Below are 144,179 nucleotides of genomic sequence, written 5' to 3' on the forward strand. Positions count from 1 at the left end.
CTGAGCAGAGTACTGAGAATAGTGACAAACTCAGAATAAAAACCACTAACCTTTTCAGTATCCATTGAGAGATAAGGAAACTGAATTTTGGCTCCTCAGTGTGATGATCCAGTGACAGCAGGACAATGCCACACGGGCTCTCAGGTTTGTACTCCCAGTGAGTGAGCAGAGTGTGCTAGTCAGGGGACAGAAACTGGGTCAAAGCCAGGGAAGCAGAGTCAGGTGACAGGATCCGAGGGAGAGGCTTGAATCGTCGGTCAGAGCACAGAAGCAAGGTCATGAACGGGAAGGCAGATTCAAGCAAACAGATCCAGGGGTAAGGCAGAGAGCGGTAGTCAGTTGGCAGAAGCAAGGTCGCCGTCCAGAAATCAGAAGCCAAGAGAATATTCGATGTGGGCAGAGCAGAAGAGAGAAATCCAGGGGGCATAAACGAGATCAGAATCAGGCAGGCAGGCAGGGAGGGAATGCTGGACAATTACTCCCATAAGCTTTTGATAATCTGGCACTGTTTGTCTGCCAGAGTGCTGCTTATAAAGGCAGGTGGAACAGGTGAGGCATGATTATGGAGCAGGTTGGGAAGGAGCAGGTGAAAGCAATCCTAATAGCTGCAGCACAAAGAAGATCAACAGGCAGAAAGAGATGAAGCAAACAGTGCAGAATCAACACAAATATACTGTAATGATGAAACTATTCATTTCTTTATAATGTCTACTTTGTAATGCAAAGTAGAGCATTATTATTAAGAGGGAAAAAAATGATATATCATTTTCAAAATTCTGACAAACTGAAAAGTGTAGTGTGCATTTGTATTTAGCCATCTTTATTCTGATACCCCTAAATGAAGACCACCACAATATAAGTTAATTTTAGTGAAAATATTGTTGTGGAGAGGTGAGAAGCAAGGTTTAGGGTACAAAGAAATATCCTAACGTTTGGGCATCTCATCGAGTGCCCAATCTATATATATAATCCTAAAAAATGGAAAGTGTTTGGCACAATTGCAAACTTGCCGAGACATGGCCTCACACTTTTACTTTTCTTTGAGCTAAAAGATTGAATAATTATTTTATTCATACTTTATAATGAAAAATCCATTTCCACCCAAAGTCGAATCTGTGAGAAATGTTATGTAAGCTCTGTAAAAAAAAACAACTTGATAAGTCATTTAATTTAGCTGGAAGTCTAAAAGTATGATTTATAAGTAAATAACCATGCATCTACTAAGCTGGCACCTTTTAATGTAATCTCAGTTTCCATCTTTAAAAAAACTATTTAAAAATCATAGCTACAAGCTACTATTATTTTTTTAGCAGAAAGCTGATAAGGTGAATGTTTTATATGCCTGTCATTTTGCAGGTGGAAGTGGTATTTCTTTGCCTGAAAAATTATTTTACTTCCTTCATTTCTCCAAACCTTATCACTATATCTTCTTTGACAGTCTTTACTGTAGGCTGATATATATCAAATACATTTTGCCCAGGAAAAAAATGCTTCACTTTATTTTTACTTCGCTCAAAACACAGCAGAAAGGTAGAAGTTGTAAAAAACGATCTGATACGGATCCTTTTGTTCCCACCATCAAATGAACAGATTCTACATGCTCCCAAATGTATCCTGTTCAGACGATTCTTGCCCAGGTTCAAATATTGTAAGGTGATTGATTACAACTACGAATTTTATGAAAGTTCCATATAAGATGAGATAATGATAAAGACAAATGCTTTATTCCTGACCCAAAGTTTTCTTTCGCATAAATATTTAGTGATAAGTGAGTCATTAGATGGGCTTAATGTTCAAATGTCCTATTCTATTAATCATTTCCCATGTGATTCATGCTTCCATTAGTACCATGCATAGAAGAATTATAGTCTGCTCCAAAATATTTGGATAATTTTTATCTCAAACCCCTAACGAAAGCACTAAATGAGTACTAATCTTTTTGTGTTTTTCTCCTGTCACCTGGTGTGAGTGACAAAGAGAGACATTGCAATAGACAAACAAGGCAGCATGTGGAGTAGAGCTCTGTTTTCTAGCACCTACCGCTGTGATTTTCCTAAATATGTGTTGGATGTTGGGGGAAAATATCAAGTGAGGGGATATAACCTCTTGCTGAGTTGATTAAATATTCGGATAAGTTATACAGTTAAAAACAAAAGTTTACATAAATGAGGCACTTTGCAATGCATAGAGGTACAACGCCCGACCCATATATGGAGGCCTCAGTCCTGGACCCTTTCACCCGGGGACCTATGCTGGGCATGTCATTACCCTCTCTCCGTCCTATACTATTATTTGGAAAAATACTAGAAAAAGAAAGCTTTACACAAAGCTGTGCTGGAATTTTGGCCTATTCCTCCTGACAGAACCGGTATAACTGAGCCAGGGCTGTAGCCTGCCCTGCTCACAGGTTTAAAGGATTGCCCGCAAATGTTTCTTTGGGATTGAGATCAAACATTGATTTTGCTGTCCTTTGGTCCCTATGTAACCAATTTGGTAGTATGCTTAGGGTCACTGCCCATTTGGAAGACCCATTTTCACCGAAACTTTAGTTTCTCTTCTTCAGATGCTGCTTCAACATTATTCACATAATGTTTCTTTCTATTGATGCCATCTGTTTTGTAAGGTGTGCAATTCACTTCTGCAGCCTAACACCAACACAGTATGATCATGCCACCCCTATACTTACAATAATGCATATTTCATTTTATCAAACCCCAGGACATGTCTCCAGAACTTAATTTTACTTTTCCATGATGTCACCTTCTCATTTTGTTTTGGATATTTTTGTTTATATTAAAGGATCAAGTAATCATCTGTGAATATCATTTAAATTATCTATGTGTGTCCCCAAGTGGTCAGGAAATTATTTGTGGAAATAATCAGCGAGTAAGTTTCCAACATCTCACATCTGCAAGCGCATAAAGGATCTGCAAAGCTCAATGTGAGATTAATTGATGTTCTATTGGGTTACGGCTGCGACATTTGCATTGTGTGTGCCATGATTCTGTAGCAGTGGTCCATATGAGTAGTGTACACCTATGCAGTACACCTGGTGCGTGAGAGTTGCGGCGCTCGTGTGTTGCAAGTGTTCAACATGTTCAAAAAACTCTGTGGTAGGCTGGTTTATGTGATGATGAAATTATGCTGTAGTGGTAAATGTGTAGAAAGTTGATGTTGGAGAATTATTTTCTGATGCCCTCATATTTTCCAATAATGAACCTGCAGTGTCTTCACTTTTATGGGATATAGTTCTAAAAAAAAGAATTGGCAAGTCTAACCTCAAACAAAGGAAGAACTAATTTTGTCCAATAAAAGCTCGATCTGTGACTCTCTTACCTTAATATGAATAAACTGTGCGATATGTAAGGCTAATCAGAATTATCTCATGGATAACGAAATCTTTGTACTGAATATCTGCTTTCCAGTTTCATATTTTGGCAACTTCCCACTTTTTAAAATAGCATAACCTAGGACGTCCTTTTCGCTTTACAAGAGGTGTGGAGACATTTTGCTTTTTTAATTTAATGGTCTGCCTCTTTGAAAATTCAGCTTGTGAAATAATTAACCTGTAAATGCAACTGATTGCAAATGCTAATTGAAACACAATTGGAGTTGTGCCATATTATGTATGTTCTTATTGCATGAGCAGTGACTCAGTGATATTTAGGCTGTCTTTATAGTAAATAAAAGTCACGTTTAAAAAACAAGATTATGCATGGCAGAGCACCATAAACAGTTAGGGCCTTTTGTTATGTAGAAATTTGTTTATTGAAAGATTTTAAGGGACATACCTTAAAAAGTGCAATCTTCAGGTACTTTGGCATTGTTATTAGTCAGTATACAACATAAATGTTGTCATACAGTCAGCTGGAAAGGAGAATGTGAAAATGCTTTTTAGGTGCAACACCACTGATCAAGTTTGATTCTCATAACTAATCCTAATGTGATGGTTCATCCTGCTCTGTTCTCTTCTCTTGTTACTGTAACAGTAGGGATATAAACAATTAATTGAGTAGTGATGCTATAAAGTCTAACAGTTTCTGGGTGAAAGAATCTACAATAATGTTGCTTTGTGGACCTTGGATGATAATAGTAATAATAATAATAATAATACATTTTATTTAAGGCGCCTTTCAGGGCACATACAAAGCAAAAACTAAAAAAAGCACACAAAAAAATTAGCAGTCTGTCAAGGAGCTCTGCGGTTCTGCAATGACTTCATGCATGGAGTGGGAGACATTGTCCAAAAGTGATGTTTTTTTTTTTGCCAGAGTTCTTTTGTTACCCACCACCTGCACTGGAATGAGGGGCAACCCAACATAGGACACAGCTGGCCTTTCTGATCACCTTTTCTAATCGCTTCCTCTCAACTGTAGATAAGCTGATGCTCCAACAAACTACGCCATAGAAGATGCTGATGCCACCACAGAGTCTAAAAAGACCTGGAGACTGACTCTGCTCTGATGCTTGCTTTAAAAAGCGCATCATTGTTGTGACTCCAGTCCAGTGTATTGTTCAGGTGAACACACAGACACTTAGTGTCACTTGGAGTGGTGGGTCTGTGCCTGCGGAAATCCACCACCATCTCCTTGGTTTTCCCTGCATTGATTAGGAGATGGTGAAAAAGAACATGATCCTCACAGTGCTACCAAGCTTCTCCAGGTGGGTCTGAGCATGGTGCAGGAGGTAGATGATGACATCATCCACTCAGATGCCAGGCTTGTAGGCGAACTGTAGACACCACCAGGGGTGAAGATTGAGGAAAAATCTCTCAAGGGTCTTGATCAGATGCAAAGTCAGTGCTACTGGTCTTTGGCTCTGGTACTTCACAGGAGTTCTTCCACAGCTGCCCCCGCTTTAAGCTCATGTTAAACACATATTCCATGATGCCACACTGTTGCTCTGTGCACCACCTTAAACTGATGCCATCTAGAACTGCACCCATTCGCACTTTGATCTTTTACAGCTCATTCCTCACCTGGTGTGGTTGCCTCATCTGACAAATCATGTTTGTCTTACATCACATGGATTATCGGATGTGAGCATCACTTACAGGGGTTGGACAATGAAACCGAAACACCTGGTTTTAGACCACAATAATTTATAAGTATGGTGTAGGGCCTCCTTTTGCGGCCAATACAGCGTCAATTCGTCTTGGGAATGACATATACAAGTCCTGCACAGTGGTCAGAGGGATTTTAAGCCATTCTTCTTGCAGGACAGTGGCCAGGTCACTACGTGATACTGGTGGAGGAAAACGTTCCTGACTCGCTCCTCCAAAACACATCCAAGGTGGCTCAATAATATTTAGATCTGGTGACTGTTCAGGCCATGGGAGATGTTCAACTTCACTTTCATGTTCATCAAATCAATCTTTCACCAGTCTTGCTTTGTGTATTGGTGCATTGTCATCCTGATACATGGCACCGCCTTCAGGATACAATGTTTGAACGATTGGATGCACATGGTCCTCAAGAATGGTTCAATAGTCCTTGGCCCATCTAGCACAAGTATTGGGCCAAGGGAATGCCGTGATATGGCAGCCCAAACCATCACTCATCCACCCCCATGCTTCACTCTGGGCATGCAACAGTCTGGGTGGTACGCTTCTTTGGGGCTTCTCCACACCGTAACTCTCCCGGATGTGGGGAAAACAGTAAAGGTGGACTCATCAGAGAACAATACATGTTTCACATTGTCCACAGCCTAAGATGTGTGCTCCTTGCACCATTGAAACCGACGTTTGGCATTGGCATGAGTGAAAAAAGGTTTGGCCATAGCAGCCCGGCCGTGTATATTGACCCTGTGGAGCTCCCGGTGGACAGTTCTGGTGGAAACATTAGAGTTGAGGTGCACATTTAATTCTGCCATGATTTGGGCAGCCGTGGTTTTATGTTTTTTGGATACAATCCGGGTTAGCACCGGAACATCCCTTTCAGACAGCTTCCTCTTGCGTCCACAGTTAATCCTGTTGGATGTGGTTCGTCCTTCTTGGTGGTATGCTGACATTACCCTGGATACCGTGACTCTTGATACATCACAAAGACTTGCTGTCTTGGTCACAGATGCGCCAGCAAGACGTGCACCAACAATTTGTCCTCTTTTGAACTCTGGTATGTCACCCATAATGTTGTGTGCATTTCAATATTTTGAGCAAAACTGTGCTCTTACCCGGCTAATTGAACCTTCACACTCTGCTCTTACTGGTGCAATGTGCAATCAATGAAGACTGGCTACCAGACTGGTCCAATTTAGCCATGAAACCTCCCACACTAAAATGACACGTGTTTCAGTTTCATTGTCTAACTCCTGTATCTGGAGAGCACATAGAATTAGGATAGCCGTGGGAAGAAAACAGACAGTGGGGGCAGTGGGATGCTTTGGACATTGTTAAGGAAGCCTCAGGTCTTGTGTTAATGTTTAGGGGCCAAAAAAAGGAAAAACAAAAAAAAAGACAGAAGAATGCACAAGTAGTTGTAGAAATCATTTTTTTTAATAACACAAAAAGACAATTAGTAATACTTAGGTATTTAGATAAACTGCATTTGACTTATCAACATTAATTTGGCGTTTAGTCAGAAAACACTGAAGTTAAAATGTGTTTTGAGAAGAGCTGAGAGCAGTCTGATGCAAGACTCAATTGACCTCAGTCAACCTGTTTAAAGCAGGCTTGTTTTCACTAGGCACAGCACTTGAGCATTAATAATTCTGTCTTGTTTGTGTGTATGAGATGTTATATATACCATCCCAGTGTATGTCTTTCTGTGTACAGTGATATACATGTCTGTGACCTTGTGTGTTTTTGTTCTTCTGTATTAAATCAGCTCACTATCATGTCAGTTTGTGGTTGTGGATGACAAATCTCCTCTCACTATCACCCCAGCCATGCAGCTCTCCACTGCATGGCTGGGGTGATGTTTCCCTGACACACAGGCAGGCCGCCTGCCTGCTAAACTACCCCAGCTCCCCAAATGGAGTTCTCATTTTTAAGAGGAACGGCTGCATTGCATAATGCACTTTGCCTTGGGAATTACTTTTTCTCAGCCTGTGTGGCTCTCTGGGATGGACATGGCTGGCTGGTGCTTGGGGAGACAGATGGAGGCTGCTGGCTAGCCTGACACATGTTGAGCGGCTGTTGATGAGTCAGTGAAGAGGGGCATGCGAGAAAGGGGGGGCCAATGTACTCTTTCCATGTGATATATTGATGTGAGCGAGAATCAGAGGTCCCACTTGGCTTGAAACATGCTTTTGCAGATACTCTCATGTATGTTTTATTGAACCTGCAAAGTGAATATTATTTGAATATATACACCAATAGGTCATAACAATATAATCAGTGGCAGATACACTGACAGCTAATCTTACTATAACACATTATTTTGTGGTAACAAATATCCTTGCATTGGCATTGATTTATTTTTTGCTGCCAAAACATTTTTGCAGACAAGTATCTTCTATAATATTACACTCCAATACAGTAAAGACCTGTGCTCAGCAAAAAGGTATTCTCTCTTGAAAGTAATTAAGAAGTTCCATAACAAATTGACAAATGTTCACTGAGACATACGGTAATATAAGTACTGGCCAAAACACTGTACTATCATGTGCCTGACAAAACAGTTGACCAAATGAAGATCAGGGTATATGGCTGAAAGGTCAAGACAGCAATATGTTTTTCTATTGACATCCATTTCCAAGGGAAGTTTAAATATTACCCTGTTGAGATGATGTTCCACCCAAAACCAAACCGAAAAGGAGCCTTGTCATCCCACATCAAAGAATGATGTCTGTATGTCTTACACTGCCTTGAAAAGGTTTATGTCAACAGAACTTCTACAAATTCTGACATTACAACCACAAACCTAAACACACTTTATTGGAATTTTAGGTGAGAGACAAACACAAAAATACTGTATGATTGTGAAGTAGAAAAAATGATTCATAGTTTTAAACACTTTTAACAACTTAAAAAAATTATTTAAGTGTGGGAAGCGTTTGTATTCACCATTTTTAATCTGATATCTCTTTAAAAAAAACAGTGCAACCAACTGCCTGTCAACCACTCATTAAGCCTGTGTTTAATTTAAATTTGGTATAAATCCAGCTGTTCTGGCATGATCTCTATGATTTGTTGGAGAACATTAGTGAACAAACAAACATCATTAAGACAAAGGGAAGCACCAGACAGGTCAGAGATAATATTATGGACAAGTCTAACCATTAATGAGATTATAAAACAAAGCTTTGACTGCGCAATCAATCATGTGAACCTAAAATTGGAGCATTAATCAGAGAAATGCCCAAGAGTGCCATCAAAACCCTGGAGAATCAACAGAGTTCCACATCTCAGGTGGGAGAATCCATCGACAACGCAACTAAGAGTTGTGCACTCCACAAATCTGAAATTTATGGAATAGCATCTGGAAGAAACCCTTTGTTAAACGAAAGCCATAAATCCTGTTTGCAGTTTGCCTTGAGCCATGGATGGGACACAGCAATTATGTGGAAGAATGTGCTTTGATCAAATATGGCCAACATTCACTTTTATGGCCCTATATTCAAAAGGGTATTAGTTGATAAAAATCTAACACTATAAATCACCCTAAACATACCATCCCCAAAGTAAAACCTGGTGGTGGCAGCATCATGTTGTGGGGACAGAGAAGCAGATTAGAGTTGGGATGAATATTAAGAAACCCACATGCAGGGTTATCCTATAAAAAACCCTTTTTGGTGACAAAAGTCTGAGCTAGTTCCTTTCAGCAGGACAAGGCCCCAGACACACAGCCAAGTTTACAATGGAATGATTAAGATCAAAACATACAGGTCCTTCTCAAAAAATTAGCATGTTGTGATAAAGTTCATTATTTTCCATAATGTCATGATGAAAATTTAACATTCATATATTTTAGATTCATTGCACACTAACTGAAATATTTCAGGTCTTTTATTGTCTTAATACGGATGATTTTGGCATACAGCTCATGAAAACCCAAAATTCCTATCTCACAAAATTAGCATATCATTAAAAGGGTCTCTAAACGAGCTATGAACCTAATCATCTGAATCAACGAGTTAACTCTAAACACCTGCAAAAGATTCCTGAGGCCTTTAAAACTCCCAGCCTGGTTCATCACTCAAAACCCCAATCATGGGTAAGACTGCCGACCTGACTGCTGTCCAGAAGGCCACTATTGACACCCTCAAGCAAGAGGGTAAGACACAGAAAGAAATTTCTGAACGAATAGGTTGTTCCCAGAGTGCTGTATCAAGGCACCTCAGTGGGAAGTCTGTGGGAAGGAAAAAGTGTGGCAGAAAACGCTGCACAACGAGAAGAGGTGACCGGACCCTGAGGAAGATTGTGGACAAGGGCTGATTCCAGACCTTGGGGGACCTGCGGAAGCAGTGGACTGAGTCTGGAGTAGAAACATCCAGAGCCACCGTGCACAGGCGTGTGCAGGAAATGGGCTACAGGTGTCGCATTCCCCAGACCTGGGCTACAGAGAAGCAGCACTGGACTGTTGTGGTCCAAAGTACTGTTTTCGGATGAAAGCAAATTCTGCATGTCATTCGGAAATCAAGGTGCCAGAGTCTGGAGGAAGACTGGGGAGAAGGAAATGCCAAAATGCCAGAAGTCCAGTGTCAAGTACCCACAGTCAGTGATGGTCTGGGGTGCCGTGTCAGCTGCTGGTGTTGGTCCACTGTGTTTTATCAAGGGCAGGGTCAATGCAGCTAGCTATCAGGAGATTTTGGAGCACTTCATGCTTCCATCTGCTGAAAAGCTTTATGGAGATGAAGATTTCATTTTTCAGCACGACCTGGCACCTGCTCACAGTGCCAAAACCACTGGTAAATGGTTTACTGACCATGGTATCACTGTGCTCAATTGGCCTGCCAACTCTCCTGACCTGAACCCCATAGAGAATCTGTGGGATATTGTGAAGAGAACGTTGAGAGACTCAAGACCCAACACTCTGGATGAGCTAAAGGCTGCTATCGAAGCATCCTGGGCCTCCATAAGACCTCAGCAGTGCCACAGGCTGATTGTCTCCATGCCACGCTGCATTGAAGCAGTCATTTCTGCAAAAGGATTCCCGACCAAGTATTGAGTGCATAACTGTACATGATTATTTGAAGGTTGACGTTTTTTGTATTAAAAACACTTTTCTTTTATTGGTCGGATGAAATATGCTAATTTTGTGAGATAGGAATTTTGGGTTTTCATGAGCTGTATGCCAAAATCATCCATATTAAGACAATAAAGGACCTGAAATATTTCAGTTAATGTGCAATGAATCTAAAATATATGAATATTAAATTTTCATCATTACATTATAGAAAATAATGAACTTTATCACAATATGCTAATTTTTTGAGAAGGACCTGTATCTATGTGGTTTAATGATCCAGCCAATGTCCAGACCAGAATCCACTTAAGAATTTGTGTCAAGACTGCAAAGCTGGTAGAGACATGCCCCAAAAGTCTTGCCTCATCCAAAGTTGGGTCTCTGTAGTCTGGACTGTATTACATATGCACACCAGACGTTTTAGTAGTACAAATATAAAAAAATAATAATAATAACGTATGACATTTTTTTGCACTTCACAATTATCTGCTACTTTGACTTAGCACCTGTCATACAAAATCACAACTAACTTAATGAATCCCTTTTGGATTTCTTTACATTGACAAAATATGAAGACGTCTAAGGGCCATCAATAGTCTTGCAAGGCTCTGTACAGGTTATGGCAGCTCATTAGGGCATGTACCTCTCCCACAAAATGTTTTTTTACTAGTGGTAGTTGTAACAATATCAAACATAAGGAGTTCATCAAAGTCACTGGGACCATGAATATATAAATGATAAAAAATATGTCATGTTCATGTTGACCTCAAGTTCCTGGGAATAAATTTGAGCAAAATGAACCGGTTGCTGTGTAAGAATATACAGACAAACTATTTATTGTGTACTTATTGTGCGTAAATAATTTTGCATCTCAGGAAGGCATATATTTCATTTTACTGTAAGTGACATAATGCCTGATTCCACAAATTATCTTAATAAGTAGTGGCGTCCTTGCATGATCTTAATTTTCAGTGTACTAATGCTAAGTTAACCAAATGCAACTTCTGCTGTCTTCTGATATATTCCAAACCATAGCAATGAGAAAGGAAGTTGGGCTGCCTTTGGCAGTGTAACAAGAGTGGCAGTAGACATGAGGGTCAAGCTGAATAATTCAATCACTGGATCACATTACATTTTCATATGAATATTTTCTCTGGCATAATTACTTGAGCAACACTCCCTCCTCTTCTTCGTGACAGCATCTTTCTTTTCAGACCCCATAAATATCTGAACAAGCTAATGACTCCTTGTGAGGAATTAAAAAGGCTTCATTAGACAGCACCTTAAGGTTTGGTCTGCTGAACTGTGAGGACTGTCGATGCTGATTAGAAAAACATTCTCAGGGTGGAGCTGTAGCATATTCTTACATGTAATGAGGATACTATGCACATATTTTATGTATAGTTTCTTTTTCAGTTCAGTCAACAAGGTATAAAGTGATTTATTTCTGGCTGAATAAAAGGGGTGGCTAATTCATTTCATTTAAAATATTTCTGCAATGATATGAGGAAGAAAAACAAAGAAAAACATGAAAATGATTTGAATAGTAAAAAGTATCTTAGTTTAGGACAACTTTACTTAGCACAACAAGTAAGGAAGTTTGGGATTTATTTTCTTTGTTGAGCCAATGCTTCTTGGCAATAAATGTTATTCTGTCGGAAAGCTGGTTTATTTTCCTTTAAATGACAGCCCATTTGTAAGGAAAACGCACTTCGGTTGAGCCTATGAAAAACCACCTTATGGCCTTTTAGGCTATTTACTCTTGTGTTGTGTTGTTTATTGGATTGGATGATTGAAATTTGAAGAAACAAGACATATCAGCAATTTAACAAACAGAGGGGTCAGTACTGCATGGGAAAACTGAACACAACCATAATAGCCTGACACCTCCTCCTCATGCTGGTTACCAGTTTGGTCACACACAGCTGTAGAATGGCAACCCTAGTACTCAACATTTGTGGCACGTCAGCCAATGTGGTTGTGTTGGTCACTCACAAATAGCACATCCAAGCTGATCATACAACCATCAGTAGGGTTAAGGTCAAGACTGCAGGTCATTCCCTCCCCTCAACTCCTAAATTCAGAAGTAGTCAATGATAAACCCACTTCTGTTGGTGTGAGCATCTTGCAGGATAGAATTATATCCCTAAAGCTGGAAAAATTGGATTTCCTCTGGTTGCAGAATCTCCCTGCATTATATCTCTTCATTTAGATTGCCTCCAACAATGGCAATACTTGGAGGCTTGGACACCAGTATGTGGACATCAGTAAGGAAAATGTCACCCCTCACTATCAAACTGTGTCCACCAAAAGCTGCTTGATACTGGAAGAGAGGATCAAGAACAATTTTCATGAGTAGGACCCACACTCAAATCTGTTGCTCACCTGACAAATGCATTTTTCTTACAAATGTGGCACAAATAGCTTTTCAATGGTAAAACTAGTTCTGCTAATTTGTTAGCTCATGCCTTTCATTTATATGTACAGAATTAGAATGTTTGTAATAATTTTTGTCAACTTTGTCTTTTCAATACCAATGCTAATTTGACAATAAGCAATTTTTATTTTACATTTCACGAATCTATAGGGAATGCACCACATTATGTCAGAAAATACTAAAAGTCCAACATATAAGAGATTTAACATAACTTTTTAAAGGATGCATTTACTATAGAAGTTAGATGATTGATCTTCGTTTTATTTGCAGAATATATTTGTTATTGCTAATCTAAGGCTGACATGTGTTGCTATTGTCACTTAACTAGTCAAAAATAGTGCAGTCACGGTAGTCCTTGGCAGTGATGCGCCCATCTAGCACAAGTATTGGGCCAAGGGAATGCCATGATATGGCAGCCCAAACCATCACTGCACCACCCCCATGCTTCACTCTGGGCATGCAACAGTCTGGGTGGTACGCTTCTTTGGGGCTTCTCCACACCGTAACTCTCCCAGATGTGGGGAAAACAGTAAAGGTGGACTCATCAGAGAACAATACATGTTTCACATTGTCCACAGCCCAAGATTTGCGCTCCTTGCACCATTGAAACCGACATTTGGCATTGGCATGAGTGCCAAAGGTTTGGCTATAGCATCCCGGCCGTGTATATTGACCCTGTGGAACTCCCGACGGACAGTTCTGGTGGAAACAGGAGTTGAGGTGCACATTTAATTCTGCCGTGATTTGGGCAGCCGTGGTTTTATGTTTTTTGGATACAATCCGGGTTAGCACCCGAACATCCCTTTCAGACAGCTTCCTCTTGCGTCCACAGTTAATCCTGTTGGATGTGGTTCGTCCTTCTTGGTGGTATGCTGACATTACCCTGGATACCGTGGATCTTGATACATCACAAAGACTTGCTGTCTTGGTCACAGATGCGCCAGCAAGACGTGCACCAACAATTTGTCCTCTTTTGAACTCTGGTATGTCACCCATAATGTTGTGTGCATTTCAATATTTTGAGCAAAACTGTGCTCTTACCCTGCTAATTGAACCTTCATACTCTGCTCTTACTGGTGCAATGTGCAATCAATGAAGACTGGCTACCAGGCTGGTCCAATTTAGCCTTGAAACCTCCCACACTAAAATGACAGGTGTTTCAGTTTCATTGTCCAACCCCTGTAGCTTATGTGGTCTGTGTTGTTCAATTCCAAAAATATGTTTTTTCTTCAGAATCTGGTATAAAACATTTTCACATAAAAAAAAAAAAATTAATCCTGGATTTATTTGGTCTTCATGAGGTGCAGCTTTATACTTACCTCTCTTTGTTTCAGTTGCATTTTTAAGCTGCAAACGTCTGGCTTTATTTGTACTGTCAACTGTGCACCAGGACCTAATCCAGTGACACAGTGCTGGACCTGCTATTGGCTCAACTACTTTACATATCTTTTGTGACCACTTGCTGCAAATTCTTTAGTTTGAGGATTGTTAAACTGTAATAAGATGCATTTGTTGTTGAAATGTAAATCTTAATTTGCTTTCTTGGTAAAATACTGTGAATGTTGTTTTATTTTGAGAGGACAATTACATGAAGTGTTTTTATTTTTTTAAACTGGAAGTACTAATTGTTTTTTGTTGCAATGGCTTAGCTTAAATGTGAAAATGCTGTTTGTTTACGTTTTATAATGACCTGAATTTAGCAATTATAGAAATCAGGTAGAGCAAGAGCCTTATTGAGAAGCTTAATCTACACAATACCTCTATCTATCCTGTCACAGCATCCCACTGGCACAAACACACCCATGAAGGAGAGCAAGTGAGTGCAATTTGAAGTATTTTTGTGTATAACAACTGTTTTCCTTAATTTGACCTTCCACTGTAAACACAACCGGCATAAAAGGACAAAGAGCAAGGAAAATAAATTATTTTCCTGTTTCATTCTTTAAAACTGCAATAATAGCCAAACGATTGTGCATTCTTTACTGTCCTTGTATCTATTTTGCTTGGGTTATTTTCTGGGCCGAGGTGCATTTGGTGTATGCTTTAAACCAGTAGGGAGTGTCAAGTCTTTCCCCTTAACGCCACAACTGAGTGGACAGACAAGTTTTAGTTGTCAATTTAAACCAAAAATCCTAATCTGATGACAAGAATAAAAAATAGTAATAGTAATTCAGTTTATCAAAGGTCCAGTGTATCAGTAATTATATAATGCCTGACATAGATGTAATTTATTTGTTAATGAAAATATTTATTGGTTCCAATATCTGTTTTTTTCAGTTTGGTAGTATTTACTACTATTAGAATTTACTATTCAGATTTTTCTTAAAAAGTAACTTTTTAAGTAATATCTGAATACGTACTGAGAACAACCCTTTTAAGACATGCCAACAGGATACAATGATTAACTAAATGTTAAGCTCCAGCCAAGAAGAATTACATTAATCCGTCTCTGATTTTTGTTTAAAAAGGCTTATATTATCTGGGACAACTCATACAAATTCTTAGGTCTGACCTCCTGAGTCTGATTTTGCACAATTATGTTTTTTTTTATAAGGACTATAACACATACAAGAGAAAAATGTGTTGCAGGATCTTTGATAGAGGTATTGAATCTGACAGAAAATAAAGGAATTACATGAGGATACCCATTTGTGCATCAAGGCATTTTCTCCCCAACACCACCCCAAAGAAACCCTCAAATATGTGCATCATAGTGCATGCTGTTGGCCGATGCATTTATAAACCCCAAACAATAGTGAGCAATCTTAGTTTTTATATATTATATATTATTTTATACATTTTATAAATTATTTTTTATTATATCATAACTCAAAATCTAAATGACAAAACAAAAAAACAGAACAACAATAAAAGCATACTGTAGACATAGCTTTTCCAGTCTGTTTCATTTAGCTTTTTCCTGTTTTAACAAATTAAATAGCATATCTATCACAAGACTTGTGCACTACTATTTTAGAAGTAATGTCTGAAACCCCAGAGGACTCAATTCAGTCTGTTACACAACAGATCAACAAATATTACACAAAAGAATTTGCAGCAATTTTATAAACCATCTAAATAATTCTCTATTTATCAAAACTATCATCTTTCAAAGGGTTCTAATTAAGGTCTTGACTGTAGATATAAAAGTAAGAAATTGCCCTGTCAGAGAATGATTTTTTGTTGACAGCATTATAAAGCAATACTCAAGGAAATTAACTTTTTCGAATAACAGGTGTGTTAAAAAAGGGGGAAAAAAAGGGAAAAGGAGAGAAAGCATGGTAAGATTTAGAGGCAGCAGAGATGACCCACATTGGTGCAACTTGTTATGAATTCACAATGAGGCTGCTGGGCTTGTTAGGGCTTGTGATGAGAGATGCACAGTCCACTATCTAACCTAACGCCTCTGCAATTCTACTGCTCTTCGTTATAGCTTTTGGCAAACAGCAAACAAAATATACTTTAGCTTCTGAAAGAAAGGCAGGGTTAAAAAGGGATGACTGCTTTGGATTTCACACGGAAACGGTGGGGGCATCCTCTGTAACATGAACATGCTGAAAACGTGAAGAATAAACAGATGAAAAGGAACAGCTAAAAGTGGGCTGACTCCTACAGCAGTGATGCATGGTTATAGGTGCAAACAGTGCGAAGATCACTATGGGATTAAAGGCTATTATAGATTATATTTTTGTAATCTTTCTGTAAATCTGAACCTTTGTGTTAATTCCTTGGCACAGGCAAGATGATCTGCAGGAAATCTCCAGATTCTGCATGAATACTGCAAGACAGTTTCATTTGCTCATGCAGATTTGAGTACTGTCACAGCTAAAGTACCTGCACAGTTGTTCAAATCTGTCAGCAGAGTGGGGATGATTGTTGCACCTGCAAATTAGCAACTCATGACACACACGCACATACTTGTTCTCCTACAATGTAAGGAACTGTGACAGAGGCAACAGCAACTTTCCCTTAATTTAACCCAAAGCCAAAGACCTTTAACATCATTGGACTTTGTGTTTTAAATAGAGGTTCACCAATCAGTATTTAGTGGCTGATTCAGATCTCTGGCTTTAACCCTGCTGACACTGCTTTTGGATGATTCTGATTTCTCTTTAAGAACTAAATTATAGGAAGAAATAAGAATGCTGTTTTTTTACAGAAAAGAGGACAGGTTAAAAAGCTCAACAACAAACACAATTGATCAAAATCTGCTCTAGAATGAAGTTACTTGACCAAGGGAACTCTCCAACATGGTTCTAACGTTCCACCTGACCTCATGGAAAGCATATTCATGGAGAAGAATGTTTTTTTTAGAAATTATACTATCTGGGCCCTAACACAGTCCTGATTTTTCCTTCCCTAATTGCTCAGTCCTGATTAGTCCATTTCAGTTACATTACCATGTGAAAAAGTATTACTTGTATATTAGTTATTAGCCCTGGTAGCACAGTAACTACTGATTAAACTGCAGTTTATATGTGCATTCCCTAAATAATACAGACAGACAACAATAACAGAATATTAACAGAATAATTTCAGACAACAGAAAACATCAAATTATGATATCCATGCTGACATTTTTATCTTCCAGGCCACTAACCGTATCATGATTTACCTAGATGTAAATCAAATTAAAAAAACGTTTTCTGTTACCTTCTAAAGTGCAAGATTTACACTTTCTACGTGTAGTATTTATACATTTTTAAGAGCTCATGCAGAACAAATTACACATGTCCAAAAAATGTTCACAGTAAACTACAGAGGAAATAAAATCCTTACTGTCAGCAGTTATTCTAACCCCTTTCCTCTAAGGGTTTAGGAACCAGGTCAATAAACTGCTTTTTTTCATTTGATCAAGAAAAAAAAAAGGAAATTAACTAACTTACAAGGAATACATATACCAGTGATAGTCACCAAAAGGACAATGTTGTGATCATACTGAGAGCATATGGTTTTCTATGGTTCCTGCAGTGAAAGTCTATATAACACGAGCCACAGTATGTCTCACCATGCTGGGCTCATTTCTATTTTCAGTGCATCCTCACAGCAGGAGATAACCACAGTGACCCTCAAAAAACAGTTGCAAACTGAGGAAGAACTGAGGAAGGAAATGACTATATATTTTAATTTAAATACAAATTCTAGGAGAATTTTCAATATTTAGTAGAGGTTTACTTCCTTTTGCTTTCAGCTTCTAATGTTCTGCAGTTTGAATTCAATTATGTGTTTTTCATGTTATTTTTGGTTTGAATAAAATATTTAGACTCAATATTAAAAGAAGAGCTAAAAAAAACTCTGAATTTTCTAAAAGGGACAAAAATATTACAAAAAAAATAAAAAATAAGTTCAAATGGGCAATCACTGAATTCCTTGTGGTTCCATGCTCATTTTTCATAATTGTCTTGTGAATTTAGCTGAGTTTATCATTTGTTTCTTACTTCTTTCCAATGAATATTTTTTTTGCAGGCCCCCCCTTAGTGCATGGGCTATGAAATGTATCGCAGAATTTTCTATTACTAGTACTATCGAAGAGACTGGGTTTTGTAGAAACTTCTATGTTGACTGAAAGACTGGGGATCATACTCTTAACTCTGCCTGATGTGGGATCAAAGACTGCATGATAGCACATGACGGCATAGACTCGCCTCACTACCTTAGAAAAGTAAAAAAATCACAAAGTTCTAAAGTAAAACTAATTAATTATTTTAACTCAGCAGCAAATCATCCAGCCCCCTTTATTTAAGTGAACCTTCCTTAAAATGCCAGGGCAACATTTATAATTATGCGGTCAACATCTATTTTTTTAGCTTTCTGGCCAGTAATTCATTCCAAGATTTTGTTTGGACAGAACAAATACAACTGAATGCTTAAAGACAGCATCCTTTTTGTGCTGTCCAACCCTAATTACTCACGTGGTTTAGTTAACTGCCACCAAAAAATAGGGCTTTAAAGTTGACCAAATTTTAACACTTCAACACTTGACCAAATGCAACAGATTTACCCAGCTGACTATGAAGGTAAGGTGAAGCAACACAGACAAACTTAAAAAAAAAAGAGATACACTCTGAAAGGAACAGATATGAGGCAAAAAGGATTATAAAAAAGGTGGCTGAATTTAGCAGTCACCAACTATCATTGTTGTGGAGAACATATGTTTTCATTTCCTTCTGTTGGTGCTGGAGTAATGGTATGTTCTCTCGAAATAACATAGCTGACACAGCTCTACCAGAGCTGTAAGATAAAAGTTCACCATCACTTGTGGACAATATCACTACTAAGCCTCACTCCACACTGGAAAGCTTTATCAAACAAATAAGGAGATGCTAAACCACAGAGAAATCAAAAGTAGTTCTGTTTAAGTCATTTTATGTAATAATGCATGAAACATGAAAACACAATGGATGATATACGGACTCCAATCATGCACTGCACATTCTTTAATTAGTTGTGCACGAGGGGCTTTACTCACAAAGCAGCATCACTGAAAGTGCCTAATTAGAGGAAGGAAGTTGGTCATTCAGACCACTTCATAAATCTGTAGAACTGATCAGTCATTAGTCATATACATGGCATTAATTTCATTAACGTTATTGTAGTTATGGTATGTAGTGCAAAATACTCCTAAATTGTTGCTGTCTGGGTGTGGCGGTGGTGCAGGAGTAATGAGTGTGACCCAGGCCTCGACGCAGTCATCAGGGGTTAGAGTCCTGGCTCATTGACCTTTGCTGCATGTCTTCCTCTCTCTCTCCACTCCATTTTCTGTTGGTTAACTTGTTGCCACTAGTGCCACAAAATAAAGAAAAACTGTTGGTATCACATTGGGACTATGTATATGTCACATTATTGTTTTGCTTGCTAATTATGTTAAGGTGCTTAAAAAATGCATTATATTTATTTTCAATTGTAAGGAAGTTATGCTCATGTTGTAAAACATCAAGTTCTGTCACATTGTATAAGTGTCCAGATGAAGGGTTGGGAATTAATTGTGTTCTGTTCTTCAGAAAGGTGAATGTTATTTGACCATGATGTCAGTGTCCTGTTTTACTATTTTTCCCATACCAAGTGATCTGGAGATGTGAATTTAATGAAGTGTCAAATATCTATGAACTATTCAGAAAACTAGTTTAGAGAATGTTTCTTCATCAGTCCAAACAGAGTGTGTGCATAGAGCAAAGCATGGGCTTAAGTAATATTATTGGGTCACTTCTGCTGCATGTGAGTAGCATTGAATTGCCTTAATTTACAGTGGAGCAAATGTGCAGTACACATGGAGCCATATCTTCAGAGATCCTAAATAAGGGGTGCTGAATTGTTTGCACGACAAATGGTGGGTGTGTTGTCCGCGATCTTTAAAGATTGCGCTTGCAATGGTTAACAGGTGCAAAAGAGGTTGCTCTCCAACATTCTGAATGATCCAGATGCTGATTTTCTTTCCTCCTGTTCTGTTCTGCATCTGCTTTTCTGGACTATTACAGTTTGCTAACCTTTCTCGTCGCAGCTGGTCAGTTTTGTGTCTGCGCGCACAGCTTGTTAGTTGTGTTGCTTGATGTAACTTGCAACAGTTGCGGCTTAGAAATTGGCCAATCAATATTAACAATAAAAAAGACAAACATGTCAGTCAAATAATTTATTAGAGGTTTGCCTCCATTGAAATTTTAATTCAGAGTTAATCATAAACAGCCAAAATATTTAAGTCTGACTGTAATATTTGCAACATAAAAATAGTTTGTTGTAAGAGTTGGCTATCTGCATATTATTGCTTTGTTAATTTTGAAACATAACATCACGCAACTATCTTGAAAATAATTTAAATTTAACATTTATATACATGAAAATAAATTATTTTGTAATGATTGTATTGAATATGTTTTGTTTGTTTTGCCAATAGTTTGATTGTTTAAATAGTTTTTTGGTGACACAAAATAATTTTCATACTATAAACCCTCCCCTGGCCTATTTTTGCGTGTGGTTTTGGACCCGCATACCTTCTGAAGATTAGGCCCATTTTTCTTATAGCTCTGAAGGCATTTCATTATGATTTTACATGATCAAACAAAACAAAGTAGTGCATATATGTTAGGTATAAGGAAATTTCTACATTTTAATCAATACAAATATGAAAACTGTAGAATGGATTTATATAGAGCTTCCTTTACTCTGATAGACCTAAATAATATCCAGTGTCACAAATTGCTCTCAGAAGTCACCTAACAAGTAGTTCATCAGTGTATAATTTAATCTCAGTTAAAATCTAAATATAAAAACATCGTTGTTCTGTGAAAGCTTTGGAGGTTATTCGAGAACATTAGCAAACAATTGTATTTTGTATTTTGTCATGTATTCATATTAGTTAGAGAAAGAACAATGTTAACTTGTAGATTAGGTTTTTCCTTTTCCAGAAAATATTTTATTAGCAACGCTCTAGAATAGCTGTCAGTGTCTCAGGCATGATTAACTGCTTCAGTTGTTTACCCCACAAAATCCAATGCCTGTCGATACAGAAACAAAATCACTTCACATAAGCATAAATTAGGTTTGATGGGTTCATAAACAATTGTTTGGTTTTCTTTTTTTTAATTAAAATTGTTAAAAGAAAACAACTCATGTGTAAAGTGTCATAACATCCTATAAACGTCCTTTTCTGAAAGCCTCATAGATCTAAATGTCAGGAGGTTATTAGGGTCTTAATATAAAATTATGTTTAAATTCTTAAAAGTTACTGCGTTAACGCTGCGTCAAATTGATAATCTGAAATACATGGAAAAGAGTCATGCTGAAAGATGACAGGATTTCCAATCCTTGTTTCTTTAGGAGTCTTTGTTGGCATGATTAGCATTGATTAAAGGAACATTTGCTACAATGGGATTTTGTTTCCTTCTGAATAAAATTAAGACAAAGTACCACAGTGTCTGGTCAAGTAAATCAGTAGATCAATCAATTGTTTTGACTCAGAATAAATTAATGTTGGCAAAATAGAACATTCATCAGCTTTAGAGCAGAAAACTGTCTTTGTTCTAAGCAAAACTAATGTTTGACAACACAAACAGTCACAAAGGAATGTGGATTACTTCAGATAAGAAAATATGTTTTTTATTCAGTCACATTTTTTGATGACATTTACTCTGTGGAAAATGTTGAGATCCATCCCTGTCTCTGATGCTCCAACCACTAAGAAAACTTGCAAGGTTCCCTAAAATGCAGCGTGTTTTATTACAAGTACAGCTGCATGCCTTGCTCAGATTTACACCGGCAGTGAGTAAAGGGAAAGGAGACATCAATCACTTAAGCTTCTTTTTACTGTGCAAGAGCACTGATCCATCACAAAGTGTTATAGTCTGATACAAGCTCAACTCCACTGCATGCTGCATCTTTTAAGAACACACGTATATAGAGACAAACACAAGTCACACAGGGGCAAAGAGGGAAATATCAAAAGGTCAGCAGACAGGCTGGTGTCACTGTAAAACAGGCCAGGGCTGGGCTCTCTGTCCCACAGTGTTTTTCTGTGTGAAATTAAGGAGAGCACTGCAAACCATAAACAAGCATCAGTGTTTATGTTTGATCATGCATATTTTATTTGCCAGATGTGTCTTGCAATTCCTTTGCTACACAAAATTATGATTTGCAGAGATTAAACAGAAGAATCCTTAAGCCTCTTAACGAGAGTGCATTTTATTACTCCAAATGATTAAAATACATGATTTTAAATAAATTATGCGAGAGAACAAACTGCAAATTTTTTTCTCAACCTATTCAAACTGTGTGCTGAATATAATTTAAAAGTCCAACTATCTTCCATCCTATAGATTCTGTTTCTGTTTTATATTTACATGAGTTTTCTTCACACAATACATGTGCCTTGTGACATTTATACCTATATATATTATAGAGTATCAAGGTTACACCAATAACACTGGACTTTTCTCTGCTTTATCCACCATTTTAGACTGAAATTGTGGAAAGAAAATGCAGCAAGGCACAACTACACAACAGTGCCACATGATGGCCAGGGAAGAAAAAGCATATCAGACACAGATTTATCAAAGGGGAAATAGTACTTCAGTTTTTATTCTTACAAAAAACTATTTGGTAGAAACTTGGAGTCAGGATAACCACAAGACCTATATCCACTTTTCAGCATGTGGGATTTTAAGTGAATTGAGTGAGTGCCTTATTTTACTCTTTTAAAAAGAAAGCATGACAGTAATATATTTAGCACAAAAGGCACATACAAGCTATTACTTTAAATATTGAGGTGTTTTTTATAGTTTTGCTTAAGTTTAATGTTTTTTGTGTAAAAAACGTAGTGTTATAATACCATAAGAATCTCATATGGGTTCATGTCTATAAAATGTCAAAATGTCTTCAGAATTACTAATTACTGGTAATGTGCTTAGCTTAGCAGCAGAACTCAAAACATTGTGGATTTTATTACAAGTTGAACACACAAATGAACCTTCAAAGTAACCTTGAAGGAATTTTTATTGTCCTGGTGGGTGGAGTTTTGTTATCTGTGAAGAGATTCAGGTTAAGATCCAGATTATAAGGTCGTGTTCACACCTGCCATGTTTGGTCCACCTTAAATGGTGCGAATCCTGGTCTGGACCAAACAACTGGACCGAGATCAACTTTTTGAAGTGGTCTCGGTCTGCTTTCAAATGGATTCCGGTGCAGTTCGCTTCTGGTGTGAATACAAACCAGCCTCGATCCGACCCCGTCATAGTGAATGTTGTGAATAGTGAATGCATTAAAGTTATACCTCATCCGTCGTCTTTAGCTTAGAAACGCTTCTGCCAGCATGCTGTTGGTCAGGGCATGCATTTGTTGACGCTGTTCCAAGATTAGAAATAGAATGTTAGAAAACCTATGTTGAATGAGCTTCTCTTGACACTCACAATGATTTTGTAGCTGTAATAACTTCATAAATATGCAAAACACAAATGCAGCAAGCATTACTTCTGTGATAGTTTTCCTCCATTTCTGAGTCTGTGCTCTGTGCCACCCCAGTCATTTTTGTCCCATGGGATCAACAATTGTCATGAATGTGTCTTGTTTACACTATAATTCACTTAATATTATAGCTCACAAAAATACATAGGGAAAGCGAACCGCACCAAACAAAAACACAAAAAAAAAAGTCAGCTTTTGGTCCGTACCAAACAAGTGGACCAAAGGACTTTCCAGGTGTGAATACACCCTAAACTACATTAACCCATCTGATGGACTGGCTTTTCTTACAGACAAGAAAGTCCTGAATGAATAATAAAGTTTATTTAATCTATGAAACTATTAATCAAACTATAAACTTCTAACCAGTCAATGAATCCAATGGGGAAGCCCACAGTGTTACATTTGACCAGCAAATTATTTCAGTATATTCAAGAATATCAATAAAAAAGTATTCCTACCAAAAATATATTAAAAGCCAAAGTGTTTTTTTGTTATGAAAGACAAATGCTATATTTACAGTTCAGATGTTACTGCTGAGACTTTCTGAAAGAAAAACAAATCACACTTAGAGTTCGTTGCAGATGTATTCATATCTATTGAACTTTTTATATTTTATCACACTTTAACTATAAACCTCTGTATTTTGGGGGAATTTTAAGTGACAGATCAATGTGAAGCACAATTTATCTGTGAAGGGAAAGAATAAAGATACAGCCGCCTTTACCCTGATACCTAGGAATAAAGTCAAGTGCATCCAACTGCCGCCAGAGATATAATTAGTAATAGGAAGAACAGTGAAACTTCCTTTAGCTTTATTCTTATGATACCAAACTACCAGTAAGGATAAGAACATACACTTTGGTCTTTATATGTTTGTGTTCAGTGTGTGTTTTTGGGCCCGTACCTGCATGAGCATATGTTTGTTACCATGTTTATGCCCCAGTCTGTGCCCAGCTAGGGAAAGAGGGAAAAATGACACCCTATAAAGTCTCTCTATAAACATGGCACGATAAATCCCTGGCAGAAATATTAAATGGAACCAATGTTTTGCTAGAGTCACTGCATATTTCTAGTAAATCTCACAAGTCATGATGACCTTAGCATTAAAACATGTATTTTATAAGAAGGAAATAATCCCACTCCCCTGCTATAAAGACATCACTGCCCTGGAGCTAATGGTGTCCAACAATACAGACTTTTCACAAAAAGGCTGGCCTCCCATGCATTTGAAGAAAATATGTATACAGTAACATGCAAAGCTTTTTATACATTTTGAACTTTTTCATCTTTTTATCGTGTTGCAACCTCAAATATCAAGGCATTATATCGTGATTTTATGTGATAGACCAGTGGGATGTAGTGCAAAAGTGTGGGATGACATTAAAAGGGTTGCATGGTTTTCAAAGATGTTTACAAATTCAAATCTGAAAAGTAACCTGCATTTGTATTCAGCACCCATGAATACCCATGAGTACTTTGTAAAACCAGTTCTTGCTGCAAATCTTTTGCGGTACACCTCAAGCAGCTTTGCATTCCTAGAGACAGATTTTCTTTTTTTTTTATCTTCTATGGTAGTCTTTGTCCTCTAACAGTTTTTGTCATTTATTTTTTTAAGATAGCCCTGTGTTTAGTTCCATCCAAGTCTGACCAGGTTTCCTGACTGCTAAAGAAAACCATCTCCCCAGCATGGTGCTGCCAGCTTCATATTTCATCATGGGAATGTGTACAGGGTAACTTGCATTCATTGTTCTCTACATAAAGTGTTTTGCATATTATACAATAAGTGCAGTTCTATTTCATCCCTACTGACCACCAGAGGCGGTGCTTCAAGCACTGAATGATCATTATTGTGTATGCGCAGGTCGAGAAATTACTAGCAACATGGTCACATGTGACCTACCGGTGGCTCACGTGAGTCTATATAGTCACATGACACCGGGAGCCCAGTCCCTTCATTCTTCTCGTGCACAGGTTGATGAATGCAGGTGTTGACTTGTGTTTGTTTGTTTGTTCCTCGTTCCTCTTGCTGCTGGGAGCCTCGTGATTGTTTGTGGTCGGAGCTGCGGATGGTTCTGCCCTCCAGAGGCTGCGCAAGCTGCCTTTTCTTCCTGGGTTCCTGGTAAGTTTGTTCAGCTCGCCGGTGGCGTTTTCCTGTCCTCGTGCTGAGTCCATTTATTTTTTGGCAGTAGTTTACTGCTCGCTTTTGTTTCTTCCTCTTTATCCTACTCGCCGGTGGCGTTTCTGCTCGTGCTGAGTCCTATGGCTTGTTGCTGTAAAAGGGTCTTGACAGCGTTTTTCTGCTCACTCGACCCCATCTGTCCCTGGGTCATGGACAATCTTTGTTGTGCGTCCTGTTCGGCTCCTCTACAGCCTGAGGACGGTCATGACATGTGCCCTCCTTGCCTTGGTGTTGACCATCTCAGAGAGGTGCTTTCAGATCACGCCTACTCTAATTGCGAGCGGTGCGGTTGGCCCGGCTGTCCTCGGTGGAGCAGCCTGTTGACTGGGCGGTGTCTGTCCAGCAGGATCCGTTGCCGCCTGGACAGGGTGCAGCCTCCATGAAACGGTCTGCTGAGGTTGTGCCCTTGGCGTCTGGGAGGAGAGCCAAGCGGTGCGGGCCCCTGGGACTGTCCACTAGAGTGGACCAGCTTTCTACAGAGCTGGCCCTGATGAAGGCCCTCCTGAACAGGGTGGGTCCTCGCATGGTGAGGATAATGTTATTTTGGTTGCGGCCTCAGGAATTGGGCTCCCGGACCTCAGGTTCAGGCTCCGGTGCCTCTCTGGGAGGTGCGGAGGAACCGGTGTCTGCAGCTATTAAAACGGCTCTCGGCCGTTTGCAGCCGGACGTTCGCCTGGCCCAGCATGCTCCATCTAGCGCCTTCTTTAGGCGCCGTGATGCCGAGGCCGCCTTTGTTGTTCCTCCCTCGGCGGAGTACGTCCAGGAGCTGCATGCTCGCTGGATGGACACAAGGGCCTTTTCCCGCCCGACAGCGGCTGGCAGGGCCCTGGCTGCCATGCACGAGGTGCCCAAGTTCGTGTTGGGCTGCATGCCCCCTGTCGAGTCTACCATTGCCTCCCTCATCGTTCCTCCCGATGAGGTGTTGAGGCCTAATGCCCGTTGTCTACGACCGCAATTCTGTGTCACAGACAATTTGCTGTGTAGGGCCTAGGACTCAGGTGCCTGGATGGGCCGCGTTGGGAACTCACTCTCCCATCTAATGTTGGGCCTCTCCTCTTCATTGGAGTCAGTTCCCTTGGACCAGTCGACTCAGGGCTTGTTGGACGCATCTCTGCAGGCCTTCGCCCTGATGACGTGTGAGCTTGGACGCACGCTCTCTACGCTGGTCCATGCTCGGCGCCAGGTGTGGCTGGCGCAATTGCCCCTAACCGAGCCTTGCAGGAGAACGCTGAGGGCTCTTCCTGTGGTTACGGGGGAACTCTTTGGTTCCGCCATGCTGGAGGCCTTGGAGCGTACAGCCTAGGCCTCAAGAACACGGCAGCAGCTGGCAGGTCTCCATAGACCTCCCTGCCAGCCAGTTGCTGCTGGGGAAGCTGGGGGCTCGTTCCGGAATCTTCTGGAGCTGATGGCTGTGTTCCTGGTGCTCCGTGCTTTCCTTCCAGGGCTGCTGGGACGTCATGTGTTGGTCCGGCCGGACAACACCACGGTTGTCTTCCATATAAATCACCTAGGGGGTCCAGGTCTCTGAGACTACTGTCCCTGACTCAGCGGCTCCTGGTCTGGGCGGCGCCATGCCTTGCCAGCCTCAGGGCAGCCTATATTCCGGGTCCGCAGAATGTCTCTGCGGACTTTCTGTCTTGGCAGGTGCTGCTTCCGGGAGAGTGGCGGCTTCACCCAGAGGTGGTGGATCGCATTTGTGCTACCTTCGGCAGGGCGGAGGTGGACCTGTTTGCCTCCAGAGATGCGGTTCACTGTCCCCTCTGGTTTTCCCTGATGGACAGTGCCAGTCCTCTGGGCTGCGACGCACTGCGGACCCTTCTATACGCCTTTCCCCCGTTTCCCCTGATTCCCTAGATGCTTCTGAGGGTTCTTCAGGACAGGCACGGGCTTCTGCTGGTAGCCCCCTTTTTGCCAGGGAGGCCCTGGTTTCCTCTGCTGCGCAGGCTCTGCTCCAGCTCGCCGATGCGCCTCCCCTCCAGGAGAGACCTCCTATCCCAGATGGGGGGGCCGGATTCTCTACAGGTGCAGGCTCTGCCTTCGCCCATTATGGGGGCAGGGTTGGACAGACCATGACTGGCGCATGGGCACCGTCTACGCGGGCTGCATATGGTGCTAAGTGGGCGGTCTTTGCTGGCTGGTGCCATGGTAAGGGACTGGGCCCTATTTGCTGTCCTGTTTCCCATTTCCCGTTGACATGTTGGGTTTGGTGGTTGCTCTGTTGGCCGGCATGGGGATGTCGCGCTGTTTCTGAAGGGTGCCAGGCGCTTGTGTCCACACAGGCGCCCTGTGACCCCTACGTGGGATTTGTCGCTGGTGCTTGCGGCCCTTCAGTCTCCTCCTTTTGAGCTCGTTGCAGGGGCGGACCTCAAGTGGCTCTCCCTGAAAACCGCCTTCCTGTTGGCCATGGTTTCTGCCAAACGGGTGGGGGAACTGCATGCGCATGCTCTGTCTGTGTCTGAACCATGTTGTCAGTGGAATCCGGATGGCTCCGGTCTTACGCTGTGGACTAACGATTCCTTTGTTTCAAAGGTGCCTGCAGTGGCTGACAGTGTGCTGCCACTCCGGCTTTCCCGATTTAATCCTGGTGTCCCCTCTGAGCCTCTTTGCCCTGTCCGTGCGCTTGAGGCATATGTCCGCTCCACGGCACCCATTCGTTGAACTGACTGTCTCTTCGTTTGTTATGCTGGCTCTCGGAAGGGTCAGGCCCTTTCTAGACAGCGGCTGGCACGTTGGATTGTGGAGATGATCTCTGTGGCTTACTCCTTGCAGCATCGGCCCCTGTCAGGCGGCGTGCGATGTCACTCCACTAGGAGCCTCTCCACCTCGTGGGATGCCTTTACCAGGGTGCCTCTGGAGGCCATTTGTGAAGCTGCCTCCTGGACGGTGCCAAGCACCTTTGCCAGATTTTACAGGGTGAACGTCGCCACGCCGCATCCCCTGCAAGGCATACTGGAGCACCCGCCTTCTGCGCCCTGCTGAGGTTCGTGGTGTTGCTGTGTTCCTTGGGGTCTCCATGGGATCCCTCGGGACCCTGTTGGTATGCGTCATCCGGTGGTTGAAGCACCGTCTCTGGCGGTCATACAGGATTCATAGAACTGTAGTTACAATCGTAACTTTCGTTTTGGTCTTATCTGACCAACGCACCTTCTTTTACAACTGCTGCGTCCCGTGTATGGCTTGGGACCACCTTTAAAGAGTACTTCTCAAGGTTCACTTCATAAGTTGCTTTGTTGGTGTCAATATTCTATAAAGACCGGATTTGTGGAGTGCACAAATGATAGCTGTCAACCAATTCTCCCAACCAAGTTGTTGATCACTGCATCTCCTCTAGAGTTGCAAGCAATACTTGCACAACTTAGCAGTTAAGGTAGATTGCCATGTCATATGTTTGCAGAGTCATATTCCTTACACTTCCAGGTCATGATTGTCAGAGCTCTGTGAGATGTTCAATGCTTGAAATATCTTTTTAGAACCGAAGCATGCTTTAAACTTCTCGCCAACCTTATCCCTGACCTGTCTGCTTTTTTGTTATACTTTATATAAAGATTTACACTGTGATTGAATTACACACATGTGGACATTATTTGTTAATTAGGTGAGTCACAGTTGGTGCCATTCAGTTTCATTTGGGGTATGAGAGTAAACTGGGGTGATAATATATGTACTTTTAAAATTTTTATTTGTAAAACATTTTGACAATCATGTATATTTTTTTTCTTCCACTTTGAAACTGTGCACTGCATTGAGTGGCTTTATTACACTAAATTGAATGAAATACATAAAACATTGCTGTTGTAAAATAACAAAATGTGTAAAACACCAAGGGATTTAAATTTTAAGAACACCACCACAACTAAGGGTACTGTGTCACAGCCAAACTTCCTCGTGTTGCTATGTTTGGAAGATTGAGCCAACCATATGAGAAGAAAGTGAGAATAAGGAGTGAAGTTTCAAAGAAAACATGCTGATGGACAAATGTTTCTTGACATGAGCAGTTTGTGAGAAGTATCTTGTGCAACAAAGCACAGACCACATATAAGTGCAAGCAGCGACACAGTCCCCTAACCCCACACAGGAGCCACAATGCACTTTAAAATATGACAAGATGCTTAAACTTTGACGAAGCCTTAAAATGACAGTGTTGCGACATACTTATGAAAGAACTACGCAGAATCTGAGCAGTTTTTTTGAGCAAAACTTGATAATTTATTTATCAAAGAAAACATGCAAAAGAGAATTTATTATAGCACAGAATATTCCTCCAATTAGCCTTTCAGCATCAGCATAATGTCTCTGATCCGAGTGGTAGAAGCCACCAGAGAACACCGAAACAAATATATCTGCATGAAAGACCCACCTAACTTAAGCCTGATTCTCATTTCTCAACAGAGTTATGCAAAGGAATGCATAAGGCCCTCTGGCTGTTTACAGCAGAAACATTTGAACAGAATCCTGAAACTGAACCCTTCACAATTTTGAATGTGGTTTTGAGCTTGCACAAGGTTGTTATTTCTTGACAACAACCTAATGAAGAAGATTAGGGAGAGAAAAAGTCATGCTGCTTCTCCCTCCCTACCTACTTCTGTCAGTTTGATGAGGTCATCAAACACCAACCTGCTTTGTATATTAATGATGTAACAGCCAGGGTTCTTTGGACACTCGGTCCCTAGACGCTGCTTGGCAGCCAGCAGAGAAAGACTTCAAGTTGATTTAAGAGAGATAACACCGTCAACACAACAGTGACAAAGACTGGAAAGGCAGAGCAAGAGGAGATAGCGAGGAAGTATCGACAGCGGCAAAGAGGAGAAGAGATGAGATGAAAGGAGCGAAGGCAGAGGAGGTGCTGGGCGATATGCTGCGCCTTTAAAACAGCAAGCCCCTCCTCCACAGAGCTGAGCCGAGGAGCAGAGTGGTGCTGGCAGGAGCCTGAGCTCCACGATAAACTCTGGCATCAGCTCCTCTTTATCCGGCAGTCAGCGAGGACACAGTGAGGGCGCAGGGGCAAAGAGAGACAGAGACGGAGGGAGCAGGAGAGAGAGAGAACCCAGACAGACACACAATAAGAAGCCAAAACACTGAGAGGGAGAGGGTGTCACAAGAATAACGCACTGTTTTTCCCTCAGTGTGCAGCCTCGAGATGCGGGTGAATGCTGACTAGGATGACGGGTGGCAGCGCTTTTATAGCAGCGCGATTGTCTGAGTGACGGCAGCGGCAACATCACAATCCGAAGTAGGAGTTCTCCTCATTTCGCCGACTCTTAGTCATCTTCTGCCTTCTTTCTCCTTTTCCAGAGTGCTATCAAGGCCATTCATCGTTCCCATCTCGTGCCCCCTGCCTCCTCCTCCTCCACAGCTCCATCCTCCTCTTGTACTCCTCCTCTGATGAGCCACAACCTAAGAGTGAAATAACCCTGCCGATAGAAGTCTCTCTCTGTCAAGACAGTAAGTAGTGGGAGGAAGGGGGCTAGGAACTCTGTGTGTGTGTGTGTGTGTGTGTGTGTGGTGTGTGAGAGAGAGAGAGAGAGAGAAAGAGAGAGTGTGAGTGTCAGAGAGAATGTGTGGGTTTTGTGTGAGAGACAGTGAGAGGAAGAGAGAACAGCAAGACGGTGAGAAGTGTGACTGTGTTCGACAGAAGGACCTTAGACAAACCGGCTGCTTTGTGCGCAGCTTTAGCAATCGGGCTGTGCCTGGACAGTAAGGTCTGGGCATAGCAACAACATAGTGATGTACAGAGAAGGTGAGTAGGTGTGCATCATGTTGTGTGTGCGTGTGTGTGTGTGTGTGAAGGTGATGCAAGAGATGTATTTTTTAAAGCTGCAAGAAATTCTTCACCCAGTTACATCTATCTTTGGGTCTCTTTTACAATTTTTTACCATTGCTCTCATGTTGCTTAAAATGTTGGGGAAAATAAACAAAAAGAGGTGAGATGTGTCAGAATAAGTGATGCCTTTCCTTTTTGTCTGTCCAGGTGCCATGTACAGTTGGCCAGCTCACCCCGTGGCAGTGGCATCGCCCTGGATTTGGAAAACATCTCTGTCCCCCGTTTGTTCGCTGGGGTTCCATCGGGAAGGTTTCATAAGATTTATCCCGTGCTGCCGGATGGCACAGAGATCCCTGCCTCTCTGAAGAGATTCAGTGGAGAAAACTAACTACATGGATAAGAAGTAAAATAATTATCCAATCACAGCACAAGCAGGCAGACTGGGTTCCCTTAGCAACAACTGAGGGAGACAAGAGAATCCTTTTTTTCTCTTTCTGCTCCCTTGGTTTTGGGGCACACCCCTGTGGAGCGCCGTGGGTCAGTGTTTTGGAAGAGTAGTTGGAGAGCAATGTTGCATAAGATCTGCCACCCGGATTCCAGGGGACATTGCTCATTTGCTTTCTGGCCCCCCTGTTCATATATTTCACTGGCACCATGATCGTTTGTAATCCCTCCACAAATTGTTATAACAAGTCACGTTCTGCTGACTTAGAAATCAATTCATCCTGATCCCACATCACCTGAAATTATCTCCGCATTTAGGAAGGGAGGTAGAGAGATTGGATGCTGCAACCCAGTCCTTTACCTCAGATCTTTCATCGACAAAAACATTTAAGGTTAGACCATCATCTCTGAAGAGAATGGATGTAAGGCAAAGTTCATTTTGATTTCTAAGATGAATTGTACTTTTTTCCGGGGGCAAGAGGAATAGTCCCCTTTGTCCAAATAGAATCCACCGTTTACCTCTTTATAGACAGCAGCCCTCACTGGGAGACTATATTTAGAAGGCAAATCTTGTCCACTCCAGCTAGCAAGAGAATAGAAAAAAGATCATTGTGAAAACTGAGCCACTTCCGGGATTTTCTACTTTTCTATTGAGGTTACTGTTTATGAAACTTATTGTTGAAAACGATCGAAGTGAATTTCTTCCCTGCTTTTACTTTTCTATGTCAGTCTGCATTGATGTCACCAGGTTTCGCAGGTGAAAAGGATTATACCGGAAAGGAAAAGTCTTCAACTTGTATAGATGAGTGTTTTTAAAATAGCAACTCCCTGGGAACAATTTAAAATATATACACTGACACATAAGATAAGTTGGTTCAATGCGGTTATGTAAGAGTTCCATACCAGCTTCAGCCCATGTGTTTTTCCCTCTCCTTGTTCAATGGATTTACTCCTTTCAACTTTTCCCATGCTGACTTTCTCTTCATTTGGGGAAGTGTCTGCCAGAAGGCATGGATGTCAGAGTGTGACCCTGTGCCAAGTGTGTGGGCGAGGCAAGGCATTTCAGCTGCCCAGGTGCTTTTAAGATGTTGAGGTCTCCCTGCCTGGCTGGGGCCCCTGTTCGGATCAGTAGCACTGAGGCTCCTTGTAGCCAAAGACATGGACCCCGACTCGGCTCCCCCATGCCCTCAGCCTGTTGGCCACTGGCCCCACGTCGCTTTGTAAAGGATGTCCCTCAGCAGAGCTCCGGCCCGGGACACCTCTGAGACCCCCAGCCCGAGAGAACGCATCCGCAGCCACATGAAGATGGTGATCGACCAGCTGGAAGGCATTCTCAAAGAGCTTAAAGATGTGGCCAAGGAACTCCGGGAGGTGAGACTCAAAATCAGCTTACAAGTATCAAGCTTTTTGGAAGGGATTTAAAGGGGAACTGGGGAAAGAAAAGACACTGGCAGGGAGAAAAACATGGTTCTAGGTGGGCTGCAATAAATTAGGTGTAACATTTTAATTAAGATTTGAAAGGAATGAGATCTCCCTTTTCTGGTTTACCTTCTGATGATGTTGATTACAAGAAAGTTGACATGGTTTCACAGTCAACAAACAGTTGCTTATCTGCTACTTACAAACGTCTCATATGTTCAGTGGCATCTTTTGTAGGGTGCAGCTGGAAGGCAATAAAGCCAAGGCTGGAAGAAATGAAGATGCAGGCTTAGATAAGCTACAGGACTTGGTGCTTAAATAGTTATATAACCATTTTGTTAAGGATCATCTGGATTCTTACTGTATTTCTGCCATGGTAACACTGGCATGTTTGTGTGTGTGTGTGTGTGTGTGTGTGTGCGCATGTGTGTGTGTGTGTGGGCACAAGCAAAAACTCTGAAAAGATTAGAAAAGACATGGATTTATGGGGGTCTTACATGTAGAACTACTGGACATGGACAGAAGAGATAATCAGTCTATCCATATATGGGAGGGTACAAATTCTCTTCAGGATCTTCCCCCTGCAGTGTCCAAGCTGTGAGTTCTTCTTGCAAAGCTCCTCCCCAGAAAGAGATGGAGGCAGATAGAGAGACAAAAAAAAAAATGAAGCCAGAGCAAACCGTTACACCTAGCCCACATGGTCCCTGTACATAACAAGATTAGCCTCCCATCTGCCTTATAATCAGGCATAAACAAAAGGGGAAATCTTGTTTGTGTGTGTGTGTGTGTGTGTGTAAATGTGTTGAAGAAGTCAAATGGAGGATGTTGGAGCACGTAATGACCTGAAGGAAAGGACGCAGGGGGTCTGAAAGCTGTCATAACTCACTCCATCACAACCAGCCCTCCCCACACTTTTTCCCCCACTCCCAGCTCTGTCCCACTCACCGTGCTCTGCTTGAGCAGTTGGAGGTGCAAGGGCACCGCTCGCAGTGTGTGCCTTCTCTCTGGCGAGCAAGAGAAGCCGGCCCACGTGCTGGAGTGATTGATGATTATGGGACAACTGCAAGTGGAATAATGCTGGCTGGAGCTATTTATAAACAAAAACACAGCCTATGCCTCTGCCAGCTCCAACGCATATCACCATTCTTATTCCAGACCCCATTAGAGAGGGCTGCTCAAAGTGGCTCAAATGTCATTTTTTTGGAAGAGCACAATCCCACATATTGAAATGGAAATCACTTTAGCTACAGGAGCAGTCATAATACCCATATCAATATCATACAATTAACTGACCTAAGAGAGTGCCATCAGTTTCAAAGGAAAAAGAAGAAACTGGATCAGTGTTGCACTGTCAGATAAGCTGAAGCCTAATGTTCCATAAAATGTTTCATTCTCGGGCACATGAAAGGAACACAATAATAGATAACAACGGTCACATAAATAAATGATGAACCAATACGTGAATGCTTTGAAAGAGATAACTTAGTGAAGGAACAGTAATGACTGATTATCACCCATAAGGTCTTTGGGGCCTCTGCAGTGCTCCAAAGAGTTATAACCAAGATTCCAAAACACAAGCTGTCCAGAAGCTAAGACAGGTGTTACTAAATTTGTTTCATACTGCAACATTTATACATTCACTATTGCTATTGTAAGCTAAATCTAAAAAATTATTAACGTACCACGTTTTACACTTTATACATAACACTGCAAAATAAACTGGCTACGTTCAAGATCTGGTCCCATCTATTTCCTTAAAGGGATAAAGCAAACTTAATTCTCTTTAGTCTACCCTTTCAAGTCAAGTAGATTAACGTGTCCTAAAAAAGTATTACCTTTCTGGTCAACACAAATTGTACTCATCAACTATTAAAGACAGGTTTCGAGCCATTTGAAAAAAGGAAATAACACCTTTAGGAAGAGTGAATTGGAAACATATTCACACGTTTGAGCTATTTTGAGCTACATTTTTTTACACTACAATTATAAGCTTTAGTGAATTTAGTGCGATGTTATGTGATGCAAGCAAAGTAGCAATAATGTTGTTTTTTTTAAAATATATAAATAGGCTAAACATTTTTCAAATAAAAATCTGAAAACTTCAGCATACAAAATGAATGCTGTTAGCCTTGTTGTGGATGGTCCTTTACCAGTGTTGCACAACTAGAAGCTAAAGGCCATGCATATTCTTCTTTGGAATATGGCCCAGGCTCAGTCAGACTAGCTGGAGTGTGTCTTTTCCTGGTGCCAACTGAGCCTCCATCACAGTCTTAGATCCTGTAAACTTTGACTGGCTTTTGTTCAGGATTGCCCTACATTTTAGTCCATCCATCTTACCATCAACTATATTCAACTTAAATGTTCCTTCTGAAAAACATTATATTCATAGCATGATGCTGCAACCACCATTTTTCAACGTGGTAATGGTGAGTTGAGGGTTAGGTACAGAATTAGTTTTAAGCCCTTATGAGATGTCCAAAGCTTGGGATATTGTTTTATAATGTAATTCTGTTTTAAACATTTTCACAACTTTATCCCTGACCTGTCATCTATGTCCCTTTGTCTTCATGATGCTGTCTGCTCCCTACCGTTCTCTAATAAACCTTCACAGGAAGGCTGAATTCAGCTGATGTTCAATTATGTGCTACTTGTGCTACTTTAAATTAAAAAAAGATGGTTATGAAATGACAATGTGTGATAAAGTTGAAAAGGTATCATCAATATTACAAGGCAATTTGAAAGGTCTAATGTAACAACGAGGCAAATCTAAACAGATGTTAGATTTGTTTTCCATTAATGATTAATTACCAAAAAAACTAAATAAATATCAATGCCAAACAAGGATCTCATATGAACTTACATAACAATAAGTACTGTACAAAACAATCTAGTGAGATTTCCAAAGCCAGGCTTGCTGTTTAACTTGCACGGGATCAATAATGATAAAATCAAAAATATATTGGCAGCAATATGTGCTGGGTGACATGTTTTGTTAGATGTGAGTTGGACCACAATGCAGAGAGGAATTTGGGATGAGCGTGGTGGAAGTTTGACAATTAGAACAGAAAACTCAAAGAACTTACAGAAGGACAGCCGGACATGGAGTAATGGGAGGAACCAGCTAAGAACAATGAAAAAAAAGAAGTTTATATACTGAGGTGGGAGCAGAGAATGACATTAAATGCAGGTGAGTTAATTAGAGCATTAGGAACAGCTGTGGAGGAGAGGAGGAAGACTGAGGGAAGGTGAATAATTAACAGAAATTAAGCTAAAATAGACAAAGAAACTAAAAACCAATGAGAAAAGGACGAACACAGATCTTTGAGAGAAAAAAAAATCTGAATACACAAACAGAACACAAGAATAGACAAAGAAACCGAACACAAAGGAATGAACTAATATGGCAACAACTTCACAACAATGATAAAGAACTCAGAAGTGATCAAAACCCAAATGAAAACCAAAATCCCAACATCCAAGGATCGTAACATGGGAAGGTTTGCACACTAAAGGAAATGCTAAATTTGGTTACATTATCTTGACAACCACTTGCAATATTAATTAATAAGCCTAAGTTATTCTGTTTAAAAAAAAAAAAATAATACCATGAGGGAAACCAAGACTGATAATGAAGTGAAGTCAAACCTTTTTTACAATATCAGCTAAAAGCTCTACATGAAAGCCACTAAGTTTGAAAAAGAGATCACTACTAAAGGGTTTACTTTCTTGTGTGCCACACTTCATCATCCTCATTGGATAACAGTCCCTTCCTTGGAACAAGATCCCAACTCACACCTTCAATTCTTTACAAAAACATGCATCATCATTTTTTAACAGAGTTTGAGTCTCTATGGCAACACCCAGTGAGGTCTAAGCGAACAACCCTGTGGTGAACTTACTATTTAACTTAAATCACTGTCACAGTATGTAAATGGAAGGCAATGGACTGTGAGGCTCATGCAAGACATTAACTGATCCTTTTCTTCAGCAAACTATTTTAAAAATAATGCCGTAAACACAGGGCAGTTTTGATGGTCCTTGAAAAAGGAATAGCACAATTGTACTTGGCAATGCAATCCTAGGATCCTCTCTTTTAAGTAAAATCGCCATAGTAGACAGTTTTTCTTCATACCTGGCCTCTGGCGCCATCATTTAAATAGCACCTTTCTTTGCAGAATAATAAATGAAGTTAAAAAAAAGGTAGATTTTAGATTTATCGAAAGCAACACAGATTGTTTTGTTTTTTGCTAAATGGGTTATGGTTGAATTTTTTTGCTTGGTTTGCACACGCTCACCTCTACATCTAAATACAGTTTTTGTTAGGGAATGACTGAGATTTTATAAAATCTAGAATTTGTTTTTTATTCTCTCGGTGTATACATGGGGACTGGATATCCAAAGAATATTATAAACAATAATGTAGAGGCCTGTTTTTAAATGCCCAATATCACTAAGGCAGAAACAACAAAAATGATTGAGTTGTTTTTATAGGTCATTCTACAACTGTCTTACTTTGTCCTGACTTTTTCCGTTAAACCTTGAATTTGAACTGGGGGTATTTATGAAAGGAAAGAGCAACAAGCAGGTATCAAGACATGAGTTGAGTTGCTGTCATTATGTGTCTTGATCTGACCAAGAGTGAGGTATCATTATAGGTTTCAAATATGAAGGTGAGTGATTTAAGCTCAACACCTTTCATCAATGTTTGAGACTTTTACCTTGAAGTATTAAAAGGAAGCAGTTTTGGGGTTGTTACCCTGTTAAATCAATAGAAAAAATTGTCTTTTTTTTTTTTTGTGGCCGACTTGACCCACATACAGAGACACTCAGAGAACAGATCACAGGTTGGTTTGTTTTATTCTTTTAGACACGGATAACTGGCGTGGCGAGACCCTCAGGCATGTACCGGAAACTGCAAAGGGAGGAGGACAGGACAGATGAGAATAAAGCGTTCAATGGTAGGGTTTACGTTGTGCAGAGAGCTTACAGTTCGGGGTGGATATGACCCGCCAGGGAGAGAGGTTGATGAGTGCGGGGACGTGAGAGGCTGCCCAGGGGACCGCTGGAGATGCTTGCGATCTTGACGAGGCGGGGCCGTTGGAGGGTGGACAGGGTTCGCTTTAGACAGACCTGGAGAGCCGATCCGGGCTGACTGCCAGCTGGATGCCTGATCCTGAGGTTCTCTTGGCTTGGTTATCGTCTGTGGATTTTCTCCTCAGGGAAGCGTGCCTTGGTCCAGATTCCGCAGTAGGCAAAACACTCAGGCAAAGAAGTGCTGGCAATCCACTGATGATGGGTACGAGCCACACCTGTCGCACCCTCGATTCTCTAGCTCCAGCGGCACCTGGTGGTGGAACAATGTTAGCAGCAGGCACAGCAAACACCCCAGACTCTGACAGAAATGGCCTATTAGGACATTGTGGGGGAGGCTAACACTACTGGTACATAAATGAAGCCACCACCACCATACTCTGTAGAAAGAAAGCAGTTTGAGAGTACTGTGACTGGCTAAAGAATAAATCTTAATGACAATTGAGGTCGTAGAGCTATTTCACAGTTTTAAATGAGTCGGGACCAGAATATTCTACACTAATCACAGATTCTTTAAAATTGTCTCTTTTTGTCACTTTTGAAACATTTATTCGAGAAAAAAAATTTGGATTTTTAGTTTTAGTTCCTAAAACTATTGCTTAAGTCTTGCTTTGTCTCCCGAACCTAATATCATGTATGAAGTCGTTTCACATACTGGATGTATTGCTTCAACCCCATGAAACATTGTCAAAGAAATCACAAGCTACAATTGTTTTGTGAGAATCTCTAACCTACAAGTGTTTTAAGCGTGCCCAGGATGTTGTTTTAAATGCTCATGCAGTTGATGCAGATGTTATTGTCACCTGCTGGTACAGAAAAGGCATAAGGTCTTTTTTGGATTGGAATCTGGCACACTATGTAGATGCACATTCTTTCTAAAACAAAGAAAAAGAACATCCAGAAAAGTGTAGTTTGAGTAAATTAGGCATGGAGTATACTGTGACTCCTAATTTTTTTAATATGTTTTAATCATCATTTAAATGTGGTCTCTTCCTCCGAGAACACAGAAATGCAATCATGCTTCTGTATACAATTTCTATACATGGAACCTGTTGATTGTGGATATAACTTAAACAGAGACATCAAGCTTATCAATGTTTTGTACCTTGCTGGATGGTATCAAAGAACAACACTCCTTTACATGTGAAAGAAAAATGTTACAGCGCACGCCTAGTTTCCTCCCTTCAAGAGCCCATTACTGTCAACTGAAGCCTGTCTTCCTTTTGAATCCCATTACAGGCTTCTTGACAGGTAAAATGAGATGGACTTAAAGGAAGGACACTGGAAGGTAATATACTGATAAACTACACCATTTGTAATAATGTACTGGCATGAATAACGTCTGCAGAGGAAATAATTCATTGAGTTATCATGTCAACCTTGGACTTTCAAGAAGTGTGAGGATAAACTAGAAGAAAAATGTCATCAAACCAAATACAAAGTACCCTGTAAAACCTGCAAAAACTGAATTTTAGCACAAAAAGGTAACTGTGGAAACACAGATGTCGGAGTTAACCCATGGTGTTAACTACAGACATTCAGCATGGTAAATTAAACAGATTAATGAAACGCTAAAAGATTGAGACAACATAAAAGCAGTAATGACGTGAACTAAAATTAAGGTTAGGAGGAAGCTGCAGATTTTGATATAGAACCAAACAGGAATGATGGAGTGTTATTATGCGGATGTAGTTATTATGCAGAATGATAGCATGAGCTGCCGATGCTTCACGTTGGTGCTCATCCCAAGACAAATGAAAACAGGAAGGCAATCAGGATTCGTAGAATTAAAGCTCCAAGAGGGATTGATGAATAAAAGCTCAACAAAGAGCAATTATGATTAGCCTTTTGCGATTTGTGTGCATGCTTATGTAATGCAAGAGGCTGGCCTACTAAAGCTCTGAGAGGGAGGATATAGCTGACAGCAAAAGACGACTTTCAGATGAAATCCGTCTACTTCAAATGTCAGCCTGTTTCTTTCATGAAGGAAGTACTAAGCAACAAGACCAATAAAAGAATCAACCACCAAGTAGTTTTGAGATTGAAATGTGTGACGAAAATATACATAAATAAATATATATTTTATGTTTTAATTTTCAGGGTGGCAATACCATCACCTAGACAGGTTTGCAATGATAAATACATGTGATTTAGTGTATTTTAAGGCTTCCTATTCAATTTTCAACATTACTTTCTTAGATTAAAGACACATCACAGAGTAGCTCTTTTTTAACTGAAATCCCATCTCAAACCACAGCTGTCTAGACAATATCTATCTAAACAAGGGCTCAATATAAAAGCTCTTTACAATACAGTCATGTTACACATTTAACACATCAGCCCTACAGCTTGATTTTTTTTAAAATCAGTCACAAGTATGGCTGTACAATATATCACAAAAAAGTTTTTGCAACATTACTGAACGCAATATCAATATTGCAAAAACAATGCATGCACTGCAATAAATATCAGCTAATTGTATAAGCATCGACCATTCAGGCACTATGTCTAAATCCAGGCTCTATATAATAGGAGATATTTGTTGTGTAATGCAGCATCAAATGTGTTAAAATAATGTGGCCAGATGTGACATTTTTCAATAAAAACCATGCTGTTGAGGTTTAAATAATAATTATTATTTTTTTTATCTTAATAGCTTAAGAGAATACTCACCATCTGGGGTCTATGTTTGTAATGAACATTAACACTGTTAATCAACTATTTATTTATTTTGAGCAAGTCTTATCATCATCACAACATTCACCAGCATTATTTGGTACAGAATACTTTGATAATATCCTGCAGCCCTACCTACAAGTAGATCGGGTCTGATTACTGAAGATTACTGTCTGCAAACATTTTGGCTGAAGACCTGATCCATAGGTTGTTGTGCATTTGAGGCAGATTTTTGTTTCTGTAATCTTCGTGAGCAACAGGATTTCGATCATGTCCAGTCGGTTCTATTTTTTCCATTATACAACCAACTGCCTCTGTGGCATAAGTTAGCATTTTTTTCTCAGAGGAGTCAGCTTTATTTCAAAATTGGTTGCTGCCATAGTTTGCCTGTGAAGTGTCCTTCTCCATAGCAGGCTGCAAACACTCCAGCTGAAGACGCAGTCCAAGGAAACAGGCATTGTTACATTTCATCTCCCCAATATTGTTCCACCATTTTGCATACCCTCTATTTGCAATTGTATATTTAAGAGGCTGCCTCATTAAAATTTTCTTTAGGATTTTGCTGTATATTCTCTCTTCTTTTCAGTCTCTGACAGCTGCAATGCTGTTTGCGATATTTTTTTATATTTGGGATTTACAACAGTTCTCTCAGTAAAATCAATTTTATGTCTTTCTTCGGTTAAAAAAAATAACAGGCTTTTCAAATGTACCCACTGGTTGATAAGTTGCAGCATCATCATGATGGACTGATTGTTAACGCTGCAGTCACTCTATTAAGGACAGGGTGTTGCAGTAGAGCAAAAAAGTATGGCCACACAACAGAAATGGCAAGAAAAGAAGAGTTAACAGGAAGTGCACTGTTAAACATATTTTGTAATGCCAACTTCAAATTAGCAGCAGTTTTAGACTATTATCTTTTACAGCAATACTGTTTCTATTTTTGGGTAACTTAACAGGGACATTTTTGTTTCTCAGTTTGAATTTTAAAATAAATGAAGTCCCCACCACAATTTTAAAACATCTCTCATCTGAGGAAATAAAATGTGCATTCAGGTTAAGAATCTCCTTTTATTACAATGTAAACTATGTGCTAGAGTAAGATGCTGAAAATAAAAAACTCAATTTGATTCTATTAGTAAGTCTGATTTGACAAGTCTAAATAGCAAACTTGGCAGGTGACCTTGGTTTTTTTTGTTCCTCCAAATAAATTCCTAGTATCAGAAATTACAATCAGTTCCCAATCTGCTTTCTGATTAATTATTTTCCACAAAACAACCATTTTGATTTAGCTGCCAGTATTGTAGGATTTATTGCCCAGCTGACCATAGCCTAGTGGTGTCCGCTGAGTAAAGTCCAGCCTGTTCTACTCTAAAGAATCTATTTATTTTAGATGAAGGCATGGGTTGGCCCACTCCCCAACGTGGAACCACACAGAGGAGCTCAGTACAGCAAACGTTACTCACTGGAAAAGGCTAAGAGCTTAACCACACAAGAAGAAAGTGCCCTTCAACCTGACATACCTTGACCAAAGGGTTTATTCTCATTAAATCCATTTGGAGGAAATGAAGTACCCGCCCGCTGTGTCTGTCAATTTGTTCTTCCTTGTTGGACCTCTTTTGTGTCTGGAAATTTAATTCCTAAATTAAACTTGGTAACATGCCTCAAGCAGAGCACTCTTTGCTTAGGAAGACAACAAGAAAAAGACACCTCAACCCAGATCTATTCTTTCCTGAATACAAAATGCTGTGCCATCTCCATATCCTTGTTGTTGCCTTGAGCTCAGCTCTATGAATGCTTCCTTTTTACCCTCTACATTCCTGGAATGTATCAGAGGCTCAATTATTCCCAGCACTGATAAAGTATTGCCTGAGGAGTCAAAGTAAAATGCCTGATTATCTTTTTTCAGAGCTGATTTTATATTAAATCTACTAGGCCGGAGTTGTGACCAATCGCTGCTTTGAAATAAGAAAATGTAATGCAGTGTTGATAACATATTTCTATATCTGATATAATCGAGCATTTAAGTCACCAAGGAATGGAGGGAGGAGATGAAAAGAACAAGTAAAGACTGTAGTAGCATCTAACATTCAAAGCTATATAAAAAATAAATAATAAACATACCTTGCTAAGCATTCCCCTGAGCCCCTTTTACCTGGCTCTGCTGTGTAGATCAGGCTTCTTTAGGATGCAGGCCCAGCATATTGACTAGCCCATCATGCTTGCAAAACCCACTGGATTAGCTGGCCCTTTGAGCTCTGCCTCGTTCTGCAAACCCTGCACTCAGCACACACTGTAATGAGGGCTTTAGGTTAGACCACTGCTGAGGTAAACACTCCAAAAGTTGCGCTCGTTGTGCCCATTGATTTTTATCACCTAACACACCTTCTGAGGGCTGGTTACAGATAAAGGAGTGATTTTTTTTTACTATGCATGCTTGTACTCTGTGGTTCAGATGCTAACCCTTTTGCTTGTTCCAAGTAAGGGATAGAGCTCAACAGTTTGTGGGTGCAGGTTGAATAGGGATGGGGAGGGCCTATTTCTGAAAGACAGGGAATGTGTACAGGAGACAAAGAGAAGGAGTGAGAAATGAAAGGTAGATGAAGATTCATGAAATTGAAACAGAATGGGTTGAACAATTGGTAAAATTGTGTTTGTATGTGGGTGTGCTCAGGATTGTTTTGGCCTATCTTTGGGCTGTGAATAAAACTAGTAGGCTGCAGTTAATGGTGTGATAAATGGCATCTAAGTGCAGAAGCAGCCTTCAAGAAAAGCAAAATCATTTCATTGTGACAATGGTGTGAACACATATTATTATTGATTATTCCATATGTATAAAACCACAAGTTTTATACAGACAAGAGGAAAACATTAAAGTTGTTCTATACATAATGTCCAATTTGCATGTCTAAAATAAACTTGGGGTTGTAGGCAACAAAACTGGCTGTAGCCCAGGAGACAACATACTGTATGATGACAGGTAAAAAGTAGAATAAAACTGAAAAGGTTGTAGTATGCTCAGTGTTTTTGTCTTACACTTTGGATAGAAGAAAAGGGAAAAAAGGAAACTTGACCTGAATACTTTATTTACGTAAAACATTTAAAAAACAATTAATGGGATGTTGAAGAATGAGACTTGTCCTTCTGTTTACCTTATTTTAAAGTACATTTGTTCTGAGATCTGATCATATTATCACGAAAGACAAATGGCCAAGGTTTCTATACGGAAGTTGTCAGAGTTGTGCATTAGTGTTGGCACAATCCATTTATTACCAAGCACATTTCCTGAAGCACAAATTCTTGTTGTAAGAAAAAAACATTGCACACAGAGGACAGAATAAGGACACGCCACTATGTTAAACCCATTTCTTACATTTGACACTATCTTTTGGCAACATCTGTTTTTTCTACTGTCCTAGAGTCAACTGAAAATCATATTATTTTGGTGAATAACAGCTGCATGCAGAAAAAAGAAGCTATTGGTTATGTTTAGGTTCTGATACTTTAATACATAAAATTAGATTTAGATTGCTTGCAAACGTATTCATATCTCTGTACATTAAAAAGCTTTTTTTTTTTTCAGTTACAACCACAAACTTTAGTGCATTTAATTAAGATTTTATGGATGCACCTGCACAAAGTAGTGCATCTGACATTGAAAAGAAAATTTATAAATTTTCAGGAAAATATGGTTCTACAAATTATAAATTTATTTTACAAATAACATTTTGAAAAGTGGGGTTTACATTTTTATTATGCTGCACTAAATCAATACTTTTTAGAAACATATTTTGCTGATATTACAGCTGGGGCATGTCTCCTCCATCTTTTCATGGATAGGGACAGATTGTTTTTCCATTCTTGTCAAAATAAGTTTAGTGAGCCTGGACGGAGAGCATGTGTAAAAAGAAGTTGTTAAGTCATGCCACAAATTCAGAGTTGAATTTATGCCTGAACCATTAAACCATTCTAACCCATCATCGTGGTTTAATCGAACCCATTCAATTGTAGGTCTGGCTGTATGTTTAGGGTCATTGCACTGCTGGAAGACCTCTGCCTTTGCCTTATGTCTTTTGCAGCCTCCAACAGGACTGTCCTGCCTTGTATTTAGTTCCATCTCTTTTTCTATCAATTCTGATTAACTTCCCTGTCCCTGCTGTAGAAAAGCATCCTCACATAATGATGCTGCTACTACAGTGTTTTACTGTGGAGATAGTGTGCTCAGGTTGATGTGCTCTGCCAGTTCTCCACCACACAGCATTTTGCATGTTGGTCAAAAAGTTCCTTTTTGATTCTTTTTTACATATATGCCTTCTCACCATGGCTTGTGGCAAACTGAAAAAGGCACCTACAAATTTTACTCAATAAAGCTTTGTTCTTGTCACTCTTCCATTAAGACCAGATTTTTTGGAGCCAGCTATTTTTTTGTAATGTCAACAGATTTCACCATCTGAGGTGTGGATCTCTGCAGCTCCTTTAGAGTTACCATGGGCTGCTTCTTTTATAAATGCTTCCCTTGCCATATTTAGGTAGGTTTGCAGTGGTGCCATGATCTTTTTTTTTATTTTTGATTATAGATTGAACAGAGCTCTGTAAGATGCTCAAAGCTTGGAATATTGTTTTATCATCTAACGCCGCTTTAAACTTGTGTTGCTTGGTTTTCTTGATGTTTGTTCTTTAACAAATATCTTCGGCCTCCACAGATGACTTGAGTTCTGATGGTTGTGTTGGATTTAATTTATGAAAATCAAAGTAATACAGATGCATGCCTCACTTTTCAGACTCTAATTTCAAACTAAATAATAAACATATATCCTTTTCCTTAAATCTCATAATTATACACTATATATCATAGACAATCCCCATTAATGCACCTTGTGCATTAATGTGGTTGAAATAAATTACAAAAAGCTTTGAAGTGTGAATACTTTGGGTCACAAAAGCATTTAAAAGAGTCACATTTTCAGCTAGTTTCTCTAAAACATCACAGTCAGGTGTTTATATTAGGGACAATAAAAATTGATTATTTATAATACTAGCGAAAAGCTATAATGTAAGTGTAATACAGAAATGTTTAAAAATAAATAGTTCTTAAGGAGCAGTCTTATGCTTAATCTAATTCAGTTATGAGCTGTCATGACGCTTTAAATAAAATGGCTAGTTTCATTTATCTTTTTATCATAAACTATAACTAATTTCCAGAAATCAGAACTGGCACTACATTGAGGTAGAAAAACAACAACAACAAAAAAAAAACAACCTCTGTATCTCTCCCTTTTCTTTGTGTTAACATTTTTGAATTGGACATGTAGGTAATAATCAGAAGAATTCATGTTTATTTCTTTAATTGAAAGATCATAGGCTCTGGGAGGTGGGTATAGATGAATGTGGTAGAGCCATAACATGGATAACATACCTTGGTACATAAGCCCTGGAACTCTAGAAATGCCAAAACATGTGTTTCTGACTGCGATCTGTTTCTAATCCACTTGCGTAAACCAACTAGAGCAAGATACCCAGAATTTAAATAACATTTTCTTGTTTCGTTGAAAGGTTTTGTTGCTAAATATCTAATCAATTTGTCTTATGTGACGTGTCTAATCTGTATCATGAATGGCAGTGGCACCTTTTTTATTAACTGATTGAGGTGTTTTGCTTTAACTTATTGCGTATATTTAAAGTTTAAAAAATAGGTCACACAGTGAAGCCAACAGCTATCAGCCATAGTCAGTGTTTTAACGAAGGATGTTGTTACCTTCGGTAGCTTGACCAATTGCTGGGTGAAAGCTGGGCAATTAAATTTTGAACATCATACAACCAGTGTATTCTGCAAATATGGCTCACAGACAGCTGCAACAAACCCATGTATCAAAAAATCAATGCATTCAAATAGAAAAATGTGCCAAATAAATCTGCAAGGAGCAGAAAGGTGCATCAACCCGTAACACCTGTTCACTCAGCTCTTAGCATGCTGGGAGTTGGATGCTTAAACAGGGCAGAGCAAATTGTGGTCAGTGATTTTTAGGCTGCTTGTGGGTTTTTGCTTCCACAGAAACTGTCTAGTTGTTTTGGATTGGTTACTAGTTGTTGGCTGTATAATACACATTTAGGGTTGTTTTTTGGTATGCAATCCAAAGCTACACAATATCTCCAACATAAAGTGAAGTCTGTGCCAGTGAAGTGTTAGTTGAACAGGTGCTGAGGCTGCAGGTTAAAAAGTTGGCTGTGATCTACATATATTTTTTCAATGTGAAACCAGCTCATTTATGAAGAAGGAAAATGTTGCTTATGTCAACCAGGCTTTGGAATGGTGTTCATACGTGTTTTTGTTTCAGCTCACAGGAGAAAGAAGCATCTTTAAAGGAACCCAGGGAAAGTAAGCCAAAATAAGTGCCTTCAAAAGCATGTCTCTGTTTTTTTTTTGTTTTTTTTCTGGAATAACCTCCCCCCCATTCTGGCATTGTTTTACCCCTGGCCGCTCAAACTCTGCCAATGGCACATCATGGATGGCTGCCACCGCTGTCATTGTCAACAGCGTGACAACACAGCACCTAATGTGGGGCAGGGCAAAATAAAAGAGGCGCAGCTGAGGACAGCCTAATTATTCAGACACACAGCTAAGAGCAGAAGGGGACAGAACATGTCAACAGACTATTTGGGTGATTAACATTTTTTTGTCATATGAGCAGTCACCTGTGCAGTTGGCAGTTTATGGCCAAGATGATGAAGATTTTTGACTTTTATGCAAAGCAGCGAGGCCTCTGAGGGTGAAAAATATAATGAGATTTTCTGATCTGTTTTCATATTAACTAGAGAAGGACTGTAGGCTGATGTGGGCTCCAGTCAACTGTGTGTTAAAATGAGTTCTGATAAGAAAGACAATTATAGCGAATTGGAAAATTGATCTGATAAACAATAACTTTGTTATCTTTTACATAACTTTTTTGGAGGCTGGCCTGAACAAATAATTCCCCTTAATGTCACATTAGGTTGATGCTGATGTTTTTTTTTTTTGCACACAAATTCAAAGATTTAGGATATATATCCCCTGGACTCTTAATAAAAGAATTATTTATTCATCAGCATTAGTTTATGTAGAATATAGTTTCTCTATTAGCATCCACTGGTGCCATATTCAATCACATTTTAATGTGAGGTATCATACAGCTGTTAAGTGTGATTGCAAGTAATGTTTCATGCTGACTTGTGGCCACTTGTTTATCGTTTTACTCTGGTGAACACAATTGACAGTAATCACAAGTGGGAGGTCTGTGGGAAGCAGCTTTTTTTTTTTTTTTCAAATAGCTTCATGATTACGAAAATAATTATCTGATCAAGGGTCTTCAAATACTAAGAGCCTTGGAATTAACATTAGTCTCTTCAGCTAGGTTTAATACCACCAGTCTTATCAGTTTGAGAGTAGAGAAATGGAGTTAAATCATGGAAAACATTGAAATTGTCCAATTTGATCAGTTTGAATGCAGTGATCACAGAGAGGACCAGTATTGACTTGAAGGGCAGGTCATGGTGAAACAGATCTGAGGTAATCAGACCATCTCTGTATATTTCATTTAAACTCTGCCACTGTGTGAGTCAATCAAATCTCAGTTACAGTGCCTCTAAAAACATTTAAAAACTGTTCAAGGTGCTTTTTAATGTTGCAGTAAACTGCAATAAAGGTCAATTTAAAGTAAAAGCCTGTTTTAAGCTCTAATCTTGCTAAAATGCTAAAGAGAGTTAAATATGTGAACTTGGTTACAATCAATGACAGTTCGTGGTAGAATGACTAAAAAGATGTATTTTGAACGATGTTCATTATGTTTCTTCAAGACAAATTGGAATCAGCAAACATTTGTATTATCAGGACACGAATCAGCCAGAAAATTCTGATCAGTGTATGTCCACAAATTTGTATTTCAAGATCATTTTAAAATGTCCTGTTGTTATTTCAGGCCAGCACATTTTGCTAGATGCAAGGACCGATTATTTGTAATGTGTATGTAATCACACAAAGACAGAAAAGTAATTCAAGTAGTTACAAATAGCTACAAATTGACTAAATGGATCATTTTATTAAGGTAAAGTAAGGATTACACATCAAACTAAGGTTAGAGAAGGTCAACATACACTCGCCCCCAATGACTGTTGAGTTTCATGTAACGAATAAGCAAAAAATATTAGATTCACCTTGATGCAGCAAAATCCATATCTGAGGCAAAGCATAAAACTGCAGAAGAGTCTGACAAGTCAAATTTCTCCAGTGTCCTCAGTTCAACTATGACTCACAGTTTTGAGGCTCCCAGGGAAGAGAAGAGGTTATACACAAGAAAGAAGATGGTTGGCAGAGATACTAAGAATTACTGTTTTGCTTGGGCCTGATGCACACAGACTATTTTGGGAAGACACTGCCATTACATTAGTAAATGCTAAGCTGCAAAATGAGAATAACCAACATTTAAATGCCCGTTTTTAACCTTCAACTGTACTTGTATTCAGAAAAATTAGAGAATATAGGTTAAGGTTAAAATACAGATAAAGGCTTGGACCAATGTGAAGAATTATATGTGGTATTTTTTCTGAGATCAAGGACTATTGTTTGATCATGAGGCTACTGACTCACAAAGCTATATTTTTCAGGACTAACAACATAAATCAGACTCCAGACTCAAATTGAGCTTTATTATTCTGTGTGCATTTGTGGTGAGCCAAAAGGCAAACTATGTGACTAAGTGATCTCATTCCTATGACCTGTTCTTGTTGGTTCTGGAGTCATCAACAGGGATTAGAAGAAGGAATGGTTGTGATGAGAGGAATGATGAGAGGAGCTGCAATGATAACATCCCTAGTGCCTGTCAAGGTCAAAGCTGAAATGATAACTTCTAAAATCAGCTGTTCATGTTGGCAAAGAGGGCAGCTTGATGGAGTGGTTTGCCCGCAGTCAGTACTTTCAGAGTCAGGTGAGGGTGAAGGTGCACAGGCCATCCATTGTCGAGTGGGGACGCTTCAGTCAGCATTAAAAAAATAGCACAGCAGGGTATATGAAGCCTCTTAGTCTGTATATACATGTGTGTGTGTGCACGTGAGAGTGTGTATGTTGATTTAGAAAAGAGAAATCAACAGAAGAGGAGAGAGTAGGAACCAGGGAGAGACAGGCAAAAAGAAAAGAGAGACAGTAAGAGGGCTTATCTCTTGGCCTTCAGACAACAGTTCTTTTTCAGAGCTGGAGATGTGTAAACAAGGTTGGGGGGTAAGTAGTTTTGTCCTCAGGGTCCACAAGCCAGAGGGGCAGCAGCTCATCCACTAATGCAATGGCTGCGGGTCAAACAGATCCCAAAGAAATTTGTCTATCTATGAAACACCTGTCATTACAAGTGCAGAAGCTGTTGATCTAAACATATTTAGAACGTTAAGACATAACCATTAAATATTTCTTTCTCCTTTCTTGTTTGGCAAGTCAAGTCCCTTGCCCCGGAGAACCATCGGATCCATCTGTCTTGCGTCACCATCGCTTCGCAGAGTCATTTGTAACAACCAAAAATAGCTTTGGTCTACATTTAGGCAATGACATCTGCTGCGACCTAAATGAAGAAAAAAAAGTTAAATGGACTGCCAGTGGCTAAATTTGTAGTGGCACACAATCTTAAAAGAACTAAGTGAAAGAAAAGGTTTCATATTATATATACGTATATATATATATACATATATATGTATGTATGTATATATATATATACGTATATATAATATACGTATATATATATACATATATATGTATGTATATATATATATTATATTACGTATATATAATATACGTAATATAATATATATATATAAACATATATATATGTAGTGAATAAAAGCAAAAGCTTTGGCATCGAATAAACCAAAAACAGTCCTGGCATGGTATTTGTAAAGCTGCATCAATACCTTGAAAAATAATACTGTATATTTTTTCACTATGACTTTATATACTTTGCAGCGCAATGTTGAAGTCAGTACATATGGAGCCATCTTTTTCATATTCAAACCAGAACAATCTAACAAAATTATTTGTTAGTTTTTTATTTTTCACAGATAACTTTTTTTAATGTAATATTTACATGTGTATTGCATTGGTTGAAAACAACTTACATGACAATATGGCATAAGGAGAATATAAAGATGTTGTGTGCTGCAAGAGACAATAACATTTTGAAATAAGGAAAAGTCCCCTAGTTCCACCGAAATTCCCCACATTCTGTAATTGATTAAATATTTTTCATGCCCAGACTCCATATCCAGACTCCTCGACTTTGTTATTGGAATCAAATGCCACAGTGGTTTACATTTTCTTAACAATAAAGAGAACTTTAAGGGCCAACAAAAGTTTTAAACAAAATGTTGTAACATTTTCTCATTTTTTGTAATTAAAAATTTAAACGAAAAAGATTGTTGAATCAAGTAATAGTCTCAAAACATTTAGTTGTAACTCCTTTGATGTATAGCTGTGAATGTGAATGTCTGACAAACCTTTTTATCTTTGATAACTGATGCCTGGAGCACAGTCATTGAAAACACAGTAAAATACTCCTTGGGTAAATCCAAATGAAGACTTGGAGACCGTTAGAAATTTGCACCCTGTCAAATGCCTTTTCTCTTCTTGACCAAATACAGCCCATTCAGACACCTGGAGGAGGGTGACACCATCACCTCCCCCACAGTGTAATTGCATGGACGTAACATTGGCAGTTGGGAAACAGCTCCGAAGCCAAATTCTGCAGGAGAGGGAGCAGGGGTTTAAAGCTTTGAAATTCTTTCTGACAGTTACCCCTTGATTGGCAGATTTCTAAATGTTGACTGTGATCTGTGCCAACTGCAGATAGATGGCCCGTTAGCCCCCCTCCACTGGGCTCTGAGGAGGATGGCGTCAGAACTGGGGAAGCACAAAACAACTCACAAAACATTTAGTTTTGGATTTGAAATAAGCTATAGCTGTTGGTGGTGAGGCAATTAGGCATCCACATTGCACGACATTGACTCATGCTGTTCTCAACCCATTCTTGCCTGTCTGCCTCAGCACTATACATAGGTGTGAATCCAGACTAGAAAAGAAAGAAAGTAGAGAGACAATCATACACCTTCCGATAGTACCGAAGTACCTTTTGAAAGGCCTGAGGAGTTGTCATATTTAATGTTTTTGCTGTTAATCAATGTACTGCGTATTAGTAGCACCTTTTTTATGCACCTGTGATGTCACTGCATGTCATTTATAAAAATACAGAGGCCAAATTAAGCAACACATACAAAGTGTATGTTTTAAATGCAATATGGCAGAGGCAACACAGTGTTCCAAGAATCAATGTGGCCACTCAGCCAATTCTGCATTACTGCTTTTTGTGTGAAAGCACACACCGATGCATCTCAAACCTGCCTTTGTATTTGTATGAAATGCCAAATGAAAACATAGTTGCAGTGCGGTGCAAAGTAATCAGACCCCCTTGAACATTTTGACCATTAACTGTGAACTGGTAGGAAAATAACATACCATCCCCATTGTGAAACATGGTGGTGGTGGCATCATGCTGTGGGCTGGTCAGAGTTGATGGGAGAATACATGGAGCTAAATACAGGACAACCCTGGCAGAAAATCTTCTTCCAATCTGACTGAGTTCAGGAGATTTTGTGAATGATGATGGGCACATATTTCGGTCTCGACCTATACAAAGATGGTAGACACATACCTCCAAAGACTTCTAGTTGTAATTAAGGCCAAGGATGGTTTTATGAAGTATTGAGTCAAGGGGGCAGAATAAAAATACATACCAGTCCTTTAAGATTTTTACTAGTAAAACATTTTGAAAACCATTTATCCTTTTCCATCCACTTTACAAATGTATTCTACTTGTGATGCAACAAAAAATGTAAAACTTTCAAGGGGTTGGAACATTTTTGCAAGGTGCTGTAGCTGAACATGAGCTTCCTTGTTGTGACAATGAGTGGCAATAGATGCAGACCTCTACTAATCAATTAGCCAGAGACCGGAATTGGTTAATTTTCCCGTCTTTGGCTCTCATCCATCTAGTCATGAAAATTCAGATTTTTTCTCCTATTTCCCAAATGCATCAAAACTAAGAAATGCCACTATTTTCTGTTTGTAAATGCATCAACTAAAGGCATGTACATTGATGCACTTTTTTACAGTTTAATAAAAATCAGAAACTTAGGGGCAATGTTTCTCAAACTTTTTAGGTTCCGCCATCACAACAAAACTTCAATAAATGGGTCAAAGATGTAACCTTCATTAAAGAAGATAAAACATGACTTTTGTTCTTCAAAATTCTCATAAATAACATAAAATCTGAGATCACATGTTTCAGAATAGTGATAATGAAGTTTGTGCGCAAAGAAAAACATATTTTTGGCAACAAAGATGAATCAGTTAATTTGTGCTAACTGATTAATCATATGACTTTATTACATACTACAATAAATCTTTTATCCACTGCACACCTTTTCAATACAAGGACAAAAAGGTACAACCTAAGTAATCAGCAAAGACACACCTCGTCAGATTTTCTCAACTTGGGCTTTGGTCTTTGCTCATTATCCTCATTTGTTGAATCTGACACGTTGTCTATTTTTCTTTTTGCCCCTATAATATATTTTTCCATTTTACAGACAGAATGTTCTCTCTTGACCTGTCTGCAATTCCCCTGTGTGCTTTCTTTATTGTTTAAAAAAATACTGATATTGGTCAAAATTGGAAAAGGAAATTCAAACAGAAATTGTATTAGCCAGGACACATCTGATTGGTGTATCTCAGGTTACATTTGCTGTTAAATTCAGGGTTTTTATTTGTTTTGTTCGGTTTTTTTTTTTTTTTTTTACCAATTATTCCACAATATTGTCAAGAATGTTGCCGGCAGAGTCCCTCAATGATGTGTGCTTACACAATAAAGCTAGCATTGTGGAATCATTGATTGACAGCAGGAGTGTTAGTTTTGATGGTTCTGCTTGCACTGCTACGTCACACCAACTCACCATCTCAGTTCAGTTAGTATGCCCTTTAGTGGCTTAGATGTGTTACAGCATAAGTATTTACCATCTTAAGAGAGCGTTGTGACAGGGGCTGTTTTTTACAGCGTTTACAATTTGAACCAGTTTTCTTGGTCTTGAACACAAAAAAGCAGATAGCAAAGATCAACAGATGCTATTTTCACCTCACAAACATACTGTTTAATTTTTATCAGTGTGCTCAGTAGAGGCACAGGATCCATTATTGATCTTTTACTCTTGAACACAAGTAGATATCCTTGAGGAAAAGTGTTCTTTGTTGCAAAGCCGAGCTTAGATTTAGTGAAAACAATTGCTACTAAGGTTTCTAAACACAGGAATTTGTTGCAAATCAGCATATTATGCTATGATAAATAAATAATATCCAAGCCCTGCAAGGTCATCAGCATAATATCTTAAAACGGCTGTCTTCCAGTGTTTAAAAACTAAAAGCTCGGATCCATGTAGATGCGAGAATTGGCTTTTATTTTTCTTCATGTATATCTTTCAGTGTGCATGTCAGCACATCATTTATCAGACAGTGCAATAAAACAGCAGCAGACAAAGGCAAACTTCTTTTTTTAAAGAAAAGGAAAGAATGGGGAAAAGAATTGGAAGCTTCTACTGCAATTATCTTTTTGAGGGGCCTTGAGCCATTAAAGGGGAAAAAGCAAGGTTCCGGAAATGGTGTAAAAAGTGAGTGTTGGCAGAGCTAACATCATCACTCAGCCTACCTACCCACTTCTAACCCTCCTTTCACACTACATTGTCAAAATAACTGACAGACGTACTTCATGCTTTTTTGAACCGATAGGGGAAATGACGGCCTTTGAGGGAGGTGCTGTATGCTTAGAATATTACAATAAGCCAATCCAGCACCGCAGTTCAATTTTGTCTTTTTTTCCCCCAACAAACGGTGCTCCACAGCATGTAGGCAACTCCTCACACTGAAAGTTCAAACTAAAGCAGTGAGGGATGTTTCTGAGGGCACAACTGTGTAAACATTTGGAAGAGCCACTTTCTTTCATCCATTTTATACTTTATTGGTTTTCCTCTCTTTATCTATTATTGCTGTATTTAGTGTTGATGATTTCCATTGAAAGGAGAAAAAAAATAGGCCATTGAATTCTCTTAATTCACTGCACACACTCTGGGTCCTGTCATTTAATTGACAGATGGACACCCTTTCTGTTTTTATTCTCCTCAGTTCCCCACAAAGCTATGTATTTATTGCCTCTTTCATTACTTGGAGTGTAATGGGGAGGGTTTACAGATCAGTGTTGGACATCAGGTGGCTAATGCATTGGGTGGATGTTGTCATTTGGGGGGATTTGCTTTACTTTAAGACATTAATGTACTTTAATTGAAAACAGGGAGATAAGGAGCTAAAGCTTTATATTAATTTATGTATAATGTATAAACATATTTATACATTATACATAATGTATAAATTATGTATAATCAATAGATTAATGTTTTGTCGCAATTACAGCTGCAAAAGACTTTTGCGATACATCTTACCAGCAGTCTACAGGCAAGAGGCTGATTATACCCTGGACAGGTTGCCAGTCCATTGCAGGGCAACACAGAGACACACAGGACCATGCACGCACCCATTCACGCCTGAGGGCAATTGAGAGAGACCAATTAACCTAACAGTCATGCTTTTGGACTGTGGGAGGCAGCCAGAGTACCTTGAGAGAACCCACACAAGCACAGGGAGAACATCCAAACTCAATGCAGAAACACCTCTGGCCAGGAGTTGAACCCAGGACTGAAAATGTTTCATAAGCAAAACTATTTTGGGCTATCTCATAAAGTCCCACTATAACACAGTGAAGTTTGAAGTGTGACAAAATGTGAAAAATCCGCAAGGGGTAGGAATACTATTTCAAGACACAAGACAAAATTCATGTTCAACTCTTCATATTTAAGCCTGACTTAAATTTTTCAATTTTTCTTCAAAGCACTGATTAAAATGTCTCATGAACACCAAACAACTTTAGAGAGTGTGTTTTTATTAATGAACCATCTCTGAGCTGAATTCCAGAAACACAGAAGCAGTACTGGAAGCAGGAGCAAGCCTGAAGCATCCTGCTAACAGCACTGAGGCATGTCATTAAAAAGCAGCCAATCTACTCCACGTAGAAAACTGTTGCTTTAAAGCCAGAATCATAGCCACAGGCGAAAAACGCACAAACACCAGCAGGTGTATAAGCAGCTCAGGTTGGCTCAGATCTGTTCTGTCAGCAATGGTGAGGCCACCTTCGTATTTGCTACTGGTTAAATTTAGACCAGTGTCCTATGCTGCATACAGAATACTAATCAGGTCAGTGCAAAGCCAAACACAGCGCTGCAAGGGTCTACTCATATATTCCTCCTCCTTTTCTGCTGCATTAATGCTTTGAGGCTGGCAGGACACTGTGCCACTGAAGTAACCTCAAGCGTAAGTTAACTGTGTCCCGGAGATATATTGATTATTTTTTGCGCAATTATGAGCAAACTTTGAAACACCCAAGGTATCTGAGTGACAGATTAGTCACCAATGGACAATTCAAATAGAGTGTGACCCATTAAATGAATATTTCATTTGCATTTTGATGGGATCTTTTAGAGACTCTGCAAACATTTCCTATTATTTATTGCCTTGATTACACACTCTGATTTTCTTCCATTTTGTATCAGGGAGAGTGAAACCTTTTGAAGCCCGATCAATAATAAGTTTGGGCATATTAATTATTGAGCAAATATAGTATACTATATTTGCTCAATAATAGTATAGTAAACATTCACAAAATTACAGTTGTGATCCTCTAATGATTTATTTTTTATCACAATACATGAAAAACATGGATGTGTTTCTATGAAAAGCATCCATTTCTACTTGGGTAGCAGCGATATATCAGTATGACTTTGAACATTTTGTTTCAGTCAGATATTTCCCTCTAAAGGGAAGGTTCAGGATTTTTGAAGTAGGGTTCTTTAAGAAGCTATAGGCAGTTAGTATCTTCTCTGTCCCCAGTAATTATTTTATGACTGACATTACATCTAATCAATATCAAATTATCTCTGGACTTTTAGGTTAAAACTGGCTTTTACATGTACAGGGGTTGGACAATTAAACTGAAACACCTGTCATTTTAGTGTGGGAGGTTTCATGGCTAAATTGAACCAGCGTGGTAGCCAGTCTTCATTGATTGCACATTGCACCAGTAAGAGCAGAGTGTGAAGGTTCAATTAGCAGGGTAAGAGCACAGTTTTGCTCAAAATATTGAAATGCACACAACATTATGGGTGACATACCAGAGTTCAAAAGAGGACAAATTGTTGGTGCACGTCTTGCTGGCGCATCTGTGACCAAGACCGCAAGTCTTTGTGATGTATCAAGAGCCACGGTATCCAGGGTAATGTCAGCATACCACCAAGAAGGACGAACCACATCCAACAGGATTAACTGTGGACGCAAGAGGAAGCTGTCTGAAAGGGATGTTCGGGTGCTAACCCGGATTGTATCCAAAAAACATAAAACCACGGCTGCCCAAATCACGGCAGAATTAAATGTGCACCTCAACTCTCCTGTTTCCACCAGAACTGTCCGTCAGGAGCTCCACAGGGTCAATATACAGGTCCTTCTCAAAAAATTAGCATATTGTGATAAAGTTCATTATTTTCCATAATGTCATGATGAAAATTTAACATTCATATATTTTAGATTCATTGCACACTAACTGAAATATTTCAGGTCTTTTATTGTCTTAATACGGATGATTTTGGCATACAGCTCATGAAAACCCAAAATTCCTATCTCACAAAATTAGCATATTTCATCCGACCAATAAAAGAAAAGGGTTTTTAATACAAAAAACGTCAACCTTCAAATAATCATGTACAGTTATGCACTCAATACTTGGTCGGGAATCCTTTTGCAGAAATGACTGCTTCAATGCGGCGTGGCATGGAGGCAATCAGCCTGTGGCACTGCCTAGGTCTTATGGAGGGCCAGGATGCTTCGATAGCGGCCTTTAGCTCATCCAGAGTGTTGGGTCTTGAGTCTCTCAACGTTCTCTTCACAATATCCCACAGATTCTCTATGGGGTTCAGGTCAGGAGAGTTGGCAGGCCAATTGAGCTCAGTGATACCATGGTCAGTAAACCATTTACCAGTGGTTTTGGCACTGTGAGCAGGTGCCAGGTCGTGCTGAAAAATGAAATCTTCATCTCCATAAAGCTTTTCAGCAGATGGAAGCATGAAGTGCTCCAAAATCTCCTGATAGCTAGCTGCATTGACCCTGCCCTTGATAAAACACAGTGGACCAACACCAGCAGCTGACATGGTACCCCAGACCATCACTAACTGTGGGTACTTGACACTGGACTTCTGGCATTTTGGCATTTCCTTCTCCCCAGTCTTCCTCCAGACTCTGACACCTTGATTTCCGAATGACATGCAGAATTTGCTTTCATCCGAAAAAAGTACTTTGGACCACTGAGCAACAGTCCAGTGCTGCTTCTCTGTAGCCCAGGTCTGGGGAATGCGGCACCTGTAGCCCATTTCCTGCACACGCCTGTGCACGGTGGCTCTGGATGTTTCTACTCCAGACTCAGTCTACTGCTTCCGCAGGTCCCCCAAGGTCTGGAATCGGCCCTTCTCCACAATCTTCCTCAGGGTCCGGTCACCTCTTCTCGTTGTGCAGCGTTTTCTGCCACACTTTTTCCTTCCCACAGACTTCCCACTGAGGTGCCTTGATACAGCACTCTGGGAACAGCCTATTCGTTCAGAAATTTCTTTCTGTGTCTTACCCTCTTGCTTGAGGGTGTCAATAGTGGCCTTCTGGACAGCAGTCAGGTCGGCAGTCTTACCCGTGATTGGGGTTTTGAGTGATGAACCAGGCTGGGAGTTTTAAAGGCCTCAGGAATCTTTTGCAGGTGTTTAGAGTTAACTCGTTGATTCAGATGATTAGGTTCATAGCTCGTTTAGAGACCCTTTTAATGATATGCTAATTTTGTGAGATAGGAATTTTGGGTTTTCATGAGCTGTATGCCAAAATCATCCGTATTAAGACAACAAAAGACCTGAAATATTTCAGTTAGTGTGCAATGAATCTAAAATATATGAATGTTAAATTTTCATCATGACATTATAGAAAATAATGAACTTTATCACAATATGCTAATTTTTTGAGAAGGACCTGTACACGGCCGGGCTGCTTTAGCCAAACCTTTGGTCACTCATGCCAATGCCAAACTTCGGTTTCAATGGTGCAAGGAGTACAAATCTTGGGCTGTGGACAATGTAAAACATGTATTGTTCTCTGATGAGTCCACCTGTACTGTTTTCCCCACATCCTGGAGCGTTACGGTGTGGAGAAGCCCCAAAGAAGCATACCACCCAGACTGTTGCATGCCCAGAGTGAAGCATTGGGGTGGATCAGTGATGGTTTGGGCTGCCATATTATGGCATTCCCTTGGCCCAATACTTGTGCTAGATGGGCGCGTCACTGCCAAGGACTACCGAACCATTCTTGAGGACCATGTGCATCCAATGGTTCAAACATTGTATCCTGAAGGCGGTGCCGTGTATCAGGATGACAATGCACCAATACACACAGCAAGACTGGTGAAAGATTGGTTTGATGAACATGAAAGTGAAGTTGAACATCTCCCATGGCCTGCACAGTCACCAGATCTAAATATTATTGAGCCACTTTGGGGTGTTTTGGAGGAGCGAGTCAGGAAACGTTTTCCTTCACCAGTATCACGTAGTGACCTGGCCACTATCCTGCAAGAAGAATGGCTTAAAATCCCTCTGACCACTGTGCAGGACTTGTATATGTCATTCCCAAGACGAATTGACGCTGTATTGGCCACAAAAGGAGGCCCTACACCATACTAATAAATTATTGTGGTCTAAAACCAGGAGTTTCGGTTTCATTGCCCAACCCCTGTATATTCTTGGTTTAAATATAGAACTGTTTTACAATAAATTGATAAGCATTATATGAAAATAACTTAGACATGATCAAGACTCAATCTCAAGACTTTCCAATTAGAAGCTTGCTGTCTTTACTAGTGGAACAACACAACCACACAATCTATAATTATACTGCACAGCAAATGAATAAATCCAGACTTTTCATGTGTTACTATGATTGTTTTAGATAACTAGTTAGTTTACTTTATGAAGAAGAAATAGGTCTATAAAAAAAGGAAAAAAAAGAAGATGATGAAGGTAATAAAATCCACAATGTCTCAAATTTACATAATGGCTAAAACACTAATAATTCCACACCTTAGAATAAAACCTAAGTGAGCCTATTTTATGATTTGCCAGAGATAAAATATTTTTTTTTTATTAGAGTCCATTATCCCAAACAACGGTACATGAGATTCTGCTATATCGCATAACATTAGGTACACCAACCCTAACAAACATTTGGTTTGTAGTGCTCCATCTTGGCAATTTAAGCAGCAACCTCATTCCATCACTGTTTGCTACGGTGAGTTTGTTGACACCATTGTACAGTTGCCTGATTTCTACGTCCGAGCAACAAGCGCTGCAAGGGCCTATTGTAATCGTTCGGTTTCTTATTATTATTCCGTGCCGTATTTGCGGGGCAATTCGTGGACTTTGTCATGCCCCAAAATGCATACAACTTTACCCAAAATTGTCCCCCAACGAATATTTTTTGTTATTTAATGTCGTCAACAGTGGGTGTGGCCAAATCTTTTGGCCACACACCTCAAACCGAGAAAGTCAAACTGTTAGTCGTAGAGATCTGAAATTTAGCACACTGGTAGAACTCCTCAAACCAAGAAAAAAAATCTCTTGGGGGTATGCCCTAAAATGAACAGGAAGTCGGCCATTTCAGATCAAAGTGTAATTTTAAAATGAATATAGTGCTCACCTAACTTAGTTTGCTTTTTTGTCAAAACAAATCAGATTTACTTATGTAGCACATATAAAATCAACTGACAATGAGCGAAGTGCTGAACACCAAAACACAAAATACAACAATAATTCAAAGTTAAATAGAATAAAAAAAAAAAAACAATGACAAGACAAAATAAAACTATAAGTCAAAAACTATAAGTTTTTTTTTTTTTCTTTTTCTTTTCTGTCTCTGTAACAATTGAAATAATCCCGAAGCAGTTTCTAATAAAGATTATTTTAAAAATATCAAGCAGAGCTTTAAAGCGTTAGCTGTAATGCTCCACTGCTCCATAAGTCAATCCTTATGCTGCATTAAAAGCAAGTGAGTACAAGTGTATTTTAGGAAGAGACTTGAAAACAATAGAAGTTGAAGACTGCATGATATGAAGGGAGAGCTGGTTTCACAGTTTAGGAGCTAAAACAGAAAAGACCCGATCACCTCTGTGGACCAGCCTTTACTTTGGAACAACTAGAAGCAAATGATCATAAAATCTAAGAGATCTAGAGAGCACATAGAGCTGCAGGAGGTCAGACAGGAATAATCCATAAAAATCAATTCTGAAACAAACAGATATTTTCTTGTTTTTTGTTTGTGTTAAGACACAAGCTGCAGTGTTCTGGACAAACTGAAGTGGTGAGAGGCTAGCCTGGCTTACACCAACAGAGAGTTACACCAATCCAATTGGAAGCTAATGAAAGCGTGATTCACTTGTTCAAAAATATCAAAAGATAAAAATGGTTTCATTTTAGATAAAGTCTCAGTTTCTACTACATAACTAATCTCTTGCTCAGTGTTAAAATTGTAATCATGAATCCTCCCCCTAGATCTTTTACATGAGATTCACAAACTGCTTCGGGCTACCCACATCTGGAGATAAAGAATCACTACGATTTCTACTGGGACGAAAAATTATAACTTTAGTTTGATTTTCATTGTAGTTTAGAAAATGTTACGCCATCCACGGTTTTACCTGAGAAGGACAGTCAAATTGTGGTTGTAGTGAAAACAGACGTCTCTGCTTCCACTGAAATTAGATCTGAGTGTCATCTGCATATAAATGAAATGAGCTGGTAGATTTTGTAGTTTAAAAAGCAGGAGAACAGCTGAGTCCCCTGAATCAGTAGTTAATAAAAGATCATTAAAAACATTTAAAGGGCAGTTTCAGTGATATGAAGGGTTTTATAACCAGACTGAAATATTTTAAGAATTTAGTGTGAATTTTAAAAGGCAGCTAAATAAGAACTTTTAACTGTTTTGAGATGGGCCTAAAATCTAAAAGAGCAGATGAATCAAGGTCAGGTTTCTTCAGGAAAGGCTGCACATCTACATTTTTAAAACAGACTGGAACAAAACTTGGACTAAGACTGCTGTTAAAAATATTAGACCCAACACATTTATAAATATTTTTTTAAATGAGCTGGAATATGATCATTTAGTCTAGAGGATGTCCTCATGTTAGCAACTACTTTCTCGATGTGGTTAAAATACTCAGTCTCTGTTGAACAACAGCAGAAGTTGTGATGGCGGTAAATGGTTTATGCGAAGGGTGAGAACTGAGTTATCTGAGGTTTTCAGTCTTATTAATAAAAACCTGCTAGAACTATTAATAGGTTTCAAAAGAGTCCTCAAGGCATGAAGATGGAGAACCGAGTTGATGATGAGATGATGGGATTTATTCTGAAATAACACCAGAAAGAAAATGAGCTTTTTCAGCTTTTTGATACCCAAAAAGACTCTCTTAACATAATAAAAGACCCTCGTAGTTTTTCTTTTTTTCCATTTTCATTCAGCCTTCCTACACTCTTGTCAGGCAGAACAAATTGTGTAATTAAACCAAGGTTGAGACTTTGGTTTAGGTCTCACGTTCCTAAAAGGACCAACAACTTCGAGAACCACTTGACATTTAAGATAAAAATTAGAGGTGATCACCTAAGTATTAAAACTAGTAGGATGCTCTAAAACCTTGTATAAAAAGTATGACGAAGTGTCGGAATCAAAGGTTTCAAACACAACAAGACAGTGATGAGAAAACACTACATCACACACTTCAATGTTTAAAATCGGTAAACCAAAAGACAACACAAGGTCCAGAGTGTGTTGGACCCGACACAGAGAGAACATGATTAAAAATGTCTGAAAGATTAAGAAAGTTGTTGACTAATTACACACACAACAATGTGAAAGTCACCAAAAGTTAAAACATGATACTTGGCATAATTCCAGCCAAAAAAGCCTGAAAGGTCCCTGATAAAATCCTTGCTATATTTAGGTGGTCTGTAAATAACTGCACAAAGTGTCGGGCTGGAACGACCCAACTCAAACATCAGAAGTTCAAAACTTGAATAAAAGTTAATTAAGAGTTGTTTACAGATGAAGCAATTCTTAATTGTGCACGGAGTGAATATCTTATCAACGCTTTACTGTTTACATTAAAGATTATGCCACTTTACTTTTATTTCAGACATTTATTCTCACCAGAAACACTTGACATGTTCGATATTTAGTACACATTATCTCCTACATCCATCTTTTATGTAAAAAAAAAAAATCCCAGGCCTCTGTGTAAATATAAATCCAATGCAAACATAAATGTTAGCATGTTGATAACACAGTGTCCTTGTAAAATGTTTTTGACTTTTTTGTTATCTTTGGTCTTGACCCCTTGGACTAGATATTACCTTCAATTTCTTGTTTATACTAAATGAAGAAACAAAGAGTTTACTAGGTGCTTGTAACTTTTTAACACAACTTAAGAAAAAAAAACTAAACTATCTCTTTTACAATTTCATCACCGCTTTGCTCAAGAGACTACAAGAAAAATTAGTTCACAACAACCCTCCATCTCCCTTTCTCTCTCTTTCTTTTTTGTTTGCACTGGAAATGAGAGAAGAAGCCAAATTAAACCACAAAGCAGAACACTGCTGAAATAAGAAAAAGCTGGAACCAGGACACACAGAGTGAATATTTAGAGCAATATACATATTTTAGCATACAATTTAGTGCAATTCCAGGTCAAAGTGGAATGAGGCAGCATCTAAAAGGAAGTAATTAATAACTACAGGAGGATAGTGCCAAGTGTGCACTGTTTATGTGCTATATTTTCTGAAAGATAGATCTTTAATTTTAGGACACATTCTCTTTTGTTTGTACCCCCTTATTCTCCATGTCCTATTCTTATCATGCTGCTTTTGACATCAAACTTACCTAAATATATGGGGACGTGCCTTTGGTTCTAGGATATAATGTCAAAGACACAGAGATGTCGGCACACAAGAAATTGGCAGAGCAAATAAGGGTTGGAAAGGGTGGAATAAGGGTAAATCATGAGAGAGCAGATGGAGAAGAAGGGAGTTTCAGAGTGCTTCATAATACAGTGACAACTGCACATCTGAGAGAAGCAAAGTACATGTCCACTTACAATCTGCAGCAAACTGCCAGCTAGCGGTCACCTCACAGACGTCTGGCCAAACCCATTTATTAACCCAACAACAACTGGCCGCTTTCCAGCTCAAATACTTACTGCTACATCGTGCTTGTGTTGCAGGAGGGCAGGGCAGCTCAGCTTGGTACAAATAAATTCTTTTTCTACTTACATACAGCTCAAGTCTGACAATAATCCATGAACGGCCACACCTACTATTGCTATAACATGCTATAATTTCTAAAGAGAAACGAATGGACTGGTTCTAAAAATTTAAATGTACAAACTGAGAAAGCATGTTTAATTTTAGTAAGCTTATCCCATTCACCTCTCATGCAATCACACGCTCTTGCACACAAACACACCTTAACCGCCAAATCCTGCTGATGTTGCAGATTGAGGGTGCATCTACATAATACACAGAAACTAATTTCCTTGTCTCCTTCTGTTCTTCAGTTCCAAGATGATGGAAATGTTCATTGCTGTTGTCCTGAACGCAGCATTATCATCTTGGATTTATGCTTGTAGCTTGTATCAAATTAATTGTGCATGGAGTGAGTAGGGGCGAGAGAATATCTCATAGAAATGGATTTCCCTATGTCATCAAACAATAGCAAGTAAAACTGAATTCCTTGTTTTCTTCTCCTTCATGCAAACAAATTACACACAGCTGCATCCTCTTCTGGAACACTAACACGGGTGCAAAATGGGGCACAGTGTTTCATAATATCTGACATCTGGTTTTGGTACTCTTGAATAAAAAAGGGTAAGACTGTATATAGAGATGGCTTAAAGAAGTCAATATACAGTATAATAGGATTGCTGCGTTGCGACCATTCCATTGCTTTTAGAGATTCCAGAAAGTGAAACATTTTCAAAGAATTATTGAAATGAATCAGGTTCTCTTTAATTATTAATAAAAATCGAAACATTAAGGTACAAAAAGCATAAACAAATGCAAAACTTGTTTATAGATTGCACAAGTGGACAGCTGTTAGCGTGCAATTTTATGCACACACCTTATAATTTTATCAAATCCTTTAAAAATACATGCCATAACATTGTTAGGTATTTAACAAGTTCCCTAAACTGAATTATGGTAATAAATTTAGGCTAGCTATTATATTGGGTTGTCACTGAGTATAACACTAAGATTTCCACATCTGTGAGCAGTCACAAAATATTAACCTGCTTGTTTTAGATTCAACTAAAATACTGAGCATGTAGGATAAAAGTCAGAAAAAAAAACATTGAAAGATACGCGTGTCTTTCTCCAACTGTATGCCTACAGATACATGCTCTCACTTTCTCTATTACCTTTCCTTAATATATCTCCCATTTATCAGTGATGGCTAGCCACCCTGGCTCAGATAGGTCTTCACTGTATTACTGCCACAACCATGTTTTTTACCAAACTGGAAAAAGGGTTGGAATGTGGTGTTTTTGTTTCCACAAAGGTTGCACACTCACTGAATTTAAAACTGCTTTAATTTTGTGATCTTTCACAGACCTGGGTTCATTTTTTAATCTAGCACAGAGGACCTAAGGTATTCTACAAAGTCTTTCACATTGCTGCAAGGCAGTTTCGTTGACTGTCATTTACAAAATGTCAGCAGATCTGTGAGGTATGCACATTGTTTAAGCATATCACTCCAAGGTCTCAGCAGTTTCAGTTGGATTCAGATTAGAACTTTGATCATTGCTACATCTTGATTCTTTTCTCATTATTAAGTCATTCGACTGTAGATTAGCTGTTGTGTTTGGAATCATCGTCCTGTTGATGACCCATTTGTGGCAATGAGTACGTGGAGTACAGAATTCAGATGAGTACAGATGAATTCATGGTCAATTCAATAATTAAGAGTTATCCAGGTCCTGTGGCTGAAAAACAAGCCCAAATCATCACCCTTCCACCACCATGCTTTACAGTTGGTCTGAGTTGCTTGTACTCCATTGGTATTCTAATTTGATCTTTTTTGGAAGGAGAAAGAATAGTTTCACGTTTTTTCTTAACCCTTAATAGTTAAATGATTTTTTTTTCTTATTGTACTGTTAAAAAGTTGGACATTTAACATTAAAACAGGCTCATAGAGTCTAAGTTTAAGTTTTTTTGTACATTTTTTGTGTGAATTTGCTAGGATATTTAAACCTGGAGAGAATAGCAACTGATTTTATATTGAACGATCTCTCGCACTGTAAAATAGTGAACGTTAAATTGTTTTGGAACAGGCTTATAACCTTTCTGAAGAATTGCTTCTCTATGGTCACATAGAGAAGTGAATACATTGCTGATCTCTTTCCTTTTTGGGATTAGGTCAACACACATCCCTATGCTGCAGACCATCAAACCTCCAAAACTGTCACTTTCATAAAGGTGGTCACAGTTGATGATGAGTTATACACGTTTATCTAGCAGCTACTGGCTACTTCTTTTGTTGTGCAATCCTATTAAAGTAACTTCACCCCAGTTGTTGTTCCCCTCTTTTGAACTGTTTATGTTTTATAGATTATCTCATCTATGGTAAATTTACCATTATCTTACCGGTGATGATATATACCAATCAGGCAATACCTAATGACCATTCACCGGCAAAGGGAAAGAAACTCAGATTTTCTCTTCATCATGGCATCTACAGATAGGACCTTTTTTAGGCGTCAGGTAAACATTTTGTTCTCAAAGTTGATGTGCTAGAAGCTGGATAACTGGACAAGTGTAAGAATTTTATCGATTTTGACATGGACACCATTCTGATGTTTACATGATCAGATCATTTCAAAACTGCAGCTCTTGTGGAGTATGCTGTTCTGCAGTGTGCAGTATTTGTCAAAAGTTAAGGAAGAGACAGTGGTGAACCTGTGACACTGGGCCCAAGGGGAACACATGGAGACCAAAGGCTGGCTTATTTGGTTTGATTCTAGCTCGAATTGCTGGAGACGTTATTACTGGTACCAGTCAGTATACACAGGGCTGCAAAACTGCGGACAACTATGGGTACCCATGCTGACCCTTGTCCACCTCTGAAAGTACAAACACTGTGCATGTCAGCATCAGAATGTGACAATGGAGAAATGATGAAGGTTGTATGATGCTTAATGACCTGTTTGGCAACCTTAGGTCCTACCCTCATGAGCATGTTACTTTGAAAAACACCACCTAACTGAGCATTCTTGCCAACTATGTAGACCCTAAAGTGGTTTGAGGCACAAAACAATGAGTTTAAAAAGCTTGCCTCCAAATCAGATATTAGTCTAATCAAGGATTTATACACCAGTAAAGGCCCCATCCAACACAAGACTTTAAGGGTCAACTGCTGACATCTTGGTGAGAGATAATTCCACAATTCCAGGGTTCTAGTAATGTTTAACCTGATCATTGTGGTTTTAACATGCATTACTAGAAAACCTAAACCGAAGTTGGTTAAAGATTAACTAAATGCTTCAAATTCAGTACATCCTCTGTACCTACACCGGTGGTGTTCCAAGAGAATGTTATAAAATATGAAAACTTAGATTTTGTGTTATCTTGAACACAATAAAAAAGGAGCAATTACTGTGTGCAAAGTTTAATTATTTATCTTGCTATTTATTTGCTTATTAGACATTAATCATCAGCCAATTAAAGTCTGATAAATACAACTGCTACACTCTGGACCAATATGATGTTTTTTTATTGTCATTGCATTCCAAAAAAAAAATGTAAAATAGCTTATTTAAACTTTGCATGGATCCATGGATAATATAAAAAAAATCATTTAGAATACCTTTTTCATTTCTTTTGTTTTTTATGTACAGTAGTTTGGATTAAACTAGCAAAAATCAGGTTTGATGACCTGTTTATATGAACAAGGCTGTGAGATATATGAAGCCCAAGCTGAGTGGCCTTAAAATGGGAAACAAACAACACTCGTGTGTTCAGGATCAAAAGAGTCAAGACCGTCTAAAGGCTTCATAAAGTTTTTATATTGAGCTTTGACTGTACTATATGCTGCTTCGGTCAAGACATATTATAAGGTCACCTGTGAAAGATATGCCTAATAAAAGACAATGGCACAACAGCACTCATCCAATGAGAAGAATGACCAAGTCATCATGAAGGGTCAAACAGTGGGGAAATAAAAGGGAGGAAACGGAAGAGAATCCCACATTCATGAGCCCGGAAAAAGAAAGAGGTTGACAGTAAACCCTGTAAATCTATTTGGTTTTTTTAGACATGGATGGAGAACAGAACTGACAATAGCTTGAGGGACCAGTGCTCCATGGAGTGAATATCAGAGCAGAGGAGAGGAAAAATCAGAATGTGTCACCTAGTGGGAGGAGGCACCAAGGCAGGATCTGTCAGAACTGTGCTGCTGTCTGCAGATTAGATCTGCAGCTATTTAAAGAGGGCGAGCATGACAAAACCCTCAGCCGCCACTCTGGCATTATTGGCAGACATCACCTTGTGTCAAGAAAAAAAAATCTGATGCATGAATTACAGCTACAGAGGAGACTTGGAAAATGTTTCTTCTGCTGTCACTGACCTCCCCAAGCACACTCAGCAACTGTGAAAATTTAACACATACAATCCAAGGTCACACTACAACAAATTTGTGGGATGTTATTGTAAGGGCTATTGTTGGCTCTATGAATAAAACGTTATAGCTTCTATGTTAGGTGCACAAGCTTCCTTTTAAATAATCACTGTTTGCCATCAGGATGGAAGCAACACGAGCTGGTCTGGCAGTCTGTTTGACTTGGTGTGTTGTGTACACAAAATGTATCAGTTGTGTCTGTATAGCAGCGTGTTTTTAGTTGAAAAATTGGTGATTGATGCTTATGTTCTATTGGTGAAGGCGTATCTGCTATAACCTATGAGTTTGGCAGTACGTACAAGAGGGTATGTGCTGTAGCTTTGTGTGAGTGTTTGTCCCTGTGTGCTTGATTATTGTGCTGTGTGTTTCTGTATTCTTTCCTCCTAGGCTTGATTGATTGGACAGGAAGCTATTGGTGATTCTATTACCTGCTCTATGTTTACATCACATCCACTCTGTGATGTTTCTTTACTGAAATAAAGTGATAGCATAGTCATGTTGGCCTCCGAACATGAGCCACAGATGATGACGCTATGTGTGTTAACCAGGCCGCGAGGCTTCATTTAGCCAGTGATACCTTCTCCAGTCCTGTCCCTCCTGCTTTCTTGCTCCAGGCTGCAGAAGACTGTGTCTCCAATACAGACTGAGTCATTCTCAGCAGTCAGTTATCTCTACATCCATCCCCCACATTTCACCACTCTTTTTTATGTCATCAATCAAAGTTCAGCTACCACAGAGAGGGGGAGAGAGCGAGAGATGGAGAAACTCTGAAAGGTGTCAAACGAATAGCCATCTAAGGACACACACTCACAGGTTGGCACTGCACTTACGCAAAGATTCAGAATCCATTGATTATTAATGTAGCCCCTTTCAAATGTTCCCAGGAACCTTGTAAAGCAGCGTGCGAACAGAAGTGTAGACTTTGCATGGGAAGGTGCTCTGTTTCAGATGCTGGTCTTTGCATTGTTGCACCTGCAAAAAGGCACCACATTAGGTCCTAGGGATTTACCAGCAGACTGATCATATTTAGAAGTGTGTCAGTCTTAAATATGGTGGAAAAAAAAGACAGCTCAGTCAAAGATACTCACAAATACAAGTTGGCCAGCATACCTACTTCAACCAACCAATTACATGTCATTTTTCACCTCGCACTTTGTGCTTGCAGCCAAAGCCCATATACTAACCATACTTGGCTGATGAATGTACTTTACATGGAACAATACATCCCTTTTCAACCTTATTTCTAACTCCTGTCAACAGCTCGGCACAATGGACCTACTATTTATGGACAACTAATTTAAGGCGTAAAGTTAAAGATGATGAGAAGGCAGAAAAGGATGGAAAATTGCCTCTCTATTTCTTTACCTTCACCATACATTGCTTATTTGTCTCTAGTAACTGGCTTTTTTAATGTCGTTTGAGAATGCTGGTAAGCAACCTTGTTAAGCATTTTTTTAAACAAGACAGCAAAGCAGAATGCAGCAGACAGGATAAAATCTGATGGATGAGTGATGACTGTTACAATCCAGCAACATTTCTGGGTCGCTACTCATTTACTTGCTCTAAACTGTGTGAGCTTGACAGACCAGACTGATCCATTTTGAAATTGCACTTACTTCTCTGTCACTGGGCAGACCTTTGCAAAGGTCTTCTCAAACACAAATAAGGTAGAGTATACATTGCACAGCACTTTTTGCCACATTTTGCCATGTTAAAACCAGAAACCTCAATGTATTTTATTAATATTTTAAGTGTTAGGTCAAAAAAATGCAGAGCTTAATTGTGAACCATAAGGAAAAGGATACACAGTTTTAAAATTTTTTTGCAGTGTAAATAGGTGATGTGCACATACATTTAACCACAAAACTATCCAAACTCCACTCCAAAAAATGTATATTATTCCCAGTTAGAAGACTGGGAGTAAGTGAAAAGCTCACTGTAACCTAAATCTGCCAGAGGTATGAGTAGTTGTAGTCTCAAATGTATATATTCACCAACCTTAAATCTGGTATACAGGTCCTTCTCAAAAAATTAGCATATTGTGATAAAGTTCATTATTTTCCATAATGTCATGATGAAAATTTAACATTCATATATTTTAGATTCATTGCACACTAACTGAAATATTTCAGGTCTTTTATTGTCTTAATACGGATGATTTTGGCATACAGCTCATGAAAACCCAAAATTCCTATCTCACAAAATTATCATATCATTAAAAGGGTCTCTAAACGAGCTATGAACCTAATCATCTGAATCAACGAGTTAACTCTAAACACCTGCAAAAGATTCCTGAGGCCTTTAAAACTCCCAGCCTGGTTCATCACTCAAAACCCCAATCATGGGTAAGACTGCCGACCTGACTGCTGTCCAGAAGGCCACTATTGACACCCTCAAGCAAGAGGGTAAGACACAGAAAGAAATTTCTGAACGAATAGGCTGTTCCCAGAGTGCTGTATCAAGGCACCTCAGTGGGAAGTCTGTGGGAAGGAAAAAGTGTGGCAGAAAACTCTGCACAACGAGAAGAGGTGACCGGACCCTGAGGAAGATTGTGGAGAAGGGCTGATTCCAGACCTTGGGGGACCTGCGGAAGCAGTGGACTGAGTCTGGAGTAGAAACATTCAGAGCCACCGTGCACAGGCGTGTGCAGGAAATGGGCTACAGGTGCCGCATTCCCCAGGTCAAGCCACTTTTGAACCAGAAACAGCGGCAGAAGCGCCTGACCTGAGCTACAGAGAAGCAGCACTGGACTGTTGCTCAGTGGTCCAAAGTACTTTTTTCGGATGAAAGCAAATTCTGCATGTCATTCGGAAATCAAGGTGCCAGAGTCTGGAGGAAGACTTGGGAGAAGGAAATGCCAAAATGCCAGAAGTCCAGTGTCAAGTACCCACAGTCAGTGATGGTCTGGGGTGCCGTGTCAGCTGCTGGTGTTGGTCCACTGTGTTTTATCAAGGGCAGGGTCAATGCAGCTAGCTATCAGGAGATTTTGGAGCACTTCATGCTTCCATCTGCTGAAAAGCTTTATGGAGATGAAGATTTCATTTTTCAGCACGACCTGGCACCTGCTCACAGTGCCAAAACCACTGGTAAATGGTTTACTGACCATGGTATCACTGTGCTCAATTGGCCTGCCAACTCTCCTGACCTGAACCCCATAGAGAATCTGAGGGATATTGTGAAGAGAACGTTGAGAGACTCAAGACCCAACACTCTGGATGAGCTAAAGGCCGCTATCGAAGCATCCTGGGCCTCCATAAGACCTCAGCAGTGCCACAGGCTGATTGCCTCCATGCCACGCCGCATTGAAGCAGTCATTTCTGCAAAAGGATTCCCGACCAAGTATTGAGTGCATAACTGTACATGATTATTTGAAGGTTGACGTTTTTTGTATTAAAAACACTTTTCTTTTATCGGTCGGATGAAATATGCTAATTTTGTCAGATAGGAATTTTGGGTTTTCATGAGCTGTATGCCAAAATCATCCGTATTAAGACAATAAAAGACCTGAAACATTTCAGTTAGTGTGCAATGAATCTAAAATATATGAATGTTAAATTTTCATCATGACATTATGGAAAATAATGAACTTTATCACAATATGCTAATATTTTGAGAAGGACATGTACCTAAAAAAAAAAATCCAGAAATTACCTGATTTGTAAATAGGGTCAATCTGTTATTTTCAAAACTCGTGATTTTCAACGATTCCAAATAAGGAATGCTAAACATAATTTCACATAACAGAGCTACTCCGCTCTGGTGCCACCTTGAGAGGCGCAATTCGAGATTTGCACCTGGTTTGTAGATCAGCTTTTAGTTTTGTACATGCAAACCTTTGAAGATGAGGGCCTAAGGCGACTGTGGCGACAGAGTAGTTGTCTTGCAATCAGAAGGTTGTGGGTTCGATTCCAGCTTCCTCCTGCCATATGTTGATGTGCCCCTGGGCAAGGCACTTAACCTCAAGTTGCCTACCAATCTGTGTATTGGTGTATGAATGTGTGAGCGTTAGTGAGTGTGATTGGGTGAATGTGGTGCTAGTGTAAAGCACTTTGAGCGGTCTGTATGACTGGAAAAGCGCTATATAAGTTCAGTCCATTTACCATGTGTGTAACACTGTATGTTACCCTGAAAGCACAATTCACACTTTGAAATATAGTGTTGCCAGGATTATACTCAGGTTCAGAAGGTACAAGAGAGGTGGTCAGAGTTCATGGGAGGATAGATGAGGCTAAATATATATCTGGAAAACATGTTAGAGGCTGCCAGAGACTTGATACTGGGATAGATCTTCATTGTTTAACAGGACAACAAAAATAAACAAACAGCCACAATGCAATGGTTTGCATCAAACCATTTTTATGTATAATAAGTGTTTTAAAGTTTAAACAATAATGGGAAAAATATTCCTTCCTCTAGATGTGCAGAATTAACAGAGACACAACCGGGGCTGGACGAAGACCAAAAACTGAGCCTGGCATTTTTGGTCATGGCGGGCCACCATGATTAGTAATATGATATGTGGAGACACATGACATACCACAGGATATATGCACACATTGTGTTGTGTTAAAATAAAAAATAAAGCACAGTAGCCTACAAGGAAGAGAGTAACCTTGTTAAACCATGTTAAATGTCCTACAGAAAGGCAAAATATCCATGTTGAATAACATGGTGGCACATTAGAGTAGGAAAAAATCAAAAAGAGAATGTTTGAGAGAAAAACGAAATGTAGAGCACATCACCCCAGTTTTAAAGCCCTTAAATTGGCACCCTGTATCTCAGAGAATAGACTTTAAAATACTCTGCTAGTTTATAAATTAATGAATGGCAGATTTGCTGTCAGTGTATCAACCTCCCAAACTACTCAGGACTTCAGGTTCCGGTCTTCTCTACATCCCCAGAACCAGTACCAAAAATACAGAAGAATGTACAAGGGGACTGAATGTACCTGACTTGATATCGGTCTGTTTTTATTCTATTTAATTGATTTTGTAAAGTGCCTTGAGACAACATGTTGTGATTTGGTGCCATATAAATAAACTTAACTGAAATTCCCAGAAGATTAAAAGTGTTGAAACTCTGAGTTCTTTAAAACAGGGCTAAAAACTCATTTGTTTAAAGTTTCCTTTAATAGCAAATAATAGCTTATTTTGTACTTACACCTGCCGACACAAAAGCTGCATGGACCTTGGTGCTCTGCAGGAGACAGAGGTGAGGTTAGACAGATTTATCTGATAGTGCACAAACTGATTTTTAATGGGTCTTCAGATTTTGATCAGGAGTGTATATATTACCAATTGCCTGATTTTGCTTTTATTCAATCATATATATATTTTTTTTTTTCAGTCTTCAAAATACCAGAATTTGCAAATAACTTTATATTTTTGTCTGTCTGATTGCATAATTATAAATATTAAATCAGATGTTATGATCAAGCAGTTACTCAATACTTGAGTAACTTTTTTACCAAATACGTTTTTTGTTGAAGTAGTACGATCTTTTATGATTGAAATTTCAGTACCAATTTTGGGTATTTTACCCACCTCTGCATCATAATGACAAAATCAACAACTTTAGGCTAAGCTTAAATAGCACTGTAAATTGGATTACTCAGTAATATTGTAAAACCGCAAATGTAGGCAAATCTCTCTCTCACTTTGCTCCCCACACATATAGCTACAACAGCCCTCTGCCTGCATGAAACATCTGTATTTGGTATTAAATTGTACATAATGGTGACACATGCTATCAAATTTCTCATTATGAGATGAAACATTTGGTTTTTTTATTGTTAATTCATTCTGCTAGTTCTAACATTTTCTGCTACATCTTAGCGGGCTGTTAGTAGCTAACATGACCTCCTCTTTCAATCACCCCTGCTATGTCTAGTCTCCTCACTGTCCCGCAGTCTTAAACTAGAGGCTGGCTTGACTGCAGTCTTAAAGGCTACATATTCCTCTGTGCTACAGGTATGTGTCACCCCAACAGGCTGTGCATTTCTGGTCCCAAACATGTTGGTAATTGCAGATTTTGTATACCATTGCAGACACACGAACGATAAAATTTATTACTTACCATTTTATTTATACTTTGTTTTGTTTTATTTATCATTAATTAATTGATCAGTTAATTAATACATTATTTTATTATTTAAATATTAATTTTTCAATAACAAATGTGGCACGGCCCACTGGGCATCCCCCGCTACGGCCGAAGGCCAGTTCAGCCTTGGACACAACCCAAAAGACTTACAGTTGTAATTGCAGCAAAAGGTGGTTCTACAAGGTATTGACTCAGAGGATTGAAAACAAATGCACGCCACACATTTTAGGTTTTTATCTGCAAAAAAGAATTTGAAAACCATCTATCCTTTTCATCCCATTTCACATTTAGTTACTACTTTGTGTTCGTCTGTTACATAAAATCTTTATAAAAGGGAATTAAGTTTGTGGTGGTGATGTCACAAAATATGAAAATGTTTAATGGACATGAATATGTTTGCAAAGCACTGTATGTGTTTGTGGTGTGCATCACAGGACAATCATCAACTCTCCTTTTATACTTAGCACAAGAAAACCTAAAATAGAAGCAGCAGGGCTTTATTTGTTCACTTAAACACAGTCAGTGTTAACCCGATTTTTTTTTCCTAGTTTCTTTATCAGGCTCCTCTTGCCGCAAGTGCTTATGTGACTGAGATAACACCACCGCGTTTGCCTGCCAACTCTGCTGCCTACAATTGTCAAGAGACGTACACACTTTAGGACACAAATCAAGAGATTTGTTGGAAGAAAAAATATGCAGCGATATTGCTCCACAAGGAGTGTATATGTATTCTTTGCAGGTTCCAGGCAAGTAATCAATATCTTCTGGAACTTATGAGGGGTCTTTCAATATGTAATTAAAGGAGCTGATCCGGGAACATTGACTAATTGTTCTCCTAGCGACATGGCTGAGGAAATCTATCCTAAATATCAAGAGAGAGAAAAAACAAGTTGTTTCACTTTTTGAATCTGAAAACTGAGCCAAAACATCTGGATTGGGATGATTCATTTCCACTCTGTAAGGTTGCATTTGTCATAGGAATTGTGTTAAAGTTAAAACTTCCTCTGAGACAATGAAACCTTGGTTGAAGCCGTAAAGGAAATGAGGTGATGCACGTACAAGTAAATACAGAGAAAGCTTGCAGAAGGAACATGTTTTTTTAAAGTTCTTGCATGGTCAGGCTTAATTCTATGATATTTTAGCACTGCAATCAAATACATGCTTTGTTGTGTTGGTTTTAAATGCATATAAATATGCATCAAATGGAAGAGAGGCTTGCAGGTGCACGTTTGTGCTCTGTTCAGGCTTCCGATATAATTTCATGAACTGGGGAATGGAAGTTCAATAATGTAATACCGATGAAGTGAATTCAGCCTCCTACCCTCTGATATGAGACACTAATTGTTTCAATGAAAACACTCTCAATGATAGTCAACTGCCGACTCCCATAATCATCACAAATTCTGTCAATGCCGAAAAGATTCTGCTCTACAGCTCATCTCAATACATATGAGCTGGGGTCAAAATAGGAAAGAGTTCACATTATAATAAGGAAGGTTATCTCAGGGTTTGCCATCTCTGCAAGGTTTTGCAAAGAGCTAGATGAATATTCATTTCTGTTGTCAAAAAAGGCAGACAGGAAGATTCACACACTACGAGGGAAATTTGTTGACATCTGTCATCCAGATGATTGACTGCCTGGAGGTAGTTCTTCAGTTCACTACGTTTTGGTTGCTTTTGTACGTGATGAGAGGCGTGGGTGGGTGGACATCAGAGCGTCTTTAAATAGCCGACCAGCAATATGGCGAGGAAGGCAGGTATATGTGGCTGCCAGATGGTGCCTTGTGGGGAATGTCTCCTGGTGATTTTGTTTGCAAATAGCTCTCTGTAAAGTCACCGGCTCCTCTCCTCAGACTTGCCTGCTGTTATAAGCAGAGCTTTAGGAACTGCCATATCTGATAAAGGTGCTGTTGACTCAAAGATGTCCTGCCGCTTGCCGGAGAGAGAGTGAAAGTGACGCACTGTGACAGGTTTTGTCACTCGCTGAGGCGACCGCCCTGCAGATTGTCACAGATAGAAATGCCAGGACCCTAGAAGCAATGACAAATTGTTTTGAGAGAAAGAAATAAGGGAGTTGGTGATTCCAATATCTCTGGCCTACTTTAGCACAGTGGTGGTAAAGAAGGGGAGCTCACCATTTACTCAGGAGCTTAGTTTCCACTTCCCATCACGATATGTGTGGGTGTTGCGACCTTTTGTACACAGGGCCCTATCTGCAGGCAGAAATACCTAAAGAAAGAAAAACCAGCCAGCCACAATAAAAATAAACCTGCTTCAATAGACAGACACACAGTGTTTGAAATATGTCTGTATAATCCTATAATTATCTTTAGAGGTTGTTTGACTCTAAAGATATGCAGGGCACTACAGAAGTATTCATGGCTCTTAAAATCTGCATTTTGCCACATTACAACCACAAACTTGCATTGGATTTCATTTGGACTAGATAATAGACTATAACAAAATAATGTAGGATTTTGAAGTGGTAAGAAAATAACACAGGATTTTCATTTTTTGCAATTAAAAATGTGAATCTCTTGGTGTAGACATTGCACTGCAATTGCAGTGGCAAAATTACCCAGTCTTCCCTGTAGAATAGTTTAAGCTTATGTCAGTTGGACAAATAACATCTTTAAAGATCAGTTTCAAATCTTTCCACAGATTCTCACCTGATTTTAGGTCAGGCCATTGACTGGGCCAGTGAACGTCCACCCTGGTCTCAATTATTTACAGCTTCTAACAGGTTCCCTATCCCTAACCAATTTCGTTGTCCCTTGTAAAGAAAAATATCCCCACAGCATGATGCTGCCACTATCAGGTTACACAGTAAACATTGTGTTTGTGGTGATGTGCAATGTTTGTTTTCCACTACACACAACATTATAGATGGACATCAAAAACTTCAGTTTTGTCACAAAATCTGACCAGAACACCTTCTTCCACATGTTTGCTGCATCACCTACATGACTTTGGCAAACAGTTAATGATTATTGGTATGGGTTTACTTCCCATCACATAGTTATGAGGACCAGATTTGTGCACAACTAAAAATTGTCCTTTGAACAGAATCTCCCACCTTAGCTGTGGACCTCTGCAGATCCTCCAGAGTTACCATGGGCTTCATGGCTGCTTCTGGTTAATGTTCTTCCTGTTATGTAATGCCATATTATTTCCATCTTTGGAATAATGATTAAACATTGCTCTGTCAGATGATAAAGCTTGGGAAACAAACCCTGCTTCAAAAATCATTCCTAACCTCTCTGGAATTTTCCTTGGTCTTTATGATGCTGTTTGTTCAATAAAATTCACCAACAAACCTATGAGTTTGCAACTTATATCAAGTTATACACAGTTGGGTACCAAAGCAAAATGAGCAATGATGTACATGCCACACTGCTCAGGTTTTTATTTCCTAATAGTTTGAAAAATTCATTACTTTATGTGCATCTTTTTGATGGTGTACTACATAAAATCATTATAAAACACATTGAAGTCTGTGTTTATAATGGGACATTGTGTGAAGTTCAAGTGAAACCAATATTTTGCAAGCCACTGTATACATCTTAATATAATTATAGATTAAATCTGTTATATACAGGAGTTGGACAATGAAACTGAAACACCTGTCATTTTAGTGTGGGAGGTTTCATGGCTAAATTGGACCAGCCTGGTAGCCAGTCTTCATTGATTGCACATTGCACCAGTAGCAGCAGAGTGTGAAGGTTCAATTAGCAGGGTAAGAGCACAGTTTTGCTCAAAATATTGAAATGCACACAACATTATGGGTGACATACCAGAGTTCAAAAGAGGATAAATTGTTGGTGCACGTCTTGCTGGCGCATCTGTGACCAAGACAGCAAGTCTTTGTGATGTATCAAGAGTCACGGTATCCAGGGTAATGTCAGCATACCACCAAGAAGGACGAACCACATCCAACAGGATTAACTGTGGTGTCTGAAAGGGATGTTCGGGTGCTAACCCGAATTGTATCCAAAAAACATAAAACCACGGCTGCCCAAATCACGGCAGAATTAAATGTGCACCTCAACTCTCCTGTTTCCACCAGAACTGTCCGTCAGGAACTCCACAGGGTCAGTATACACGGCCGGGCTGCTATAGCCAAACCTTTGGTCACTCATGCCAATGCCAAACGTCGGTTTCAATGGTGCAAGGAGCACAAATCTTGGGCTGTGGACAATGTGAAACATGTATTGTTCTCTGATGAGTCCACCTGTACTGTTTTCCCCACATCCTGGAGAGTTATGGTGTGGAGAAGCCCCAAAGAAGCATACCACCCAAACTGTTGCATGCCCAGAGTGAAGCATGGGGGTGGATCAGTGATGGTTTGGGCTGCCATATCATGGCATTCCCTTGGCCCAATACTTGTGCTAGATGGGCGCGTCACTGCCAAGGACTACCGAACCATTCTTGAGGACCATGTGCATCCAATGGTTCAAACATTGTATCCTGAAGGCGGTGCCGTGTATCAGGATGACAATGCACCAATACACACAGCAAGACTGGTGAAAGATTGGTTTGATGAACATGAAAGTGAAGTTGAACATCTCCCATGGCCTGAACAGTCACCAGATCTAAATATTATTGAGCCACTTTGGGGTGTTTTGGAGGAGCGAGTCAGGAAACGTTTTCCTCCACCAGTATCACGTAGTGACCTGGCCACTATCCTGCAAGAAGAATGGCTTAAAATCCCTCTGACCACTGTGCAGGACTTGTATATGTCATTCCCAAGATGAATTGACGCTGTATTGGCCGCAAAAGGAGGCCCTACACCATACTAATAAATTATTGTGGTCTAAAACCAGGTGTTTCAGTTTTATTGTCCAACCCCTGTATATTTACTGAACTTTTCCATGAAATTTACAGAATGTAAAAATCAAATAGTTATGTACACAACAAAATACATGAGTAAACAACCTTTCTTTTGTCACCAAGACAGCAAAATTTGATCTGATCTGCTTCACTGCATGAGAAGGAGTACAATGTTGTGAACATAACAGAAACTAGAGTTATTTCACACAGATATGGGCACGTTTTCTGGTTCATTAGTGCCAAACTCACTTGGCTCTGAGGGCTCAAACAAACATTGTATCAAGGAACAAATGTAATCTGCAATTATTTTTGATAGAACAGCCACAGGATTTCCATATGTTCACTACTTTTATTGCACCTATGTTCTTGCATCTGTGACAATGAGAAAGTGGCTCATTTAAAAACTTTTTTTTTTCTTTTAGAAAGATCACAGATTTACAGAGCCAGTATACCATAAATAGTGTAGATAATGACAAAAAAAAATCTCTTGAAAAACTAATAATTAAACTAAGTTCAGGGTAAGAAAAGCATATAGCTGTCAGGTATTATGGTTGGAAAACATTGGGTTTCTCACTGTTAGCATCGGATTATCGCAGACAGTCTAATGTAAAAGTTGAAAAGTGAAAATGCATGTTGTTGAAAAAAAACATTTTTTTAGCTTGATGAATTAGCCTTGCAAATATATTTTGCTGCTAATACAGTGGAAATATTTTGACAGCTCATTTTATCAAACTGTTCAACTCTGATAGCCTACAACATCTAGAAATCCCATCAGGGACCAGTTCTTGCTGCAATGCTAGACATGTCAAATTATTAAACCGAAGATTGACCAGGTGTCAGGGTATAGCTTTAAAAGAAAGTATTGTTTTGTCATGAAACGAAAACTAACACCTCTAGGGGGTTTATTTTTTTTATTAATATAATGAATGCTGAATGATTGGATGCAACTCCTGCTGAACAACTACCTTTGTAGCATTACCTTAGGTATAAATGCTTAAAGAAGGAAAAAAGACCTCCCACAGGACTAACTTTGTTGAGCATGTCACCCTCTGTCATATAGTTTATGAAACATAATGCTTTCAAAAACACGGGCTGGCTGATTGTCACAATGCACTGTAAGGCTAAGAAGTAAATTATTCCTGAGGTTTGACATGGCTCCTGTAAAGCTGCAAGCTGCACTGCGAAGGTTTAAATAAAAACAAATTACGTGAAGGAGTTGTTTTTTTCTCCTCCTCTGACCCACTGTGTTTTCACTCTGCTGTGGCAGATTGGGCTATATTTGTTGGGTAATGATATATGAGTTCACACACTATAAAAGAAAATGGAGCACTCTCGCATTAAGATAAGCACTCCAGGCAAAGAAAACCTAGAAATGCCAGTGGCATATTGATTGCATGCCCATTATTATTAGTTGGGTTGCTAGTACTCTCAGTACTGAACAAAGTCAGGCACCACTGGCCACAACAAAGTTTGGCAAATGAAAATAGATGGAAATACATTTTAGGTCCACTATAATGTATACTTATACAATTTCTGTAGTTCACTGGTCATCCTGAGATTTGGTCAGGGTACATATTAGCCTGAGATTGTTTTTTAAGTTTTCATTTGAAAAATTATTGTTTTCAGTATCACTATACTGACATTAGGTTGAGAATTTTATAATAACAACAAACTATAATTCCTATTCCTAACCCATTGGCCCGTGCCTTGCCTTTGACTTCCTACTCCGAACTGTTTTAGTCATTGGACTGATTCAGGGGGCAATAAATGGTGACACTAAATTGGGGTCTGCAACCTTTACAATCCAAGGAACTGTTGTTACCCTAAGTCCAGCTGTATGAACCTCGTTTAGAGCTGCAAACATTACATGTACATTTTGAAAAAATAAAATAAAATAATAATTTTTGATAACTATCTAGTATAGAAAAATGTATTTTAATTTTTATAGAACTGCCATTTTATTTCTAAATCAATGTTTTAAAATAAAGAAAAGCATAAAATGTTTTGGAAAAGTAGGATGATTACATTTTCCTCTTTGGGATGTTGATATTTGTTGGAATTTATGTAAAAAAAGCATTCAGTTTGCAAGCTAAAAAATTTGTCAAAATATTATTGATACATTAGGTGTCATTCTGTTGTGGAATTTCAATGCAATTCTCATGTGAAAGAAATGAAAAGTAAGATTACACTAGGACATTAAAAATCTCCCAGAATATGGTTGGTCTATGTGATGATTCTGAACATATCTTCTATGTATATGGAGCTGTTGGCCCTTTTGGAGGTTTTTTTTTTTTACCACAAAACTTCAGTGGCGCATTTGTAGTAGTTCATTCGGCTGGTGACTAGATACATGAATATTGGTGACTGCATGGAGGAGCCTGGTAACAGCAGTGACAGCTTACCGATGAAGTGTAAGGAGACCTGCATGGCTTATTCATTAGAGAATCTAAACAAGGAGTATCCACAGTGGCCTCTTTCCAAAGCTACAGCCCAGTCCCACCCACACTGAGCTGGTAGCACTCCAAGTAAGTTATTGTTACGCTTTGGCACAGTGGCTTCTATGCACATTGCATCACTCCACTGCTCTGGCAGCAACAGAAAGGATCTCACCAAGCAGCTTAAATGAATAATCAACTATTTCCGTGCCACTAGATAAATCACCATGATCAGGGTCCTTGCATAGAGAATATGGAATGCACTGAATACTTGGTGGAATAGTAGTCTCAGATGGGTATACACGCACACATTTCCAAATTGTGTAAAAGCTGGTTGAACAAAGGAAGGTAGGCTTTTCCAGCTGCAGTTGGAAAATGTAACAGTCAAGCTGCCAAGAGAAGTACCAGCAATGCATTTAGTGTTGAGGAAGGAGGAGGAGAAGGAAAGAGTAGATCAATGGCTGACAGGGTTTTTAAAATAGTCATAGTGCACCTCAAAAAAACAACTTCAGGCTTCATGAACTCAGCTCACAATTAACAGTAAAAAATACAGTTTTTAGATTTTCTCTGAATAAATTCTTCAGACTGACAGTGAGCCTGGTAAGAATTATTGTATAGATGCGTAGTGGTCCACAATTCTCCCATAAGCTGATGACAGTCAGCTAGTGTTTGCCTCTGGTCAGGAAAAAGGAAACTGATGATGGAGGAGAATGAACCTCCCATCTGTATGAATAAATACATGTATATATACACTCACCAGCCACTTTATTAGGTACACCTGTCCTGTACTGAGGCTACAATTCGCACAGACTCACCAAAATTGGACAATAGAAGATTGGAAAAACGTTGCCTGGTCTGATGAGTCTTGATTTCTGCTGTGACATTCGGACGGTAGGGTCAGAATTTGACGTCAACAACATGAAAGCATGGATCCATCCTGCCTTGTATCAACGGTTCAGGCTGGTGGTGGTGGTGTAATGATGTGGGGGATATTTTCTTGGCATACTTTGGGCTCCTTAGTACCAATTGAGCATCGTGTCAACGCCACAGCCTACCTGAGTATTGTTCCTGACCATGTCCATCCCTTTATGACCACAGTGTACCCATCTTCTGATGGTTACTTCCAGCAGGATAACGCGCCATGTCATAAAGCACAAATCATCTCAGACTAGTTTCTTGAACATGACAATGACTTCACTGTACTCAAATAGCCTCCACAGTCACCAGATCTCAATCCAATAGAGCACCTTTGGGATGTGATGGAACGGGAGATTCGTATCGTGGATGTGCAGCCGACAAATCTGCAGCATCTGTGTGATGCTATCATGTCAACATGGATCAAACGTTCTGAGGAATGTTTCCAGTACCTTCTTGAATCTATGCCATAAAGGATTAAGGCAGTTCTGAAGGCAAAAGGGGGTCCAACCCGGTACTAGCAAGGTGTACCTAATAAAGTGGCCGATGAGTGTAGATGCTTATGCGTATTCCACACTAGAGTTACGTTTTCAAGATTTGCAGCAATGCAGCCACAGTTTAATGGTCTTGGAGGTCCAAGAGAGTGTGCTCCTGTCTTATTCTAGTTTAATTTCTTAAACCTGACAGGCCCACCGTCGTGCCTGGTAGAGCAACGCCCATTTTTCGCCGTCTCTAAAACTAGATCAGACGACGCCAGGTTTTTTGTGTTTTCTTACGGTGTTGTTTCTTATTCCCAGCAGATTTATGTTACATGTCTGCTATTTCAACAATGTTTAACTAACTTTACTTTTGTAATTACTGTTGCATATGATGTATGTTGTGTAGCATCTGTAAACAACAATCACCCACCCCTGCTCCAGAACAAAGGCTGCCTGGTTGTGTGAATGATTCAAGGCTTGTTTGTTTTTAGTTTGATTCAGAATCAGGGTCACCATCAACTTTATTGGCCACGTTTGTGTGCAGAAACAAGGACTTTAACTTTGGTTTCCATAACCACAAAATGAAAAAACACTTTAGAGGGATAAAAGTGACAATGAGCAGCAGTCTATACAGGTGTTTCTGGAAGGGGAGTCTGGGGTATGCATTATTTATACAGTTTTTCATTGATAATTCTTTTTTGCAGATTTGCATACATAGTTTTTTTTTTCATAGAATATTCTTTTCTCACATTGGTTTACATAGTTTGTCATGGTTTATTCTTTTTTCAATACAATTCCTCCAGTTGGAGACAAAAGTATACAATTTAGTTTTGATTTTCTTCATTTAATTGATTTTACGCCGTGCAAAAGGGCACATTTTGATGAAATACAGGGTAATGACATGTCCAAAGGCTATGCCATATGCAGAAGGACTCCTACAATGGAAATCAGCATTTTTATTGGACCAGATTCCATTTTATAAGGCGGAAAAATACATTTGGCCCAATTATGGGACATTTGGCTAAATTGTGCCAAATTCCACGCTCCGCTTGACAATTTGCCCAGTAAAACATTTGTGGAACAAATGTGATTCAACTAATTCAATCCACATTTGCTGCAGTTATAGTCAATATGTTGATGAATACAACCTGCAGCTTCTTCTAGATTTTCAAAAGGATTTTCATGGTGTTTTGCAATGTTCACTTAATAAAAAAATTTGGCGGGGTTCAAGATTTTTTATTTATTTGTTGTTTCATCACAAATAAATCCAACCCAGTAACAATTGCATTAGTGGTTCCACTGGAAAACATTTTTTTCTTACCTTTATACAGGTACCCAAAGTTTGCATTTAGACCATATAACTGTGGAGCTATACTTGATTTAGTTTGTTGCGTATTTCTTAGGTGGAAATTGTTTCTAAAACCCTGTGGGCTAAAGAGGTCAAAGGGGTCCCTTCAGGCATTACTACATGACTTCGTCTGTCTTACATTGATCAAATATACCTTATGCCATCCCATAAATCGGTTTATATGATACCAATGTACTTCTGAGTAGAATAAATAGCAGCATTGTTAAATATTACAAAGCCATTGCAGAAAATAAAGCTTTATAGGGCAATAAAAGAAAGAATAAAATACAGAAATAAATAAAGAAAAATAAAATACTAATTAAATAAAATACTCAGTGTCTGGTACATATGCTGGTGCATGGAGGCAAGCTGCTAATATGGTTGGTAGAACTTGACAAGTTCAAGCCCTACGTCATTGAGTACATTTTGTTCCTGTTGGTTGCTCCTGCTGTTGGACCTGCGTTTGGGGATGCAAAAATAGGAGTTTATATGTTAAATTCTGGAAGGAAGAAGCTCTAAGCTTCAAATTAGGGGGATTGAAAGGCTCCATTTTTAAAACCTTGGCATAGGTTAATACCTACTTATCTTCTATGCACGCCTGCTCGTGTATAAAAGATTAGATAATTTTGTTTGAAGTACATCATTCTTTTTCACAGCTTACATTCCTAGGCTACAGGAACTTGAACCTTAATTCACTTTTGAACAACAAATCTAGATGCTGCACACAATGCTGTTTTCTTTCTCTTTTTTTTTTTATGTTTTTAACAAGTGATAGTAAGGAGTCTATGCTAAACCAGAGAAATTATTACTTTCCAACAACATTTGTGTGTGTGCATGCGTGCGTGCGTGCGTGCGTGCGTGCGTGCGTGTGTGTGTATGTGAGTGTGTTAGCAGCTGCTGTGACTCACTGACATGTGAGACAGTTATGTCAACAGCTGAAAACAGTCCAGGAGCTGTCAAGAATGATACCTGCATGATTAACAGCAAGCTGCATAGCAGAGTCGTCAATTTTCACACAACCATACATGACAGACAGAAAGATGGCATATTCACCTCTGCCGTCCAGCTCAACACTAACCAAGGTGGTAGATTCAACTGTATTTTCTCACTGGGAAAAAAAAAGGTATGATCTTTTCAGATGATAATAACCCTCAGAGTAGTTTAAGCTATCTTTGTCTATTTTCCCACACTTTTGAGTAGTGGCAAATCCATTTACCCCCCCTGGACTATTGCAATAACACCCTGCTCTGCCGCATTGCTCAGACAGTCATTAGGTGTTGTCATCTCTCCCCAGCTATGGGAGACAATCTGTGTTGAGAGCCTTAACATGAACCTGGAAAGAAGAATTCTTAATTACAAAAATGGAGCAAGTGATAGCTTTTGCATGGTAACTCTTGATAAAAGTCACTTCAAATACAGGTATAAACAACTAAAGCTAAATATTTTCCAAGGAGATTTGCTTGCATTTTTATCCTTACACACTGTTAAGGAACTAAGGAAGTCCATGTGACAGATAATTTGACTGTAAATTTAATACTAATCTGCTCCAAAGTTGAGTAGAGATTTTAATTCAAGCTTATTTTTTCTTAGACATATCTGTGTTTCCTAGAGATACTGTACTGTACATACTGTACTGATGCTGAAAAGTGTCATATGTTGCAGATGAAAAAAACGAAGTGTGAAAAATATGATTTTGCTGTCCCATTTTACATCTTGCATTTTGAACCCATTTTGGTCATTTGGTTACAATGTTATTGTTTTAAAGAAACTTATTTAGAATAAAAATACTAAAAAATGTTTCACATTTAATTGCTTTGATTTAAAATCAAGAAATAATGATACATTACTGTGTTAAAACACCATATATTGCCTAATATTACTGCTGTATTTTTCAGACATTTATTTACTGTTTCTTTAATTTGGATGCACTGATACACATAATGGGAAAAGTCAGGGTGAGCAAGTTGGTCACTGTTTTCAATCTGTGTCAGCTATTTCTTTTGAATGAGGTTCAACTAAAGATTTTATGATTAAGGCAGAAATGTTTATTGAAGATTTTGAGTTTACAATCATAATCAGTGTGGTTATAGTTCTTTGTTTTCATGTCTAGATTTATTTTTGTTTCCATGCCTCTATGTTCACTCTACCACTAATCAGCCTCATTCAGCTCATCTGTGCCTAGCCTAATTGTCTCTCAGTTTCACTTGTGCGCAGCACTTCATAAACTTTTCCCAGTCTCTGCCACTCTACCAGATTATCAATTGCCCTATATGCCAGTGGTAATCTAGCTTTCTTTTTCCTGCTTACATCTGTCTCCTCATTCATGACCACATTTATGTCCTCAGAGTATTCCCTTTTTGCCTTGCCCATGACGGATTTCAACTACTCCCCTGATATCTGGATGTCGACCCTTGCTCTTAAAACCGACTACCATTTCTTACCTAATCTTCCTGGTAAGTATACCTCCATCTGCCCCCTGTGAATGATCACCGCCTGTTTATTAACACCGTTTTGGATTCCGGATTCAGGATTGGATTGTGAAGGTATTCTGTGTCTGTGTTGCCTCCGTGTTACCAACAAGGAAACTCAGCCCCTTCGCTCCCTCTCTACTAGATCAGGCTGTTCCCCTGAGCTCTCAGCTGCTCACCCCCCCTGACGTCACCACAGCTGCTGCTTACCTGCCCGCTTCTCTGCATTACAGGTCAGTGAAGCTGATCATTTCAAGCTCACATTTCCTTGTCTGTGTTCTAGTCACCAACCAGTTTTTTTTTCTCCCCACAAAGCTGTGAGTGACTATCTGTTTCCAGAATCTTGAACCCATTTTTCAGATCAATAAATCTATTTTCTTATAACATTTGCTGTTTTGTTGTGGCTGAATGTCTGGGTCCTCAGTGTAAAACATTACAGTGTAATCTGGCTACTATGGACCCGTCACCCGCATACTGGGGTGCAGGTGTTGATGCTGCCATTAAACTGGAGTCTAATATGCAAGAGATGTTGAAATTTTTAACAAAGATCTCCACATCCACAGCTCTGTCGAATTTTCTGCCAAAGAACTTACTTGAGTTCCACACCCTTTCTAAAGAAAGTTACTGGAATGACGAAGCATTGTGTGACGTTTTTCAACAGGTGCTCAATGACGAGATAAAAGAAGAGCTTGCCACCCATGATGCTCCTAAGAACCTGGCCAAGATGGAGAAACTCCCTACAAGAACCGATCTTAGGCTTCACAAACGAAGGGTGGAGAAGAGTCAGACCACTAATCTCGGATTTTGGACCATGCCATGTTCCCTCCGGATTATGCCATTCTCTGTTACCCCACTTTCTTCAACAGATTTGGTGGAACCCATGCAGATTGGGCAAAATCGCCTGACACCACCAAAAGGGGATTGAAAATTTAAGAGAGGGCTATGCTTTTACTGTTGGGGAGAGGATTACCAGCTTCACCAGTGCCAGTTAGAAGCCCAGACTCAATAGGAGAATTCAAATTCAAAAATACTTTATTGATTCCCGAGGGGAAATTAGAATTCCAGTACAACCCATCCAAACATACATCATAACACAAGACAAGGGGGGGACGGGTCATCGAGGCTTTGCTGCCCACTCACAGGCGCTGCCCTTGCTAGATGAGAAAAGAGACCACATTAGGTAAGTAGAGCGAAAAAAAATCATATTTCACACTTTATCCTTAGCAGGATACAGTTTGAGATTGCAAAAAACCTCAGCACAAAGAAGCAACACGTATGCAAAACACCATCATGCCAGGATCGGTGAAGGCGGTGTGAGGGGGTGCATATGTTTATCTTGAGAAGAGAGTCTCCCACTGAGTCAAAGGATTTATATTACATCATCTTCTTTGATTTCAGTGCAGGTAGAGAATTTATCCAATGGGCATTTTAAATAAGTCTTTGTCAGTTGTGGGGCTGAAACTGAATTTATATATTTTCAACTTGCCGAAACTCTTAACGTGTTACAACCCACCTCCAAGAAACAGTTTTGACAATAGATGGCATTGTATTACATGAAATCAGCCAAGAGACAGTCTCTATTAAACTTATTGTGGCAGGGAATCTCCATGAGTTTCTCCCCTTCTTCATTATTTATCCCCATGAGCTTGTTATCCTGAGAACACAACCCTCACATTGACCGGGGAAGAGGAGAGATTTTAATTTGGTAATCCGGTTGTCACTCTACGTGCATTCTTAATGTTAATTCTCCATGTTCCGGCTCAGCTGAGATCTAAGAGACCTTACCTGACCTGACCAAAGTCCCTTCCGAATACCATGACCTCAAGAAGGTACACTATATAGGCAAAAGTATTTATTCATCCATCCAAATAATCAGGTGTTCAAATCACTTCCACTGCCATAAATATTCAAGTGCAATGCAAAGCGTCAGATAAAGTGGTGTAAAGCACGCCACCACTGGACTGTACAGCAGTGGAGGCGCGTTCTCTGGAGTGACGAATCACGCTTCTCCATCTGGCAATCTGATGGGTCTGAGTCTTGGTTTGGCTATTGCCAGGAGGATGGTACTTGTCTGACTGTATTGTGCCAAGTGTAAAGTTTGGTAGAGGGAGGATTATGCTGTGGATTGTTTTTCAGGAGCTGGGCTTGCCCCCTTAATTTCAGTCAAAGAAACACTGAATGCTTCAGCATATCAAGAGATTTTGGACAATTTGCAACATTTTGGGACAAGTTGGAGATGGCACCTTCCTCTTCCAACATAACTGTGCGCCAGTGCTCAAAGCAAGGTTCATAAAGACATGGATGAGACAATTTGGTGTGGATGAGCTTGACTGGCCTGCACAAAGTCCTGACCTCAAACCGATGAAATACCCTTGGGATGAATAAGAGCAGAAACTGAGAGCCCGGCCTTTTTGCCCAGCATCTTACGACCTTAAAAATGTGCTTCTGGAGCATAGTCAAAAATTCCCATGAACATGCTCCTAAGCCTTGTAGACAGCATTTCCAGAAGAGATGAAACTGTTATAGTTGCAGAGGGTGGACAAACAACATTTTTAACCCTATGGATTAAGAATGGGATGTCACTTAAGTTCATATGCGAATCAAGGCTGTTGAGTGAATGCTTTTGGCAATATAGTTTATTTCACAAGCAGCACGCCACCTCTCCCCACCCCCCACTATCTTTACCTGGGACTTTTTCCCCCAAGTGGGTCGATTGTACCACTTGTCTGGATCAGAGGACCGGGCCATGAAGGATTGCACCCATGATGCTCTCAATGCAGGAATCACACATTCCTTGTCCTCTCCTGCTGGAGCAGGTTTTTTCTTTGTGGGTAAGAAGGATGGATTGTTAAGACTACTGAGGGTTTAATGAGATGACCATCAAGAATCCTTATCCTCTTCCCTTAATGAACACGGTGTTTGAATTTTTTCAGGGATCGACTGTGTTCACCTAGCTGGACTTCAGAATCCCCCACCATATTGTCTGCATTAAAAAGCGAGATAAATGGAAGACGGCTTTCAACACCCCCAGCGAACATTATGAATATCTCAGAGCGCCATTTGGCCTTACGAATGTTCCTGCTGTATTTCAGGTGCCGGTTAATGATGTCCTCAGGGACATGATTGGTTGTTTTGTCTTTGTGTATCCAGGTGACGTTTTATTTTTTTCTAAAGACCTCCCTACCCACTAAGAACACAGTTGTTCTCCATCTACTTCAGAACAGTTGAGGTTGAGAAATGTGAGTTTCACCAATCCACAACATATTTTTGAGGTTTTGTCATCTAACCAGATTTCATTGACTCCTGCAATATGGCAGCTGTAAAGAACTGGCCTGTTCCCCAGAATTACAAGCAGCTCCAGAGGTTTTTTGGGCTTTGCCAACTTTTACTGAAGCTTTATTGGGGATTACAGTTCAGTTGCTTCACCCTTACATGCCCTTACCTCTTCTAAGAAACTGTTTTTCTGAAATAAACCTGCTGACCTTGCCTTTGCCAATCTTAAGGAGTTGTTCAGGTCAGCTTATGTTATTCCTTCACGAGACTCTTCTCGCCAGTTCATTGTTGAAGTTGACACCACACAGTCCGGAGTGGAAGTCATTCTCAGCAAAAAGGGACTCTAATGGCAGGATTCACACTTGTGCTTTCTTTACTAGGAGTCTGTCTACTACTGAGAAGAATTATGATGCACCAGTTTGACTGTCAGCAGTCTACAATGAGCTGTTGGCAGTCAAACTGGTGCTTGAGGCATGGATCCATTGATTGGCGGGAACCAGTCCCTGATAACTACCCCAAGGATCTTCTCTTTGTCTCGGATCAACTAGTCCCAAAGATATCCCTTCTATGCCATGGCTCTTTACTGTATTTTCACCCAGGTCTTACCAATATACTGTCATGACAATATACTGTCATGATTTGGGGCCAATTTTGGTGGAAGTTCATGCTCCAGGATGTCAAGGAGTTTGTTTCATCATGCCGAGTCTGTCAAGCCATGTTCTCCGATCAATCACCGATTGGGTTCCTGCGACCACTTCCAATTCCCATTAGTTCATCTGTCCATGGATTTTATTATACGTCTTCTCACCTACAATACAGTTTTCACCCACAGTGTGATGGTCAGACAGAACAAGTAAACTAGGAGGTGGACACAAGCTTTGTTCGTTATGTGAACAGGATCATCCTAAGTTGTTACAAAACCTCCCTTTGGTGGAAAATGCTCTTACTCTCACCCCTTTAGTGCCACCAGCAGGTCCCTGTTCTACACGGTGAACAGTTTCCAGCCTCCAGTGCTCACACTCAAGGAGAGGACAGCCAGGGTCCCCTATGCCCACACTGCTGCCTTAAGATGCCAGCAGATATGGAGACAAGCCCACCTCTGCTGTATATTTGTAGTTTGCCAACTGACGGAAAAGCCCAGGACCCAGATGCCAGGAAGGGCAAAAGGTATGGCTATCTACTAGGGACCTCCCTCTGTGCGTCAAGAACCACTAGTTGGCCGCTTGCTTCATCAATTCCTTCTCCAGCTCCAAGGTGGTGAACCCGGTGGCTGTTCATCTTCACCTACCTCAAACCCTCAGTCTGTGCCATGGTTCATGTGTCCCGGGTCAAATCTCTCTGTTACCAACAAGCAGACTGAAGAGGAGCACTGAAAAGGATAATCAGCCCCTTTGCTCCCTCTCTACTAGATCAGGCTATTTCCCTGAGCTCTAAGCAGCTCACCCACTCTGACATCACCACAGCGGCTGCTTCCCTGCCCGCTTATCTGCATTAAAGGTCAGTGAAGCTGATCATTTCAAGCTTACATTTCCTCATCTGTGTTCTAGTCACCAACCTATTCTTTCTCCCCACAGAGCTGCAAATGACGATAGGTTTCCAGAATCTTAAACAGTTTTTCAGATCAATAAATCGATTTTCTTAAAACACTTGCTCTTGTGTTGTGGCTGATCATCTGGGTCCTTAGTGTAAAACATTACAGTGTCATATAAAAAAACAAATTAGCCAGGTCACATTAAAATCAGAATCAACTTTATTGGCTACGTTTGTGAGTACAAACAAGGGATTTGACTTTGGTTTCCATCACTCACATCGTACATCAAAATCAATCCAAACAAGAAAGAGTATGTACAAGTGTGTTCCTTTTAACAAAAATAAATGTTCAAATGTATTTACTGTATAGCTTGTTCAGTGTTGTGCATGAGCAAATTCAAATTAGTACATTATTATGGTTGCTAAATGTTCTATAAATGGTAAATGGCCTGCACTTGTATAGCACTATATCAAGTCTAAGGACCCCAAAGTGCTTTACATTATAGTCATCCACTCATTCATACACACATTCACACACTGACAGTGGTAAGCTGCACTGTAGTCACAGCTGCCCTGAGGCAGACTGACAGAAGTGTGGCTGCCATACAATCTGCACCACCGAGCCCTCTGACCACCATCAGCAGGGAAGGTGGTGGAAGTGTTTTGCCCAAGGACCCAACAGCTAAGACGGATGGAGCAGGGATTCGAACCGGCAACCTACTGGTTACAGGATGAACCCCTACCACCATCACCACTGTCACCCATTTTCTATGAATTTTAATACAAAAAAATAAATAAAATAGGGGACAGAAGAGCTTCCCTGTCCTTGCTAAAGAATAGCATCGCCGCATAATGATACTACCACCACCATGTTTTACTATGTGGATTGTGTGATTAGGATTATATGTAGTTTTAGTTTTCCTCAACACAGAATTCTGCATTTCGTTGTGATCTCATCTGATCAGAGCAGCTTCTTCCATGCACTGTGATTTTAAAAACGTTACAACATAAAGTAATGGGTTACAAACGTTAACCCATAACTTGAACAAGTCACACTTTGTGAGTTGTATAATATAAAATCTTGATAGACACCAGACTGCAGAATTTATTGTAGCAAGAGAATCACAACAGAAACGTTCAACATAGCTATCAGTCCAACAGTAAATGGGCACAATGTTACACATTTGTATTATTAGAATCAGATGCTGAAAAGAGGAAAGAGGAAAATTAATAAAATAAAAGTGCCACAAAAGATTTTCAAAAGTGGGCTCAATGCAAATGTACATTTAAAATGTTAAATATCATGTTTTATTTTCCTTCCACTTTACAGTCAAGCACTACTTTGCAGTGATTTATAAAATAAAGTCCAAATAAAATACACTTATGTTTGTGGCTGTAATGTGACACAAAAAAAATTAAGGGGTAGGAATAATTCTGCATTATACCCTATTATAAGGACAGAAAAGTTAACCCTTATAAGTTGTTCCCAAATACAAGTTTCAACTTAGAACCTTTACAAAAAAAGTATCACTGTTATCCTAGTCACTGTGTGTGTTTCCAGCTACCAGAAATAATGTTTAATCACAAAAAAAGTCTTTTTTTTTTTAAGAAAAGGAAAATTTGAGGGGCTCTCTCTTTTTCACCCGCGATGCCCAGCTGACTGGGAGTTTACAGAAAATGGTGGGGCCATACAGCCAGAGAATACTGCAAAAAAATTATAACTATAAAGTTTTGTAGTTTTAAAACTGGAAAAGCTGTGGTATTTGTTAAAAATGTAATGTAGCCCATGTGTAGGGTGTATGTTCTTCAAACAACAACTCTACATGTTTAACAATTAGGTGCTAATTGTTAGTTTTGGTACTAGCGTCCTACATTGATCAGTAGCTTGGCAAGAAGAAGGGCAGAGAGAAAACAGGCCCGGCATTGCAAATTGAACCCAGGACAACTGTGCAAGGGACTACAGCCTCTATAAATGGTGCACCAGCTCTAGCATTGAGCCATTTAGCATCTCAAAATGAAGTACATCAAGTACAACAAAAGGAAAAACATTCAGGTTCAGATCTTTACCGTGTTGTTCTCAAAGATGTTTCTTTGACTAAGATCGCTTGATTTACAGCTAGAGTTATTACTACTGCTGCTTGAGTGGGTCATGCCTTTCCACTGTATACTTTAAATGGCAAATAAACAAGTCAAACCCCAAGATGCACCCAAATCAATTACTCCAACATAATCAGTCTGCAATGAAATGTGTATATAATTATTTTTTCAGGCAGCATTAACGGTTTGAGATACTATTCACAGTCTGTGATTCAAACCAGCTCTGACAGCGTGGAAAATTTGTTTATATTGCACTGTTTTATTTTTGTATATTAACATGTTTACACCAATTTACTGCCCTAATAAGAAATATATGGTGCATTGTTATTGCAACAAATCAAATGAATTGTAGCTTAAGTAAATCCAAATATTCCTTCCAGTACCAAAACTAGGAGCAGTTCTTGCCAAAAATTGGGATAACCAGCTTTGGAACTGCTCTCTGTAATTTCTTCCCCCCCTCCAAGGATATTCTTCCTGTGTGTTTGCTTATTGGTTTGGCTGGTAGACAAACTGGGAGTTTGAGGTATTAGGACGAGGGATTTACTGCTGGATTGGACTGAGCCAGCTCCCACAGTGTTGCTTTCTCCTGTCTCCACAAGAAATGCAGTAATTGTTTTACCAGAAAAGGTCACCTGCATTTATTATACAACTCATGTGAACCACACATATACATCTACCTCTGATAGTCACTTAAAACGATCACTGCAAAAAGACAACTTATGAAAACTATCTTGAGTCATTAAATGGTTGAGCGTGATCTGGCTGCACACACATGCATTTTTTTCTTATCCACTCACATGTGAGCAACATGACCTGCCATTACACAAGCCTAATCCATTGCTATCTCAGGAAAGCAGACAGACCGAGGAGCCCTGTAGCATGGCCCTACCATCTTTTTCTGGTCATTATCGGCACTAGGCCTCTCAGCACAGATAGAAGCAATGAAGGAGAACCTCAATAAATGATCAGTGTGGTCTGCCAGCAACAACACATGCTGCATTTTCTGCCTCCCTCTTGCTGTTTCCATGTTGCTCTCTCCCTGATTGTACAACCCATTACCTCCCCAGGTTGATAGTATAAACCTCCCAAATATGCCGTGCAGCTGTTAAATGAGTCTGTCCAGTCTAATGGTCTAAATTTTGGGCAGGAAGTGGTTGATTTCCCAGGTTTCAAGGAGTGAAGAAGCCCACATCTTGTAAAACCCCTGTGGGATAAATGAAGCCCATTATATGGTGAAGTTTGTAATGATGTTTTTGATTAGTGAGGTGTCAGGAGGTATTGGCTCTTTGCTCATCATGCTGTTGTTTAGCACTTTAAGGTCTCCAGAAAGATGAGTGTTTTTTTTTTTTTATGAGAAAAGATGAAAAAGAGCGCGGCATGTGCCTAATGAAGTCTAGAGCTTATAGCCACTCTCATGACAGGATAATTACACCAAATGCTTCCAGCGAACACTTCAAAGGACACTTCATCTGTGTGCCAACACCACGGAACGCATCTCACCAATCAAGATTTCCTGACCTAAATCCAGCCCCCTCAGGTTTTTCTGTAATGCCGTCCACTCAAATACTTATTGCATCTTTGGAGAGTCGACTAGGAATCCCAAGCACACTACATAAACTTAAACTCTAACAGTATACAGTGATTACCATCACTCATATTAAAGCAGAAGCAAGTTGCCATCATACGTAACTTTATGACGTAAGTGGAACATGCTGCAGTTGTCTTGTACAAGTACTGTTTCATTTGCTTAGCATGATGCATATAAAGGTTAACATCAACAACACATTGGCCCGGTTTAAAATAATGTATATATATGTAGAACAATGTATGTAGAATAATATATATATATATATATATATATATATATATATTAAAATATTAAAACGATAGTTTAGATTTTTTTAAAGTCAGGTTCTGTTGTCAATTACCCATTTTCAGCAAACCAACCATAGTTGCTAACCTTTGAATGGTGCTTGAAATGAGATGGGCATGCGGTGGGGGTCTGTATTTAAAATAAGTGTGATGAGTGATGCTACTGATGATATCCATTTATTTAAAAAAAAAGAAGAAAATGAGCTCTGGCCAATGACAGTTTGTCATGGAACAAGATAAACAAGCTGCATACTCAATGCTTTAAGGATTTCTATAAAGCTCCTGGAACAGGGTTATTTGTGCCTTCTCAGTCCCCCAGTGGGTCGCAGCAGCTCTGAACTTGGCTCTGCTGAAGGCTTATTCCTGTTCATAAGGAGTTGTGTCTTTCTACTGTCACCACATGCTTGTATTGTATTGGTGAAGATTAGCTGGTAGTGTGGAAGAACATATTTGTAGTGCAATAGTAATTAATATCTCAAAATATACCGCTGAATGCCACTGTATCCCAGTTTGGGAGGGGGAGACTAACTGTTAGTCTTCCACTGCTGTAAATAACTTTCCTACATACCCTTGGGGTTATGACAATGCAAAAAAATAAAATAAAATAATAATAATAAGGCACTCGCCCATAGATTGCTGGAGATAGGCACCAGCTCCCCCGCAACCCACTATGGAATAGGCAGTAAAAAATGACTGAGTGAATAATAAGGCATTACTTTAAATGCCAATTAATGAAAGCATTCTGAGTCACATTTTCCTCTATCTTTGAAGATATACATGTTTATAAATGAGTACATTATCAATTAAACAAGATCACCTGCCCTATGAATCCCAAATTTCAAACTCCTATCTTAAGGTCATCCAAATGCACTCTTCTGCGTACTGCTTAACAAACCTGCCTTAAGCTTTGTAGTCCTTTTTGAGATTTTTTCAATTCTGTTCACATACAGCTATGTGATGCTGAGTATCTAATGAATTTCAAACAACTGCCAAACTGCTGTTTCATCCCATGCTGAAGAAACCATCTTGAAAGAAATGCATATGCTTGTGGGAACCTCAGACAATTTTCCTTGGGAATTCAGTAAATATGTTTCTTTTAGAGTTAGTCTGGGGTAATAAATTAGATTCTAGGGGATAAGATAAACCATGCCAAACAATGCAAGTGGCTGGAATCCACTTGAAAAAAGTGCAAACTGCAGGAGCTAACTGCATTAAAACAATATTTGTGACTGATTTACTCATGAAGCCAGCATGCAGGGCCATTTTGATAATTGCTGACACCTTCAAACTGGCATTAAATGCAGAGGGGTAAGATGAAAATGTTCTGCGGCATGTTTAGAAAGAAACAAGGCTTGTTTTGATTTATTTGTTGAGGTCAAATGAACATTTCAATTTTTCCCCATGAACAAAAGCAAACCCGTGCAAGATGGGGCATAATAACCAAACAAGCACCACAAACAACTCTGAAAAATGACTCCTGCAAGAATGGGTGGCAAAGTAACAGATGGAGAGAAACTGCTTGAATATAGAGTAATGAAGCGCTCCAACGAAAATTCCGTCACACTTGTGAATTTCAAATGATCCCACTGAGGGTGTTCTGTCTGAGTTCTCTTGGAAAATCGCACCTGATTTATTTTTTACATATGTACAAACCGCATCGTCACAGATGTCCTATTTCAAAGCTGCTTTTATTTGCTGGTAAATACTAGAATATAAATGTGGAAACATGATAGCCTTTCCACAGGCATCATTAGAAGCACGTTAAATATGCACTTTTATGTTAGACTGGCAGAGGATGGCAATCTCAATCTGTTTACTCGGCAGCAAACAAAAATCTATTCATACAGAATGCCATTAATGCACATCAAAACGAGTTATTCTCCTTAAACATCTGTTTAAAGATCACAGTGATTAGAGCATGTGGTATATATTCCTCTTTAACAGATGTCGTTTAACATCTAAATTCTCACATTCGATGATTTCGACCTCTGCCTGTATTCCTGTGTTAATGTTCCGGTCCATATACAGTTACAAATACAGGCACTCACATAGGGGAGATGGAAACGGTGCCCATTTAGAATTGTTAAATGTTGTTCCTCTCATAAAGCTGAATATGTGACAGAAACAGAATCATAATGTTAGTTCTTTAGAGTCAGTGTTATAATTTATTCTTAATGGCACAGTTATCTATCCAGTTCCTGTATAATCATGTTTAGGGATCCTAGAGCAAATCCCAGCAGTGAATGAGCAAGAGGCATTTTACCTTACATTGTTAATGGTGAGAAAAATGCACAAGGTTGTATTTAGAGGCATAGGCATGTTCCTGTTTAAGATTTTCATGGTATGATAAACTTGAGCAAAAGTACCACAATTTCATACTTATCCTGGCATCAGCTCCATATTTAAAAATACAATGTAAACAATATATAACATGATCTAATTATTTACTTTGAAAAAGAAAAGCATCAACTACATTTGCTGCTTAAACAATATACGGATTATTACATTTATGTTTGCCATTCTAATTCAGATGCACACAAAAAGATTGTACACCTAATAAAAATAGAAGTAGTCTACATATCGTTTGCAGTTTTGCATTTTATAGAGTAGCTGATATTATGTAATTAACTATTAACAAGCTGATATTTGGTAAATAACTATTGGGCTATGTGTTCTAGTAGCAAAGTTGCAGTCAACTGCTTAACAGACACATGGTTTGTCGATAGCCGGGTGTGTATTCAAAGTAGCCTTACCTTAATAGAAGTGGTTCTTCTTTAGTTTTCTTGTCATGACTGTCTGGTGTTTCTTCCATAATTGTTTCCAAACAGCCAAATATGTCTTGCATATAAGTGATGGTAAAGTGTAGAAGCTTTCTTTCAGCCAACTGACAAGCAGTGTGCAATGACAGGTGTGTCTGTTGTTTGTGGGCAATGCTGCATTACTTTCTGCTCCATACAACTGGAAACAAACTCCCTGCACTTTTCTAGTATGGCTTTAATGTAACATGGTTAGATGGAAATTATTAGCTTAGTAGTTTAAAGCTGTAACTGTTTCACACCTTGGTATATGTTGACAAAGGTAACCAGTCGATATTAGTTGTTAATTAACCTAAAATGCATTGTTGTCTGTGTGTGGAAACTGATAACCCCAGAAAAAAGCCCACATGGAGAAGATATGGACTCCAAACAGAAAGGGCTCCAAAAATGAACTAGCCACATTTTAGCTGTAAGGCAAGGGTGTCAAACACCCTCCAACAATGCCATTTTACAGGTACAATTATTTTTATAACTTAACCCTAAAACACATTGTCTTCACAGCATGCAATTAAACGAGCCAATGCTGTTGTGGTCTTATCTGTAATGGGGCTAAAAGATCTAATTTTGCCCTTGGCTTCTTTCATTATTGGGCTGTCCTCAAGGAAAGAACTACTCACACTATATAGTTATACACAGTAATGTCTGTTTTAAATATCTTTTTTAACAAATGAAGCGAAACATTTTTTTCAATGTCGATATACTGCCAAGGCCTAAATAACAGTCCATTTCAGTGATTCTATTTCCTAAATCACACCTCTGCCAAGGAGGAGGCTCTTCAAAAGCTTTTACATTACTGACCATGGCCCTGCGTTAGACTATCGTGGCCTGTCATTGTCATCACTCTAACTTTCTGTCACAGACAAGGCTCAAAGAGCTCTTGTTCACTCTGACCCTCAATTACCCAGCCCAATCATCTCCGACAGGTGTTGAGGTACAGTAATAAACCCCCGTCTGATGCTGCCGAGGCAACCTCTCCCTTAAAGCACCTCTGAGAGCTGTGAAATGACTAAACTCTGAGTTGATCAGGTGCTGTGAACACAGTTGACTCATTGCTGCTTGCTGATAGTGTGCAGTGAAATAGAAAAATAAATTACAGTAACACTTAAAATTGATGTAACAATTACTCCTTTGGTTAAAATGTATAGAAAAGATTGTAGGAGACACATTTACTGTGATGTCACCCATTTGCAGATAGATGCTCTTAAATTACACTAATTAAACATCTACATTTGAATTTTTTACATTATTTATATGATTAACATTCACACACAAAGGTGATTGTCATTGTTATAATCATACTTTTATAACCAAACAGCATTTATTGTAAAGTAAACATATATCAGTAGAGCCTTTAAGAGAAAATAACAGACTGAAGTTACAGTCAAATCTCCAGCACTTACAGAACATCAACTTTCATACTATCTGTTACTGCTTAAGTGTGTAGAAAATAGTCTTTTCAGTCACAAAGATAGGTCATCACCACGTCATAAACTGCAAAGAGTGTCAGTGCTATAAAAAGAAATAGGGATGCACAGCCTGTTTCATCTCAACTCCAATCTGCCAGTCCAAAGTTTTACCTGTTTTTGGAGGTTAACAGGAGAAATGGTCTAATGAACCTGCCTAGTAGTAAAAGTGAGGAAAAGTGCAAAATTTTTCAGCATAATATGTTGCATCCATCCATCAGGGGCATCTCACTATATTAAAATCAGACAGTTACAATACCTAATGAACCTACAACATGCTGCAGTTACTACAAAGCAACCTCTGTCTTGGTATTATAATGATGTTTTAAAATGCAGCTGATAATTTTTAAATCCGCTGATTAATAGTTGTGTAATGAAGTAAACAAAGCTTTTAAGTCTCTCTCCCCAGCCTGGAGAGGCATTTTACATTAACAGCTCCACAAGTCTGCAAATCACACAGCAAACAGGTTGAGTAATTCAGGGATTAGAGGATTCATACAAACCAATTTCCTCAGACAGTCTGCCAGCAGAAGTGCACCGTCCAGTTACTCATGATGTGTACGATGATGCGGCTGGCGGATCTGTGGAAATGCTCATCGAGAGACGAGCCAAAGTCGTGCATGAGTTGGTATACAGCTAGTTTCAAATACAGACTTAACAACATGAAATGTCTCTGAGATAAAGGACTCTTGAAAAGTTGTAGAGCCTTTCAGGTTTTCCAGATTTTGATGTCTTCAGTTTTAAACATCTTTTTGCTGTCATCTGCCTCTGAGATAAAAAATCCCGACACCTGCAGAGTCTTTGGATCACTTAATAAATAAGTCATTACAAAACTGGTCTCTGGTGAAAAGAAAACACATGGTTATCCAACTAATTTATTCAGCAATTAAATCATAATGTGTGCACAAATCCAAAATATTCAAACGTTTTTTATAGATGCTCTGTTTGTGAAGAGTGTCTTAGGAAAATAAAAATACATACAAAGAATTAAATACGTCTCTGACACTGGGTGGTGTTGCTCACAATTTGATAAAAAGTTGTGGAAAGAATATTTTCTACTCTCTAAATACAAGGATGAGGTTCAGATTTGTGCTGCAATCATATTTAGTTTGCAGTCATTAGAGCCTGAGAGAAGCAAACACTGTAAATAATTATAATTCTCAGGGTGAAATTATATTTTCTCCTCTTTTCATCTGCATTTATGTTGCTAATCGATGTGAACCCATTTTTCCTAGAACAAAAAACTTCAAAATAGTGTTTAATTGCTGAACAGTTTGGGGAAAATGTATCATTTACAAGCTACAAGAGCTGTGAGTGTTTACATTACACAATCCATTGTTGAAAGCTCAACGTGCTGACTGAGGGAGCTGAAATGTCAAGTACAGAGGGCTTGGATTTTAGGTGTTGTCAAGCAAAGCAGAGCAATTTCAACTGAAGGGCATTCTATTCATCAAACAGTGAACACTGCAGCTCCTGATCACTAAAGCATTCAGGTCAATTTAGAGGCAATACAATTTTTTTATGTTTTTAAGTGATATATTTTTATTCCGCAATGGTATATTCTTGTTTACTTCCCTGAACAATTGGGAAAAAATTTAGGCATGCATCTTAGGGTGTAGTCATAGAACACAGTGTATTCATCAATAACGCAGGCACTGTATTTAAGATACAGACCAGTCAGATGAGAGGCTTTTTCCTCTTCTTTCTGCCTTCTATTTCATGAGTAGTGACATGTTTAAGTGTTATGAGCTCATTTCAGAGGATACGTGATTTTGTGCGAATGCGACATGGAGCAATTTAAAATACCTGTCCACAGGAGGCCGTGCCAGAAAACACAACCCATTACAAACACATTAAGAAACAATTTAGGTTTTACGGATAAAAAGTCTTGGGAAAGCAAACACAAATCTATTAGCAGCTGTGAATAAATCTTAGCTTTTGTTAAACTTGTCAGTGGGGGAGAGGGGTGTACATCAGTGGGGTGTCAAGCATACAAAGTGTCTGGAAATGTCATGTTGTGCTGTACAAGAAATTCTCACTGAGATTTACTTTAAAGGGAGCTCAGAGCCATTTGTTTTTTTTTTATATTTCCCTGTTCTATTGTTTGCTAAGTTGCTCACTTTATCTATGAAAAATATGGTTTTGTGTACATATGAATAACTATGAACGATCCAAGTACAACGTAAGATTGGTGCAAAGAAGCCAATTTGTTTTTAGCTATGAAAAATGATAATATATAGAAATGACACTAAAGGAGCATATGTTGTGTTCAAATTTTGCAAAATACTTTGACAAGCTTTGCCTAGTGTTATTGTACTTCCAGATGTTTTGCTTTGATACTGTTTGCTTGCTTTCAGTTGCTAATTGAAGCTGAAAGGAGTGTAATTTGTTGTGAAGGTGAGAGATGAACAAAAAATGAACTACATTTAGAGATGTTTTGACGGAAAGTAGAGGGAGGTCACAAGTTGTTACAATTCATCCGAAGAGGGACACGAATGTCCACTGTTGTTAAAGTGCTGCTAGTGAAAATGAAAGAAATATATGGATGCCAGAGGCGTGAAAATACATCCAGCACTTTAGCACTGCAGGCTAAAGATGGTCCCCCTTCATCAGACAAAATCACATGCTAACAACATTTGAAAGACAGACTTCAATTTAATGAGAAATAGTGTTTAAAACTTGCCAGATTTATGTTTATGTTCTTTAGTTATTCGAGTCTGAACATCCGTGGTGTAGTTAAAGATCTTACCTTTTATTAACATTTACGTTTAGCCTTATATTTGCCTCATGTAAATACATCAAACAGCTCATTCTCCACCTTGCTGGCTTCTCTGAAACATCTCATTGGTTCTTCTCTTATGTGTTTTTCCTGCTCTAGGTGGTGGGTCAAATCGATAAATTAACGTCTGACTTTGACTTTGACCTGGAGCCAGATGATTGGACAGTGGCCACAGCCAGCAGCACATCCAGCAGTGAGAGGGGCTTGGGAGAAGCCTTTAGGCTGGACTTTCTCAATGCAGATGTGCTTTCTGACAGCTGGGAGTTCTGCAGTTACCTAGAGGCTGCTGGTGCAGCTGCCCGCAGATCTAGTGAACAACCGGGTGATCTACGACAGGAGCTGGGCCAGGGAACTATCCCAACCCAGACCCAAACCCCCACCCCACCCCCCAGCACTGCCTCGGTCTACTCCCAGATGAATGGCGGGCTTCCTATCCCCAATGGGCCACGCATTATCACTCCAGACTCCTCCAGCGAGGAGGCCAGCAGCTCCACGCACAGCCAAAAGACTTCCCGTACTTCTGGCACAAGGGAAAGAGTCCGTTTCAGTGACAAGATTCTCTACCATGCCTTGTGCTGCGACGATGATGAAGAGGAGGAGCAGGAGGAGTTACGGGAGGACAAGAGAGACTGTGCTACACCAGACACCGATACAGACCCAGGCCTCCTAGGCAGCTTGGTCGCTCCAAAGCGTTCTTCCTCTGAGCACTCGCTCCTGCATAACTGTCTGGACCCTTCCTACGGCTGCTCGCCAGCGAAGGCAATGACAGGAGCTCACACGCTACCCAGGAAAGGTCTCTTAAATCCCGGCTGCCGCAAAAAACTGTTACGAAATAGCAGCACACAAACTGTCTCTGACAAGAGCACTCAAACTGTACTGCCCTATATTCCAACCAAACAGAAAGCAAAGGACCACTGAGGAAGCAAACAAATCTCATGAAGAGAACTGTGCATTATTTAATATTAAATACATAGCTCATAGATTAATACACAAATAAATAAATTACTAAATAAATAAATGATATATGGGAAATTACTTGACTACCCCAACTCATTCTGTGGCTCAGGGAAAACAAAAAGCAATCAAATAAAATACATTAAGACAAAGGTTGCGAGTGGTCTAAAAAATATCAAACCATTCTCAGGGTTAAAACACAATAAAGGGACTTTAAGTGGGAGAAATTATTATTTGGTCAACTGCTGAATTTTTACTTAACTTGTACTTAATTCAGTGAAGTAAGTAAATGATTCTCAAGCAAAATGTGACTTCTTCTTGGTGAAACTCTTGTTCTTAAGTCCAGACATTTCTTGTAGTTGGTAACCTGGTTTGCTCACATATCAGGAGGCGTTTTTGTCCACTAGTCTTAAAACACTCTTCAAGTCCTGAAGGTTTTGAGGCTGTTGTTTGACAACTCGAGGTGTCCATTCCTTCCATAGATTTTTTGTGGGATTAAGATCCAGACACTGGCTGGACCACTGCGGGACAATTACTGTGTTTCCTCTTGAGCCACACCTCTGTTTCCTTCATCTTATGGTTCTAGTCATTGTCACGTTGAATGAGGTGAGGAGGTTCTTATCCAAGTTTCTACGAGACATGGCCCTATTTATCTTATTCTCTTGCAGTTAAGTCTTTCGATGCCCTTAGAGTAGAAATCCCCAAAGCATAATATTCCCCCCTCAATGTTTGGCAGTTGGGTTTGTGTTTTTGGGTTTATATTCAGCATTTCTTTGCCTCTAAACAGACCAAGTCAAGTTGATGCCAAGTACTTAAATTTGGTCTTATCGGACTACTTAATTTAGCTTTCTCAAAATGAATTAGACATTGCCAAACTTCATAGGAGGATGTGAATGTGCCTTCCTAAGTAGGTGAACCTTGCAGACACTTCAGGATCTCAATCTATTATTTCAAAGTGTGTTACGAAGTGTTATCTTAGGTACTGTTTTCTCAGCTCCCTTGAAATTATTAAAAAGCTACTTCCATGTAATTCTAGCTTGATCCCTCACTCTCCTCACATCCTTACCCCATTATGGGGGATCTTGCATGGAGCTCTAAATAAGGGCAACTGACTTTAATCTGTTACATCCTAGACTCAGGGAGATCTTTTGACTGCATTTTGGTCTTGGTGGTGGAGAGGTTTCATTGGAAGAGATTGAATGTTTGATGTATTTTGCGATGTATTTTAAACACAGCACGAGTTCAAACCGTTAGTTCTTTGTAAGGTGTCAAATGAACAAGTTCAACAGAGGATCAAATAATTATTTACCCCACAGTATTACATTTAACAATTTCAAGCGGTGAGAGAAATTTCAAAAACAAACATTAACAGAAGATTTAAAAATGGTAAACTGGAAGTGGGTAAAATCTTTTCCCCTTGTCACACAATAGAAGAAGACACAAGGAAAGAAAAGAGGTTTGTTTTCTATCATGTGGATACAAAACGCCACTCATTCTGTACCCTAAATCGGTATAAACATTGGCTTTTTTCATGTTGTGGTAATTTCAGATGTCAGGGGGATTATTGCTTCAGGAGGGAAATCTCTTTAGATGCATGTGTCAAGGCACTTCCCTTTTGATGTCAACAAATGTAGATTTAGAAAACAACTAAATTTACCTTTGGTTTCATAAACCATCTCACTGTGATCACTCATTGGTCTGCTGTAGAGACTGAGACGAATGAATGACAGGCATCAAAACAGATACACTGGCATTTTGGAAGTCGTGCTCCACAAAAGTGACATTTCAATTTTTGTCCTTCAATGTGCCTGCTAGCAGCAACACTCAATTTAAAAGCGAAGCTAAATAGCAATTGGGTGGCGGGGGGACAAGCACTAAAGGTTTTGTCTCTTCATTCAGTGGCTCAGCGGGGAATTGAACTCGGTAGAGCAGCATTTTATTCACAGGGCCAGCGCCAATAGCCATTCCTAATCAATATGTTAGAGGGAGGTTGCAGTGAGTGGTCTCTTTGCTGAGTGTGCAAGCCATTCTCCTGAGATCTGCGAACAAAAACTCACAGTCAGACATATTTACTTATACTGAGCAGAACAAAAATTAGAATTGTAACCCTAAAGAACTGACATTTCAAAAAGTGAGGGTCCAGGAGTGAAGCTGGTGACTAAAGAAGAGAGTGTTCTCATTCAATGATTTATCTTTATTTTTATTTATTTATTTGTTTTTCCCCCACGCACCAATATTCTACCCTGGAAAACAGCTTTGAGAGTGCGGTCCTCACAACCTTGTGTTTTCAGTGTTAAAAAGAATGTAAAATGTTAAATTTTTTTAACTGGAAAATTCTTGTTGAGGCCGACCTTTCTGCCTCTGACCACCCATTGGGAGCTTTGCCTTTTATAAGAGGCAGAGATTATGGTGCCTCCTTTTTGCCTTGCACAAGAATTCATACCACTTGAGCTTTTTCACTTTTTTCACACAACATCCAAGGTTTAATGAATTTTATTGGGATTCTATTTGATAGGCCAACAAAATGTAGTGCATATTTATAAAGTATGGAAAAGAATACATGTTTTCTTTCTTTTTTTACAAATTAAAATCTGATACGTTTTCAGCCCTCTTTACCCTGATACCCCAAATAACACCCAGTCACTTGCTTTCAGAAGCCTCAGAATTATGAAACTGAGTCCACCTCTGTGTAATTTAATCCCAGTATAATTGTAGATGTTCTGTCAAGACCTCAGATGTTGGTTATAGAACAATAGTGAACAAACATTGTAGTTTAAGGGAATGACAGTTCTACAAAGTACTAAATCAAAGGGGCCTGAATACGCTTTTAAAATTTTTATTTTTACTTTGATAGAATATACAGGGGTTGGACAATGAAACTGAAACACCTGGTTTTAGACCACAATAATTTACTAGTATGGTGTAGGGCCTCCTTTTACGGCCAATACAGCATCAATTCGTCTTGGGAATGACATATACAAGTCCTGCACAGTGGTCAGAGGGATTTTAAGCCATTCTTCTTGCAGGATAGTGGCCAGGTCACTACGTGATACTGGTGGAGGAAAACGTTTGCTGACTCGCTCCTCCAAAACACCCCAAAGTGGCTCAATAATATTTAGATTTGGTGACTGTGCAGGCCATGGGAGATGTTCAACTTCACTTTCATGTTTATCAAACTAATCTTTCACCAGTCTTGCTGTGTGTATTGGTGCACCGCCTTCAGGATACAATGTTTGAACCATTGGATGCACATGGTCCTCAAGAATGGTTTGGTAGTCCTTGGCAGTGACGTGCCCATCTAGCACAGGTTTTGGGCCCAGGGAATGCCATGATATGGCAGCCCAAACCCTCAGTGATCCACCCCCATGCTTCACTCTGGGCATGCAACAGTCTGGGTGGTACGCTACTTTGGGGCTTCTCCACACCGTAACTCTCCCGGATGTGGGGAAAACAGTAAAGGTGGACTCATCAGAGAACAATACATGTTTCACATTGTCCACAGCCCAAGGTTTGCGCTCCTTGCACCATTGAAACCGACGTTTGGCATTGGCATGAGTGACCAAAGGTTTGGCTATAGCAGCCCGGCCGTGTATATTGACCCTGTGGAGCTCCCGACGGACAGTTCTGGTGGAAACAGGAGAGTTGAGGTGCACATTTAATTCTGCCGTGATTTGGACAGCCGTGGATTTATGTTTTTTGGATACAATCCGGGTTAGCACCCGAACATCCCTTTCAGACACCACAGTTAATCCTGTTGGATGTGGTTCGTCCTTCTTGGTGGTATGCTGACATTACCCTGGATACCGTGGTTCTTGATACATCACAAAGACTTGCTGTCTTGGTCACAGATGCGCCAGCAAGACATGCACCAACAATTTATCCTCTTTTGAACTCTGGTATGTCACCCATAATGTTGTGTGCATTTCAATATTTTGAGCAAAACTGTGCTCTTACCCTGCTAATTGAACCTTCACACTCTGCTCTTACTGGTGCAATGTGCAATCAATGAAGACTGGCTACCAGGCTGGTCCAATTTAGCCATGAAACCTCCCACACTAAAATGACAGGTGTTTCAGTTTCCTTGTCCAACCCCTGTATATTTTTTCCTATCGGCATATAGTTATGTTTTACTTTCTGTTGGCCTATTACAAAAACCCAGTTAAATACATTAAAGTGTAAGAAAAATAAAGAGGTATTTATATTTATGCAAATTATGAGATACACTTTCTGAATTGCCCAAATTGATAGGCAATGCATCTTCAAAAAAGGCCAGACAACTTGAATAAACTAGTCAGGTTAATGTTGTCTGAGGTAAGCTGTTCTTGTTCTTACTTTGAGATGAGTAAGGTGTTCAATAAGTGAAAATGACCACTGCAACTTTGAAAATTATTAGGGGCTGTGAATTTCATCCAAAACAGACCACCTCTGTTTTTGTTTGTGTACTCCTGTGTAACAGTTATTGCATAGTGCACAGCTTAAGGGAATTACAGCTTTGCTGTTCAGGCAGCATTAAGTCTCAAGAGCCCAATATAAGGAGAGCGGACAGTGCATTTTTAAGGGAGGCAGCTTAGTAGACGCCGCACAAGCAATAATTAACACTAGGTCGATGTGCTGTACGTGAATATGGCAGAAGTGATTTTGTCATGTGTTTTTTTCCTGGTTTTTCCATGTTTTCTCTACTCTTGAGCTGGCTCAGACAATGTCAGGTACCTGTGAAGAAAAGCACAGAGGAGAGATCAATGACTCGCTCCCTGAAACATCGGCTGCCATTTCCCTGCATGACAGACCAACAGGCCATCATAGCCATTAGCATAAACAAGCAAAAATATGCCTCCACACAAGCATGGCATCAACTACAGTAAAACAAAGCTCATCATGTGATGGCCATGCACCTGCCCAATAAAAAGGTAGTTTTTTTTTTTTATCCACCCAGAGAATGTATTAGGCATATCTGCAGTGAAATCATTTCTTCAAATATAGAACTGTTTGGCACTGAATAATTTATCATTGAGGACAGATTTGAGATATTTGGACAAAACATTAGCAATGTCTCTTTTGCCAACAGACTCATTATTCATCTCTTATAGGGCAGAGCTGTATCCTCAATTCTCTGTAGGACAGGGATAGGAGACATCCAAAGGTTATAAAAACCTGAGCAGGTTGATGCCAGAATTATCTGTAACTCTGTAACTCTAAATACAAAACAGTTGTTTTGTATTCGTAAATGTTTATTTTACAAATATATCATTACTGCCATTGTGCCTGTACAATGTGCATGGAGATAAGTGGCATTTTCTGACTCATTTACAATTTCATATTTGCCTGTCACAGCAATTAATGGAGATCAATACAACCAGAAACAGCACATCCCCCTGGAAGTCATTTGGCTAGACAAGTCCATAGGAGGGGATTAAACAAAACAACTCTTTCAGAAGGCTACAAAATGAGTCATGCCGTCTGTTTTTTGACATCAATGCTGGGCACGTATATGTTCTCATTGCTGATCAATTTTCTAATCACAGTCAAGAGGGGACCTTCAATCCTTGACAAAGGAAGAGTAATCCGTAAAGCTATTTATTAAAAAGTTGGATGTGTTGCAGCCTGTCTAGGGTGTACGTACACCCCTGTGACCCTGCATGGACAAGCCGTATAAACAATGGATAGATGGATATAAACCAAAAATACAGAAATTTGCACCCAGCTGTGTTCTTCACTACTCATATATACAGTACATTCTAGACATTCCTTTCCCTGGCCTTTTTTTAAGCAAGTTGAGGGAAACAGATAACACATCTTTATGTTCTCTGCTGACTGGTAATGGTTCGTGAGGTGAGGAGTGAGGAGGTCAACAATGTATTATTGATTGGCTAACAGCTGGAGTACCTAAATTTGATTTGTTACAGCTATGTGACATTTATATCTTCCCTATCTTTAAATGCACTCACTCTTTTATGTTCAGCCAACATCCTGCACTGCCTATGACCAGCTGATAAATAATGTACTGTCTCAGCTTCTGTTCAAATTAGTACAAGGTCAAACTGAGCTTCAGTAGCAGCTAGACAAAGAACTGAACTTTACAAAAAAGATGGTACAGGGTTATACGGCACACCTGGCACCCGATAAAGACAACACCACTGCTTTTATGCACGCACAATCAGCAGTCATGATCAGCCTCAGGATCAGTACGGTGTAGTGGCCCAACAGAGCAAATAGCCACCCCTAAAACTGAAGGATGGCCGAACAAGGCCAGATCAACCATCAGTCACCATTTGATTGGGTTTGTGGAGTGATTAATGATGAGCCTTGCAACCGCAGCAGATAAGATTAGACCTTCACAGGTGATGAAGGGCAAGGACTGTTGATATGTGTAAGGGAGGGTGGCTGTTGGGACAAAAAAAACAATGCCATCAGATGACCTGTTTCAGTGTAACTGAAAGAAAACCTTTACTTTAAAATATGATATTCTGATAGAAATGTGCATCAGGAGAAACAAAAAACACAATACATGGTGACAGACCAAAGGTTCCTACGAGGCATTGATGTATAAAGCCATGAAAATCAATTGCATTAATTTTTTTTGGGTGGATTTAAGGGAATGTTTCTGATTAAATAAACAGATAAAAAATAATTTAGCTAAATTGTAAGTATTTTTAAATGTATATATATATGGAATAATAAAATAAAGTACGAAAGTGTTTATTAGAATAAATAAATGTATACTTCAAGCAATATTTTTTATATTTTATTAATCAAATGACAGTCTTTGTAAACAACGATATTACAGCATGTATTCAAATTCACGTTAAAACAAGCCCAAATTGACTGATACCAAATAAACCTAAGGTGTCACGGTTTTGATTTGTGATTAGCTTGTATTGTTACTTTAAATAGTAGCATTTTTGGTATGGTGGTGGTACAGGTGTAAAAGGGGTCCTCGACATTTAAAAATTTTAGACCTTAAGTTACTTATACCCCTAGCAGATTTAGATGCAAAACTATTTTAAATCATTCAAGAAGCTTGTGTCTGTTAGAAAATGAGACAGGCATGATTCAAAAGATAATAAAACAACATAAATTAGTGTTAATTCCAATCTGTTTTTGTTTAGATTTTTGTAAAAATAGCAGGTGGAAATCATTTAAAGACTTCTTATTAATCAATAGAAAAGTCCTGACTTGCATTACAGCAAATAAATCCTTCTTATAATTGCAGGCCAGTTGGTTCCATGTTACCACTGATAGTTTGACAATGTATCTTTGGTGATGAACTTTGAGGGTAAAAGGCATCTTTGGCGTCACCCTAATCTTTGCCTCCCTCCAAATTGAAGGCAGGACTCTGGCATGGCCACTCCAAAACATCAAAAGAAATGTGTTGGAAAAGAAAAGCTTTACTTTCACTAAACATGTCAAAGCAATGAATGTTTGTGAGCTTAACTCCCATTTTTTTCAAATGCCACCCACGTAAAGAAAGGTTCATCAACCAAAATCATATCCTGCAGGACACAGCACACAACAACTGAGGGATAATAGTTCACTTAGCCACCTTCTTTAAATTCTAATCAAAATGTTTAGCTGGAATGAGAAGTTAACCATCACAGAACCTTACATTTACAAACTAAATAAATGTAGAATTATTTATATCTCAAATAATTGTAATGGATAGTATTTATTCTCTCCAATATTCATTTCTATAGTGTACCATCACCAAAAACAATTAGAAAATGTGCACAGTTCTTTTCTGTTAAACTTGTTAAATCATCATTAAATAACAGTCAGTCAGTCAGGCATTTTTTATACCGCTTCTCCCATAGTGAGTCGTGGGGAAGCTGGTGCCTATCTCCAGCAGTCTATGGGCGGGAGGCGGGGTACACCCTGGACAGGTTGCCAGTCCATCGCAGGGCAACATACAAACAACCAAGCACACATTCATTCACACACCTAAAGGTAATTTAGAGTGACCAATTAACCTAACAGGCATGTCTTTGGACTGTGGGAGGAAGCCGGAGTACCCGGCGAGAACCCACACATGCACAGGGAGAACATGCAAACTCCATGCAGAAAGACGCCCAGGCAACAATGCTACCAACTGTGCCACTGTGCAGCCAATAACATATTTATATAATTTCATGATGTAGACATTGATTGATGTACCAAAGTTAAATGAGAGTGTTATCATTTTCATCACATTAGGTGATTAATAATTGGAGCAGTTGCCAATGAGAAGTCAAAATGTTGCACGACTGAGCATGGCAGAGACGTCTAGATATGTTGTTGAAGCAATTTCTGATGGCTAGTAAAAAATAAACATCACCTGGAGGGAGAAATAAGTATGGCTGAAACACTGCAAGACCTCAAACTGTACTACTACAGGAATGTAGCCTTGAAGCCTTAAAATGCACACATCTAACATGTTTAATAACATGCTCAGCTGAGTGAAGAATACATCAAGAGACAATTGAATTGGTACCGGAAAAGACAGAAACTACTGGAGACATCACTTCAGGACCAGGGGGATCGAATTATCAGACGACAGATATTACAAAGCTCCTAATGTGTAGAGAGGAAAAGATCATTTAGGGAAGCTACTGTTAAGTGGAACTGCATATGAAAGGTGGTCAGTTGAAAACAAATTCTGCTAAGTGCGCCTTTTTGTGAGTGTGTCTAATTCTAACAAAAGAAAAAGAAAAAACTCCAAGAAAAAGCATCAGCAGTCATTTTTAGACTGTTCCAGTTTGCCAGCCTGTCAGCATTTCCATGCTGCTTTACAGGTAAAGGCCAAGAAGGCAGGGAATTGCTGACATTCTAGTATAGCAAACAACTAAGAGTTAACTGATGATGAGACAGGTGCTATGTATACGGTGAGTCCCCAAGTGGCCCTTATTTCACCCTACAAAGGGGTTTCCCCGATCAGTCATATTTACTGCTTTTACCACAGTGTACCCCCTACACTTTATTACTCACTCCCTTTCCCCTATTCATTTCTGCCCATGCATGCTTCTGGCTGCAAGTAGCACTGTTCTCGAGCCCCAGGCCCTTTTGACAGGGGTCTTTATCAAAAATGCAGCCATTTGGAAGGTGGCAAGGACAGGTAAGAGTCATTAACCTGTCAATATTCTGTGAAGCAGAAAAGACTGGAGCCCAGCTACGCAAAAAATGTAAATGATGGATTGTGCCAAAGATTGTTTCCAGTTTTCTGTTTGCAAAAAGTCTAACTGAGGCTCTAATTACAATAATCTTCGCTCTACTTACCTTGCTCCAATTAGTTGAGCATTCTAGTGTGTTTACAGGGATCTCTTTTCTCCAGCTGTAAAATGGGTCACCAGATGTACAATATAGTGGGGGGGCTCAATGTGGTGCTTAAGCTGCTGTGCCTTTCCGATACATTACGGCAGTGATCCGTCTCAAATTATTACAATTATTCAAATGTCAGGCTTGACTTTGCGAACTCACGGTGGCTTGCTGACAACATACCTTGAAGGCATGTCAAAAGATTTATAGCAGTGATAGGGGACATATTGTACTTCAGAGCACTAGTTTTGGACTATCTAGTTACTGGAAACTATAAAACTTAGAGAAGTCCTTTTTATGTGTGGTTTCTGTTGTTTGGGGTAGTTGAATGGTCTTGCAAATTGTCCGTTGAATTTATTTGGCCAGTATTCCACTTGATGGCCGACAAGGAACGGGTCGGAACCTCAAAAATCCCATCCTTTTTTGGTTAGTAAGTGCTCCTTACCTAAGCATTGTTAGGTGATACGTTTGGGGTTTCAAATTTAGGTACTTTATTTTACATCAGTAACATATCAAAAATGAAGTCAGGAAGCATGCAATTTAAAAATCCGTTTGAAGAAAACAGTATGTCTGCAGTTTATTAGGGCTGCGAGAAAGCAAAAGAGAGACAGACTTAAGTAGACAATAGGAAGGCTAAATAGTCTTTAGCAAGGGTGCTCTATTTAATCCGAGTTTTTAACCTCTATCTGTTATGGAATATGGTGGATTGTTAAAAGTATCAAAAATCTCGGACTTAAGAGGATTAATTCAATACACATGGACCGAATAACATTTACTCTGTAATAATTTTGTCTTGTTTTATATCCCCCTTTTTCACATAGTCAGGTAAAGCTCCATCTGATTAAATTCACATCCATGAACAACACAACAAATAGTCTTGTTTGGCTATGCCCAAGCTTCTGAGACACATGTCTGTTGGTATGTGATCATTAAAAAAGCTCACTGGTACTATTATTTATGAAAACAAACCACTTTACTGCAGCTTACTATTAACATTAACATATTCAGTTCTACAGCACCACCGCCAGGAATTAGGAGCCTGAAGGCTGAACCAAGGCTGAATTACAGACAGCGGGTAAGTATCTGGGAGTCAAGGTCAAGGTTTCTTATCAGTCTCCCATTGGAGAATGTTGTGTTGGACAAAGGGTGCTGTAACACTGTATAAATTTAACAAAACAAGCAAAATAAATAAAAAAAATATAAAAAAGTTAACACTAAAAATCTTATGACGTACATACTAAGAATTATTTTTATCTTTGTTCTTCTCCTCCCAACTAGTCTTTTAACAGTTTAATTAAAAGAGGGGGAAAAAATCATTTTTAATATCTCGTCGTCGTCGTCGTCTTCTGCTTATCCGGAACTTGGTCGCGGGGGCAGCAGACTCAACAGAGACGCCCAGACGTCCCTCTCTCCAGACACCTCCTCCAGTTCCTCCAGGGGGAGCCCAAGGCGTTCCCAGGCCAGCCAAGAGACATAGTCCCTCCTGCGTGTCCTGGGTCGTCCCCTGGGCCTCCTCCCGGTGGGACGTGCCTGGAACACCTCCCGAGGAAGGCGTCCAGGAGGCATCCGGTATAGATGCCCGAGCCACCTCAACTGGCTCCTCTCGATGTGGAGAAGCAGCGGCTCTACTCCGAGCCCCTCCCGGATGGCCGAGCTCTTCACCCTATCTCTAAGGGAGTGCCCGGCCACCCTACGGAGGAAGCTCATTTCAGCCGCTTGTATGCGAGATCTCGTTCTTTCGGTCATGACCCAAAGTTCATGGCCATAGGTGAGGGTAGGAACGTAGACCGACCAGTAAATTGAGAGCTTTGCTTTTCGGCTCAGCTCTCTCTTCACCACAACGGACCGGCACAGCGCCCCCATTACTGTGGCAGCCGCACCGATCCGTCTGTCGATCTCCCACTCCATTCTTCCCTCACTCGTGAACAAGACCCCGAGATACTTAAACTCCTCCACTTGAGTCAGGAACTCCCCTCCAACCTGAAGAGGACAAGCCACCCTTTTCCGATCAAGTACCATGGCCTCGGACTTGGAGGAGCTGATCCTCATCCCAGCCGCTTCACACTCGGCTGCGAACCGCCACAGCGCATGCTGTAGGTCTTGGCTAGAGGGGGCCAGCTTATATAAAGGATCCATATACCTTCTCTCTGACTTTAATAAAACATACTCAGAGGACAACATATGTTTTGTATGCAAACAAATGTTATTAGCCTGTTTAATGATGGCCTGTTCGAACAGCTCTTGGATTGGGGTAGCTATTATCTTGTTTGTCGTTTTGCCTTTGCCTTACCCTAAATTTACCAAACCAGCAAGTGATAGCATTCATAATGACGGACACAGTCAAATTCAAGTAAAGTATTTCGATATTGGTTTATTTGGTTGCATGAAGTCATCCATCTTAAGTGGTACCCACAAGCAATTAGTGTTTGCCCAATAATGTATTTTAGAGCAAATCTAAATATTTCCACAACTTCAGAGATGGGAAGACTAAGAAAAGGCAAATATCAATTTGCCCTTCAAAACAGGCTGGAGAGAATTTCTCTGTAAATATAGGTTGGACAAAGAGTTTGGTGGTTCTGTGTAAAGTATGCTACACATTTTTTTCTGTTTATTTTCTACCAGCAATTTTATAAAGAAAAGTTAAGAAGTTGAGAAAGTTAAGACAGGTTTTGCCTAGATTTTAGCCCACATCAGTTCTGAATAACAACAGCTAAGAGCATATACACACAATTATTTTAAACCCAATAAATTATATAATAATACATTATTTTAAAATAATCACAGCTGACTTTCCATCCAGTTTTTTGTGCCAAAGTAATGAACTACAGGTCCTTCTCAAAATATTAGCATATTGTGATAAAGTTCATTATTTTCCATAATGTAATGATGAAAATTTAACATTCATATATTTTAGATTCATTGCACACTAACTGAAATATTTCAGGTCTTTTATTGTCTTAATACGGATGATTTTGGCATACAGCTCATGAAAACCCAAAATTCCTATCTCACAAAATTAGCATATTTCATCCGACCAATAAAAGAAAAGTGTTTTTAATACAAAAAACGTCAACCTTCAAATAATCATGCACAGTTATGCACTCAATACTTGGTCGGGAATCCTTTTGCAGAAATGACTGCTTCAATGCGGCGTGGCATGGAGGCAATCAGCCTGTGGCACTGCTGAGGTCTTATGGAGGCCCAGGATGCTTCGATAGCGGCCTTTAGCTCATCCAGAGTGTTGGGTCTTGAGTCTCTCAACATTCTCTTCACAATATCCCACAGATTCTCTATGGGGTTCAGGTCAGGAGAGTTGGCAGGCCAATTGAGCACAGTGATACCATGGTCAGTAAACCATTTACCAGTGGTTGTGGCACTGTGAGCAGGTGCCAGGTCGTGCTGAAAAATGAAATCATCTCCATAAAGCTTTTCAGCAGATGGAAGCATGAAGTGCTCCAAAATCTCCTGATAGCTAGCTGCATTGACCCTGCCCTTGATAAAACACAGTGGACCAACACCAGCAGCTGACACAGCACCCCAGACCATCACTGACTGTGGGTACTTGACACTGGACTTCTGGCATTTTGGCGTTTCCTTCTCCCCAGTCTTCCTCCAGACTCTGGCACCTTGATTTCCGAATGACATGCAGAATTTGCTTTCATCCGAAAAAAGTACTTTGGACCACTGAGCAACAGTCCAGTGCTGCTTCTCTGTAGCCCAGGTCTGGGGAATGCGGCACCTGTAGCCCATTTCCTGCACACGCCTGTGCACGGTGGCTCTGGATGTTTCTACTCCAGACTCAGTCCACTGCTTCCGCAGGTCCCCCAAGGTCTGGAATCGGCCCTTCTCCACAATCTTCCTCAGGGTCCGGTCACCTCTTCTCGTTGTGCAGCGTTTTCTGCCACACTTTTTCCTTCCCACAGACTTCCCACTGAGGTGCCTTGATACAGCACTCTGGGAACAGCCTATTCGTTCAGAAATTTCTTTCTGTGTCTTACCCTCTTGCTTGAGGGTGTCAATAGTGGCCTTCTGGACAGCAGTCAGGCCAGCAGTCTTACCCATGATTGGGGTTTTGAGTGATGAACCAGGCTGGGAGTTTTAAAGGCCTCAGGAATCTTTTGCAGGTGTTTAGAGTTAACTCGTTGATTCAGATGATTAGGTTCATAGCTCGTTTAGAGACCCTTTTAATGATATGCTAATTTTGTGAGATAGGAATTTTGGGTTTTCATGAGCTGTATGCCAAAATCATCCGTATTAAGACAATAAAAGACCTGAAATATTTCAGTTAGTGTGCAATGAATCTAAAATATATGAATGTTAAATTTTCATCATGACATTATGGAAAATAATGAACTTTATCACAATATGCTAATATTTTGAGAAGGACCTGTAGAAAGTGTTCAGTGAAATGATAGAATTATAAAAAAAATATATATATTTTTTTTAAAGTTCATTTTTGAAAAACCAAACACTAAATGTGCAACTAACATGAATTACAAGATCATCATGAGCTGTGTTAAAAATATTTAGGAGTTATAAACATGGAAAATGACTAACGGACTCCCAACATCCCTCCCTAAAATGTGGCCAGTACCACTGATTCATTGAGTCAGCTCTGAGGTTGTTCTATAGTATTACCACCACACCATCTGCTCTTTTTACTGAAGCCATTTAAAATGTAGAATACAAAGCCAAGTCAATTTGTTCTTCACAAGGTAACAGAAATATGCTCAATTTTAATGTAAGACATTTTTACAGTCCTTCTCAAATTCCCTTTAAATAATTGTCTCTTTTATTAAACAAAAGCTACTTCTGAGTTTGCAAATTGTGAAAACAAATTTGTTCTCATCTATTGTAATTTATTTTTATTTTTTTATATTTTGTCATTTAACTGAACATGTGCTGTACAACCTAGAAAGCGGTAGAAATGCACTCTGGGTCCATTGCGGGTCTGTTGCATTGTAATCTGGCAAGCCTTTCAGGTCCCCCTGGCGTCAGAACAGAACTTAATGAGCATGTAAGGTGTAAATCCTGCAACTGACAGACAGATCTCTGCTGTCTTTACAAGGGATTTACCATCTTCCACTGAGCTGTAAGAAGCCAAATGTTCCAACCTCCTATTACTCAAGAGGAAAAACTTGGATTTTATATTGATTCTTTCAATCAGTGGTCATACCTCCTGTGTAATATGATAAATGGAATTGTTCCATGAAAGACAGAAATATTGTGACTATTGGGAAATTCAAGGTTGGAAAATTCACGCTGTGTAAAACGTTTTATACTTTGAAATTTAATGCAAAGTCAAAGAAACCTGATTATTTGCACATGTTGCCGGTTTACATGAGTGGTTGCTTGTCCTGTGTGCCTCTGTGTTGCCCTGTGATACAATGGTGACCTGCCCTGGGTGTACCTCTCCTCTGTGACCCTGCACATACAGACAATGGATGGATGCTTCAGGGGAACCTAAACAAAAAAAAAAGGTCCATGCTTGTTTACAGTACAGAATATATAAAGCCATCTTTGATAAAAAAAAAAGCTTTTACTTAACTAAAATCCTTGTTTTAAATACAGAAAAGGGCCCTATGAGTTGTGTAATGTGTAAAACAATAAAAGAAAGCACAAAATTCAGTAAACAAAATGGAATCCACTGTAAAATGCTACATATCATAGAAAATGTATACCTTGTCAGGATCTTCCCTAAAATATGTTATTAACCCTTTACACCAAAGTTTATGGAGAATATTGACCCTATTAGCTGTTCCTGTTCCCTGTTTGATTAGTGCATTATTTTAAAACACTGTTTTAATGCTTCTATAGAACAAGCTGCTATTTTTTAATTTAACAAACCATTATGACAAAACCAGCAGGTTTAAGAATGTTTTACAAACTATGCAAATATCTTTTTTCATATTAAACTTAGGCTTAAATTGAAATTAGATTTTTATATCAATACTGATACTTTTAAGGTGTTTAGAATATGTTTACTTTGTAAACCATAGAATTCAGTGAAAGAAACATTGACAAAAAGTGGGATGTAGATTCATTTGAGGATGAAAATGAGAACTATATGGACCAAAATGGAAAGTCACATATCTGTCTCCAAGACAGAAGGTTGCTCAAGACTTCAGTGCTTCTTATCTGCATAATTATGTTTTGTGACACTGCAAAGAACTTAGGAAATGACTGATTAAGGACATTCCCAGTAGCAGTAATGGCTCTTCATTCTAATCGATTCCTTGTTATCAATAATAACAAATGGGTAGAGACAGGATGAAAATGAGGCTCTTGTACAGATGTATTCTGATAAACATAGGATCACTTTATCTTCCCAATTGACTGGAGACACTGACAAACAACAGCAGCAGAGCACAGTTCAGACTATTTTTACCTTGCACTTCAACAGCCAAATCCATCAAATATGAGTCTGCTTCTTAAGCATTTGAATTGGAAGGACAAGAGTTAGACTTAACTCATCCAGACAGTTTATCTAAAAGTGCACTGACAGTCCAAAAAATTGCTCCACTATATTTTATTCATGCACCTAAAATTGCACAAATAAAAACCAATTCTTTCTTCAGTACAGAGTACCAAAATGTTAAAACGTATAACAGATGAATATATTGTTAGCATTAGCAGTCAGACAATGTACTGGAGAGGTTATTGTTTATACACTTAGAAAAAGGAATCCCACAAAGTGAGCTTACAATGTGGGCAGTGAAGATATTTTTGGAAAATGGATGACAAAACAAGGTTTTATGCTTTTTTTTTATTTACATGGTTTTTAAAAGCAGCCTTATAATTACTGCATTTTCATGACACTCAATTTACTGTGGTGATTTTGTTACACCACATCATGTCTGTCACAGCTATTGGTCTATTCGTACTGCAATTAAAATACAATGCTCCAGGCGCTGTTGAAGAAACCGGGAAAAAATGAGTGCGGCTGCTGCTTAGGTTTCACTAACTTTTAATGAGGGGCAGACAACTCAAACTCAGTGGGATACATGCATTAAGGTTGATCCTCTGTTCACACACATACTGCCATGCCTAAGTGCTGCCCTGGTTGCCTATTGTATATCTTAACATACTGAATAACATGTTCAGTTATTAATAAATTTCACAGATGCTGCTTAAAATAAAAAGAACACCATCTGTAACATATTTTTCTTCATGTCATATTATGCAGGAAACATTATGAAAAAATATGGAGAACAAGCACATTCTTGTTAACAGCAGTGAGAAGTAGGAAAAAGAAGACTACACAACTCTGTAGGCAGCGATGGAGAAGTTATTAGGGTAGGGACTAATACTGTACATAATTGCAAAGGCGATGAAAATGGATGCATGGTTTGTTAATTTTACATTGAATTAACATCTGAAATCGGGTGTACATTTGTATGCAGCGACTCTGAGTTAATATTTTGTAGTACCACCTTTTACTGCAACTTCAACTGCAAGTCTTTAGGAGTACATCTTTACTAGCTTTGTACATATAGTGCTTGATGTACTAGAAACACCTTAAGATCAGTTGGATTACATAGAGACCATCAACAATTTTCAAGTCTTGCAACAAATTCTCAATTGGTTGTAGATCTGAACATTTGCAGGGCTATTATTTGGCATTAAAAGCTTTTTTTCCACAGTATCATAGCTCTGGCTGTATGTTTAGGGTTAATATTTTCCTGGCCATCCACATGTTTGCTGTGTCCCCTATGTAACGTGTGGCAAACTTTAAAATAACTTTTCTATAAAGGCCAGAATTGGTTAATGCACAACAAATAGATTTTCTGTTAACACATTCTTCCTCCTGAGCTTTGGATCTATGTAGCTTCTCCTGAGTTACCGTGGGCCTCTAGGCTGTTTCTCTAAATGCTCTCCTTGCAGGACCTGTCAGTTTAGGTTGTTGGCCATTACTTGGTTCAACGATTACAATATTGTTTTATTACCTAACCCTGCTTTAAATGGCTCCTCATCTGACCCATCCACTGTGTTCTTTGTTCCTTATAAAGCTAGCTGTTCACTAATGTTTGCTAAAAAAAAAAAAACTTCTGAAGCCTTAACAGAACAACTGTTTAGATACTGAGTTTAAATATCAGGTGGAATCTTTTCACTAATTAGGTGACTTCTGAAGGCAATTGGTTAGAGCAGAATATATTTAGGGCTATCAGAGTAAAATGAGTTTACTGCATATGCATGCCATATTTTTTATTTTTATTTGAAAACATTTTGAAAACCATACATCTATTTTTTTCCACTTCACAATTACACATTGCTGTTTGATGGTCTCTCACATAAAATAATGTAAATAATAAATATAAATACTAATATACATAAAATAATTATACATCAAAGAGTTTATTGAAATGTGACAAAAAGTGAAAAGGTTCAAGGGATATCACTATACTTCTGCAGGGCACTATGCATTTTGTTGCCAGGTAGTAAAATGATTAAGGTTTGTAGGAAAACATCGTTTTACTTCCACTAATGTTATTTCAATACATTTTTCTCTTCTTCATTGTATTGCAAAGCACAATCAGATTTTGATCCATCATGCATTACTCTTTGAAAATCAGTGCGACAGTATATCCAGATTCAGGTCCAGATCTCAACATTAATGAGGAGAGGAGAGTTACATAACATGCCAGAATCTGATATCTCATCATACATCTCCCAGCAAAAGGCAGTGCAAGGGATCAGGATCATCAGAACAACAGTTTTTTTCCCTGGACCGACTACTAGCAGGTGCTTCTTATTCAGGAATCTTCAATTTACAGCAAAAGTCCCCCTGCAACTCTTGCTATGACAGTGCTGATTTTGAATAAATTATGCTAGCTCTGATATTATATCCATTATCCTTTTGCTGTGCAATGTTCAGAACTATCTAGTTTCTCAGCAGCTCCTATAATGTACCAAAATAAGGTTTTGTATCCAAATAAATTTACTTTAATAAATGCAGTGACACCAGATGATGTGCCTACGTAAAGAATGATGGAGTACGGCTGTATTTGTGAACGTGTTTACCTTTTTGCTTTTGGTATGCAGTATAAATGTCACTGACTGGTCTAAATGCTTACAAAAGGAATAAAGTTTGGTTTGCCAACTGGAAAAGTGTGAGCTGTAGGAAAATCAACTTATTCCAGCAGAAGTTATAACCATGGTATTTCTATTTAAAAGTACAAATCACCTAAATATCATTATAGATTTTCAATTTGCTGTTCATGTATTTGGAAGAACAATTGTGCAGTCATAAATCCCTTGCCTTCTAACGTCTTATTTAACTTCTGCCTTCCATTTTATGGCAGCAGCTGCTCATGTTCTTCAGTCATTCAGTCACCCAAAAAGAGTGTGACTTTAGAAAAGGAGATCCTTTTCTCAGACCATTACCATCCATTTCCCAAAGGTGCAAACCCCATCACACAGTGTTTTTAGAGACTGTGAGAAAGGGGCTTGGCAGAGTAGAAGAATACATTTCTGCTTAATTAATCCCTTTCCTTACTTTACGTATTAAAAGGCAATGGTCTGTTTAACAACTTTCAGCGACACTAAACGGGTAATTAGTCACAGCCTAATCATTTTTCATACATTTAATGTGTATGCCTAGGGTGCTGTGTGCTCCCGGGAGGGTCATCCCACTAGCCATCTTACTTCCACACCTCTTTTTAAAGATTCCCACATCTACAAAGGATTAAGTCATTTCATCAGCTCGATGATCAGCTGAGATACTCATACCTCACTAGTTCTTTCCAGCATCTCTAACCACCTGCTTCTGATAGGTAAGAGTAAGACATGCAAGTTAGGGAGAAAAAAGCTCCACTGAACATAAATTAATGGTGATAAAATAATAAGTGGGAAGTAAAACGGATTTCTCTTTTTCAGATGTACAATAAGACCCAATTCTGGATAAGCATGAGACAATGGATGGATGGATGGATGGATGGATGGATGGATGGATGGATGGATGGATGGATGGATGGAATGAAAATGTTTGTCGACCATTTTCCTAAGGTATCATTATTCCAGATGTTTATTAGAGGCATACTGTATCATGGTGAGTACAATGCACTCACAGTGGAGATTTCAATGCTTTGCCTCTCATGTCACATGGGGGTTTCTGGTGTGTTTTCACATGGCTTAGTGAAGTAACTGTTTTGCTGCACAGACTCAGATCTACTGCAGTGTTTGTATGATTTGTTCTTAGCAAGGTAACTACCCCTAAATCTGAAATTCAAACATTGAATGATGAGCCTATTTGAGAGAAAGGCTCTCCACATTCTGCTGTGCAGGCATTTGATTTTTCTTTTTTTTTTTTTTTTGACAATCTGCTGTTGCTATCTGTTCTATCTCTGTTCTCTAACCTGTTACTTTTCCAGACAGCATCCAAAAAACTACGTTTCACAGTGCAAGCACAGCTGGTGTTGGCACCGACAGGTTGTGTTTGAGCACTGTTCAGAAATTACTGGGGCAACAGACGTTTCAGTGAAATCCCACACACAATGCCTTGCACAAGTATTTCTATCTGTTGCAAAATTTAACATTTTGTCACATTACAACCTCACACCTCACTGTATTTTATTGGCATTTTACAGTATGTGATAGAGCAACACAACGTACAGCATAATGTTGAAGAGCAGGCAAAATGGTTTTCAAATTGTGTATTAATGGAAAGTTGATCTTCAACAAGATTTCATCTAAACTTTCTACTGACTGAAAACAATTATCTTGTGAATTTTCAACCAGACAGTTTTTACAGTGTGAGAAAAGCTGGAGTTTTTTTCTTTCTTGAACCAGGGGGCATGAGGTATTACATATGATAAAGAGTTCTTAACAAGTTTGTTTCGATTTTTCAAAATGAGGTTCTGTGAAGGTATTATAATGTTTCCCTGACCTGCAATAGAAAGACCTCATATCACATATGTGCTGAAATATAAATACATCCTCAGAGTGGTGGAACCTAACAGGTAATCTGACATACACGGTCTGTTTTAGCTAACTTCAGGAATTTAAAATCCAGACTCAAAATGTTGGAATCAGTGGGACAAAATGTCTTCTTAGCAGATATTAAGCATATACACTTTCACAAGAGACATAGATGTTTGGTCCTTTTTTTTATTTAGGCGAACAATATCAGTGTTCCTATATGGAATGAAAGCACCAGTCGGTTATATCAGTCCGCCTGATAAACTGCAAATCCTCAGTCCATTTTAAAGTAAAACCTGAAGAGTTTGCGTCAGACTGTCAGTTGTTCAACAGCACAGAAGAAGTTATGTTCCTGAACTCTCCAGGTCTCAGTTGTTGACATTCGATCAGTTGATCAGACTAATCAGCAAATGAGTTGGACCAGGTCAGCATAAGTCTGCTATCTTTTTAGCTTTTCCCCCCTCTGACGATAAATTTAGGTTTTCAAAAAACTCACAGTGATATAACATCTTTCTACAGCAGGTAAGGAAATTATTACCAATAATAACCTTACTTCAGTAAATCCCATCTGATTTCCGATCTTGGCTTTTTGTAAAGCTTTGACCTGCCATTAGGACATTTTTCTATAGGAACTATAATGTAAGAACAGCATTTCTTTCTTCATTGGCAATTAGAATGATTGGTACATTTTTCACTACTGATTTCTCTCAACAGCCAATTTCTAGTTGTCTTCTGTACTAAGCATGTTAAATCCAATCATCTACAGGTCCTTCTCAAAATATCAGCATATTGTGATAAAGTTCATTATTTTCCATAATGTCATGATGAAAATTTAACATTCATATATTTTAGATTCATTGCACACTAACTGAAATATTTCAGGTCTTTTATTGTCTTAATACGGATGATTTTGGCATACAGCTCATGAAAACCCAAAATTCCTATCTCACAAAATTAGCATATCATTAAAAGGGTCTCTAAACGAGCTATGAACCTAATCATCTGAATCAACGAGTTAACTCTAAACACCTGCAAAAGATTCCTGAGGCCTTTAAAACTCCTAGCCTGGTTCATCACTCAAAACCCCAATCATGGGTAAGACTGCCGACCTGACTGCTGTCCAGAAGGCCACTATTGACACCCTCAAGCAAGAGGGTAAGACACAGAAAGACATTTCTGAACGAATAGGCTGTTCACAGAGTGCTGTATCAAGGCACCTCAGTGGGAAGTCTGTGGGAAGGAAAAAGTGTCGCAGAAAACGCTGCACAACGAGAAGAGGTGACGGACCCTGAGGAAGATTGTGGAGAAGGGCCAATTCCAGACCTCGGGGGACCTGCGGAAGCAGTGGACTGAGTCTGGAGTAGAAACATCCAGAGCCACCGTGCACAGGCGTGTGCAGGAAATGGTCTACAGGTGCCGCATTCCCCAGGTCAAGCCACTTTTGAACCAGAAACAGCGGCAGAAGCGCCTGACCTGGGCTACAGAGAGGCAGCACTGGACTGTTGCTCAGTGGTCCAAAGTACTTTTTTCGGATGAAAGCAAATTCTGCATGTCATTCGGAAATCAAGGTGCCAGAGTCTGGAGGAAGACTGGGGAGAAGGAAATGCCAAAATGCCAGAAGTCTAGTGTCAAGTACCCACAGTCAGTGATGGTCTGGGGTGCCGTGTCAGCTGCTGGTGTTGGTCCACTGTGTTTTATCAAGGGCAGGGTCAATGCAGCTAGCTATCAGGAGATTTTGGAGCACTGCATGCTTCTATCTGCTGAAAAGCTTTATGGAGATGAAGATTTCATTTTTCAGCACGAACTGGCACCTGCCTGCTCACAGTGCCAAAACCACTGGTAAATGGTTTACTGACCATGGTATCACTGTGCTCAATTGGCCTGCCAACTCTCCTGACCTGAACCCCATAGAGAATCTGTGGGATATTGTGAAGAGAACGTTGAGAGACTCAAGATCCAACACTCTGGATGAGCTAAAGGCCGCTATCGAAGCATCCTGGGCCTCCATAAGACCTCAGCAGTGCCACAGGCTGATTGTCTCCATGCCACGCCGCATTGAAGCAGTCATTTCTGCAAAAGGATTCCCGACCAAGTATTGAGTGCATAACCGTACATGATTCTTTGAAGGTTGACGTTTTTTGTATTAAAAACACTTTTCTTTTATAGGTCGGATGAACTTTATCACAATATGCTAATATTTTGAGAAGGACCTGTATATGTGACGTTAGTACAAAGTCTGAAGAGCCTGCACCAGCAGACAATGTTCATTATATTTTGAGGATGCCGAAAGCCTGAGTTTATGGGACTGTGCAGACTTTCCTAACAGTGTTATATTTTCATTGGTCTTTTACCGACCATGCATAAATTTTTAGCCAGGCAATTGCATTATGCTAAATAATGCAAAATCAATGTTCCGATATCAATGAGTGTTGAGCAAGACAAACCTGTAACCTAGATTCTGAGCCAATCACCCCTCAAATGCAAAGGTCATCCAAGACCCTATCATCTAATGCAGTTTCATCCATCAAGTGGGCTAAACCCCCTCCAGCAGATGTAGCTGTTGCTGAAGTCCCACTACACAGGCTACAGCGACACTGCACATTCTTCTATTTCACACAGTCTGTAATTTTCCAGCTGCTAGTATTTTAATTTGTCTACAGCTCTCCCTAACATTTGTCCACAAAGCAGAGATCATGACAAGTGGTGTGCTGCAGTAAAAGCCACAGGTGGTGTGTCCATAAAAGCACTTTTGACTCTACACTTGTTAACCTTTTAAGACTCAATAGACCTTTTTTCTCATGACAGACATTTTGACCTGTAGAAAAAACACAGGTGTAACTGATAAAATTAACAAATAAAATATTACAATGTGTGTGTGAAAGCCATGTCAGCAACAGGGAACTCGCAGCACTGACACCATTTCATAACAATTACCAAAGGTGTCGAATCTGACTGCTTGACATCTCAATTTGCAACCCAAGTGTCAAAATTAGCTCCAACTTTTAAAAACTCAAGGCAAAATCATTGCAGTCTTGACTTAACCAAGAGGTGTTTCTTTGTAGGCAACATAAAATCTGTGATCAGACTTGAAACATAATATGAAAATTCAATCCTGTAGAGACTCACAATAAGAAACACAAAATGCGATTAGAGAAGTTACACAATGGATGTTTATTTTTTTGGCGCTCAGACATGAATGCTGATAATGCAATTGTCTTCCCCGGGATCTGGTACTGGTGATGGAGAGGAGGCCTGATGGTAATGGAACTGAGAATCCGATCGGGGCGATGGGGTGGAGGAGGGTCGAAGCTCAGCTGACAGCTGGGAGATCCATGAATGGGAGACTTTAAATGCGGAACCTTGAAGGATCATTGGCTGAGAATTACTGCAGACTTGATGCTGATTGGTTGGCGCGGAGATGCATGGAGAAGCCATTGGATGAAGCTGGAGGAGTAGGTGAGTCTCCAAGATTGAATTTTCGTCATTACTCCATTAGTTAAAAAGAAATCTAAGGGACAATCAACACAGCAGGAAATAGGAATTTCCCAAGCATAAGTATGATGAAAGTGGAGCAATGTTGAGATATATTAGATTAGTTTAATGTTCATAAATCAAACAGCCCCCTAATCTATCAAAAACAATCAGAAAGATGACCTCCGGGACTTTCCAAAGAGCAGTCTCTATTACATAATAAATACAATAATTCCTGTGCATTTCTCTGGATTGGAATATATTTAGAATCATTGCCACAATTAGGGCTGCACAGTGGTGCAGTTGTTAGCACTGTTGCCTTGCAGCAAGAAGGTCCTGGGTTCAATTCCTGTCTGGGGTTCTCACCAGGCATGTCTTCCTCCCACAGTCCAAAGACATGCCTGTTAGGTTAATTGGTCTCTCTAAATTGCCCTTAGGTGTGTGCATAGTTGTTTGTGTGTTGCCCTGCAATGGATTGGCAACCTGTCTAGGGTGTACCCTGCCTCTTGCCCATAGACTGCTGGAGATAGGCACCAGCTTGCCCGTGACCCACTATGGAATAAGTGGTAGAAAATGACTGACTGCTACAATTAATGCTTTAACTAAAGGTTACATATGACTTAACGAGAGGCAACATCAAAAGAATCACAGATTACATTAAATATTAATTAATAACTAATCTTCACTGACTAGCTAAACCAAAAATGAACAAAATAAATGTGGCTACCAAACAAAAACACTTCAAATAATCTACACTGTAATTAAAAAGCAAAAGAACTACATGGAAATAAGAAGAAATTAATATTCAAAATAACATTAAAAGTTTTATTAAACTTTTTAAGAATTATGACATTTTGTCAATCTCTTGCAAGCCTAAAGAAAGGTTTTTATGGCCTGGTGTTGATTGTAATAGCTACTTAAAGGGGAAAAAATGACAGATGAGGCTACAGGCTCAGAACTACCTTGACCTATTAGCTTATTAGCAATCTACATTTAAATTTGCAATTAATTATTGATTATTTTACAGCTTTATGGATTTCTATATTTAAAGAAATGGGATTTTTGTATATAAAAGAACCTTTATAACATATATGGGCACTCAGTGGACTTTTTTTGAGCATGACTGATGAGTTCATACAGTCTTCATGTTTTTTAGACCTTGGGTCCCATGTGCATGGATAAGAAGTTTGTTTTGACTTAATCTAAAGTCCAGTAAGGCCAAACAAAGTGAAAAAGGTAAACTCTTGTAGGTATAATCCCAAATATGATCGTAGTGTAATTACTACAAAATAAATATGACAACTATGTTAATCGTGCATAGTTTGTATCAAACTTAAAATAAAGACAATAATTTTCTTTTTGGATTACATTGAAATCAAAACAAAAGTCTTCTTGCTTTTCAAAGTGGATGATCCTTAGAGCAGTAATTTAGTGTGTTACAGTATATAGATGGGTTTCAGGAGGATGATGTCATCACGCACGCTACCTTGCTTCCGCCATGTTGAGTACCGAACGCTAAACTCCGTGGCGCTTTCTCTCAGACCAGAATGGATCGTTCTCATTTAAATCCCCACGAACTTAAACGATACAACGAAATAATCGCTGTTATTGGATGTGATCCATACGAAGTTCCTGCAGACTGTTTTCAACACCTTTCATCAACTGACAGGCTTCCAGATTTTTCCTTCCACGACTTATACATAACCCTCTGTCAGCAAGAACCACATCCCCAGGGGACAACAGGTCAAGATATCCACTATGCTCCGTCACATACTTATCACTTGTCCTACCACCCCAACCTTTTGAAACAAAGCTAATGACCCCTTGTGGTGTTATGGAAATGAGATACTTAACTGTATTATGATGTTTATATTGTGAATAGGTTTGTGCATGTGCTCTCATCTCTTTAGGTCTTTCAATGAATATCTCAAAGCAGTCAATAATACTAGTGCAATTTCTGAAGTTTTTTCTGTAACACATGGGAAGACTAATTAAAATCTGATCTCTGCTTGGCCACCTTATAATATTACACAACCGGAAATACATAACATTCAGTGTGTTGTTGAAAACCCTACTAGCAGTTGATGTTGATGTATGAAAACAATGACCTAGAAAAAAAAGTGGTAAATTAATTCTCAAGCGCATTAATGTTAGTAAAAACTGCTGAAAAGGTGACAAACATGACTTAACATTAAGTAATGGTGATATAAAAGAGAATACAACAATCAATTTACAGTAAGAAGGCAGGCCAGTTAACTTATTGACTTTCTCATCTTTGCCTTGGAAACTTACTTTACTGAATGTTAATGAATCTACTTCACCCTTGAGTTTACAGATTTCAGTCCTTAATCTCATACATTCTTCATTGAGTCTTTTAATTGTGACTTGGCAAGAAGCATTGGTACAGGTACCATCCATCGCCAATCCAACCTCCTGTCTGTCTTCTCCTCCATCCTGCTGGTCATCATCATCCACCTCCTGTCTGTCCTCTGCTTTTCCCGTCTCTCCTCTGTCAGCATCAATCACTGCTCTTTTTCTTTTTAGAGCCTGAGTGTGTTCAAACCTGGCCATTTGATAAATCCTCTTTCGCTTGTTTGGAGAACTTAGATGACGAAATATTGTTGGCACGTAGTTTGGGCTTAGTGGGTTTTGGCTTTTTGCACCTGATGAGACAAAGGTTTCAGTTAATGTAACTAGGTCTGTGTCCAAAGCAGCTACAACGAAGAAACCAGAGAAATGAAACATCTTGCTAGGTTAATCTAAGATCAGCACAATATATCATCAAGCTTATTAGCTTGTAAGACTAAGTTTTCAACTTCTGTTGCTGTATATTTTACTGTCATTATGTTGCGTAAGTTCAATTGAATGGAATGTAAAAATACTACATTAATCTCAAAAGATCCTGCTGTAGACAGATATCTAAGCTAACAACTGCAATCTCTGAAGCAAAATATTCAGATCTTCATATCAAATGCATTTGTTACAAACGGTGTCTATTCAGTTTCATTCTAATCACTTAATTTTCTGAAAAATATGTTCAAGACATTAAATCCAGTTGGCAGTAGCTTGAGCTAGCTCTCCGGACGTGCTTTGAAACTCACATGATACAAAATGTGCACTGCACAGACGGCTACTTGCAGTCGGCGTCCAGTTAGCCCTCCGACGTTCTTCCTCTTTCGGTAAGCGATAAAAAGAAATATTTGGGTCACCTTTCTTATTATCACACCCAACTGCACAACACACGGACGGCATCTTCAACGACCGGGGCACCAAAGAAGGTACTCAATATGGCGACGGCTAGAGTTCGGTGAGCGTGTGACGTCACCTGCAAGGCATCTATATACAGGTCCTTCTCAAAATATTAGCATATTGTGATAAAGTTCATTATTTTCCATAATGTCATGATGAAAATTTAACATTCATATATATTGCACACTAACTGAAATATTTCAGGTCTTTTATTGTCTTAATATGGATGATTTTGGCATACAGCTCATGAAAACCCAAAATTCCTATCTCACAAAATAAGCATATTTCATCCGACCAATAAAAGAAAAGTGTTTTTAATACAAAAAACGTCAACCTTCAAATAATCATGTACAGTTATGCACTCAATACTTGGTCGGGAATCCTTTTGCAGAAATGACTGCTTCAATGCGGCGTGGCATGGAGGCAATCAGCCTGTGGCACTGCTGAGGTCTTATGGAGGCCCAGGATGCTTCGACAGCGGCCTTTAGCTCATCCAGAGTGTTGGGTCTTGAGTCTCTCAACGTTCTCTTCACAATATCCCACAGATTCTCTATGGGGTTCAGGTCAGGAGAGTTGGCAGGCCAATTGAGCACAGTGATACCATGGTCAGTAAACCATTTACCACTGGTTTTGGCACTGTGAGCAGGTGCCAGGTCGTGCTGAAAAATGAAATCTTCATCTCCATAAAGCTTTTCAGCAGATGGAAGCATGAAAGTGCTCCAAAATCTCCTGATAGCTAGCTGCATTGACCCTGCCCTTGATAAAACACAGTGGACCAACACCAGCAGCTGACACGGCACCCCAGACCATCACTGACTGTGGGTACTTGACACTGGACTTCTGGTATTTTGGCATTTCCTTCTCCCCAGTCTTCCTCCAGACTCTGGCACCTTGATTTCTGAATGACATGCAGAATTTGCTTTCATCCGAAAAAAGTACTTTGGACCACTGAGCAACAGTCCAGTGCTGCTTCTCTGTAGCCCAGGTCTGGGGAATGCGGCACCTGTAGCCCATTTCCTGCACACACCTGTGCACGGTGGCTCTGGATGTTTCTACTCCAGACTCAGTCCACTGCTTCCACAGGTCCCCCAAGGTCTGGAATCGGCCCTTCTCCACAATCTTCCTCAGGGTCCGGTCACCTCTTCTCGTTGTGCAGCGTTTTCTGCCACACTTTTTCCTTCCCACAGACTTCCCACTGAGGTGCCTTGATACAGCACTCTGGGAACAGCCTGTTCGTACAGAAATTTATTTCTGTGTCTTACCCTCTTGCTTGAGGGTGTCAATAGTGGCCTTCTGGACAGCAGTCAGGTCGGCAGTCTTACCCATGATTGGGGTTTTGAGTGATGAACCAGGCTGGGAGTTTTAAAGGCCCCAGGAATCTTTTGCAGGTGTTTAGAGTTAACTCGTTGATTCAGATGATTAGGATCATAGCTTGTTTAGAGACCCTTTTAATGATATGCTAATTTTGTGAGATAGGAATTTTGGGTTTTCATGAACTGTATGCCAAAATCATCCGTATTAAGACAATAAAAGACCTGAAATATGTCAGTTAGTGTGCAATGAATCTAAAATATATGAATGTTAAATTTTCATCATGACATTATGGAAAATAATGAACTTTATCACAATATGCTAATATTTTGAGAAGGACCAGTACTTCACTACTTCACTAAATGTAACAGGGACATTGAATGAGAGGCAGAGAGCAGCTCATCGAGGCAGGCAGGGAGCAGAGGCACAGCTGCAGGTTGGACTGAAGGCCTGATTAGTAGCCTCACTAATGGGCTGTAATCATTTTCTTACTTAATGAACATAATTTATTTTTAACCAAGACCACAACTGTACATGATCAGGGTTGTAGCTCCATCTGTCACAGCCGAGTGGAAATTAATGTTGATTAAAATGAAGCAAAACGTCTATTTTGTGGTCTGTACTGATGCCCACAGTTAAGTAGAAAAAAGCTCATCCTGGTCAAATAGCTGCCTTTTTGTTTTTTTGTTTTTGTTTTATATAATTTAGTTTGCAAACATTTTTAGTTGAATAAAATTAATCTTCATATAAACCAGGTTCTAAAAATGCTACTGTTGCCAATTTGACTCCTAGGAAAATAAATCTATGTTGTTCAGAGAATATAACTTTTATCTGTAGACAGTGTTTGCTTTTGCCAAAGGTACTTGTTTAAGGCTTTAATATATTCCTGGTTTGTCTCAGGCTTTTCATGGGAATAAGTGCAGCATGCTCAGATAAGTACATTGCCCTGTGCTTTAATACCAAAACTGACGAGTCAGACCCGTTAAAAACTCAAATGTTACAGAATTTACTCACCTACTCACTGCAAATGAATACCAATTCAGGCTTTTAACACTCAGAAAGTATCATGTAAGGCCCCTGTCACTGCCGCCCCACCAAGTCTTTTGAGAATATGAATGTTTTTTTTTCTTCCTTTGTCCCATACAGTTTGTTTGATCGCAGCAGGAACCACATTTATTTATTATTAATGATTTTGGAAATAATTCAGAGCCCCGTGTGTGTTTATTGCGTTACAGGGCCTCTATGTTGCTGTTAATCCTCTTGCCTTTAATTAACATAACAAAATCATTAATGTCTCTTTATTTTCTCTTTTTTTCTCTTTATTATCGTGTCTTAAATCCCTTTAGCAACTGCGAACCATGCCTAATCGTGAAGAAATGGGTTATAATTTGTCTTATTTCGATTTGTTTTCTGACTTGCAGCAGCAGCAGCTGAATAAACTTAAATGGGGCTTATCTTCATCTGCTGTATCAAGGTGATGTATTATTCTTAACGAGTAAGAATTTTTTACATTGACTTATTTGAGCATACTCCCTGTCATATATTTGAAAAATAGTGTTTCAAGGATTTAATTCAGCTACATTGGAGTCATACATTAATTTTAGCAGATCCTAGTGGCTGTGACCAGAAAAACTGGCCACACTTTGAAGAGTTAGATATTAATTTGCTTTTAACACATTCATTAGTAGGTATTTGACCTCAGACAGCCCGCACGTATTGCAATGTACTGTATTATAACACTTATTATAAAGCTTAAAAGGTTCTTTTTCATATACTTTAAATTTTATTCCTGAAATGTATCACATTTTTGGAATACCCAACCTGGCTCTCCATCCTACCCTATTATGACTCACTGATGCTTTTGTACTTTCAGGTATAAAGTCCTATTATTCTCTAACACATTTTTCCCTTCTTTTGTGTGTATTCTAGTTTGACAATGGATTGGAAACCATGTGTTAGCTGGCCATCTCAAGCTTTTGATGCAGCTTTATTGAGAAATTCAAGCACAAAGATGGACCATTAGCTAGATATTTAAATGACATGTAGGCACAAAAACCAAGCAGATAACTTTTCTAACCCAAAAAACACAATGAGCCTCAAACTGCATACAATCTATTTGTAATTGTTTTAAAAGAAGAGAAAATTAGGAGACATCTGTTTATTGAACCCCATCATTCCTGTTACTTATTTCAGCTGAGATCACTGATATTAAACAGAAATCCTTTTCTCTATTTTTTTCAGCTAAAAAACTTCACCTTTTGTTCACTTCACCTCCTTGTAATGCAAACATTGATTGAAATGCTGATGAAAAGCCTGCTTAAGAATAAAAGTTTTAGAAGAAAATAGATACACCATAATAATCAGTAGATGATCCAAATCAGATATTCAGGTTGATTGTCCTCCTGGACGCCTTCCTCGGGAGGTGTTCCAGGCACATCCCACCGAGAGGAAGCCCAGGACACAGCCAAGGACACGCTGGAGGGACTATGTCTCTTGGCTGGCTTGGGAACCCCTTGGGCTCCCCCCGGTGGAGCTGGAGGCGGTGTCTGAAGAGAGGGACATCTGGGTGTCTCTGGTGAGTCTGCTGCCCCCGCGACCCGGTCCCGGATAAAGAGTAAGACGTACAGATTTAAACTTTTTTAAAAAGGGAACTGTATTTCCTATGGCATAAGTAATACATTACATAGTCTAGTACATAAAATTCAGTCAGCATGGGGTAAATCTCTGCTGTTATGCTGATTATTTTTTTATTTACCCATAACTCCTGATGAACCCAATCAGTTAGATAGACTACTAGCATGTCTTGAAGACATAAAAACCTAGATGACTTTTGATTTCCTGCTTTTAAATTTAGTTAAGGTAGAAGTTGTCATTGAAGATTCATTGAAAAACACACTCCTCACTCAGTCACTAATTCTGAGTCAAATTGGCCAATCAAGCACAGTAACACCATGGTTAATAAACCAGCTTTTGGTATATTTGGCAGTGTGGGCAGGCACCATGCACCATTAAAAAATGAAATCAGCTTCTCCATATAGCTTGTTAGCAGAAGAAAGCATGAAGTGCTCTAATATTTCCTCCTAGAACACTGCATGGACTTCAGAAAACACATTGTACCTGTCATGATTTGCAGTTGTTTTAATTTTTGTTTTAGATTTTTCCTCTGATCATGATTGTTTATGTTTTTCAGGTACCCTTTGGTTTAGTTTCTGATACTGGTTCTATTTATGGTTTGTTTTATGTTCTGTTACATATGATAAGATATTCCTTTGGTTAGATTGTTTTCTTGCATCCCAGTTCAGTTTATTAATGTCTTAGTTACCACTGCCTGCCACAATTAGACCATAATCACCTTCATTCGGTCCACCTAGTCTATGCTCATCGGTCTCACTGTTTCCACCTGTGCCTGCGCTCTATATTTACTCTTCTGTTTTCTCTTACTGGAGATACTGTTGGCCTTGCCATGCCAGTTTATGACTGTTTGTCCATGCCATGCAATGCGTGCTCACGTGTTTTCCCTGTTCACCTCATTCCCGTATTTTTTAAATTAAACATGTTCCACTGACCATGCTACCTCTGCCTGTCTGCACTTGGGTCCATTCCAAGAGCATCCTTTGACAGTACCAACACCAGCAGATGACACGGCTCCCCAAATTATCACTGACTGTGGAACCTTACACTGGACTTCAAGCAATGTGGATTCTGTGCCTCTCCACTCTTCCAGACTCTTGACCTTGATTTCCAGATAAAATGCAAACTTTACTTTCATCTGAAAAGATTATTTTGAACCACTGAGAAACAGTCCAGTTCTTTGCTCCTTAGCCCAGGTAAGACGCGTCTGATGTTGTCTCTGGTTCAGGAGTGGCTTGGCACAAGAAATTTGACATTTGTAGCTCATATGTAGGATTCATCTTTGCATAGTGGCACTTAATAAGCTGACTCCAGTCACAGTCCACTCCTTGTAAAGCTCTCTCAGTTTCTTGAAATAATATTGCTGAAAAATGGGAATTGGCAGGTCTTTAAATCTACACAAACGTATTTAGCAAGTGCTAAACAAGCAATTCATGTTTCTTTTATTTAAATGATTGAATAAAGTACCATTTACTTAATTGTTAACAATATTAAAACTACTCATTTTTCTTGCAAGTATTTAAAGTGAATAAATTAGAATACTAAACCCAGTGTAACCATGTTTGTTCACCACCAGAAATGATGCAATATATTGAACGATAACAACTAAATATGACTGAACACTATGGTCTTTGGAGTCCTCACCAGTGGCAGAGCCAGAAACATTTTATCGGGCTGGCCAGACTAAGACCATTGCTCACTGAGGGGTGGCCAAAAACTGATTTTATGTTTTTTTTTTCTTTTTTTGTGGCACTAGTGGCTGTCATTTTTATAGTTATATAAAAGTAGGGTAAAGAGAGGGGGAAGACATGCTGCACAGGTCGCTGGGGTTGGGACTCAAACCATGGACCGCTGTGTCAAGGACTGAAGCCTCTGTAGATGGGTAGCACACTGTACCACTACGCCAAAGGCCGTGCCCTTCTTTTTACTGTTTGTGCAGTGGTGGTCCCTCTCTCTTACAGAGACACATGACTAACTTTGTTTTCTCCCCCATAATCGATAACAAAAATACACAAAAACTAGTTCCAACAAGTCATCTTTCATGTTGTATATTGTCAATGTGGATAATTTACCTCAATTCAACTTATAATAATAAAACTGCCTTTTTTTCTTCTAAACAGCAGTGACATCATGAAAATGTTTACAGCTTTTATGGAAAACACCTTAAATAAAAAAATAATAATGTAGCATAGCACATCGGAACATTATTTCTCTTTAAAAACAAAAAGGAGAGAAAAGAGGTCTCTTCCATTTATGTTACTTCAGAGGCTGTTTATGAGCTAACAAGCACATGTAACACATTGCCCTTTCACAATTGCAGTTATGTGCGGTGCACATAACACGTTAGTGAACGTTGTCTTAGATTTTCTCTTTCACAGGAAACCAGCCATTTTTATTTTTATTTTATTTTAAATTCAGATAAGAAACTTTTCAGAGTACATAAATGTTGTTGCCTTTTTAACTTAACTCAGAGAATCGCCTCTTCTGCAGCAGAGGAAAATGAGAGAGAAACTGTACCGTGCTCAACAAAGTCCTTCTGTAGTTGCTGCCATTAATGATCTTTTGAACATGAACCAAAACTACTTCTTCAATTATAATTGTGTTATTGATTGAGAGCATTACTGCTGCCACCATCTGTTTTGGAGGGGAACTGCTTGTTCCGGAGGTGCGGTATCCTGGTGAATGATGTCCCCATGGAAACAACAAATAACTTGGGGTGGCCGGACCCGGGTCCTAACCAATTAGACGGCAACCAACATAATTTAAGGGCACGATTGACCGAGGAGGTTCTAGAAGACTATTCAGCCACAAGCAGCCTCTGGCAAGGTTTTAGAGAAGGTAAGTGAATTACATTCAGTACTTTGCAAAAGTTTGAGGCAGGTGTGAAAAAATGCTGTAAACAAAGAATCAATAATAATAATAATAATAATAATGCATTTATTTGACAGCGCCTTTCAAAACACCCAAGGACACTTTACAACATTTAAAACACAATTAAAACAATATGGAAAAGAACAAAATAAAAACCTTTAAAGTGAGAAGGCTAACTTGAACAGATTAGTTTTCAATTGTGTTTTGAAGACGAGAAGAGAATCAGTATTACAGATGTCAGGCGAAAGAGCGTTCCAAAGTTGGGGGGCAGAGTGACAGAAGGCTCTTTTCCCCATGGTACTGAGATGGACAAAGGGCACACTGAGTTGGATGGAAGAGGAAGAACGAAGGGAACGTGAATAGGTGGTGGTGTGTAGAAGATCGGACAGATAAGGAGGGGCGAAGTTATGAATTGCCTTGAATATGTACAGCAGGATTTTGAATTTAATTCTAAATGAAACAGGAAGCCACTGAAGTTGCTGTAGAACTGGAATAATGTGATGAAATGAGACCGTTTTTGTAACGATGCGAGCACCAGAATTTTGAACCAGTCGAAGTTTACAGATTGATTTCAGAGGCAGACCAACGAGAAGAGAATCACAGTAATCAATTCGAGAAATGACCAGACTGTGAACCAGGATGGAAGCAGAGTGCAGGGAAAAAAATGGACGAAGTCGGTTAATGTTATTAAGGTCGAAATATGCACACCGGGTAATATTATTAATATGAGAATTAAAAGACAAAGTGCTGTCCAGAATGACACCCAGACTTTTGACCTGAGGGGTTTGAGAGACCATAGAATTGTCAACACTGAGATAAAGGTTATTGACTTTAGAGAGAATTGATTTACTGCCAATGAGTAGAAACTCAATTTAATCACAGTTTAATTTGAGAAAGTTGGATGTGAACCAGGATTTTATTTCTGCTAAGCGTGCGCACAAAATACTAATTTGTTCCTATGAAATGCTAATTTGTGTCCACAAAATACAAATTTATGCACACAAAATATTAATTGATGGCCTCAAAATACACTGCTCAAAAAAATAAAGGGAACACTTAAACAACACAATATAACTCAAAGTGAATCAAACTTCTGTGAAATCAAACTGTCCACTTAGGAAGCAACACTGATTGACAATCAATTTCACATGCTGTTGTGAAAATGGAATAGACAACAGGGGGAAATCTTTGGCGATTAGCAAGACACTCTCAATAAAGGAGTGGTTCTGCAGGTGGGGACCACAGACCACTTCTCAGTACCTATGCTTTCTGGCTGATGTTTTGGTCACTTTTGAATGTTGGTGGTGATTTCACCTGCAACATCCTTCAGCATGACCGGTTTGGCAGTGTGTCAGTAATGGTGTGGGGTGGCATTGCTTTGGAGGGGTTGCACGGCCCTCCATGTGCTCGCCAGACGTAGCTTAACTGCCATTAGGTACCGAGATGAGATCCTCAGACCCCGTGTGAGACCATATGCTGGTGCGGTTGGCCCTGGGTTCCTCCTAATGCAGGACAATGCTAGACCTCGTGTGGCTGGAGTGTGTCAGCAGTTCCTGCAAGATGAAGACATTGAAGCTATGGACTGGCCCGCCCGTTCCCCAGACCTGAATCCGATTGAGCACATCTGGGACATCATGTCTCACTCCATCCACCAACGTCACGTTGCACCACAGACTGTCCAGGAGTTGGCGGATGCTTTAGTCCAGGTCTGGGAGACAATCCCTCAGGAGACCATCCGCCGTCTCATAAGGAGCATGCCCAGGCGTTGTAGGGAGGTCATACAGGCAAGTGGAGGCCACACACAATACTGAGCCTCATTTTGATTTGTTTTAAGGACATTACATCAAAGTTGGATCAGCCTGTAGTGTGTTTTTCCACTTTAGTTTTGTGTGTGACTCCAAATCCAGGCCTCCATTGGTAGATACATTTGATTTCCATTTATGATTTTTGTGTGATTTTCTTGTCAGCACATTCAACTTTGTACAGAACAAGGTATTAAATGAGAATATTTCATTCATTCAGATCTAGGATGTGTTATTTGAGTGTTCCCTTTATTTTTTTGAGCAGTGTATATATAATGTGTCCACAAAATAATAATTCATTCCCAATAAGTATTTATTTTTGACCACAACATAGGTATAATTTGGGCACGAAATATTAAAACATAATCTTCCTATACATTGCACTTTCTAAACATACGGAGGAAATATAACAACAGGATGAACAGGGATACTCTGATCAAGTTTTATTTTCAGCTGGCCATGTGCTACACAGAAATTTTGAAAAGCCTGGCATCACAAGAAATATATAAATACTGAAACATAATATAAAGTACCCATAAATTAACTCTATAACAGTGGATTCTACTTCCTGGGAACACAATAATAATTAGTGTGCGCATTATATATATTTTGTGGCCATAAATTCATATTTCGTGCACACAAATTAGTATTCCGTGAGCACAAATTAGTATTTCGTGGGAACGAATCAGTACAAATCAGGCACAGTAACCGGGCGCCATAGTTTGTTATTCGTAGCAGTTTGCCGAGAAGTACTACCATCACAACTGACTGTGCTTCGTGGGGACCAGCCCATCTGTCCCTCGTCAGTTTTCCAGCTCTGAACTAGGCAGCTCTGATCCTCTTCACTTCCGGTAAGTAGTGCAGACTAACGGCTGCTGTTGTAGTATTGCTGCCACAACCAGCAATGCCCATTTCACCATATTAACACTGTTTCTAATGCAACTTGGCTTCTACCTCAACAGTTTATCATTGACGCTCACACATTAATATAATACCTTAATTATTGACTCCGTTATTGACTCTATTAACTATACAAAACTAGGAACGTCTTTGGACAAAGATTTTTATCATTTTGAAAAATTGGTGAATTTATCCCTATGATAAATGCTCTCATCCTGAGCTACTTTTGATTCAGCTTTTTTTATTTTGTTTACACTGTCACTTTGACAACTTATCTTCATTAGTTTGTATGCCTTAACTTTAATAGCATTCAGTGAAATTCAGTATTAAACGTTTAAATCAAGCACAAGGGCTGTACATGTACATGTGTTTATTTTCTTAGGACTTTCCACAGTGCTTCATATTGCTTACTCGGCATGAAATGACTAACATGGCTTCTTTTTACACAGGGCATGGATGCAATGCCATCATTGAGGCCATTGAAGACACCACTGTTGGAATTTGTCTTCTGAAAGAGTAAACTTGAGCACATCAACAAGAAGATATGAAATTGTCCTTTAAGGCATCAGGGTGGGGACTGATTTGGATAATGTAGCATTTGCTCTGGTAATGCTATGTGGACTCATGTATGCACTAAACCTGGCCTACCCTGCTGACCTCCACTACACCTTTGAGGTTCTCCGGAAGGTTTTCAAAGAAATGGAAGGAGGTAAATTCTCCAACAAAGTTCTTGCTCTCAAAAACCGTCTGTTTCAGTGAGGAGTCAAAGACTGCACTTCTGCAATTCTTTGCAAATTTTAATTTTCTGTTCAGTAATTGTATACTGCTTATGATTTTGTTTTCTCTATTCCTCATGTGACTCCACCCACTGCAGGATGAAAGCATTTTCCTTTTGGTATTCAGTTTTTAGAAATGTTTACCGTGGAATTGTTGAGATTTGTTCTGGCTCAACCTTAATGTCCTGCTCAATTGTTCAAAAGGAAGATTATTGTACGTCTTTAGTTATCTGACAATGTCATTTAAGGGTAAAGGTAGCTGAAATTCATAACAGGTAAATACAAAATTTGATATGGGATGATATACAATCCTTAATAGCAGCTTGTTGTTTCTTTTTTTCCTGGGAAGGTAAATTTAAGCTGAAATTGTGGTCAAATACTGCAGACGTTCTATGCAGCGCCATAGAAAGAGAGAGTTACGACACTCTTTGAACTTGCCGATAGGCGGTCACGTGGTTCATGTAACTCTCAATAGTTCCAAACATCTCAGCGGTGTCAGTCAGTTTGAACGGATTCAGGCGCGACATAATGCAAAAAGCGACTTTTTTCACTCTTTCCTGCGACTTTTGGTAATTAAATAATAATGAACTGATTACTGTTACTAAATCATAATTTGAAAATCCAAATAGAAGTAACAATACCGATTATAAATTCTCTTTCTGATCTCCTCTGCATGCTAGCACATGCTAGCATGGGAATGCTATAACTGTATTCTGTGCCAGCAGTTAAGAGCTCTGATCAAACTTACCGTCAGATCTGCATCCTATACTACGTGGAAAGATCTATTGCCTATGTATTTTAAAAAAATATCCAAATATTACAGATGGAAAATGAGCAAAATTAAATTTTTTAATTATTTAATTTAAAAATTAAATATTTTTTAACGAATGAGGAAAATAAGTAGCTGTATGAAAATATGACTCAAGACCTGGGATGAATTCTTAATTTTTGTAGAAGACATAATTATTTAATTTTTTTGCTGTCATGCGAACTGAGTACTTGTATCTAAAACAGAGTTAATTGTAACTGTTGTAAAAGTGTAATTCATTGACTAAAATGTTCATTTAATTGAAACTGTACTTAAAATCGTATTAGATGACAAAACAACTGTGAACTGTGCAAAAATAAATGACCAAACAATTTACTGTAAGATATGTAAATGCAAAACTAGCTTTAATAAAGAAGTACTTGCACTACAGTTTATACAGTTTATTAATTACATCTGCACCAATAAACTGTATCTTATCAAATCTGGACAAGGTAGAAATGTGCCCAAGTCCGAATTAGGGTTCATCCTCCTTGGCATCATTGGCAGCAGCTCCCTTTGAAGTCAGTCACCACATCTGCTGACCTCCATGGAAACAATACAGGAACAGTTTAGAGGACTCAGAATCAATCACTATCATCCTCCCCATCAACCAGTCAGCTCCAGCATCCAAATCAACAATACAGCAGTGTTACCTTTGATTGTTTAAAAGTATTTTTTGCTACTCTTCTGTGTATTGATGATGATATGTACTCGTACTCGTCGTCTTCCGCTTATCCGGGACCGGGTCGCGGGGGCAGCAGACTCAGCAGAGACGCCCAGACGTCCCTCTCCCAAAACACCTCCTCCAGCTCCTCCGGGTGGAGCCCAAGGCGTTCCCAGGCCAGCCGAGAGACATAGTCCCTCCAGCGTGTCCTGGACCGTCCCCTGGGCCTCCTCCCGGTGGGACGTGCCTGGAACACCTCCCGAGGAAGGCGTCCAGGAGGCATCCGGTATAGATGCCCGAGCCACCTCAACTGGCTCCTCTCGATGTGGAGGAGTAGCGGCTCTACTCTGAGCCCCTCCCGGATGGCCAAGCTCCTCACCCTATCTCTAAGGGAGTGCCCGGCCACCCTACGGAGGAAGCTCATTTCCGCCGCTTGTATCCGGGATCTCGTTCTTTCGGTCATGACCCAAAGTTCATGGCCATAGGTGAGGGTAGGAAAGTAGACCAACCAGTAAATCGAGAGCTTCGCTTTTCGGCTCAGCTCTCTCTTCACCACAACGGACCGGCACAGCGCCCCCATTACTGTGGCAGCCACACCGTTCCGTCTGTCGATCTCCCACTGCATTCTTCCCTCACTCGTGAACAAGACCCCGAGATACTTAAACTCCTCCACTTGAGGCAGGAACTCCCCTCCAACCTGAAGAGGACAAGCCACCCTTTTCCGGTCGAGAACCATGGCCTCGGACTTGGAGGAGCTGATCTTTATCCCAGCCGCTTCACACTTGGCTGTGAACCGCCCCAGTGCATGCTGTAGGTCTTGGCTAGAGGGGGCCAGCAGGACCACATCATCTGCAAAAAGAAGAGACGAAATCCTCTGGTCCCTAGTAAAGGGCCCCCGATTCCATACTCCTGGAGCACCCCCCACAGGGCATCACGAGGGACACAGTTGAATGCTTTCTCCAGGTCTACAAAACACATGTGGACCGGTTGGGCAAACTCCTATGAACCCTCGAGTACCCTGTAGAGGGTATAGAGCTGGTCCGGTGTTCCACGGCCGGGACGAAAACCACACTGCTCCTCCTGAAGCTGGGGTTCGACTA

The 144,179-nt window shown here is 39.4% G+C and overlaps 1 protein-coding gene and 1 long non-coding RNA gene across 4 annotated transcripts in view; one reads left to right on the forward strand and one right to left on the reverse strand.

The window, feature by feature from the left end:
* Positions 1 to 495, reverse strand: part of LOC124866439 — a 595-nt gene extending 100 nt beyond the window's left edge. Inside the window, exon 1 of the long non-coding RNA XR_007037814.1 lies at positions 51 to 495. This is a non-coding gene — a long non-coding RNA (uncharacterized LOC124866439). The remainder of the gene's footprint in view (positions 1 to 50) is intronic.
* A 29,439-nt stretch (positions 496 to 29,934) lies between these two features.
* On the forward strand, positions 29,935 to 104,475 carry insyn1 (inhibitory synaptic factor 1). Of its 3 annotated transcripts, none has more exons than XM_047363075.1 (3): positions 29,935 to 31,135; positions 31,662 to 33,269; positions 103,540 to 104,475. In XM_047363075.1, exons 2-3 carry the CDS (start codon positions 33,126 to 33,128, stop codon positions 104,356 to 104,358), a joined length of 963 nt encoding a protein of 320 aa, XP_047219031.1. In that variant the 5' UTR covers positions 29,935 to 31,135; positions 31,662 to 33,125; the 3' UTR covers positions 104,359 to 104,475. The 3 variants fall into 3 exon arrangements, with proteins under 3 accessions (XP_047219031.1, XP_047219032.1, XP_047219033.1); XM_047363076.1 differs by lacking the exon at positions 29,935 to 31,135 and adding an exon at positions 31,231 to 31,430; XM_047363077.1 differs by lacking the exon at positions 29,935 to 31,135 and adding an exon at positions 39,648 to 39,696 and having other exon boundaries at positions 33,228 to 33,269.
* The last annotated feature ends 39,704 nt before the right edge of the window (positions 104,476 to 144,179 follow it).

The sequence above is a fragment of the Girardinichthys multiradiatus genome, chromosome 4 (assembly GCF_021462225.1).
Source record: "Girardinichthys multiradiatus isolate DD_20200921_A chromosome 4, DD_fGirMul_XY1, whole genome shotgun sequence".
Classification (NCBI taxonomy): Eukaryota; Metazoa; Chordata; class Actinopteri; order Cyprinodontiformes; family Goodeidae; genus Girardinichthys; species Girardinichthys multiradiatus.

Excerpts from the sequence above, each read along its gene's own strand:
- insyn1 (XM_047363075.1), top strand. The coding sequence starts at position 33,126 with ATGTCCCTCAGCAGAGCTCCGGCCCGGGACACCTCTGAGACCCCCAGC. Across the intron at positions 33,270-103,539 it reads TGGCCAAGGAACTCCGGGAG|GTGGTGGGTCAAATCGATAA; the intron begins GTGAGACTCAAA and ends TTCCTGCTCTAG.